Here is a 118,642-nt window from a genome sequence, read left to right on the forward strand (position 1 = left end):
AGAGCAGAATTGAGTGGTTGGGACAAGAGAGGCTTGCAAAGCCAAAACTATTTTTCATCTGGCCCTTTACAGAAAAGGTTTGCCAACCCCTACCTAGACACTGCAGTGGCCCCTGCAGTACAGCGAGCAGGGCTATTATACTATGACCTTATTCTGGGTTGCCTGGTGAACAGGCTGGCGTGGCTACGACTTCCCCCTTCTCCTGGGGAAGGGGACTGCTCCCAAACTCGAGTCCCATGGAAACAGTGTCTTCTTTACCCTAGCAGTGGAGATGGTGACATTACATGGGCAGCTGACATTCCCAGACAATTTCTACAAAGCATTCACCCCAAATCCAAACTGTCTGTTGCTCAGTGGCTTGTACATTCCTCCATTGACAAGACTGCTTCTTCACGCTTGCCCCATAAAAAGAGGGACTAGAAGGCAGATATGTGCTCCGTACTGAGACCAAACAGTACTCTGGCCTTTGGCTTGCCTCTCCGTGGGATGACAGGAGGATTGAGGGGCTTTGCCTTTTTTCTTGCTGTCCTGGCCCTATACATTTTTATTTCCCCCAATAAAGCCCATTATTTAGCCCCTGCTATGCAGCTTTGTGGAATTCACCCTGGAGGCTGGTGCACAGCACCCAGACAATATCCATCCTGCATACCAATGGAGACCCCAAAGGGACCCACCTGATACAGCAACTGCCTAACTGACCTCCCTGCATCCACATAGACTCTTCCAATTTATTCACCCTGCAGCTAGAATAGGTCTTTCTAAACAAAACTGCCATGTCTCCCATGTCTCCCCCACCCCCTCAATCCAATTTATAATACTTCAGTGGCTTCCTGTGGGTCTTAAAATAAACCAAAATTTTTTACATGGCTTAATAAGATCCAAGTTGATCTGGCCCCTGCCTTTCTCTCCAACCTTATCTCCTACTGTTCTTCCTTCTCTGAGCTCCAAGCAAACATCTTCTTAGTCATTTGTAAACATGTTCCTTCCTGCTGCTGGGCATGACCTCCTTCTTCTATCTGAAACACCGAAATGGTTCCTTTGCCTAATTAACACCTATTCGTCAGTCTCAGTCAGATGTTACTTCCTTAGGGAAACCTTCCTGTGACTCTAAGCCGTGTTCCCAGAGCATCATGAAACTTAGTTGAAATTTTACATTTATAATTATTTGGTTGCTTCCCCCCCCCCCCACTAGACTCTAAGATCTAGATGTCTCTTTGTGATTACCAATAGCCTAGTTTATAGTGCCCGGCATAAAGTGGCTGCCCAATAAAGTTGGTTGAATACATTTATTTTATTTTATTATTTTATTTCATTTTATTTATTTATTTATTTTCATTTTATTTTCTATTCTATTCTAGTTTAGAGAGAGAGCATGAATGGCAGAGAGGGGCAGAGAGAGAGAGAGAGAGAGAGAGAGAGAGAGAGAGAGAATTTCAAGCAGGCTTTCTGCTGAGCAGAGCAGGACCAATCCCACGATCCTGGGATCATGACCTGAGCCGAAATCAAGAGTTGGATACAACCAACTGAGCCACCTAGGTGCCCTGAATGCATTATTTTAAAGTATAATGTATAAAGAAGCCAGGCCCTAAAGACCACACACCGTATGATTTTTTTTTTCCAAATAGTTATTTATTTTGAGAGAGAGTGCACACGTGCGTGAGTGGGGGAGGGGTAGAGAGAGAGGGAGAGAGAAAATCCCAAGCAGGCTCCACAAAATCCCAGCACAGAGCTCAACTTGGGGCTCAGTCATCATGACTCGAGCTGACTCTTGATTAGAGTCAGACATTTAACTGATTGAGCCACCCAGGCACCCCACTTTAACTTCTATGAGAAGCCCAGAAAAGGCAGATCTATAGAGACAGAATGTAGGTTAGCAGTTGCTTAGGGCTGCAGGTGGGAACAGAGGGATTTTAGTGAGGTAGTCATGTTCTAAAACTACATGACTCAGTAAATTTACTAAAAATCATTGTGTTTTACATTTAAAATTTTATGGCATGAAAATTATACCTCCATAAAGGTTAAAAAATAAATATATTAGTTGAATAAATGAAAGACTATAGTTATTATTGGAAATGGGGCCTTCATCTTGTGATAAATGTGTATCCATGTTTCTTGTGTTCTCTACCACACGTTATTAATTATTGTTCATGGGTGTGTATATGTTTTAATACCTGGTAACACATGTCACCCTTATTAGTATTCTTTTAAATATATTTTCTGAATCTCTCTTACTCCTTGATTTGAAATAATTAGGCTTGGTATGTTGCAGAGTTCCAGATGTCTCTATATACCTTTGAGCAAGCAGAAATAGATACACAGAACTCCCCTTATGACATAAGCCAGCAAAAATCAGATTTGGGATTCCTTTTTTTTTTAAAACTTAAATCCAAGTTAATTAACATGTAGTGTAATAATGTTTTCAGGAATAGAATTTAGTGATTCATCACTTACATATAACACCCAGTGCTCATCCAAACAAGTGTCCTCCTTAATGCCCATCACCCATTTAGCCCATCCCTCCACCCATCTCCCCTCCAGCAACCCTCAGTTTGTTCTCTGTATTTGAGAGACATGGTTTGTCTCCATCTCTGTTTTTATCTTATTTTTGCTTCCCTTTCCTTATGTTCATTGTTTCTTAAATTCCACATATGAGCGAAATCATATATTTATCTCTCTGACTTATTTTGCTTAACATAACACACTCTAATCCCATCCACGTTGTTGCAAATGGCAAGATTTCATTCTTTTTGATTGCCAAATAACACTCCATTGCATATATATATCACATCTTCTTTATCCATTCATCAGTTGACGGACATTTGGGATCTTTCCATAATTTGGCTATTGTTGATAGCGCTGCTATAAACATTGGGGTGCATTTGCCCCTTAAAATCAGCACTCCTGTATCCTTTTGATAAATACCTAGTAGTGCAATTGCTGGGTGGTAGGGTAGTTCTATTTTTAAAAAAATTTTTTTTTCAACGTTTATTTATTTTGGGACAGAGAGAGACAGAGCATGAACTGGGGAGGGGCAGAGAGAGAGGGAGACACAGAATCGGAAACAGGCTCCAGGCTCTGAGCCATCAGCCCAGAGCCCGACGCGGGGCTCGAACTCACGGACCGCGAGATCGTGACCTGGCTGAAGTCGGACGCCCAACCGACTGCGCCACCCAGGCGCCCCTCTATTTTTAATTTTTTGAGGAAACTCCATACTGTTTTAGATTTGGGATTCCTTGAAAGCATATATGCTAGTGATCAAGTGTCCTCAATACATAATGACATTTGTAACACTGAGCTAGATATGTGATGGCTGAAATGGATTTGCTCTGATTTCAGAAATAAGATGCAATATTACTGGGATGGGAAAGGTTTTAAAGGTAGTCTAAATTTGGGGGCTAATCATTTTAGGACAAATGTCCATAGAAACAAAGGTCCAGGACCCCTCCCATAGCTCTCCGACCCTGCTGGGCCCTTCTGGATGGACTTGTATGCCTTTAGTTTGTGTTTACCTGGAAGCGGGCCTGAATAAGAAGAATGTTAGCACAGGTGGGTTACTTGGGAAAAAGCAGCAGTGAGGGGATGGGAGGAGTGACACAGGGAAGGAAGAAACAATAATGGGAAGGAGTTCCTACTGTGGGCAATCCTAGTTGAGGAACTACCTAGAATGAGTCTGAGAACTGTCCCTCTGAGGACTGGAGCATTTATCAGCTGACTCCTACCTTTAGTTGAGGATCAATACCTGGGCCTATTAACCCCCCAGTGCTCCTGAGGGGCTTCCAGGACTCTGGAGAAAGCCCTGGGGCAGAGGAGCACATTGTGGGACTCCCTTCAAGTGCGACTTGTCAGGCTGCCTAGAACTGTCCACCACAACGGAATGGACATCATAAGTGGCCCAAGAGGTGAGACTCAGGCCTGCATTTGTCAAGAGGGAAAAAAGCATCTTTCAAATGAAACTCCAGGGGCACATGAGTGGCTCAGTCAACTGAGTGTCTGACTCTTGATTCTGACTCAGGTCACAATCCCAAGGTCATGGGATGGAGCCCTGAATCAGGCTCCACGCTAAGAGTGAAGCCTGCTTGGGATTCTCTCTCTCCCTCTGACCCTCTCCCCGCCGCGATCTCTCTCTAAAATTAAAAACAACAACAACAACAACAAAAAAAAAACAACAAATGAAACTCCAGAGACAACTGGTCATCTGATGACATAACAATTTCCAGTGCAATTTCATATAAACAGTTTTATTAGTGAAATACTTCATTGCATTAAGGGTAGAAATAAACATGTCAAGAATCACATGAAATGAACCACCTATTTAAGCTACATGAAGAGCATTCTGGTCAGTATTCTGTTTAATAGCCACAAGCAATTAATTCTAGTAATAATGCCCAGAGGGCCAAGTGTGAAGGTCACCTTTTGTAGAACTCCTATCTCAAGCAATTTAAATTAAAAAAAAAAAACAAAAAAACAACTAGCCTCCCTTAGGTAAAAACCCCAATAGGGGTTAGTCATATAGTACTTGCTCCACTTGACCAGTGATCATTCTAGAACATGAGGAAATAAAGTCCAGTAGGAAAAGCCTTGAGCTATAAGTGGCAAAGCCCATTTCTTGTCCTGTGTTCAATTCCCAATTTTCCCTAAGAGAAGTGAGGTAACCTCTCTCTGGTTTCTCCCTAGTGAGTATCATAGTACAGGACACACACATTCTGGGATTATGACAATCACAAAGACTTTGGAGGCCTTTCCAGGATAATGGCTCCAAGAGAATAAGCATGAGTAATAGTTTGTTATTTTCAACCTAAGACCAAATAGGCACATAAGTTCTTAATCAATCTATAATCTTGACTGCAGTTTCTGGGTTTGTCACAGATTTTTCAGAAACATAGTATCAAATGTGATTTTAAGCCAAATAACTATTAGAATCGTATGGAAGTAATACGTGTTTGATCTCCCCACATGTGTGGGATTCAGTTTAAAGTGTATATCAACTGTTACCATTCCTAGTATTGAAAAATTTCCTCCTCACAAGTGACTATATCCTGATAACAAGATGAACCAATAAATACACACTGGCTTATATGTGGATAAGTAGGTGCATAAAAGAATAAGGTGTGCCAATTACATAGTTAAATATTGATAAATTTAAAAAATCTAGGTATTTGGTATTACTGATAATATTTTCAATTTAGTTGTTTACATTTTGGTGATTTAGAATATTTACAAAATATTTCTTAATTTATAGAGAAGCTGAAGGTTTAATGAACTGCCCCTTCAAGAAGGGAATATGTCACATGTTGCTTTAGTGTAGACAGAAGGAAATTGGGGCAAGTAATGGGATTTATTACCTCCACACAGGGATCAGAAGCTGTATTTGTGAAACCCATGGCTTTTTTCTTCATTTGCTTACATTGAAATCCAGTTTTATACAGAAAATCCTGTAAGATGATTCAGTTGTTAGGAAATTTTATGTGCATTTTGCTGGATAACTATGTAGGTTTCTTAATCAAAAATGAATACTGAACTTCACTACTCAAAGAAAATGCTCTTAAACGGGCTTGGATTTTGTGACATACGACGGTTCCTATCCTCTGACTGACTTAGGTTGCATTGAAAGTCAAAAGGTCTTCTGAGAAGACGCTGCTTCTGGATCCCAAGGGACCTTTCTTTAAAGCATTTTCTGCACAATATTTTAAAACACCATCATTCATTCTGTCAGCAAAATGATTGTCACAGGAAGTGTAGGGCACATTTTTCTCTATTCAGTGAGTGACAATGACCCACAGAACACTGGAAGGGACCAAATGTGAGGAAAGAAAAACAACTTACAAAAACAATTTCAAAGTTCCCAAGAAAACTTCCCCAGAAGAAACGTTTTGTTAGTGCAGTCAGACTTCCCAAAATGTATGTGTAACTCAGGCTGTGGATGAATGGGTTTCCCATATTCATAAATAATTTTGCAAAGTTACTCAATAGTATTGTAATTAATACAGTATCATATTTGGCAAGGATGACTGGAGGAAAAAATCAGTTACTGATGATACCTCCCAGAAGCACCTTTCCACATCAAGATCATTCTGACTAAAAAAAACAACAAACTACCCACAAATGTCATAACTAGCATTTCCTTCTACTCCATATGAAATATCTGTACTTGTCCTCACCAACATTATTTGTGCATTCTCTCGATTCACAAAAGTACAAGTAAAAAATCCGCAGGTGCTTATCACTATCAATCAACTTGAGGGTTATTGCCCCACTGCCTACCTCACCCCACCCAACCCCTTCCCTGCTTGGTTCCCAGACAGTTTGAAAGTCAAAAGACTGAATTACTTTCTTGGAGGAATTATGAACTGAAGGTTAGCATATGAAATATAATTATGTAACTTTTTAAAAAGAGGAAACTAGATGCATTTTAGTGATGTACTGAATGAGGCTATTTTACCCTGGGTTCCGAACTCGTATTTACTTCTGTTTTGGGGGTGAAATGAATGGAGGAATACAACGTAAAATAGTATTTATATATTTTGAGCACAAAGTTTGGTAAATGAAGCATACTTACTAAGGTTAGACCAAGGAACGTTAACAAGTGATGCAGACATATTTTAACCACAACGGTGGTCACAGAATTCTGGAGCTACCAGCACCCAACAACAACAAAAATTACTATACAAGAGTTTATTAAATACTTGCTAGACACATGAAAAACAAAACAATTTTATAAAGCCTAATGGCCAACCATGTCAGTCTGTTCTTTAACCTCCTGCCGGAATGCTCTCGTCGCTTGCCAGCACGGGGTCTCCTCCCTCCTCTCTGCAGCAGGCACCATGCCCATGAAGACGTGGGTAGTTTCCTCACATTGTGGTCCAGGTTAGGACAGCTCACACGGTTCCTTCCCCAAACTCGGGCCACAGTTAGGTTCGTATGAGGGGTGCTCTTTCATCTGCGGTTCCCTGAGATTCAGAAGAGAGGGGACAGCGAAGTCAGGTATTCACATCAGAAACTTCTCCCAGGAAGTGAAAAGTTGGGGGACAGGGTGGTGGAGGAAGATGGACGGAGGAGAGACTGACAGGAGGGCAGTCGTCACACTCTGCTTCCTTCTCTCTTGGCTTGCCTCTTCTTTCCCATTCAGCCCTGACCTTGAAGAAGCTTGCTCTGACCACCTGCACCCCCGATACCAGAGCAGTACCCTTCCCTGTATTGACCCGGACTATAACTCTCATCAGACTACACTGAATTTGCTCCTTCCTGATTTGAAACCTACCAGAGAACAACGTCTCAGAGTAATGGGTGCTCAGTCATTGCCCGCTTGCTGAATACACGAAAATGGTTCATTGTAGGAGCAGTGATAACATTTACACAGGCTTTCACCTGTGCTTATGAAAATCTCAGTGACTGTATAAAGTCAGACGGGAAGTGAGATCCATAGCTAGAAATGACAGAATAAATGCCTCACACCTAATTCCTGCTAACCTGATGGGCACAGGTTAAGAGAAATAGTGGAAGAATGTAGAACCTAGGGAAATCTGAGGTAATATGACTCATTTGGTTTCAACCTATTTCATTTCCTACTTCATGTTTGCTTCAGACACATATTTGAAGCAGTTAGGAGCGGGGGGAGAAAGCCTTTGTTGCAAAAAGGGAAGCTGCTGAGAATTTAAGAGAGGCTCTCACAGAAAAGACTCACTGAAGGCTGAGCTGGGTTGGCCTGCTGGTCACTTAGGGAGGCCAGCGTAACTCTGCTTATCCCATCCATTTGATGATGTTCCCTTCTCTCCAGGAAAGTTACTACTCCCCTGAGCCAATCGTTTCTTATGCAGTGATGACTCAGTGACAGGTATCTTCTGATATATTATGGATTCTTTCCAAGCAGGTCTCTGGTTGCCTTGCTCTACAATCTTGGGATTGTTGCATCACATAATTAATGTTTATTGAGTTCTTACTGTAAGTGCTAACACTGGGCCAAGTGCTTTCTGTCTACTGTCTCCTCTAATCCTCATGAAAAACCACTAAGGGAGGCTCTCTTATTATCCCACTTTACAGATGCAGAACTGAGGCACAGTTTCTAGGGTCACACAGCTATGAAGTGGCAGAACTGGGATTTGAATATAGGCAGTCTGACACACCAAAGCCCAGATGTTTAGCTGCTAAATACTCCTCTCCTTTCAGGTTATTTTCAGAAACATTAAGCTTACTCACAGTGATTTCATGCCCGCCAAGAGAGCCCCAAATACTGGACAGTACCATTCCATTACTCCTCCTCCTCTGACACACTGCCCTTGCCTCTCATTTGGTTTAGTAGTAATAGAACCATGAAATCACTGTGCCCAGCATAAAACCTCAGAATCCACCCTAATGAGCCAGCCAGTTGACAGCCCCTCAGTGAAGCACCGTTAGCTTCCTCAGGTAAGGTTACCCAGTAATAGAGAAGTTCCTCCAACCACTGCTCACCTCATCCATGGATCCCTGTCCTCTGCATGCAAGCCAGGTGAAGATCAAACCAAACAAAACACCCAGCGCCATGATAATGTAGGGTATGTTGGTGATGATCAGAGTAGTGTTTATCACAGACTTCAGTCGACTCGCAGTCTCTTTATCAATGAGAACACTCTGGAAGGCAAGAAAATAGTATCCCTTTGATTACTAAATATCCAGGGTGTAAAGTTTTTGCTGTATCTTCCTTCTAAATCATTAAACACGACTTGGGGAAGTTTCTCTGCCGCTAACCAGAAATACTGAAAATCCATTTATAAATTAGATAACCAGAGGGGGCGTTTATTCACTACATCTTCCTTTTTTTTTTTTTTTTCCTGAAGACATGTCTTACTTTCAAACTAGTAGTTTGAAATAGTAGGGAAAAAAGTATTCAGAAATAATGAGACAATACCATCTTTTGTATCAGACAACTCTAACTCGTCCTTTAAAATCCAACTCAGCATCACTTCCATCCAGAAGTTTTCTCTGGCTACCTCAGGCCTAGTTAAAGGTCCTTTTACTGCACTTCCATATCACTCCCTAAAATCCCCCATCGCTGTGCACTCTGCCTTATAACCGTCTGTTTGGTCTCCTTGTGACTGTGAGGTTCCCAAAGGCAAGGTTTACATCTCGGTCACCTCAACATTAGGAAAGCACTCTGCACGTAGTGGGTACTGAATTAATGTCAGTTGATTGAAAGAATGAAACATTCCAACAATGGTATGTGGAAAGTATAATTAGTGTCTTGGTTAAATCTCTAGTAATCAAGACCAGAGGTCTCGATAGAAAGTGTTCAGGGATGTCTTGAGGCTCACCAGAGTTCCAGAGGGTGTTGATAACCAAGAAAATATTCTAGAATAACACTTGATGGATGCAGAACAAAGATATTATCTCCTTAAGTTGTCATGGGTGGGGTGTCTGGAGAGCTTAATTTCATAAAAATTATGGCAACAAATGGGACGTGGGGCATAATTTAGGCTGAAACTGCACTGGACTGAGGCAGAGGATGGGCTTCTAGAGTTGGTACTTCCAATAACTGGCCAAGGCCCATCAGAGTCAGAGTCTCCTTCTCTGGAAAAAGAAGGTGGGAGAGTAGGCTCCAATGTCACTTCAAAGTATAATGTTTTCTTTTTCTGGGATAAAGTCAAGTTCTTTCTAGGAGGCACCAAAAGTACAAAGTTTTACTCCATAATTCCCTGGATTCAATATGGTCTTTAACAAAAGAGCTAAGCAAAGCAAAGATTGAGTTGGGGGCGGAGTGGGGGGGAGTTCAAATATGCCACAACTATGAACATAAGCTGGCAGTACAGGGTCCTTCCTCATTTTCAAAAAGCCCATTGGGGTGCCTGGGTAGTTCAGTCAGTTAAGCATCCGACTTCAGCTCCGGTCATGATCTTGGGGTTCGTGAGTTTGAGCCCTGCATCGGGCACCGTGCTGACAGCCTGGAGTCTGGAGATGCTTCAGATTCTGTGTCTCCCTCTCTGCCTCTCCCCTGCTCATGCTCTCTCTCTCTCAAAAATAAATAATAAAATATTGAAAATAAATTAAAAACAAAAAGCCCTGCTTTCATGTCAGTTGATTGAATGAATGAAACATTCCAACAATGGTATGTGGAAAGTATAATTAGTGTCTTGGTTAAATCTCTACTAATCAAGACCAGAGGTCTCGATAAACCTCTCCACAAGCAGTAATAGTGATGACCCTGGAGCAATTTCAAATAGATTCTATAAGTTGGTATATATTGCCCAAATTTTTCCTGTGAAACAATAAAAGCCTTGTCTTAGAATTGTAATCACAAACCCTTCAAAAATTTATAAATGTAGCTATCAAAGTAATGCCAAATGAAAAAAAAATAGGTTATAAAACTGTATCTGCAGTATGGTCTCAAGTATTTAATATCAAAACTAGAAAAGTACTAAGAGGCAATATAAGCAGATGTAAAGTGTACTTGTCTCTGAGGGACAGTTTATCAGTGATTCAGTTGTAAATATTTAAAAAAATTTTAAACTGAAGTAAAATTGACATATAACAATATATTAGTTTTGGGTGTACAACAGAATGATTCAATATTTGTATGGTGATTCACTTTTAAAATATACATTTTTAGTTTTCCAAGAGCTCTGTAAAGAGCACATGTTAGTTTTACAAATTAGAAAACATTAAATTATTTTTTACAAAGTTCTTATCAGAGACAATTTTGCAATATACTGTTGAGTACAATAAAGCAAAAACAGTGCCATTCTGACTCAGGTTTTGTGAAAGTTTCTTTAATTTTCCTTTTTCTTGCCAATCTCAGTTACCAAATTTCCTATACAGAACAAGATTTTTTAGGGAACAGAGAAAAAAATAAAAACTTAAAGATGCTGCTGTTCACAACAGATGTAAGGCAACCAAGAATTTATTGGAGAGGGAAAACCCCTGCATGTAACCTCCCAAAACTGGGTGGAAGAGAGACGGAAACTGAGGAGATTTACTACAGTAAATGTATGTGATTCAGAAAAGAATTTATCACAGGTATCTTAAATAGGTGTTTTCTGAGTTTTCCGAATATGTTTTTATTTACAAAACTTCAATTTATACTTAATGTTTACTGATAAAAATTCTGTGGGTACAGTGTGAAAGAAATATTTCTTCAGGGAAACTCTCTTTGTTTGAACTAAGACGGGATCTGTGTTGGGGCGCCTGGGTGGCTCAGTCGGTTAAGCAGCTGACTTCCACTCAGGTCATGATCTCGAGGTTCATGAGTTCAAGCCCTGCGTCAGGCTCTGTGCTGACAGCTCAGAGCCTGGAGCCTGCTTCAGATTCTGTGTCTCCCTCTCTCTCTGCCCCTCCCCCACTTACGCTCTGTCTCTCTCTGTCTCAAAAATAGACACTAAAAAAAAAATAATAAATTTAAGATAGGATCTGTGTCCTATAACTCATGATATGTTTGGTCACCAGAAAGTAAAACAAAAACAACTTCTATGTTATAAAATATAAGGCAACCATATATCACTGAAATGAATGAGAATGTATCATGTTTTATTCAATCATTTCTTTAATCACCTTACACAAAACCTTCATGTAATGTTGCCAATCATTTTAATTTTACTCTCTTTTCCTCCTCCTTTACTAATGAATGGTAAACTGATTACATTTTACAAACTGGCAGGGGTTCAAAGATGGAGAAGATGCAAAGAAAGGTTTAACTGGAAATCTGAGTGTTGGCTATTTTTTCTGCTTCAGCAGTGTCTGACATTGCTTCATTTACCTTTGCCTTTTGTTTCTTACATAACCAGCTTCCCAGAAGAGAGTTTTGCCCGATAATATTCTTGAGAAGGGAAATTTTTGTTCTGTCATTTTTAAAAAAATTTTTTTTTCAACGTTTATTTATTTTTGGGACAGAGAGAGACAGAGCATGAACGGGGGAGGGGCAGAGAGAGAGGGAGACACAGAATCGGAAACAGGCTCCAGGCTCTGAGCCATCAGCCCAGAGCCTGACGCAGGGCTCGAACTCACGGACCGCGAGATCATGACCTGGCTGAAGTCGGACGTTTTAACCGACTGTGCCACCCAGGTGCCCCTGTTCTGTCATTTTTAAATCTCAAACTTCATGTGAACATATAAAGAGAAATTTTCTGAGGACAAACAGGTTCTTAAAAATCACCTTTCCCCCTTTCTTACATCTTAAATTACATAGCTATAAGAGTCGACATCTGAATGGAAGTTTTCCAAGCTTCCACAAGTAAATCATACCCATGGCTCCCTCCCAGGACTTACCTCGTTGATATACATCACTGGGAAAACCATGGTTCTAATGCTTCCCGTTTCACTACAAAGACAAAAGGTGACAAATCAAAACCACAGTGAGATATCACCTCATACCTGTTCCAATGGCTATTATCAAAAGGCAAAGGGTAGTAATGTTGGTGGGGATGCGGATGAAAAGGAATCCATGTGCCCTGTTGATAGAATGTAAACTGGTGCAGCTGCTAGGGCAAACAGTAGAGAGATTCCTCAAAAAATTAAAAACAGAATTACAATACGATCCAGCAATTCCACTTCTGGGTATTTAGCCAAAGAAAATGAATCCCTAACTCGAAAAGACATATGCACCCCTATATTCACTGTAGTATTTTTTTCCAGTAGCAAAGATAAGGAAGCAACCAAAGTGTCCATTGATGGACGATTAAATAAAGAAAACATGGTATATGTTCACACTGGAATACTATTCAGCCATAGAAAAGGATGCAATCTTGCCATTTGTGACAACATGAATGGACCCTCAGGGCACTACACTAAGTGAAACGAATCAGAGAAAGTCAAATACTATTTATTCTCCCTTTTGTGTGGAATCTAAAACAAATAAACAAAAGACCAAGCTTACACGCATAGAGAAAAGACTGGTGGTTGCCAAAGTTGGGAGTTGGGGGGTTGGCGAAATGGATGGAGTCAAAAAGTACAAACTTCCAGTTATACAATAAGTAAGTCACAGGGATCTAATGTACAGCATGGCAACTATGGTTAATAATACCGTAATGCACAGTTGAAAGTTGCTAAGCAGAGTAGATCTTAAAAGTTCTCATCACAAGAAAAAAAATTTTGTACCAAGTATGGTGACAGACGTTAACTAGACATTGTGGTGATCATTTTGCAATACATACAAATATCGAGTCATTATATACCTAAAGCTAATATGTTGTGTGTCAGTTATACCTCAATTAAAAAAAGACAAAATATGAGATTATTTTACAGACATCCTCAGTGTGATAGCAAACTGGCCTGGAGAGATAAGTTTATATGAAAATTCTAGCACACTTATTTAATTAAATTTCCCAGAACTTATAAAGACTTCTTCGTTACTTTTGCAAACACTTATCAATCAGAATTTAGATTCCAGTCTGTCAGTCTAACAATTCCAAGTGTTGCCTGTGTACGTAAAGTTGTTTTTTTAATATCAAAACGCAAGATAATAAAAGCAAATTCTCAAAAATGATTACTATTCTCCCAAGAGTTATCAGAGGCATGGCCACAGCCAGCAGAACAATGCTACCACTGAGAAATGCTACCATTTCTCAGAATGTTTTGTGAGCAGACCACTAAGTATTGTCTTCACTAGAGCTCAGAGCACTCTACCAAGAACCAGCCCTACACCTGGTGTTTGGGGGACACTGTCTCATTTAATTCTTACAGTAATCCCATGCAGTAGGCATCACTGTCCCACGTGGAAGACATGGAAATTATGGCTCAGAGTCACTTGCCCAGGACCAACATGAGCAAAAGGTGAAGCCAGGATTGTAATTCCATTTTGATTCTAAGGCTCTAGATCTTAACTACTATACTAGACTACCTCAGAAATATACACGTGTGTATGTGTATGACAAAATGCATTCGTGCAAACCACATTTGTGTTCTAGAATGATCTGTGACATATGGGGTTAAAGCTGGCAAATCCGATGGCGGAAATCAAGTTTTATAGATAGATAGGCAGATAGATAAGTGGAAAGAAAGAATAGATACATGATATATTATATATAGTTTTGCAGTTTGTTTTTCATTAACATTAAGTCGTATGCATGTTCTCATATCCAAAAAATGCCCATTGAAAGTTTGAGCAGGATATTATACTTAGTAATCCTAATTAAGTAGTGTTTTTTTAGATGGAATGTGGGGAGGAAAGGCTGGACTCGGGAGCCTATTTTAAGCTCCGGAGCCTGTGGCTGGTCCTGGGTGGGAGCAGTGAGAAGACAGGAAAGGAGGCAACTGGAGTGGTGGCAAGGAAAGGGCTGCATGGAGTGGGGAAGAACAGACTCTGTAGCCTTACTTCACCTCTCTGTGCCTTAGTTTCCTCATCTGTAAAACAGGGGTACTACACAGGGTTACTGTGAAGAATAAATGAGTTACTGGATGTAAAGTACTTAGAACAACATGTGATCCGTGAAAAGCACTCTGTACATCTTTGGTTAAATAAGTAAATTCCAAGACCAAGGCCTATGGAAATGCTGATTATAGGGGCGCCTGGATGGCTCAGTCGGTTAAACATCCGACTTCAGCTCAGGTCATGATTTCACGGGGTCTGTGAGTTCGAGCTCCACACTGAGCTCGAACTCGCTGCTGTCAGCACAGAGCCTGCTTCAGACCCTCTGGCCCCCTCTCTCTGCCCCTCCCCCGCTGACACTCTCTCTCAACCCCCCTCCCCCCACACACAAATGCTGCTTATGCTTCATCCCTGAAGGGCAGGAGTGAGCAGACTTAGAAAGTGGGCTGTCTCCTGGATGAACCCCATCAGAAAGTCAGTACAGCACAACTATCCTTTGCCTCTACAGAAAGAAGTGAAACTTACACAAAGTCGTCAAACTTTCTCACATAAACATTGATTTGGATCCTCTTGGCAGCTCTTAGAATAATTCCAGTCAACTGCAAATCAGAGACATGGAAAGAAAACATTAGGACTTATTAAAAACACATAGTTTTTCTCAGTAGAGCACCATTTCTGCGTGGTGCTGATAACCAGGGGGACCACTGCCATGTTTGAGACAAGGGAAAACAGACCCCGGAACAGAATGAGAGCTGCGGACAGGGTTAGGTGTCTGGTAGACCAATGTTTCTGAAAGTTCAATCTGCATGTGAGTTCTTGGGGACCTTGTGAACATGCAGATTCTGATTCAGTAGGTCTGGAGTGAGGCCTGAGATTGGTCTTTCTAGCAAGCACCCAGGATGCTGCCACTTTGGATAGCAAGACCCTAGGTGACCCTGGCAGGAGGAAGGTGTGAGCCAGAGAGTGGTCCCTGGTGTGGTCAGGACAGCCCCCGTCAAAGCTGGGAAAGCAGCGCCAGCAGCCGTCCCCCCACAGCAGTTTTGCCTCTGCACTGAGGTTACGGGACTGCGCCCAGCCCTTGGGGACAAGCACCTGCCCACAGTGCAGCTGGGGAGAAGGAACCGACTGAAGGTTAAGAGAGAAAAGGGGGGGGGAATACCTGATCTTAGTCACAAAAAGATAAGACCACTGATTTCTCACACAGAAGAGTGAAATGCCCATACACTGCCATGTCAACGACTATTCTTGCTTTTTTTTTGCTGTTCCATGTGTTCAAAATCTCAAGAAGGAAGGTATCTGGCCTTTCATTCAGTTCCTTCCATGAGAGGCTTTCTCATGGTTTTAGTTTTTCTCCTCTTTGAAAACAGGATTAAAGCATATGTATATCTAATGCCTTTTAAATTAATAATATCATGCAATAAACTCTCAAAAGTGCCTGTAGAAAGAGGCCTGCCAAAAGTCAGTGAAGCTAATACATATATTTAAATTTCAACCAAAACACTCCTTGGCAGTAAGCAGAAGAATGTCTTCAGCTTTGCTGATCTGTTCAGTAGTAGGAGAATGTATGTATGTTCAGGCCCAAGGCTGGCAACAGAACATTGATGAGGCTACTTGGGTCCAATCTCAGTTGTTCCCGTGATGGGATTTTTACAGTTGCGTTTTTGTTAAAGCAGGTTTGCAAATATTTCTGCATATTAGAGCCACTGAGTTCAGCCTGTAAGGCCATGAGACTATGCATCTCAAGCACTGAGCTGAGTTTTCTCCATTTGAATATGTATATGAAAGGAAGACAGAATATTCACAGTGCTCCGGACTAAACTGGTAAATACTGTGTAGAGAGAACAAAATGCATGCTTTTTACCAGGAAGACGTGGGTACTCACAGGATTAATGTCCACAAATGTCTCATGATAGTCCTTATTGGGATGCATGCCGTCTATGGCAGAAACAAACCTCTCATCTGCTTGGTAGAAGTGTGGGAAAGATAAAATAATAGGTGCACCTGCATTTTAAGGAAAGCAGAGACGAATGACATGGTTCTTAAAAGTCCAAGATGGATATAAAGTTCCTGACTACCAACCTGGTTCCTAAGGAGGGGGAAATTCTATACATAAGTAAATGTGGGTGGGGGAGAGGGGCAGGCTAAAATTCCATTCAACGCCTCCTAGTTTGGGATTTATACTTCATTTCCTAACATCTCATTTACCCTAACATTATTTTATCCCACAGTATATATTGAAGTCATGGCTAAATTATTTATTCTTCAGTATTTACTGAACCTATTAAATACAAAGGCTTCATACACACTCTTTTAATTAACATTTGCAGTAGCCCTATTAAGTTAAAACTATTATCTTCATTTTGCATTTGAGGACGGTGAGGTTCAGAGAAGTTACAAAACTGACCCAGGAACATCCAGCTGTCAGGTGATGAAGGCAGAATTCTAAATGAATGAGGAAATCTCATCTGAAAGCACTTATTGCTTGCTTTTCTGTTTTTCTTGGTTAACCTAAGACAGGCTTTCTTCTCCTGCATATGTTGATACAGACTTTTAAGACTTTGCCTGGTCATGCTATCTGCCCAGCCTCTGACTAGATCAAGGTCTGACCACATGAAGACTCCATTTTTTTTCTTTTATTTTTTCCTATTCATTTTAAGAATCAAATAGAGAATGTCCATAATGCCCAAAGCAATCTATAGAATCAATGCAACTCCTATCAAAATACCAATGGTATTTTTCACAGCACTAGAACAAATAATCCTAAAATGGGTATGAATCTACAAAAGACCCTGAGTAGCCCTAGCAATCTTGAGAAAGAAAAACAAAGCTGGAGGTATCCACAGCCCCAGATTTCAAGATATACTACAAAGCTATATTAACCAAAACAGTATGGAACTGGCACAGAAACAGACACATAGATCAACAGAACACAATAGGCCAGAAACAAACCCACATTTACATGGTCAATTAATCTATGACAAAGGAGGCAAGAACAGACAATGGGGAAAAGGCAATCTCTTTAATAAATCGTGTTGAGGAAACTGGACAGCTACGTGTAAAAAAATGAAACCGGACCACTTTCTTACACCATACACCAAAATAAACTCAAAACAGATTAAAGAGCTAACTATGAGACCTGAAACCATAAAACTAGAAGAAAACATAGGCAGTAATGTCTTGGACATAGGCCTTAACAGCATATTTATAGATGTGTCTCCTCTGGTAAGGGAAACAAAAGCAAAAATAAACTATGGGGACTACACCAAAACAAAATCCTTTTGCACAGCAAAGAAAACCATCAATAAAACAAAGAGGAAACCTACTGACAAGGTATTTGCAAAGAATATATCCGGTTAGTATCCAAAATACATAAAGAATGCATACAAATCAACACCAAAAAACCAAATAACCTGTTGAAAAAATGGGCAGAGGACCTGAATAGACATCTCTCCAAAGAAGACATCTAGATAGCCAACAGACACATGAAAAGATGCTCAACATCACTAATCATCTGAGAAATGCAAACCAAAACCCCAAGGAGATATCACTTCACACCTGTTTCATTTACCCAAAAAAAATGAAAGTACTAATGTTAAACAATAAATGCAATCCTATGATCACTGAAGCATCACTTACAACAGCCAAAGTATGGAAGCAACCTAAGCATCCATCAGTAGAGCAATAAGTAAAGAAGATGTGTTATATATACAATGGAATATTACTAAGGCATAAAAAGCACGATATCTTGCCATTTGTGACAACATGGATGGACCTAGAGCATATTGTGCTAAGTGAAATAAGTCAGACAGAGAAAGACAAATACCATATACTTCAACTGATTTGCAGTATCTAAAAATCAAAACAAATGAACAAACAAAAAAACCACAAACAGACTCATAAATAGAGAACAATTTGGTGGTTGCCAGAGGGTAGGTGGCTGGGAGAGTTGGGTGAAATAGGTGAAGGGGATTAAGAAGTACAAACTTCCAGTTATAAAATAAATAAGTCACAGAGACTAATAGTACAGCATAGGGATTATAGTCAATAATATTGTAATAACCTTGTATAGTGACAGACAGTGACTATACTTGTTGTGGGGAACATTAATGTACAGAATTGTCAAATGACTACGTTGTGCACCTGAAACTAATGTAATGCAGTATGTCATATATATTTCAATAAGATTTTTTTTTTAAAAAGGCACAAATAGGAAAACAAGTTATTAAAGGAAACCTACTGTAGATTATGCTATTGAAGAAGAGAGAGGGATCCAATAATTGCTGCCATGGAAACATATATTTGGAGAAGTTAACTTATTGCCAAATAATTTAGATTTGCTTACATATCTACTAGCCGTGGCTCAAGATACATATCTGTCACATCCATGTGTTTTGTTTAGGAAGAAACTGTTCACTAAACAGTTTCACAAAGCCATAATTTCCTTCTTTGTGACCTACAATGATCTTTAAAATGTATTTTCAAAGATTTATTAAGAATTCAGTAAGAGCCATACACCGTCTTGGGTGTTTTGTATACATTATGTCTAACCTTCACTCAGCTTTCCAAGGAAGTTATCATCACCCCCATATTACAGATTACAAGACTGAAGTCTAGAATCCTCCTTAATCACCTTGGCTAACATGCTAACAAACAGAATCTGAATCAAACCCAGATCTACTGACTCCAGAGCACTCACTCATCCCACAATCCAAAATGTTGTCCGGGGGGATTCAAAACCCTTGAGGATAATTCTAGAGAGTTTAACTTTTCCGTCCACATCTGGGAATACATAAGACGCAAGAGAAATGGACTGTAGTTGTTGAGTGTTGCCAAGTAGAATCTTTGTTGACTCTAACATCAACTTCTTGAGGAAGCAGAATGTTAACGAAACAATGAGAAAAAATACGTCTGCATTTGTGCCTTGAGCCAGAGGCACATGGACTAAGTGGGCAGGGTGCTATTTCAGGGCCATTCCCCCAGTAAGAAAGCAGGAGAGGGCAGAAGCAGGCACTTGTTCCCATTTGCCTTTGGTCTTATGTCCACTGTCCCCGCACAGTGGTTCCCAACTGCATAGGCACCATCTTTATGAGAATCACCTGGAGCTCATGTTAAAAATACAGGTTCTGGGGCCTAGTATGTGGGCCCTGGGACATATATTTTTAATAACCCTCCAGATAATCCTCATGCAAGGCCAGGTTTTGAAGCCACTGCTCTATCAGACAGAGACAGTGAGGTATACTGCTGACTGAAGACTTACCCCAAAAAGAGATTTTTCAAGAAAATTAGGTAAGAGGGGAAAAAATCAGCACATTACCTTATTTAGGAGATAAAGACAACTTTATTCAGGAGAGAGGGGTTACAAAATTTCTCCAAAGAAACTTTAAAGAGGAATTGTAGCCTAAGAAGTATCACAGTAGCAACAGGAGAAGTCCCTAAGTTCTAGTAGGGATTTTCTCAGAAATAAGAATTTTATAAAAATCATCTTCCCTGTCTGAGCTCTGGTTTCCACAATTATAAAAAGAGGCCTCTGGATGCCAATCTAGTAAGAATATTGTGAATAATTTTGCAACATATGATTGTTAAAGTCAGTTCTTAAGATGAAGAAAAGGCTTTTGTTAATATACCACTGATGATTCTGCTTCATTCATGGAAAGAAGTAGAATAGCTCAGACGTTCAGAAACACTGGGAAATTTGCAGTCAGGGTATACAACTAACTCTGCTTTGAAATCATCACTAAATTTTTAACAAGATATGTACTTTCTCATTACCAAGTTCTCCACTTTTCTTTTTTAGCTTTGTTATCACCATAAAATCAGTTCGTGCTTTACATGTATTAACTAAATGTAAATATGTAAACTACTTAGAACAACAACTAGTGAACAGTGATTAGTGTAAGTGCTCAGTGAACATGAGCCATTATAACTATTAAGACTTCTAGGGGTGACTGGCTGGCTCAGTCGGTTAAGCATCTGACTTCAGCTCAGGTCATGATCTCACGGTTCATGAGTTTGAGTCCTGTGTTAGGCTCTGTGCTGACAGTTTGGAGCCTGGAGCCTGCTTCGGATTCTGTGTCTTTCTCTCTGACTCTCCCCTGCTCATGCTCCCTCTTTCTCTCTCTCTCTCTCTTAAAAATAAACATTAAAAAAAAAAAGACTTCTAAACTACTGCGCAGAAAGAACACAACAGGGCATTCTAGAAATACGAAGCATTACACAACAGAAAGAAGAAGGGAACAGAGGAACTACAAAACTGCCAGAAAATAATGAACAAAATGCCAATAAGTCTATACTTAGCAATAATTACTTTAAATGTAAATGGACTAAACTCTTCAATTAAAAGACAGAGTGGCTGAATGGATAAAAATGTAAGACCCATCCATATGCTGCTTAAAGAGACTCACTTCAGATGCAAGGACACACACAGACTGAAAGTAAAGGGAAGGGAAAAGGTGTTCCATGCAACTGGAAATCAAAAGAAAGCTGGGGTAGCTATAATTACATCAGACAAAATAGACTTAAAATTTTTTTTAATGTTTATTGATTTTTGAGAGAGATAGATACAGAGCATAAGTGGGGGAGGGGCAGAGAGAGAGAGGGAGATACAGAATCTGAAGAAGGCTCCAGGCTCTGAGCTGTCAGTACAGAGACCAACGCAGGGCTCAAACTCACAAACCGTGAGATCATGACCTGAGCCGAAATCAAGAGTCGACACTTAACTGACTGAGCCACCCAGGCATCCCTGCAGTGATCATTTTATAATACGTACAAATATTGAATTGTTGCATTGTATACTGAAACTAATAAAATGTTATACATCAATTAAACCTTAATTTAAAAAAAAAAACAAGCATTACAGAAAAGCCAGTATTTTTTTTTTTTTTACCATTCTATAGCCATATTGTGAAATACTATTCTTGAAAAGCCAGAATCACTCTTTCGTTTGGGCTGACAACATTCTTTTATTGAAGAACACTAACCCTTCATTCTAGACACTCATAAGTATGTCCCTTCTCTGAGCTCTTACCATTCTTGCAGATGCTGATATTCAAAACTCCTGAGCCCAGGCAGTTTCCTTTAGGTATACAGAAGCCGGCATTGTCCGAGGTATTGGCTAGTACTTCTCCAGGCACCTTATACCGAAAAGCAGGCAGTCCCTGCACACTCTCAAAGTCACTGAAGGTTATATACACTGATCTGTTAGGAAGTAAGAATGAAAAGTCAGTGTGGGCTCTGGTCAGTGTAACTGGCCCCGAACCAGTGAGTTAACAACCATTCTCAGGTACAACATGGCTAAAGCTTACAGGGTAAAGCGGTAAACGAAGCTACAAAAGAAAGTTTGAAAGGAACTCAACCCACTCAGTGCAGACGATGAATCATAACGAAATTTGTTTAAGAGGTACCAACTGTAGTAACAGCCAAACAAGGCCAAGAAAAAAAAAATGTGTGGTAGGATATTAAGATGACATTTAGGATGGAGCCTCACATCGAAAGAAATAAAAGAGTCATCTAGACCAGCATGGACATGTGCCAGTGTGGATGAAGCAGAAGCAAGGGCAGAGGCCAAGCAAAAGCAGAAAAGGTCACAAAGGGCTCGGCTGGGTAGATTTTGTAAGCACTTGAAAAGTGCCCCATTAGACAGATCTTTGATTTGAATGTATACTGATACACATTTGCCTCAAATAAAAATAGTGTCCATATTCTGGAATTCATTTCAATGTTTATTATTTCAGCCATTTATTTCAATGGAGTTCAACTTAATTTTGTCTTGAGTCCTTACTGAGCGTCAGTGATCGCACATAATACTAACCACTCTTGTATTTGCATAGCGCCTGAGTGACAGAGCACTCTCACAGACACTGTCTCAAGTGGTCCTTCATCTGAAGCCCAAAGGAATGGCTTTCTGGGTCTGGCTTTTTCATCTTTGAACCAGAGGTGGGATATGTCTCGCAGGGTTTGGGACAACATGGGAGCTGCCTCCCAGTCACATCCCACCCCTATAGCATTTCCTAAATAAAATATTTTAGGCAAACGGAAAAATAGAGAAAGTATTATAATAAATAGCTTTTACAACAAATACTAGTCAGGTAAATAAAAAATATATTATGGCTATAACTGCAGCTGTCTGTATAACACTCGTGATTCCAGTCCTCCTGATTCCAGTCCTCTGCATCCCCAGAGGTAGCCACTGTCCTGAACTTGGGGTTCATCCCTCCCTTGCCGGTGTTCATCCTTTCACAAACGTGCACATTCATAAACAACATGTGGCATCGTCTGCTACTTTTATGTGTTCTATACACAGTACACCGAATTCTTTTCCTGTAATTTGCTTTTTCATTCAGCATCATTGAGATTTATAATATTGATATAATATCTCATTATTGAGATTTATAATATTACATAGTCTGATTCTTACATTTTAAATCTTACATGATATTACATCATATGAATACACAATTTGTTTATATTCTTTTTATAGAGACTTAGATTGCTTCCAATTTTTCACTACTAAGAGTGTGATGCAATGGACTTTTCTGTGTATGCCTCCTTACACGTCTATACAAGGGTTCTTCAGGCCAGCAAGCTTACGTAGGAGAACAGTGAAGCACCATGGAGTTTGCATGTCTTTGGCTTTACTAATAATTACCAAATGGCCCTTCAAAAGTGGTTATGCCAGATAAGAATGTGTTTCCTCTGTGCCAAATCTTTTAACAAGCCTCCTACTACCTTTCTAGTTTGTCTTATTTCACTCACTGCATTCAAATGCATTTTCTGTTCCTTCAGTCCTCCCACAAATATGTATGGACAAGGGCAGCCAGCTAGAGGGGGGCTGTGGTATTTCTGTGGGAGAGCTGGAAGGGTGGGAACCATGGCACAGGCAGCAGGGACAGACAGGTGGGGGCCAATACAAGAGCTATTTCTGAGAAGGCATCCCAGCACCTGGTAGCAGATTCAATGCAGGAGAGAAAGGAGATTTATAGTATCAACAATATTTCTGGCAGGGCTGGCTGGGTAGGTGGTGCAATTATGTAAGCTATGAAACACCACCAGAACAGCAATTCTTGATAATATTGAATCAACAGCATCAAATGCAGCTAGGTCACTTGGGAATTTGAGAAGTTTCATAAAAAGCCTGGCTTGGGTGAGTGGGGAGGATATGGAGACTATATGAGTCAGACATTCATTTGGGTCGTTTGAGGGTGAAGGGCGGAGAAAGGGCAATGGTGATGGGGGGAATGGGAATCAGGGTGGAGAGCAGGATGCCTTCTTCCCAAATAGGAGCCATAATCATGAAGGAGCAGGCGGAGAGAGAGAGAGAGAGAGAGAGAGAGCTTACGGGGCAAGTGAGAGCAGGAATGATCTAAGGGAAGGTGATAGCTAATACCTATAAACTCTGAAATAGGGACAGCAGTTTGATTTATTTATCTTCTATACAGAGGTTATCTGTTGACTGGAAGAAGACCAGGTCAAGTTTCATGCTTGACAGAGCATATCATAATAACTCAGAGCCATCACTTAACATTGTTTATTCTCTGACATGCCCTGGGCTAAGTGCTCTACTAACCGTAACTCATTTGTCCTCATATCAACTCCTAAGGTAGACAACTATCCTTATTTTACCAATGAGGAAAGTGAGGCACAGAGTGGTTGAATAACTTTCCCAAGGTCACTGAGCTGTAAGTGTTGGAGCTGGTATTCAAACCAGCCAGTGCAGTCAGCCTCTGGAGCCTGTGAACCACTATACCACACTGTCTCTCAATATGCCATCAGCATTTATCACTGATTAAGCACAAATGGCCATGCCTGTTAAGGGTAGCTGCATATATTCCTCACATTTTGAGGGGTTTTGTAGTCAATTAACTTATTTATAAAGTCCTTACCTGCAAAACTCAGATGGGAAGACATAAAGAATTTCATCTTTGTTTATTAACGGGTGAAAAGAATCTCCGTCTGTTCCATTAATCATATTGCACTTGTCCGTTGTCCACCAGTCAAGTGACCTGGAATTAATACGCACAAGAAAGGGTCAAGATGATCAAATTTTTAAATTTTTTTAATGTTTATTTATTTTTGAGAGAGAGAGAGAGAGAGAGAGAGAGAGAATGAGCTGAGAAGGGGCAGAGAGAGAGGGAGACACAGAATCTGAAGTAGGCTCCAGGCTCAGAGCTGTCAGCATAGAGTTCGATGCGGGGCTTGACCCCATAAACTGTGAGATCATGACCTGAGCCAAAGTCCAGCACTTAACTGACTGAGCCACCAAGGTGCCCCAAATGATCAAATTTGATTTGAGATTTTTTTCACATGGCCAGGATTTTTCAAGCCTTAATTGGGAGCCAGCTACCCACAGAATCTTATTCATACACAGAAACAAGGGGGGTGCTGGTTAGGGACTGGATCAAGAGGGGGAATAGTAGGCACCTGATCCCCAAATCAGTTCTGATAGAGGCAGCATCCAGAAACATCCTCTTCCCTTCCTTCAAAAAAGAGTATCTGATGCAGAGGCTTAAAATACCCATTTTCTTAAAACATTGATTCAATTTAGCATGAACAATAGCCTTGTTCAGAGCTAGCTCACTGACAGGCGACCTCAGGACAGGTATGTTCAGCTCTTAAGGAAGGCATTAAGATGGCAGAGTAGTAGGAGCACCTTATAGTTGCCTCCTCCCTCAAACACAGCTAGATAAATACCAGATTATTGTGAACACCCAGAAAATCCATCTGAGACTGAGAGAACAAAGTGCACAACTATAGGGAGAAAAGAGGCCACATTGTGGAAGGTAGGAGGTGTGGAGATGTGATCTGGGGGAGAAAAGAATCACTGGTGCTGCGGAGGGGAGGGAGCCCTGATCAGAGAGAGAGAGAGAGAGAGAGAGAGGGAAAGAGAGGGAAAGAGAGAGAGAGAGAGAGAGAGAGAGACAGAGACAACACAGCATGCAGGGCATTGCACAAGAAAAACACTTCCCCAAGACCATTGATGGGGAAAATGAGAGGGGCTGATAACTGCAAGATTTTATAAGCAGTGGAGCCCAAAGTCTGAAGTTTCAGAGGTCTGTGTCACCCCGGGGATGGAGACTGGTGGATGTAGAGGTGCTCCTGTGGGGAAGGAAGGCAGAGGCCCGGGAACAGACAGTGTGCTCTGAGGACCCCCTGGGTCACACTGGGAGAGACAGTTCCCCTTCCTGGAGTGCACTTGGGAGAGGTGGCATTGCCTCTCCAGGGACAAAAGAGTCGGTGGGCTCCACTGACCTGCCCCATTCATTAGCAGAGGAGCAGAGGTGCCTGCTGAGGGCAGATAACTGAGACACTGACTTTTTGCTGCGCTTTACCATAAACTCCAACCCCCATGCCTTCAAGTGACTGCCCTTCTGGGACAAACCGGCACCAGCCACAGTACAGTGAGACCCTCTCCCAGAGGATTAGTGTGGGTCCATGCCACTCTGGGTCCCTAAAATTTGGAGTTTTGAAACCCAGCAGGCACACTGGAGCACTGTGCTGCCATGTGGGCAGATGGCTGGGACACAGACAGGGTGAAGCAGGGATCTGAGGGAAGCCTGGGACAAATGGGGGAGAGATTGTTTGCTCTTCTGTGAGGGCTTCCTGAAGAGCAGCAGGCATGAACTCCCCTCTCCAGGGATGAGAGCTGGCTGATGCCATTTTTCACTGCACCCATCAGCACAGACAGACTACAGAGAGAGGCACAATGCCCACAGTAGAGGCTTGAGCCTCTTACACTAAGCCCTGCTCCACTGCACTCTGCAGATGTTTTTTGTTTGTTTTGTTTTGTTTTGTGTTTTACTAGGACAAGTGTCACTGAGAGCCAGAGCAGCAGTAGGCTCCTCCCCCAGCAGACTAGCACAAACCCCTTGCACCCACCAGGTCTACTGACCACAGAGTGCTGCGAAGTTTCAGTCTAGGGGATATAGGATCTAGCATCTTGACAAGCAGACCAAAATACACTAATTAAAACTTGCCACACAGTGGACAAGATCCAAACACTCCCCATTCTGCAAGGAGAAATTCTGCAGAAGACTGATCTGAGGGAAAGAGCTGCCAAAACACAACAGCAGATAACACACAACATACACCAGAAACATTTTCTGAAGCATCAGGCACTAGGCAGAATAGAATGTCTTTTTAATATAGACATTACTTGAGCCAAATCATAAGAGACTCTTAAAAACTGAGAATAAACTGAGGATTGATGGCGGTGGGAGAGAGGGGAAAGTGGGTGATGGGCATTGAGGAGGGCACCTATTGGGATGAGCACCGGGTGTTGTATGGAAACCAATCTGACCTTAAAATTCATTTAAAAAAATAATACAGACATTACTGTCAGGAGTGGGAAACATAACAGGTTTTCCTAATACACAGAAGACAGACACCTAGACAAAATGCCAAGATGGAGGAATTCATCCCAAAAGAAAGAACAAGAAGTATAGAAAAGTATGAGAAAAGTATAGAAGATACCAGGGAGAGTTCCTTACCACAGAGATATAAGACCTAAAAACTAGTCAGGCTGAAATAAAAAATGCTATAACTGAGATGCAAAACCAACTGGATGTAATGACCACAAAGATGGAAGAAGCAGATTAAGTGATATAGAGGACAAAGTTATAGAAAATAATGAAGCTGAAAAATATAGGGAAAGAAAAATATTGGATCACAAATGTAGACTTAGGGAATTCAGTGACTCCATAAAGCATAATAACATTTGTATCATATTAGTCTCAGAAGAGAAGGGAAAGAGGGCAGAAGGTTTATTCAAGTGAATTATAGCCAAAAACTTCCCTCATTTTGGGAAGGAAACAGACATCCAAATCCAAAAGGTACAGAGAACTCCCATCAAAATCAACAAAAGCAGGCCAACACCAGGATACATCACAGTGAAATTTGCAAAATACGGAGATGAGCAAAAAATCCTGAAAGCAGTAAGGGAAAATAAATCCCTAACCTATAAAGGAAGACAAATAAGGTTAGCAACAGATCTCTCCACAGAAACTTGGCAAGCCAGAAGGGAGTGGCATGATATATTCAATGTGCTGACTGGGAAAAATATGCAGCCAAGAATCCTTTATCCAGCAAGGCTGTCATTCAGAATAGAAGGACAGATAAAGAGTTTCTCAGACAAACAAAAACTAAAGAAGTTCATGACCACTAAACCAGCCCTGCAATAAATAGTAAAGGGGACTCATTGAGCAGGAAAGAAAGGCCAAAAGCAACAAAGACTAGAAAGGAACAGAGAAAATCTCTAGCAACAGTGACTTTAGAGGTAAGACAATGGTACTAAATTCTTATTTATCAATAATTACTCTGAATGTAAGTGGACTAAATGCTCCAATCAAAAGACATGGGCATCAGATGGATTAAAAAAACAGAAACAAAACCCAAAAAAAACCAAGACCCATCTAAATGCTTCCTACGAGAGACTAAGTTTAGACATAAAGACACCTCCAGATTGAAAGTGAGGGAATAAAAAACCAGTTATCATGCTAATGGACGTCCAAAGAAAGCCAGAGTAGCCATACTTGTATCAGACCAACTAGATTTTAAACCAAAGAGTGTAACAAGAAATGAAGAAGGACACTATATCATAATAAAGGGGCCTACCCAACAAGAAGATCTAACAATCGTAAATATTTATGCCCCAACTTGGAAATATGCAAATATATACATCAATTAAAAAAAAACACAAAGAAACTCATTGATAACAGTACAACAATGGTAGGGAATTTTTAATATCCCACTTATAGCAGGGACAGATCATCTAAGCAGAAAATCAATAAGGAAACAATGGCTTTGAGTGACACAACAGATGGACTTAACAGATATATTTGGAACATTTCATCCTAAAGCAGTAGAATACACATTATTTTCGAGTGCACATGCAACATTCTCCAGAATAGATTGCATACTGGGTCACAAATCAGGCCTCAACTAGTACAAAAAGACTGAGATCATACCATGCATATTTTCAGACCACAAGGCTATGAAACTTGAAGTCAACCACAAGAAAAAATTTGGAGAGACCATAATACATGGAGGTTAAAGAACATTCTACTAAAGAATGACTGGGTGGCTCAGTCAGTTGAGTGTCCAGTGCTTGATTTCGGCTTGGATCATGATCTTGCAGTTTGTGGCTTCAAGCCCCTCATTGGGCTCTGCACTGACAATGTGGAGCCTGCTTGGGATTCTGTTTCCCTTTCTCTCTGCCTCTCCCTCTATTTCTTTCTAAAATGAGTAAATAAACATTAAAACAAAAAAAAGAATGAATGGGTTAACCAGGAAATTAAAGAAGAAACTTTAAAATACATGGAAGCAAATGAAAATGAAAACATGACAGTCCAAATCTCTGGGATGTAGTAAAATTGTCATAGGAGGGAAGTATATAGCAATACAGGCCTATCAAGAAACAAGAAAAATCTCAAATATACAACCTAACTTTACACTTAAAGGAGCCAGAAAAGAAACAGCAAATAAAGCCTAAAGGCAGCAGAAGAAGGGAAATAATAAAGATTCAAGCAGAAATAAATGATAGAGAAACAAACAAACAAAAAACACATTAGAACAGATCAACAAAACTAAGAGCTGGCTCTTGCAAAGAATTAATAAAATCAATAAACCTCTAGCCACACTTATCAAAAAGAAAACAGAAAGGACCTAAATAAATAAAATCATGAATGAAGGAGACCTCACAACCAACACCATAGAAACACAATTATAAGAGAATATTATGAAAAACTATATGCCAACAAACTGGGCAATATGGAAAAAAATGGAGAAACTCCAATAAACACATAAATGACCAAAGATACAACAAGAAGAAATAGAAAATCTGAACAAATTGATCACCAGCAAAGAAACTGAATCAAATAAAAAAATCTCCCAACAAACAAAAGTCCAGGGCCATATGGCTTTCCAGGGGAATTCTACCAAACATTTAAAAAAGAGTGAAATCAAACTGTTTCAAAAAATATAAATGGAAGGAAAATTTCCAAACTCATTCTATGAGGCCAGCATTACCTTGATTCCAAAACCAGGATGAAGGGAGAATTCTCCACTAAAAGGGAGAATGAGCACAGATGTAAAAATTCTCAGTAAGATACTAGTAAACTGAATCCAACTGAACATTAAAAGAACTATTCATCATGATCAAGTGAGATTCATTCCTGGGCTGCAGGGTAGATTCAATATTCAAAAATCAATCAACATGATATACCACATTAATAAAAGAAGACAAGAACTATATGATCCTCTCAAAAGATGCAGCAAAAGCATTTGACAAAATATAGTATCTATTCTTGATAAAAAGCCTTTGGCAAAGTAGTGATAGAGGGAACAATACCTCAACATCATAAAGGCCATGTAGGAAAGACTCATAGCTAATACCATCCTCAATGAAGAAAAACTGAAAGCTTTTCCTCTAAGGTCAGGAACAAGACAGGGATGTCCACTCTCAGCAGTGTTATTTAACATAGTACTGGAAGTGCTAGCCTTAGAAATCAGAGAACAAAAAGAAACAAAAGGCATCCAAATTGGCAAGAAAAAGTCAAACTCTCACTATTTGCAGATGACATGATACTTTATGTAGAAAACCTGAAAGACTCCACCAAAAAACTGCTAGAACTGATACAGAAATCCAGCAGTCACATGATACAAAATCAATGTACAGAAATCTGTTGCATTTCTATACACCAATAATGAAGCAGCACAAAAAGAGAAATCAAGAAGCTGATCCCATTTACAATTATACTAAAAACCATAAGATACCTAGGAATAAACCTAACCAAAGAGGTAAAAGATCTGTGCATGGAAAACTATAGAAAGCTTATTAAAGAAATTGAAAATGACACAAAGAAATGGAAAAACATTCCATGCTCATGGGTTGGAAGAACAAATGTAGTTAAAATGTCTATACTACCCAAAGCAATCTACACATTTAATGCAATCCCTATGAAAATACCAGCAGCATTTTCCACAGAACTAGATCAAACAATTCTAAAATTTGTATGGAACCATAAAAGACCCCAAATAGCCAAAGCAATCTTGAAAAAGAAAAGCAAAGCTGGAGACATCACAATTCTGACTTTGAGCTTTATTACAAAGCTATAATCATCAAGAGAGTATGGTACTGGCACAAAAACAGACACGTAGATAAGTGGAACAGAACAGAAAAACCCAGAAATAGACCCACAACTATATGATCAACTAATCTTTGACAAGGCAGAAAAGAATATTCAATGGAAAAAAGACATTCTCTTCAACAAATGGTGTTGAGAAAACTGGTTAGCAACATGCAGAAGAATGAACCTGGACAACTTTCTACATCATACACAAAAATAAATTCAAAACGGATGAAAGACCTAAGTGTGAGACAGGAAACAATCAAAATACTGGGGAAGAACATGGGTAGCAACCTATTTGACACTGGCCACAGCAACTTCTTGCTAGACATGTCTCTGGAGGCAAGGGAAACAAAAGCAAAAAATGAACTATTGGGACTTCATTATGCCAAAAAGCTTCTGCCCAGTGAAGGAAACAGTCAACAAAACTAAAAGGCAGTCCATGAAATGGGAGAAGATCTTTGCAAATGACCTATCTGATAAAGGGTTAGTATCCAAAATCTATAAAGAACTTATCAAACTCAACATCCATAAAGCAAAAAATCCAGTTAAGAAATGGGCAGAAGATATGAACAGACATTTTTCAAAGAAGAGATCCAGACAGCTAACAGACACATGAAAAGATGCTCACCATCACTCATCATCAGGGAAATACAAATCAAAACCATGATGAGATACCACCTCACATCTGTCAGAATGACTAAAATGGACAACACAGGAAACAACACATGTTGGTGACAATGTGGGGAAAGGGGAACCGTCTTACACTGTTTGTGGGAATGCAAACTGGTGCAGCCACTCTGGAAAACAATATGGAAGTTCCTCAGAAAGTTAAAAATAGAACTACCCCATGACCCAGCAATTGCACTACTATATATTTACCTAAAGGATACAAAAATACTGATTTGAAAGGAGACATACATCCCAATGTTTATAACAGCATTACCAACAATGGCCAAGTAATGGAAAGAGCTCCAATGTCCATTGACTGATGAATGGATTAAGATGTGATGTGATGTGTGTGTGTGTGTGTGTATGTGTGTGTGTGTATACACATATATATAATGGCATATTACTCAGCCATCAGAAAGAATGAAATCTTGCCATGAGCAAAACATGGATGGAGGTGTATTATGCTAAGCAAATAAGTCAGTCCCAGAAAGACAAATATCATGATTTCACTCATATGTGGAATTTAAGAGCACAAAACAGATGAACATAAGAGAAGGGAAAAAAATAAGAGAGAGGGAAGCAACCCATAGGAGACTCTTAACTATAGAGAACATGGGGCGCATGGGTGTCTCAGTTGGTTAAGCATCTGGCTTTGGCTCAGGTCATGATCTCGCAGTTTGTGAGTTTGAGCCCCGTGTTGGGCTCTGTGCTGACAGCTCAGAGCCTGGAGCCTGCTTCAGATTCTGTGTCTCCCTCTCTCTCTGTCCCTCCCCTGCTTGCTCTCTCTCTCTCTCTCACACACACACACACAAAAATAGTAAATAAATGCTTAAGAAAAAACTATAGAGAACAAACTGAGGGTTGATGGAGGGAGCTGGGGGGATAGGCTAGATGGGCAATGGATATTAAAGAGGGCACTTGTCATGACGAGCACTGGGCATTATATGGAAGTGATGAATCACTAAACTCCACTCCTGGAACCAATATTATACTATATGTTAACTAACTAGAATTCAAATAAAAACTTAAAGTAATAAAAAATAGATGATGGGGATTAAGGAGTGCACAATATAGGTTGTTATAGGGAAGTGATGAATCACTACATTTTACACCTGAAACTAATCTTACACTGTATGTCAACTAAGTAGAATTTCAATAAAAATGCACAAGAAAGAAAAAAGAAAAAAATTAATAAAATACATTGGTACATTTAATTAATTACTATAAAGTGATAAACATTCTGCTTATATTTGGCTTCCAGAGAACGTGAAACAAGTTGAAGGCAAGAACAGCATGGAAGATGGGTATAATGTATTACAAAATGGGTAACATTACCGTCCTATTTGGGAGGAGAAGAGACAATAGACAACTTGCAATTTTGTCAGCAAAAACTGTTAAGTATGAACCCTAAAATCTGAGGGTAGAGTAGGCATAAACCAGAAAAAAAGTCCAATATATTAAATAACACATCATTATATTATAATTGTATCAATAATTATATTAAGTATTTAAAAGGATTACGCTCTGCTATTGAAAGATGGGGAAGAAAACAACAGATTGAGTTTAAAACAAAATCCAGCTATATCCTGTTTACACCTAAATTTCCCTGTGGCCAGAAGCCTGGCCATCCAGGGGCAACACTGTTCCCAGTTTCTCCCATATTCTTTCAGGGATCTTATCTATTTTGGTGTATGTGTTTGTCTGTGTGTGTACACATGCACAAATATACGTTTATGTACATGGATACGTGTACTTTTAAAAATTTAAACAAGCTTTTTATTTAAAAACAGTTTGAGAGGTGCCTGGGTATCTCAGTCGGTTGAGCATCCGACTTTGGCTCAGGTCATGACCTCAAGGTTCACGAGTTTGAGCCCCAGGTCAGGCTCTGTGCTGACAGCTCAGAGTCTGGAGCCTTGTTCAGATTCTTTGTCTCCCTCTCTCTCTGCCTCCACCCCCACCCTGCTCATGCTCGCTCTCTCTCCCTCTCTCTCTCAAAAATAAATAACATTAAAAATATATAAAAATAAAAATAGTTTGAGATTTACAGAAAAATTGTGAAGGTGGTACAGAGGGTTTCCCTATATTCCACACCATTTGTTTCTGGGAAGCTTGGATATAAATTTAATGTTCAAGAACAGAATTCCTCTTGCCTCAGTCCCTAAAGAATTACCCTCTTCTTCTCTCTGAGGTTTCTAATTCCTCTCATAGAAATCATCTTGTCTTATACGTGGCTTTACTACAAACTGCCTCGGCTCCTTTTTAGAAATAGCTTGTTTCTTAGTAATGTTAAAAAAAAAATATTTCTGAAATACCATAATGGTGAACTCGAATGTATTTTATCTTTAAAGAAAAACACATAAACAGTATACAATCATATATTAAATTAAAAAGAGAAACTCTTCCCTGTGCCCCCAAACAAAATGGTTTTAAAGTGTCTGTGTTGCAGCTACACATCAATTTTCAATGACCACGAGGAAAGTGAAACTTGTTGCCGCTTGTAATTCATGCCCGGCTGAGATCAATCTACAGAGCACTAATATTTCATCTGTAAAGTGTGTTGCCCCAATCCTGATTTATAAAATAGTAATTATAAAGATATTTTAGATATTTATAGAGCGTGACACCCAAAAAATGACAGTGTTAAAATTCTTTTGAAATAACGCATAAGCAGACGTGCAATTTAAGCAAAAATTTTTTAAATTTAAAATTTTCAAATTTTAAATATATTCAAAAAGTATATTCAAATTTTTAAAATAATTAAAAATAAAAATCATTACACTTACGTTTTTCCATTCCATTCCACAATCTTTGTAAAGTCAAGGTAATTATCTTCTCCCGTTAGAAAAACATAGTCTCCATCATTAGTCCCATTTTTCTGAAAATAAGTGAACACGATCATTTTAAGAAATTGTGGTGGTTAACTTTACGTGTCAACTTGTCTAGGCTACGGTACCCAGTTGTTTGGTCAAACACTAATTTAGATGGTGCTATATTTTGTACATGATGAAGATTTACAATCAATTGGCTAAGTAAAAGACTACCAACGATAATGTGGGTGGACTCATGCAATCTGTTGAAGGTTTTAAAAACGAAATCTGGGGTTTGCTGGACAGAAAGGAATTCTCAGTTCTGCAATGTAGAATTCCTGCCTGAGTTTCTAGCCTGCCAGCCTGTCCTAGGGATTTCAGACTGGCCACCTGCTGCCCCACAACTGCACAAACCAATTCCTTAATACCTATAAATCTCTTGGATAGATAGATACTACAGATGTAGCTAGAGCTTTCCCATTGATTCTGTTTTTCTGGAGAACCCTAATTGATACAGTAACTGAGAAACTTAATCTTCACAAAACTAACCTAGTTGAGGCTAACTGCTACATAACACTGAAGCAGAACTAAGGTATAGAGTGACTGTTTGACTAAATGCCATATTAACCATACTACTACTTTATGGTTTCAAAAAGTTTGAGCCCAATTAAATAATGAACAAAGGATTTGAAGAGACATTTCTTCAAAGAAAATATTCAAATGGCCAACAAGTACATGAAAGGATGCTCAACATCATCCGCCACTAGAGAAATGCAAAGCAAAGCCATAGTACTATTTCACACCCACCAGGATGATGCTAAAATTTTTTTTAAACATAAAAAAATAAAGGAAAAGGACAAGCGTTGGTGAGGATGTGGAGAAATCGAGGCCCTTGGGCACTGGTGGTGGGAATAGAAAAATGATGTAGCTGCTGTGGACAGTAGTTTGGTGGTTCTTCAACAAGTTAAACACAAACCCAAAATTCTATGACCCCAAATTCCACTCATATATTCAAGAGAATTCCATTCCAAATATACATCTCAATGTCCATACAAAAACTTGTACACAAATGTTCAGAGCAGCATTATTCATAAGAGCCCACGGTAGAAACAACCCAAATATCCATCAACTGATGAATACAGTGTGGTATATCCATAAAATAGAATATTACTCAGCCATAAAAAGGAATAAAGTGCTGATACGTGCTACAACATAGATGAATCTTGTAAACATAATGCTAAATAGAAGAAGTCAGATACGAAGGTCATATATGGTATGATTCCATTTACAGAAATGTTCAATTGCCAGAGATGGCTCCAACCTCTTGGCCACCATTTGTATAATAGTGGGCATGTGTGTTCAGTTTTTTAATTTTATTTTTTGCCTAACCAAGCCAAACTCCATTCCCAAATGCTCTTCCTCTCAGGCTCTGAGGAAGCTCTCACACAGAGAGTTCTGGCTGTTCTCCTTCAGCCTGGGCCAGCCTGGCCTCCTGCTCAGCACCAGCAGTCTCAGTACCCCACGGGGCAGGTGAGAGGTTGGGCAGGTGTGGGGGGTTACTTATGTTTTGTTTCAAACAAAACAATAATCTTACTTTTCTTTACAAAAGCCAAAACAAAAAAGACACAAACCTTTTAACTATTAAAAAAAGTTCTATAGACTCATAGGCAAATCCATAGAGACAGAAAGTATAGATTAGTGGTTGCCAAGGGCTGGTGGAAGGGGAGAAATGGAAGTGACTGCTAACAAATGTGTGGTTTTTTTGGGGAGGATGATGAAAATGTTCTAAAATTTGACAGTGGTGGTGGTGGTTGTACAACCTTGTGAATATACTAAAAACCACAAAATTGTACACTTGAAACTGGTGAATTATATGTAAGTGAATTATATGTCAATAATGAAAAATAAGAAAGCATAAGTCCAGGGCCAGGACCCTACTGTAGGTTAGCTGTAGAAAGTTGTATTAATATAGTCCCATTATTTCTTTCTTTAAAAAAAAAAGGTTTTTTAACGTTGATTTATTATTAAGAGACAGAGCATGAGAATGGGAGGGGCAGAGAGAGGAGGAGACACAGAATCCGAAGCAGGCTCCAGGCTCTGAGCTGTCAGCACAGAGACCGACGCGGGGCTCGAACGCACAAACCGCGAGATCATGACCTGAGCCGAAGTCAGATGCTCAACCAACTGAGCCACCCAGGTGCCCCTCTTTCTTTTTTTAAGTTTGTTTATTTATTTTGAGAGAGAAAGAGAGAGAGTGTGTGCACATGTGCACGCATGAGCAGGGGAGGGGCAGCGAGAGGGAGAGAGAGGATCCCAAGCAGGCTCTGCACTCAGAGCATGGCTTAATCCTACGAACCATGAGATGGTGACCTGAGCCGAAGCCAAGATTCAGAAGATTAACCAACTGAGCCACCCAGGCGCCCCAATATATACTTGGGGCTTTCAAGAAAGCTTTCTTCACTTATATATTCTCTCCAAGTTACACTTCTTAAGGGCACATACAGATAATCTATACAACTTTACAAATTCTTTATGTGAGGTTGGAGCTTTGATATCTGGGAAATAGCATGGGTGCTAGTTCCTCTATAATAATAAAGTAATAAGAGCTAACAATTATTGAATATTTATAATATTCCTGGCACTGGTCTAAAATTATAGTATGAATTATCTCATGAAATCCTCAGAACCACCACATAAAGCAGTGTGGTTGACAGAAATACGTCCACATTCTAATTCCCAGAACCTGTGAATATGTTGCCTAACATGGCAAAAGAGACTTTGCAGATGTGATTAAGTTAAGGATCTTGAGATGGGAAGAGTATCCTGGACTACGTGGGTGGACCCAGGTACTCTAAGTTTTCTTACAAAGAGGCAAGGGGCCAGGTCAGAGTAGTAGATGTGATGACAAGCAGAGGTCAAAGAGACTGTGAAGATGTTTCCCTTTTGGTTTGGCAATGGTGAAAGGGGTGCCTGCCAAAAAAAGGCAGGCTGCCTCTAGAAGCTGTGAAATTCAAGGAAGTGGATTTTCCCCTAGAGCCTCCAGAAGGAACACAGCCCCGACAACACCCTGATTTTATGGCTATTGAGATCTAGAACTGGAAGATGATAATTATATTTGTGCTGTTTTAAGCCCCTAAATTTATGGCCATGTGTAAAAGCAGCAACGGGAAACTAATACAGACATGCACCATTTTACCCTCATTCTATAGATGAGAAATCTGAAGCAAGGAGAAGTTAAATAACTTGTCCGGATCACTCAGCCAGCAAATGGTGGAGCTAGGTAGGACTGAAGCCCAGCTATGTAACCCCACACTCCACAGGCCGATCTGCTTACCAGGCTGTGAGCCTCATTCATTTATTAGCAACCACTTAGCGAATGCCTACCATGTATCTAGCACTGTATATCAGTGAACAAAATGGACACAAATTGCTGCCTTTGTGGTGCATCCACTCTAATACCATTATTATAATTGTTTTCATTTTTTAATGTTTATTATTAAATGCATATGATATGACAGGCACTTTGTAGACAAACTAAGAATAATAAAATAACCAAAGACTGTTTTACTTTCATTGCTCTAGGCTATCTTTGGAGGTTTTTCACAGATATATTTTTGGGTATTAACACAGATGCATTTTGGGATAGTTGATGCAATGTACTTGTGTTCTATTTTCTTTTTAAAATAGGTTTTTCAGGGTGCCAGGGTAGCTCAGTCGGTTAAGCATCTGACTTCAGCTCAGGTCACGATCTTGTGGTCCGTGAGTTTGAGCCCCACGTCAGGCCTGTGCTAACAGCTCAGAGCCTGGAGCCTGCTTCAGGTTCTGTGTCTCCCTCTCTGCCCCTCCTCCACTTGTGCGCCGTCTATCTCTCAAAATAATAAACATTAAAAAAAATAATAAAATAGATTTCTCTTCTGATTATAGAAGTAATACATTCCTCTGAGTATAAAAGTAATAAATTCTCATTAGAAAATACAGAAAGATGTATAAAAAGGTGTCAATTATTCATCATTTTCCTAACCAATGGAAAATACTATTTGCATTTTGGTATGTTTCTTTTCAGTATCTTTTCCACACAAGATTTGTTTATAGAACTAAGATATATATGTGTAATATACATACACACAATTTTTATACATAAACACAATTATGTATGTATATATGTTTACATATATATATACATAGACACATATATGTGTACATATATGTGTGAATATATATATATCCTGTATACATATATATGTGTATGTATACACACACACACACAGACACACACAAATTGTGTATTTTCTTTAGCATATTTTATATGTTACCAAAAGTTCTTCATAGGTATACTTTAATGACTCCTCAACATTATGTAGAAATAATTAACTATTCTCTTATTGTTGGATATTTAATTTTGATTTTTTGCTACTGCAAATAATGTTGTGTGAATGTTTATGTATCTTTATGCCTAAAAACTTTGTCAATATTTTTGTTTTCTACACTGACTCATAAAAGTAAAATTACTAGAGAAAAGAACATGAACATGTTTAAGCCTTTTGATACATATTATCAAGTTGCTCAAGGTCATCCAGCTGGAGAGTGGTGGAAATAGTGTGGTAAATCAGTTTACATTCCTCAAGTTACTTTTGCTAAGCTTTGTTAATTAGATGAACGACCCCCCCCAAAAAAAGTATAGGACTTGTCTTTTTTTGCACTGAGTTTGAACCCTTTTTTTTCAAATAATTCAGCTCTCTGCCTTAAAAAACATTCATACCCTTTGTGAATTCTCTTCTCATGTTTTTTGCCTTCTTTGGTTCTTCTGTCACTTAACATTATTTTGCCAACTATATCAATATATCAATATGGACCACATCCATAATGGTCATGTGGTGCTCCCCACATGAAGTTTTACATGACTTTAGGATACAACAAAGGGCTGCCTGGGTGGCTCGGTCGGTTAAGCGTCTGACCTCGGCTCAGGTCATTATCTCACAATTTGTGAGTTCACACCCTGCATCGGGCTCTGTGCTGACAGTTCAGAGCCTGGAGCCTGCTTCAGATTCTGTGTCTCCCTCTCTTTCTGCCTCTCCCCCACTCGCACTCTGTCTCTCCCTCTGTCTCAAAAATAAATAAACATTAAAAGAAAAATTTTAAAAAAGATATGAGAAAGAACTTCTCTTTAGGAGCAGCAATGTGAACATTACAACAACTTAGAGAAAAATTCAAATACTCCAGATAAAGAATGCTGAATCACCAAGGCCCTTGGGTAGCTCAGTTGGTTAAGCAACCAACTCTTGATTTCTGCTCAGGTCATGATCTCACGGTTCGTGAGTTCCAGCCCCATGTCACTGGTAGTGCACTGAGAGTGCTGAGCCTGCTTGGGATTCTCTGTCTCCCTCTCTCTCTGCCCCTCTCCTGCTTTCTCTTTCTCTCTCTCTCTCTCTAAATAAATAAACTTAAAAAAAAGCCGAACCACCAATTTAAAAAATGAAGGGATGTTACCTCCTCAAGTCCTCCCCTTAACTCAGATCTAGCCTAAGCAAAGCAGTTAAGCATTTAAATGTTTCACAGTAATTCAGAAAGGGTTCTCTCCAATTGTTTTCTGCCCAAGAGTCAGACACTGCATGTGAATGCTTCCCTGTCTCTTGCTGGAACCTTTGTTATTGAAGGACAGTCGGGAATAAATAGGTTTTGTGTTATCGGGGTAGGGATGTGGGTTGGATACAAGGAACATATTATGGCAGGAGATGGAGAGGTGCTCTGAGACGGACTACCACAGTCATACCACTAGTGTGATGTCAGCAAAACCCCACGCCCCCTCCACCGAAGAACCAGCTGGACTGGCTGAGCTCTCAAAGACACTTTCTAACAGCTATATATTTTATACACGCAAGACCCACACTTAGTGGGAGGTGCTTGAACTCTCTTATGTGGAGGAGAACAGAAGTGCCCTAATATCAGTAGGTAAAAATATGCTGATTGGCCCTGCAATATGAAGTAAGAGCATGTGATATTTAACCAGATCCCTTTTTCTCAAAAGCTCTGTGCCAATGTTCTACATTCACTCATCCTGTTCATTCTCACATGCTGCCCCTCCCCATTAATTGTTTGGCTGTTTCCTACTAGAAGGAAGAGCGTTCAACGCGTTAACCAAGGTTTCTCTCTTCATTGCATGTAGCGGAGCAGATGGTGCAGGCACGCAAGCCTGGGGCATCCGAGGGGGATGCTGGCATGACACCAGCAGAACTAAGGAAAGATTTTCGGAAGGAGGGTACTTCCTCAGCCTATCCTGGTCTTTGAATGAATGACAGCTCAAGTGTGAACTGAGCTTTTGTGCCGTTGGCTAAAGAATCAGTATTTGACCAGAGCAGATGGGACAAACTGAACAGAAACACTGCCTTTTTACCAACCACACGCAGACAGTCTGTTTGGGTCCCAAAGGGAAAAGATACAGCAGTCATGTTAATTCAGGGTCATCTTGGGAGCCAGTCATGAAGGGAAAAAGGAGTAACAGTTCCTGACATGTGTACTGTGATTCAGAGTTTATGAAGCATTTTTATGGACTTCTCACTTAGCCTTTCAAAACAATTTTTGAAGTGTGGATACTTTTAGCCTCAAGTTACACATGATGAAACTGAGGTTTAGAAATAGCCCCATAGTTATTAAGTGAAAAAAGTCAGAACATAAATCGAGGCACTCTGATTCCAAGTCTTATGCTCTATTCCTGGATGTGGGAAATGCACTCAAGGTACGAATCTAACTGAGCGATGGTACAGAGCTTTGTGGAGATACAGTGTCTACAAGGAGCGACAAAGGGCAAGGCAGCGAGATGAATAAATTAATAAATAAATAAACACATAAAAGAATACAACCTTGCTTTGGGAAAATAAAAATGCCAATTCGTTAACCAGTCCATAAATGTGGGTTACATTTTAAAAAGAAACAAAAGGATCTTAGTTAGAAGTCAGATGAAGTCAGTAATGTAAAAAAAACAACAACAAAAAGCAAGCTATACAATGAAAAATTACCTGAAAAATACTGAGGTTTTAGGAACAGGATCTACCTTGCAGGTGGACAGAAACCACTTGGACTGGAAGGGCCTTAAAGTAACCTTTGTTGTATCTCTGTTGGAAATTCACCAGATATTTTTTTCTAGAAGGGATGTCTAGTCACAGCTTAAGAAATCAGTGCTTCCTCTGGTTTTATGGAAGCTGGGCTCCTTTTAGATGGGATCTTCTAAAATTTTTTTAAATGTTTATTTATTTTTGAGACTGGGGCAGTAGAAAGGGCAGAGAGGGAGGGAGACAGAATCCGAATCGGGCTTCAGGCTCTGGGCAGAGCCCGATGCAGGGGTCAAACTCACGAACTAAGAGATCATGACCTGAGCTGAAGTTGGCACTTAACCGACTGAGCCACGCAGGCACCCCAAGATGGGATCTGCTAGAGAGCATCTATCAATTCTGCTCCCCTAGAGGGAAGGATTCAAGGTGAGTTGAACCCTATTTCTAGGACCCCTGACTCTTGCATAATGTTAAGAACTTTTTCACTATTTTGTTTGAATGGCTTCTAAGTTTTGTATACCCTTGAATGCACAGGGCAGCATTATCACCATCTGCCCTAGAGGAACACTCTAGGATATAATAGGATGAGAGTAAGATTCTTGAGTAGTGAGAACCAGAGAATAACAACAGATTTAAAGGTGAGGAAATTCATCACAATCTCAGACCCCACCCTTAACCTGTCACTTTCTTCTTGAGTTAAGTTTGTCATTAGCAACCTCCCACTATCCGTTTTACTCAAGTGCTTTCTGTTTTTTGTTTCTTGGTAGGGGGACAGATAGAGGGGAATGTGGATTTTTAAAATTGCTTTTAATTTTAGTTCATTTGAAACTCATACAGCAATAACATATGCTTTGAATAATAAATACTTGAATGCTGATATATTTTTTATTTCAAGCCAAAGTGAATAAAATCTGCAAGGAACCACACAAAATTCCACTTATAAGCATAAGAAATCATAGATGAGGGACACAGAGTTTCAAATTATCCATCCTCTTTCACGAATGACATGTCTGAAAATCTAACACGTAGCTCCCACCTCTAATGGACTATCATGTTCCTACTTAGTTTCTTGTCTCTGTCAGGCTGATGCATGGGTTCAGCCCCTAGGTCATCAATGAAGACTTGGCACCTATCACTGAAATTTATGATAGTTTGAAAGATTGTACCTGATTAATGGCACAGTCATACTCTGTATTTTTCATAGCTGCCCTCATTCAAAGTCACTGCTGGCGGCATGCCGAAATTGTGGGAGAAGGGTTTTTTCCCCCCCACCTAAAAACTAGAACACTTCCTTGTTTTTCACATACTCTACAAGACATCTAGAATTCCAAGCAATTTTGGTCTTTTTTTCTGGAAGACACTCAAAATGAAGATGAAATCTGGCTAGCAGCGCCCCTTCATCACCTGAATAAAGAGACTCTATGAGCGCCTGGGTGGCTTAGTTGGTTGAGCATCAGACTCTTGATTTTAGCTCAGGTTATAATCCGAAGGTCGTGGGCTTGAGCCCCATGTGGGACTCTGTGATGAGCACGGAACCTAATTAAGATTCTTTTTCTCCCCCTCTGCTTCTTCCCCGCTTGTGCATCCATGCTCCCTCAAAAAAAAAAAAAAAAAAAGGATCTAAAAAGAAAGATCAACTTACCCCATAGTACAGGCCAAAATAGGGTGAGATCTCCGGTTTGAAAACACTGATGAGGGAAAGGATCTCATCTTTGTAGCCCCAGAGCAGTTCGTCCACGGTGTGTGTCACAAAGAGCGTCTGCTGATAGGCCTTCAGCAGGGCCTCGATGAGCTCCCGGAGGAAGCGGAGCTGGGCCCATTCCATGGCAGTCTGAGAAACACAGGCAAGTTCAGATGGCAGAGTTCCCACCCCACTCTCCTATGGCCCCTTCAGCAAAAAGGGCTGGAAACTTAAAAGTAAATGTTAAGACTGAAGAGCTGCAAAGTCAGCCAGAGAGATCCTCCTTGGCTACACGTGCACAAATGAGACTCTGCAGTTATTGTTCCTTTCTCAGTATTATATTTTGTAAGTGTGAGTGTAGCATTCCCACTTGCAAGCTCTCCAATTCTCCCTGCACTGCAGATGCAACGAGAAAAACGCTTGTGAATACACTGGCATCTTTGGCCACAAGGGGGCGCCACTTCCCCTCTGATGGGAGCCAGAGATTGCCCGCCGCCCCCCCCCCCCTCCCCCGCAAGTAGGCAGCAGGGCAGGGCCAAACATGGGATCTAATACTTTCTCCCTCCTGAGTCCACCATGAGTGTCCAGCTAGCTGCATATGTTGTTGTCACCCTGTAGTTAGAGTGGGAGCCTCAGAGGGGTTGCTGTGGGTGAATAGGAAAGTTTCCAGGGTCTCGTGTCTTTCTTGGATGGGATTGTCATAACACAGACAGTGAAATCCCGCTAGGCTGTGAGCAGCCCAGTCTCTACTATTTGGGAAGGGTGGGGGGGATATCAGTATATATTTTGAGAATTTAAAAATCAAAGATGGAAATCTAAACTAAGAAGTGTATGCAAATTCTGTTGCTAGATTTTCTGAGCCAAAACAAGGGGCAAATAAATCTTTAAAAAATTATTGGCTATCCACTCCCTTCCCTCCCCCCCCCAACTCCTAGAGACATGTTTATTTGAACAAGAGCTGATCCCCAAGACACAGCAAGAAACCGTGGGAGGGAAAATCCTAAAATTCACATTTTGTCACCATTTGAAAAAATCTTGCTTGAGAAACCTCAGAATAAAATGTCTCAGATGAACTTTCAGGAAGGAAACTGTAAAAAGTATACTTATATTTTTACATCTGTATATTTTTAACATAACTTAGTAACTCCTAAATGTAAAACCCATAACAGCTTTAACTTGGCTTTTTCCTTTCTCTTACAAGCCACAATAATGATACTAAAAATGCCTACTTACCACTGCAGGAATATTTAACGTTCTAATCAAGTCAACTTTAGGATCTCCAACAGATTGATTTCGTTCAAAAACATAGGCCTTGTTGTTAACAGCAGATATTGTTGTTCCATTATCTCCAAATTGAATATCTGCTTTGCTTCGAAGTTCCCTAAAAGAAAGAAAAGCATTCTGTTTGAAAATAGGCACCACTTTAAAAAGCAAGAGGCCCCTGGGTGGCTCAGTTGGTTGAGCATCCAATCTTGATTTCGGCTCAGGTCATGATCTCACGGTTCATGGGATTGAGCTCCGCATTGGGCTCTGCCCTGACAGTGCCGATGGGATTCTCCCTCTCCCTCTCTCTTTGCCCCAGCCCTACTTGCTCTCTCAAAATAAATAAACATAAAAAAAAAAAAAAAGCGCAATACTTTACCTTTCTTTTAGCATGGACGTTATTTTCAATAAGACATTCCACTATAATCATTTTCTAGAGAGCTTACAGATACTGATCCCTTAACAACTAGAGATTAAAGCTGGCATGTAGGAAGGAAATAAGTCCTGGGATACAGTCCTCTCAACACACTGGCCTTTTCATTCTTTCCCCCTACAATTTGGGAAATGCGATGGTCAAGGGTCACCATGACGAGGGAATCAAGGCCATTGAACTCTCTCTGGAGTGATAGTTTGCTCCCAAAATATTTTCCAATTTTTCAATTCATAGATCAGTTTGAATTTCAATTTCTTTTCCAAAGCCTTTTTATTCCTGGCTTGAATTCAGTTCAAAATTCATTTGACAAAATAAGTGCCCAAGACTTAGGACATTAGAGGAGTTCACTCCTGTTTTTGGTATGCAGTTCAGTCTGGTTCAGGTTCATGCCCCCAGATGAGGTATTAGAAAGCTCACAGAAAGGGCCTGGAGCCAGGGCATCACTAGGGTAAGGAGGGTGTGAGGCACTTGCCTTGTGTACAAAATGAAAGAGGTGCCAGAACACTCAGTACTGAAGGTAAATCATATTGCAATGCATTTTGAAAAATCAAAATTAATGCAGAAACATCCACGATGAACAAACCGTCAAACTTCTAAATAAAAACAGGACCTGACACTTTGTTCATCCAATGGTTTATGCTAGTCCTGGCCCCGCCTGGTTCATAGTAGATGTTCACAAAATTCCTGTGTCTATTGTTTCTCTCCCTCTGCTGCTTACCTTTTCTTCTTCCTGTTCTATTTAGGACTAGGCTGTCTGACCCAGTAGCCATGTGTCTGCTAAGCCGTAGAACTGTGGCTTATCGAAACTGAGATGTGTTGTAAGGGTAAAATACACATTAGATTTCAAAAACAGCACAAAAAAAGGAGTGTAAAATAATCTCCTTAGTTTTTTGATATTGATTACCTGTTTTTATTTAAAAAAAATTTTTTTTTTCAACGTTTTTTATTTATTTTTGGGACAGAGAGACAGAGCATGAACGGGCGAGGGGCAGAGAGAGAGGGAGACACAGAATCGGAAACAGGCTCCAGGCTCTGAGCCATCAGCCCAGAGCCCGACGCGGGGCTCGCACTCACGGACCGCGAGATCGTGACCTGGCTGAAGTCGGACGCTTAACCGACTGCGCCACCCAGGCGCCCCTGATTACCTGTTTTTAAATGATGCTATTTTATTTATTTTTATTTTTTATTTTTTTAAGTTTACTTCTTTAATTTTGAGGGAGAGAGACAGAGACAGAGCGTTGGGAGGGGCAAAGAGAGAGGGAGAGAGAGAGAGCTCCAAGCAGGCTCTATGCTGTCAGGGCAGAGCCTGACGTGGGGCTCAATCTCAGGAACCGTGAGATCTTGACCTGAGCCAAGATGAAGAGCCAGATGCTTAACTGACTGAGCCACCCAGGTGCCCCTAAATAATAGTTCTTTAATACAATGGGTAAAATAAAAAATACTCAGATTAATTACACCTGTTTCTTTTTCGCTTTTTTTTTTTGATGTGGCTACTGGAAAAAAATCTTAATTATATATGTGATTCACATTGTATTTCTATGGGACAGGGCTAATCTATAAGAGTTTATAATTCTGACAAAGGTACAAAGGCTACCCACCACCTCCTCCGAGGCCTTTCCTGACCACAACCGGCCTTTTCTGAACACTGGTGGAGCTGGCTGTCTGTACCAGGTCTTTGTAAACTGCTTAGTGACATCATTTAGATTACGAAGGAATTCTCTTGATGCTTCAGGTACTCCAAGCAAGCTAATGAAACTTGTATCCCTCACTTTCCAGAATTTAAAATAAAAATAGACAAGTAAATAACAAGCAAACATATACACATATATGCATCAAAACAGATATCTTTGCTCTTCATCATTAAGCACGAAGCTATGTGCAATAGATAAATATCTGACCCTGCGTAGCTCCTCAAAGGGTTTAACCACACGATTTCATCTGATTCCATTCAGTCCTTACAGCAAGCCCGTGGTACAGACAGAGAAAATATTTTGGCTCCACTTTTAGAGATGTGGAAACAAAGGGCACAGATGGGCATCAGAAGAGTCAGAATTTGGGGCGCCTGGGTGGCGCAGTCGGTTAAGCGTCCGACTTCAGCCAGGTCACGATCTCGCAGTCCGTGAGTTCGAGCCCCGCGTCGGGCTCTGGGCTGATGGCTCAGAGCCTGGAGCCTGTTTCCCATTCTGTGTCTCCCTCTCTCTGCCCCTCCCCCGTTCATGCTCTGTCTCTCTCTGTCCCAAAAATAAATAAACGTTGAAAAAAAAAAATTAAAAAAAAAAAAAAGAAGAGTCAGAATTTGAAGCTAAGTTCTAAATCACACACAGTGCTCTTCCACTGTATCACATGGCCTCCCTCAACAGGTGCTTCATAAACGTCCACAGAATGAAACCTGCAGACTCTGGTTGTCTGACACTCATTCATTTCCTTTTCTTCTGCTCGGAGCCCCGTTTTCCTTCCTCTCCTGCACTGGGTGGTGGTGTGGGACCCAAGCTGGACCAGTTCCATTCCCTAGGCCTCTGATCCTGAGCACAAAGCCTTAAGATGTGAAACACATTTGGGGCACCTAGATGGCTCAGTTGGTTAAGCATCCAACTCTTGGTTTCGGCTCAGGTCATGATCTCACAGTTTTGTGGGTTTGAGCCCCACATTGGACTCTGTGCTGGCAGTGGGGGGGGGCAGTCCCTCAAAATAAATAAACTTAAAAAAAAAAGATGCAAAACACAGTAGAAAGATGGCTTCCTCTTGCTGTGGTGCACACATGATGAGCCATGCACTCCTGTGATGTGGACCTTTAAAGCTGTCCTCTCTTCCCAGCTGCTCCTTGGAATCTGTAACCCACTTTATAGCCTTCAAATAAATCCCCTTTCATTTAAATTAGCCAGAGATAGCTTGTCTTGCTTATAACCAAAGACCTTTATATAGAAATCACAACCCAGTTCTTTGACAGAGATTCAGACAAACTAGCCCAGGACTCCCCAGCAAGTGTGGGAACCAGGTGTGGAATCCTGGTCACCTGAATCCACGTCCAAGGTTCTCCTTGATTCTACACATAAGTTAACGCAAAGTGACTTGTTAGAGCTGGAGGAGGACATTTCAAGGCAAACCCCTGCCTGCACCAAGGTTTCTGCCTGAAGAGAGGGGCACCCCTCCCCACTGGTGAGTCCCAGAGCCTCCCTGTAGTGAGGGTGAAGGGAACAGCCTTTTCTAGGCATAGTTCTTGGTATTTGCGGCCCAGGACCCCGCGGTGGCCTCGCTGACCACTAAGGAACCAGAAATAGAAAAAGTGTCCCCAGGGTGAAAACCAACTTGCCCTCAAACTTGCCCTCAAAGAAAGCTAGGCCAAGGAGCCAAGAGCTGGGACCCAACCCAGGTGCAGAAGCCCAGGGATCAACTTTGCCAAGCTTTCTGACTAATGATGAAAACTGATAACCTTGCTAAGGCTTTTAACGTTTTTTTCACTGAACCCAGATGTCATGAACTAGAGGCCTGAATAATTCCAAGCCTGCTTCACTTACATTGGCTTGTGTTTACTGACTCTGGAGATGACTTTTTAAGTGTTTTCTTTATCGTTTAGCCCATAAGAACCTAGTGTTTTAAAAGGAAATCGATCGTGGAGGCTCCAATCACTTGAAGCACTATAACTTGACTTGTTTTCTCAATAAATTTCAAAAGTTCAAAGCAAGGATTACCAAACTATAAAAATACTTCATTCCCTTGGCAGGCGCCAAGGGGCCACATCAGGTCACTCACAGCTAGCCACATGACTTCCCACAGCCACCAGTCGCCCTGAGGCATGACTGACATATGGCCTGTATTCTAACTGAAGGAACACGGTGCCACTGGCCATCAGAAGTGGTCTCCTGCTCTGCAGAGGCCAAGGAAAGGGATGGTGGGGGGGCCTCCCTGTCAAAATAGCAACTGATGGAGGAAACCCAAAATGTTTCCCCTCCCAAGCCCCCTGTCTTCTGGCAACCACAAGGAGGCCACAGTGCAAGGAGAGGGGCTTTAATAATAATAATAATACAAACAAGTCTGGTTACCCAAGTCTCCCCCACAGCTCATCAACGATAGTCAACTAGAAGCAGGGTGGTCTCCAGCTGAACAGCAGACTGAGAGCAAGAAGGGCTCGATTACTGCTCTACAGTGTCCAAGAAGACTGAAGAAACTTCCAGAAATAGAAGCAAGGGTTAAAAAAAAAATGGCAAAGCAAATCTTAGACCTAGACAATTAATTAAGGAACTGTACTTGAAAGTGCCTGATACGATCCGTGGTATATAGTGGATCTAATAAATCTTATCAATGTTGAAGGCCCCAGGACATCACAGGCTCATATGATGGCTTACTATTTTTTAATCACAGTGATGATGCTAGACATTAAGCAAAGGTTGAGTTATATGCCATGCACTATTTAATCAGGCAGGAAAATGCAAGATTGAATTTAGAGGTATTTCATATAAAAACATGTTTTCATTAAAACAGAGTTCTTACTTTTTTCTTTCAGTTTGTTTATTTGTTTCAAGAGGAAGAGAGACAGAGAGAGAGAGGGAGCAAGGAAGGGGCAGAGAGAGGGAGAGACAGAATCCCAAGCAGGCTCCACACTGTCCATGCTGAGCCCGAATTCACAAACTGTGAGATCATGACCTGAGCTGAGATCAAGAGTCAGACACTTAAACAACTGAGCCACCCAGACACCCCCAGAGTTCCTACTTTATAAAACAAAAAAGTTTTGGGGCGCCTGGGTGGCTCAGTCGGTTGAGCATCCGACTTCGGCTCAGGTCATGATCTCACGGTCCGTGAGTTCGAGCCCCGCGTCGGGCTCTGTGCTGACTGCTCAGAGCCTGGAACCTGTTTCAGATTCTGTGCCTCCCTCTCTCTCTGACCCTCCCCTGTTCATGCTCTGTCTCTCTCTCAAAAATAAATAAACACTAAAAAAATTAAAACAACAACAACAAACAAACAAAAAAGTTTTTAAACCCCTGAACAATTAAACATAATCTCACCAATCACAGAAGATAAACAATAGCCCAGGATAAGGAAATCAAAAGGAATACCTTTAATAAGCTGGAAAATTAACATCTATGCAGTATCTAATTTCTTGGAGATGCTGTATAAACTAGATACATACAATACTGTCATATAATCCTTATCTTTCACCCATTGGGTTCTTCACTCATACACTGCTCTTTGTTGAGAATTACTGTCAGCAGTGACTGAGCACATCAGGTGAAGTATGGGTAAACAGATGACTGCCAGGCTGTGCATTCAACCTTGGCTTCCTCAGTTACTAGCTCTGTGACTTAGAACTTACTGCTTCTGTGCCTCAGTTTCCTCATCTGTAAAATGGAGATAAAAACATGCCTTCCTTAAAAGGTTGTTGGGAGCATTAAGTCCACATAAACTTGTAATCTGGTTAGAATACTGCCTGGTACATACTGAGTGCTTAGGAAGCATTAGTTACTAATACCATGTACAAGCGGGCTTACAAGAAGCTCTTGCGATGGACAGATGTGAAGATCTGGTTTCTGTTTGCAAAGAAATCCACGGTACAGCATGGGAGGACAAGACTGCTGTTCCAACGTTACCTCCCATGTGGAAAGTGCTCTGAAGTGGACCCGAGGCTCTAGCCAGACACCCAAAGGAGGGAAGGAGGGCACCGGAAGGGGAGTCCTGAGGTTGTCATCATGCGGCAGCTGGTTCTGGAAGGGGGAGGCTTCCCCTAGGCGGGAGAGTGGGGGGAATTCCAAATAGAGGCAGAGAGAGCGAGGGCAGGCAGCACAGCATGAATGCATTGGATGTGTTTCCTACATGGAGAAGTGAGCAAAACTGTGGTCATGCGGAAGAGGACACATTACAAGAGGAGATTTAGAAAGAGCGGCCTGCAGCTCTGGGCCAGCTGAGCTGAACAGCTGTGTCACGGGAGAAGTGAATCACAGAGTGGATGTGCCTCCCAAGGAAGAAAGGGCAGAGGAGGGGAAGCTGCCCAAAGGAGGGGTGCCACCGGGGTTCAGGACCACTTGCCTCCAGATGTGCCACTCTGGCATGCTGATTATTTTGCCCTGAAAACAATCAAGGCCCAAATGACTCAGGAAGAAGCTTTGACCTTTCCCTGACTGCCTAAAAGAATTTAGGTAGAGAACCTGCTCCTGGAAGAGAGCTATCACCACACATTCACACTGGAATATGAACTAGACATGACAGGGAGAAATCTGGCAAGGCCTGTTAGATCAGAGTCCTCTATATCCCATTGTTTCTGAGTGGTCCTGCAGACATTTGTTTACCAAAAATTTACTCTTTTTCATCTTCCTGCAAATTGTTTTCCTTCCTTTTGAAGTCGCAGACTCCCAACCGATTCTCCTCAGTTCTGAATGACATATATATCTCATTTTGCCTGGCTGTCTTTGGAATCTCATGCTTACATGCACCCTCGTAGGTACATAGTTAAATTTGACTCTCCTGATAATCTTTATCTTGTGTCAATTTAATTCTTAGACCAGCTAGAAGAACCTCGAAGGGCAGAAGAATATTTTCCATCCCCAGCAGTACTGAGCAGCTCCTGTATTTAAGTTCCTGTTACCACTGCCCTGTCAACTAAGTGAAAGATTAAAAACCTAGAGCCAAAAGCAGAATCCTGAGAAAGAGCTGGGGGTGAGCGGGGAGAACACAGTCTGCATTTGTTGGGGGCTGTGCAGAAAACAACTTCACTTCTAAAGATGGAAATGGTCCCCCATCCTTGAAGTGTTACCCCAACCCACCTGGTTCATGCAGGCCAGTCACCCAGGACTGCCATGTGCATTTAAAACTCACAAGGACCTGGACATCAAGGTAAGAAAGTGGGGAGCAGGAGGGATCATTTTCTATTTTTCTTACTTTCAAACAGTTCAAGGATTTTTTTTTTTAAACTAATTTATCTAAAGCCACTTCTGTTTCTATCTTGGAACAAACAAAAAAGGTGATATCAGAGAAGAGCTTGAGTCAGGTTTAGAAAAAGAGATAAGTATTCTCTTATAATGAGACAATAACCCTGGCATTTCTGAGTTTTCTATCAGCTCTTTAATATTAAAAAAAAGTATATAGCTGGTCTTGAAGATGAGTAAAGAACCAAAGGGCTAATAAGACACAATTAGAAAGTTTAAACAAAGTTCCTACCTTTGCTAAATTGTAAGGAAGGAACTGATCAGATTCCTAAGAATTTAAATGTAAAACAAGAGAAGTACAAGAAAATAGACTTGAATATCAAACCTTTGAAGGGAACAGGACTTTTTAAGCTCAGAAATGACAGCAAAGTTCAGAAAATAGATTTGACTACACATAAATTTAAAAATTAAAAAGGCACACAATAGAAAAACAGTTGCCACAAATGTGACGACGAGTTAATATCATTATTAAAAGTGGCACGAACACACCGGAACCCAGATAGGCAGCAGACAAAAGATAAGAGCTAAGAGTGTGGAAATACAATTTGCTGGCAAACATGGGGAGAATAGTCAACCCATGTGGTAACCAAAAGATGAAATGAGAGCTCATCTACACATCCAAGACAAAGGAAATGGTTAAGTAAAGTGCAATAATATATTCCCTCTAGCTCCTGAAGATTACCATCATTAAAATGTTTTTGTGTAAAGACTGAACCCAACATGGTGAGTTAACAAATGCTTGACTGTTCTACTCTAAGGAAACCCTATTAAATCAGATTGATTTAGGAGCTTGTTTTGCAGAAGTTGACTCATTACCAATAAGAGTAGCTGAGACTGGAGGAAATGGGGAAGAATTCTTGTGGTTGGGCCAAAGGGATCAGGAGTGAACGAAAGTAACCTCTGTGATGGCACACCCCAAGATCTCCCCTCCACACACTTACCATGCTTCCTCTGCCATTTAGTGAACATGTATCCCAATGAGGAGACAACGATTCCTGAATGTGCACACATGCTCCAAAAGGAAGAAAGACACCTCCCTTCACCCTATTTCCAACCAGCATATTCTATTCAAGTATATACCCCATGACGTTCTGACCCCACATCCTTAAATACATGCAACCACAACCCTTTGGGGAGGGGGATTTGAGACCTGCCCTCCCCTTGACTCTTCATTTGGATGCCTCTCCGATAAACCCTTTCCTTGCTGCTCATTCCAAGTATCAGTGACTGGCTTTCCTGCATGTTGGGCACATGGACTTGGGTTGAATTACAAGACAAAGACATAATATGGGGAAATACCTATAAGGTAATATTAAGTGAGTAGAATATACATATTATGTATATGTTGATGCATATCATACATAGATATATAGAATTTGATAACCATGCAAAAGTAAAACTCACCCATGGAAAAATGGCTGAGAAGATACCCAGTAAAATAGAAGCACTGGTTATCTCTGAGATAGTGAAAACATGGATGGTAGCAGTTTGTCTTACTTTACTTCATTTTCAAGTTTATCTTTACTGCTTATATATGTTATTTTTATAATAATGTGAAACCAAATAAAGGTAACCTAATTTAAAATAAAGTCGGGAGTCCAGAAGAGGGAGCTCACACACCCTACCAACTTGCCCTCGGTAGCAGATGGAAACCAAAAATATTTCTTGTCCAGCAATGAGCTCGGCCAGTAAGAAAATACAAGTCAGCAATAAGAAACCATCATGACCCTGAACTCTCATTTTCCCTCCAACGGACGTCCTTTCAAAACAGCCCCTCCCAATTCCTACTTTTCTCTATAAAGTAACTTTCCTCTGTTTTGAACTCAAGACTTGCCTATGGTTTGCTATAGCTGCATGTCCTGAACTGCAATTCCTCTGCTATTCCTGAATAAACCCATTTTATAACTGGTTGTTTTACTTTTAGGGTCAACAATATAAAATACAGATTATGCTTTTAAAGGTAATGCTGCATATGATATTGTATAGATTGATTATTTTATAATCCAGTACTACTTAATGGTCAAGGAATAACTAAAAACAAAACAACACTTATGAGATATTTATCCCTAATGTCTCTTCCTTTACTATTAAAGCAATAATATGAGCCTAAAAAAGAAATTAATCCAAACCGCAAAACCAAGAAACTCAAATAGGAGATATTTAGCGGGATATTGTAAATTTAGCAAGTGTGTCTTAGGAATATGAAAGTTCATTGAAAGAGCCTTTGGACAAGTTAATTTTTCTTTTTAATTTTCAATGTGTTCATTAGTAGGCCAAAAAGAGAAATAAACCTGACAAAATGAAAAGAATCTCAAAAAGGCTGCAGAAGTCAGTGAATATCATACACTGGATACACATTTTAGGCAAATATGTCGGTAAGCAACAGAACCATGAGGCAGATTAGCTCCTTGCTGACAGGTCTGTTTCGGGGCTGCTCAACCCACGCTTTATACCCATGTAAATAACGCACTACATTCCTTAAACCAGACTGACTGGTTTTTATCTACTTCGCAGAACTGCCATCATCTTTTTCCAAAAACATGAATATTCTCGAGTCATCCATAAGTGAACCTCTGGGGAAACGTGCCGCTGTGAACCGTATGTCAAATTACTCAGGGCCTCCACAGCTCAGTGTGGCCTTGCCCTCGTCCTCTTCTGGGACATTTCCCACCACCGAGACCATTCCGCACTCACCTGCAGGACTGGAGGCCAGTGCGCCTTCCCCTTCCTGCCCCAGGCCCCTTCGCACACAATCAAGGCAGGTGACTCAGTTGGGAGGGAACCCATGGAACTATCAAGCACTGGGGCAGGAGTTACTGGAGTATTCTATCTTTCTTGTGTAAACAATAGCATAATTAAATCACAAGTGATAGAAATCAGATCCATTAGATGACTACAAAAGGCTCACTAGAAGAGCCATAAGTGCTACTAAAAAGCCATGTTTTTCTGCAAACTCCAGCTTACGACCCACTCAACCCTGAGAACACCCAGCAGTTTGCACGGCACATGCGAGCATCTGTTCCTAAACCAAGCCATTCATTTCCAAGACCCTGTTCCTCTTTCTTCAACGTTTATTTATTTTTGGGACAGAGAGAGACAGAGCATGAACGGGGGAGGGGTAGAGAGAGAGGGAGACACAGAATCGGAAACAGGCTCCAGGCTCTGAGCCATCAGCCCAGAGCCCGACGCGGGGCTCGAACTCACGGACCGCGAGATCGTGACCTGGCTGAAGTCGGACGCTTAACCGACTGCGCCACCCAGGTGCCCCCTGTTCCTCTTTCTTGAACCTATCCTTGCCTCCTGGGCTTCCATGATTAAGTCCTGTGGTCCCAGCTGAGCTACCTGCATTCTGTGGATTTGAACAATTTCTCCTCTTGCGTCCTAAGGATTTAAGCCATGGCTGAGGATGTTCCATTCACTTGTTTCACAAATATTCACCAGGCACGGGATTTTCTGAGAGGAAAGACTTGGTTTCTGCCCCTCCTGGAGCTTTCAGTACATTGGGAAGAAAGACAAATATGTAACCAATTGTTAAAATGCATTTAGTCACTTTGTAACCGACACATATACCAGGGAGAGCTCATCCATAGTCTCAGGAAGCAGCACCAAAGAGCTGAGAGAAGTGGTAGGGAATTCATTCTTGACTGAGGGAACTGCACATAATGGCACAGCAGTGTGTCTGGGCACTCACAAACAACCGGAATACAGTTAGAACTGTGCTGTCCAATATGGTAGCCTCCAGCCACATGTGGCTGTTACACACTCAAAACGTGGCTAGTCCAAGATTAGATGTGCTACACATTACAAAGACTTAACATGGGGGGAAAGAAAAGAATATAAATGATCTCATTAATAATTCTGGATATTGATTACATGTTGAAATGACACCGTTTGGGATCGCATTGGGGTAAATGAAATATTAAAATTAATTTCACCCTTTTAAAATGTGACTGCTAGAAAATTTTCTATTACCTATGTGGCCTATAGTAAATTTCTGCTGGACAGCTCTGGTTAGAGTATAAAATCCGAGGTTGAGAGTGACAAAACATTAAGTTAAAATTAAAACACAACAAAGAAGCTAGACATACACAAGGAGCCAGATTGCTCAGGCCTGATACCTCATACAGGAAGAGTCACTAGGACCCTGACTGAGTAGGGAAGGGAAGGGAATGTCAGGCTTTCCTTTGGGAAATCACTTCGGCAGTGGAATGGAAAAGCGACCAGGGCAGGGAGAAAAACCAGAGGAAGGCAAACTCAGGAGCAAATATGAAACAATCAATGAGTGACCAACCTGCCTTCCAAACTACTGGATCTGCTCTCAGGGTTCTTGATCTTCCCTGTGGCGGTCTGGTAAAGTCTATTGACCCTTTCTCAGATAAATGTTTTTACATACAGAGAACAAAATTCTCGGGATCACAAAGGAAACCAATTGCTGAAAATGCAGGTATCATTTAAAAAATCTGTGATATGGTAACATACCATGCTTCTTTATTGATACTTTAAATAAGATGCAGCAGCAAGTCTAACAATTACTGTAATTTTGAAGTATTTATGAAAATGAACGGTATCTTGAGCAACAGCTATCATGAGACGCAATAATATCTGTGTTTCCGTTCCTGATGAAGCCATGGGTACTGCTTACGCCACTGTGGTTTGTTGCCTACATTTATACTCAAAGGAAATTCTAAATTTTAGTGAGGGGTTAGTGAAAATAAATTATAATTTTTTTCCTACCCAAGTCACAGACCACTTTGAATTCTATCCATGGACCCCTTAGGAATCTGTGCATCCTGGGTTACGAACCCCCCTATAAGATGTTCCTGAGCTTTTCTCACGAGTAATTCTTGGTCCCTCTAAAATGGGAACATGGGGGTGCCTGGGTGGTTCAGTGGGTTAAGCGTCCAACTCTTGGCTTCGGCTCAGGTCATGATCTCACAGTTCGTGAGTTCAAGCCCCTCACCCGGCTCTGCGCTGTGACAGCACAGAGCCTGCTTGGGATTCTCTTTCTCTCTTTCTCTCTCTCTCTGCCCCTCTTGCTCTCTCTCTCTCTCTCTCAAAATAAATAACCTTAAAAAAAAAATAAAATGGGAACATGGAGGGAGTATGGTAACAATCAGAGACTGTTTTACTTCTAGGATTTATTTGTCCCATGACCACACTTACAACAGCATATTAAGCTAGCAGACACAAGGCCCAGAAGACATTTTAATGGAGTATTGGGTTTCTTTGGGTGCAGTGTGATGAGAATGCATGTCTTTTTCTCAGATGAGGATAATGAGCATAGGAACAGGTCCAGGAGACCCAGAGAGAAAATCGTTAGGATTTTCTTTAGTTCTCAGGTGAGTTCATTCTTACATGGAGGCAGTTTCCCCCCCCCGACCTGAAAAAAATTGGTGAAAAAATAAAAAAGCAAAAAGACAAATACTGAATGGTTCCATTCATATGAGGCATCTAAGGCAGTGAAATTCATAGAAACAAAGTTGAATGGTGGTTCCTAGGGATTGGGACACAGGGGGAGGGGAGTTATTTAAAGGGTACAGAGTTCCAGTTTTGCAAGACGAAAAGTTTGAGAGATTTGTTGCACAACAGTATAAAAATATACGCAACTCTACTGAACTGCACACTTATGATGCATTTATATTATTTTCTTTTAATCACAATAAAAAATGGTGAAAATTGCAAAACGATAAAACAGATAAACAGGACACTCAGATCCTATCTCTAGCACAACTGCCAATTATCCCCAGGCAGGACAGCCTGAAACACGACCTGCTCTACCCAGTACACCGTTTCTTTAGGTATTAAACCCATACAAAAAAATTTTTAAAGTGAAGACCCAAGTATTTATTTAAGATTCCTCTTTAAAAATTTTATTTAATTAATTAATTAATTAATTAATTAATTTAAAAGAGAGACAGAGCGCATGCACGTGTGAGAGGGGGAGAGGGGCAGAGGGAGAGGGAGAGGGAGACAGAGAAATTTAAGCACACTCCACACTCCGCGCAGAAACCAACTCCGGGCTTGATCTCATGACCATGAGATCACGACCGGAGCCCAAATCAAGAGTCAGATGCTTAACCTACAGAACCACCCAGGTGCCCATCCTCCTTTTTTTTCTTAACTTAAAATTCCTTTATATGACAAGTTCATCGTCATCGTTACAAATCAGGATATTGATTTATACAGACTAAGACAATCCGCAAAGACTAATAATCATATCAAACACTTACTTAGCACTAATTATGTGCTAGGCATTAATCTAAACACTTTAACAATACTGACTCATTGGCTCATTTAACCCTGATAACAATCTTGTGGTGGATGTCCTATTTTTATCTCCAGATGAGGAAAACGAGGTGCAAAACACTAGTAAGTAAGTGGCTGCTGTGAGTCAAAACAGGCATTCGACTCCAGAGCTAGACTATGAGCACCTGAGGCAGGGACCAAGATTTTTATCTCTGAATTCTTGCACAGGGAGTAGCACTGATTCATAATACAAATTAGTCAGCAACCATTTATTGAGCAATAGATTACAACAGAATTTTGAGGCATTTTTTTTTACCATTTAGCAGTTCTACACACAAAAAAAGATCTTGCTATCTGCTGCCTCTGTTATTTTAAAAATTTATTATTATTATTTTTTTTAGTAATTTCTACACCCAACATGCGGCTCTAACTCATAACCCTGAGATCAAGAGTCACATGCCCTACTTACTGAGCCAGCCAGGCACCCCCCTCTACTATTTTTTCTTAAATGTGGTAAGGAGAAACTTTGTTGGAAAGATTATTGAGGGGGGCGGGGACGTGGGGGAGAGGGGTATTGCAACAATAGGGAAAATGCTCTAACCCTAAGATCCCAGAGTACTTCCCCCTATTGACCTTCTAAAATATGATTAAAGTAGTTCTCCTACTTCCCCAGTGTTTGGAGCTCGTGGTCACTGCCAAAGACTCTAACCCACCCTGACAGTTGGTTATCTCATACCCAGGACCAGTGGGGAAAGGAATGAATAAGACACAAGAAAGGCCTGTCTACAGACCAACCATGAGTTCTAGAACCTGGTCTAAAATTGTACATGGGGGAGGGAGACAGACAAAGGCCTTAAAAGTCATCAAAGAGAATCAAGGGACAACCTTAAAAGGGTTGGGGATAGGGAATAGCTCTTCATGGCTCAATAACCACCTTCTGCCAGCTCAGGAAGAAGCATCTGCATTTCTAAACTAACAGGCTGAGAGTGGCCCTAGTCCATAAAGTCACTCTCTACTGAGGTGTCATAGTCATGTGCCAAATACCAGCAGCATTCAGACAAATTTAACCAAAACCTGCACTCCCCACCCAGCACACAGAGGAGGCTCGTGGGAAGAGATGTGGACTCAGGCCACAGTGGAGCCACTCCATATTTCTGGTTGGTATGGCAGGGATGTGGTCAGGACTCACCTGTAAGTATATGGCCCCACTTCTTCTAACCGGGGAGTCTCCCCTCTGAGGATCTCCTCTGGATTGGTGACATTGAAGAAATAGAACTGGGCATACACAGGCAGAGGGGGCTTCTTCCAGGAATCAAAGGTCTCGGAACCATTCCTTAATACAATATTCTGGGGAAGAAAACCAAAAGGAGATTGTGTGAGGCAGTTGGCTTTGAACATAGAGGCAGAGAGAGGGTCACTCCCTGCTCTGACCTCCTGGCTCACTTATTTTCATAGGCATTCAACTGTAGTCCCTTAGAAGGAGGGCCATGTCTTAGGTCAATATGAAGCCCACAGCCCTATGAAGCCATTAAAGGTCTTCAATAAATATTTGGGGCAAAGGAAAGGTGGTAGCCATAGCTCATAGGTAGAAATGGTGTTAGCAAAACCAAGGTCATAGGTTGAGTACCCAAAAGTCCTACTGACTTTATTATGAAGATTCCACTGACTATACACTGCTGTGGAAGGTAGCTTGCCCATATGGTACAACAAGGCAATAGGACCAAGAAGGCTGGATTTGGTTCTTTCAGGTGATATAGAACCGTACCCATTCTTACCATCTCCACCAGTAGGGGCTTTATGTGAATTTTCTCATTCAATCCCTAGCAAACCCCTGTTTTAAAGATTAGGAAGCTGAGCTTTACTGATGTTAACTGCTTAGAGTTTCTTATCTACAATCCTTCCTGCATTTCCCACCCTTACCATGTGTTATGGGCCCCCTCCCAAATTCATATATTGAAATCCTAACACCTAGTATCTCAGAATGTGACTGCATTTGGAAATAGAGTCTTTAAAGAGAAATTTCAGGTTAAATGGGGTCATGAGGGTGGGCTGTAATCAATATAACTGATGTCCTTATAAGAAGAAGAGATTAGGACTAAATACAAAGGAGAGACCATGTGGAGATACAGGAAGAAGACAACACCTCCAAGTCAAGGAGAGAGGCCTCCAAAGAATCAACCTTACTGATGCCTTCATCTCAGACTTCTAGCACCCAGAACTGGGAGACAATGAACTTGTGCTGTTCAAGTCACCCAGTCTGTGGTATCTGTTACAGAAACCCTAGCAACCTAAAAAACCTTGGCTCCCTCTGGGAAGAGTAGTCTTCTCCACCCTATTGACTTCAGGCTTGGCCAAGTGACTTGATTTGACCAATGAAATGTGGGTGGGATGGGAATACCCAAATAAGCTAAGCCCCTAAAAAGCATGGCAAGTTTCCACTAACCACCTTTGCCAAGAGAAAAGCATGCTTCAGGTAGTTGTTGATCCTTCACCTAAAATGGTGATGTGTTGACCAGACATGAAACCTGGAGTCCAGCCCAGTTCAGCTGGGCCAGCCAACCTCAAACTACAGCCATGGGGCACACCAAGAGTGTGAAATAAATGTCACTGTTACAAGACACTGAGATTTGAAAATTGTCTGTTATGGAGCACTGCAACAGAAGCCTGATTAATACAGTGGCCAAGGTTAAGAGACAGAAACCTACTGCTAGTAGGTTGAGGTCCTAACAGTCCTCAACTTGTTAATGGAGGAAAATCAGCATTTTTTACAGTAAAAAGTATTGAAGTACACAAGAAAGATAAAGGGACAGACTGAGAATAAACAACCTGAAATATGAACAGTCATTAACTCTTGAATGTTGGGAATCTGGATCACTGTTATTTTCTCCTTGATGAATTTTGGTATTTTCCAAATTTTTTATAACCACTAAGAAATTGATATTGAAAACAATTTTTAAAGAAGATCAAAAGAGGAAAATGAGATCAAATGACACAGACAATGCAAGGCCAGCAGTGAAACAATAAGACTAGACTGCAAGAGAAGCATTCTCTGAGGTCACCTCTGGCAGTGAGGCTTTGAGTGACAACAGACAAAGGGACTGGCTTCAAAACATGTTAGATACCACATGCTAAAATGTACTGTGACACAGCACACAAAAGAATGTCAATTTTAGTTTTTTATTTTATTTTTAAAATTTTTATTATTTAAAAGAAAAAATTTAATGTTCATTTATTTTTGAGAGAGACAGAGACAGAGCATGAGTGGGGGAGGGGCAGAGAGAGAGGGAGACACAGAATCGGAAGCAGGCTCCAGGCTCCGAGCTGTCAGCACAGAGCCTGATGCGGAGCTGAACGCACAAACCGCGAGATCATGACCTGAGCCCAAGTCTAACGCTTAACCGACTGAGCCACCCAGGCACCCCCAGAATGACAAATTTTATTAGTCCAGGCCACAATTTAATAGAAGGAATGTTGCAAGGAAACTTAGTTATATTGCTCTATTATAAATAGAAAATATCTTGTGGCGCTTGGGTGGCTCAGTCGGTTCACTGTCCAATTCTTGGTATCGGCTCAGGTCATGATCTCATGGTGTGTGAGTTGGAGCCCTGCATTGGGCTCTACACGGACAGTGCAGAGCCTGCTTGGGATTCTCTCTGTTCTCTCTCTCTGTCCCTCCCCTGCTCCTGGTCTCTCCCTCTCAAAAAAAAAAAAAAAAAAAAAAAGAAAAATCTCAATTATCTCTGCAGGACAAAACAAAGTGGCTCTAGGATAAATGAATGCATTAAACCTAAGTTCATCAAAGCAAAGCTGGTGATCTGGAGGGCTGAAAGTAAATGTACATCCGTGAGTTGGCCATGCCATGGAACGGGAGATTATTTGTGGTTTGGCATCCATTGAAAATGTCTAATCATCAGATTTCTACTCAAACAACACATTATTGAAATATTTTTGGCCTTTACTACCAGTACTGATTTGCTGAGAAGAGATCAGCTTGATGAGACAGAAAAATTTAAAGACAAACCATGAAACTCCTATCCTCCAACTTCCCGGATTCAGCTCGGACTCTCCTTGGAGAAGCCCTCGCCACCTGCCCTGAATGCACTGATCTTCCTCTGCCCAGCACCTGAGCAGCTGAATCAGTCACTTCAGGCAATTTTTTAAAACGCTTGTGGTCTTTTATCTTATCTCCTAAACCGGAGTCCTAGTTATCTGAAGAGTCAGGCTCAGAGAGCAAGAGAACACCAGAACTGAAAAGGGTGCTGAGGTCGAGAAGAGGTGACATGGGGGTTCTGGAAGGGTAAAGGGGTGTGCGGAAGCTCATTCAGCTCCTTAATGTCAGAGCTAGGTCTGGAATCCCGGGTGGCTCTTCTCTACCTTCCAACCCTACTTCTGCGTATAACATTAAAAAAAAACAAAAATAAAATAACAACTGTTATAAATATACTACCCATTTTCGTTATACAAGATATACGGTAGAGTTTCTCCACCATAAAGTACACATATAGCTTCCAGAAACAGCTTAGTAACATGAATTCAACCTACCCAAAACTAATATGTTAACTACGAGAAATCTAACATACAAACAATTTATTTCTCTTCTAGAGGATAGATATTTAAGTTGTCTGGCTTCATTAAATAAGGACCTCTTTTTCTTGCCCATAAATTTCCAGAATAGGGCAAGGCAATAATGTCCTCTCCTCTGTGAATTCCTTGAGTAATACCCCTTTCACTGGATGGATCATCTCTTTCTTTGAACCCCAAAACACATTACATAGGAATTTCATAGGAAAAAAGGGGCCAGGTCAGAAAACATCTTGTAAAAACTGAAGTTAACAGGAATCAACATGAAGCAGGCCATATCAGCAAGCAAAAATGGGAAGGGAAGTGTGTCTATTCAATACGGTCATGTACGAAGTTAACTGTTAGCTTTTTAAAATAGAAGGTGCTAACCTACAAAAATGGGTCCTTTTCTCCCCCTTTAGTCTTCCCCACAGTGTCTAGAACAGTGCAGTTCTTGAAGAAACATTAGTTCAATCAACAAAATATAGTTCTAGAAAACTTAGGCACCAGCTTCCATCATCTTTACTTATAAAAGGCTAGGTGAGAAGAACTTGCTAGGAGGCAATCAGAGGGGTGCAGAAGGGGTGGAGAGGGGTGCAGAGGGGTACCAGGAGGCAATTGCCCGTATTTGACAAGCGGTCAAATGCAAAGTCACAAGTGTTACAAGTGCCAAGCCTCGTAACAGCAGCTCTCTAGCTACAAATCTGCCCTGAATGCACTGATCTTCCTCTGCCCAGCACCTGAGCAGCTGAATCAGTCACTTCAGGCAATTTTTTAAGAGTATACCAGAGGAGTGGTTGTCACATTCAGATACCAGAAAGCAATAGTGTTGTTAGAATCACATAATCATGAGAGATCTAATCCCTATCAGTTTGTGTATCTTCTCAGTAATCCAGTACCCTAAAGAGCTAAGTACAGCCAGTTCCTTTTGTGGGTGGAAAGAAAAAAAATCTGTGTCCTTCCATGACCCCTCTTTCCTAAAACCTATTTAAACCAGTGCTATACCCATGGCGGTTCTTGGAAAGGATAGAACTATGAATGCAAGTCCTCAAAACACTATGTATGTGCTAGGCATGGTCAGAGATATCCATCAACACAGATATGGTTTCTGCATGCCAGGAGCTTGGCCTCCACTTAGGGGAGTATTGACACACACATGCAACTTAACCGACAGCATGAAGTAGCACGTGATACATGGCCAGTGACTATACCAGACAACAGTCTCGCGAGTGTTCACATAGTGGATTCTATGACCTGAGATGGAGAAAGGCAGTCCTTAAAATGAGCCGGGGAGAAAAAATAAAAATTTAGCAAGCAGAGGGAGGTCATAGACACCTTATGGACAGCCAGAGTTGATTCAACTATCTTTCCTCCCTGCCTGTTCCGTGTCCATCTCTCCTGGAATCCTCCGCTTAATCAGAAAGATAGTGAATGTGGAGAATGAGAAAATAAAACATACAGAGAGGGGACAGTGTTAGGTGTGACTGCATATGGTTTTATAAGGAGTAGAGAGACTCATTTAGAGGTAGGTTGGGGTCATAGGAGCCTAGATTTCATCTGATATACAATGGGGAGCCATGGAAGATTTCTGAGCTGCAGAGCATTATCGAGAGCCAGGCACAATATTGCCCTTTATTTCATGTAATCTCCCTTAATAACCTACAAAGTGAAAATCATTTCCCCTGTTTTTACACTTCTGGAGACCAAAGCTCAAAGGTTAGGGGAATGCCTAAGGTTTGCTAGTAGGAGGTGGAGTCAGCCTCCCACCCTAGGACTCACTCTAAACCTGAGCTCCTGGTAACGTTGAATTTTACCAGAGCCTAGTGCTCCTGGAAAGCAGTAAATGGTCCAGGAACCTACCCCCCTTTTGTGTTCCAAGAAATGGCTTCCTGCAAAGAAACACTCTTCCATAGGACTTAGCTAAGATTCCCCTCACTGTTTATCCCTAGAAAAGGCCAGACTCAGACCCTCCACATTCCCAGTTTTTGCCTCATTATTGATTAGTTGAATCACAGATTCCCACTGATCAATAGGAACAAAATGCCTATTAATGTACAGCATGCTGACTATGGCTAATAATACTTTATTGTATGCTTGAAATTTGCTAAGAGAATAGATCTCAAGTGTTCTCACCACACACACACACACACACACACACACACACATACTGAGGTGATAGGATATGTTAATTAGTATTATAATAATCATTTCACAATGCATACATTATTCAAAACATCATGTAGTACACCTTAAATGTATACAGTTAAAATTTCTTGAGTATAGTTGACACACAATGTTACATTAGTTTCAGGTGTACAACATAGTGATTCAATAAGTTTATACATAATGCTATCTTTACAAGTGTAGCTACTATCTGTCACCATACAACACTATTACAATATCACTGACTATCTTCCCTCTGCTTTTTATTGCCATGATTTTTTCCCATGGCTTATTCATTCCTAACTGGAAGTCAGTATTTCCCACTCCCCTTCACTCATTTTGCTTTCTAACACCAAATACAAAAATCAACTCAGAATGGATTAAAGACCTTAATTGTGAGACCTAAAACCATATAAATCTTAGAAGAGAACACAGGCAACAATTTCTCTGACATCAGCCAAAGCAACATTTTTTTTTCTAGATATGTCTCCTCAGGCAAGGGGAACAAAAGCAAAAATAAACTACTGAGACTACACCAAGATTAAAAGCTTCTGCACAGCTAAGGAAACCGCAATAGAACAAAAAAGGCAACCTACTGAATAGGAGAAGAGATTTGCAAGATATCTGATAGGAGGTTAGTATCCAAAATATATAAACAATTTACACAACTTACACAACTCATACTTGTCATGGTTTACTTGTCAACCATACCTCAATAAAGGTGAGGAAAAAATGCTTGTGAACCAAATTTGGTTAAGTTTCTCTCCTTCCCAGCCTTGTTACTCTCCTTCTCAGATGGGAAAAGATCTCCCAAACGCACATCTCCTGCCTCCTACTGCACTAGTCCTTTCAAATAGTCTTTCTTTACCTAGGCTGCATTTGTTTTTTAATGTGGCAATAATTATTGGGCCATGCTGCCTATTTTGCGTTGACACAGGCAAGAGGTGTTTTAGAAGGTTACATGGGCACAAATGGGAATGAGGGCTTGGCTAGGATGATTGTAAGGATTAAATGAGATTTCAGCAGAGAGCTTATCTCAGGCCACCTCAAAATGCTCAATGAATGGTAACTGTGATCCTGATTATTGCCATCTTGAGTGGGGATGGGAGGGTTCCACGTCTTGATTTAAAACAAAAAAGGAGGGGCACGTGGGTGGCTCAGTCAGTGAAGAGTCTGACTTGGGCTCAGGTCATGATCTCGCAGTTCGTGGGTTCGAGCCCCACGTCAGGCTCTGTGCTGTCGGCATGGAACCAACTTGGGATCCTCTGTCCCCCCCTCTCTGCCCCTCCCCTGCTTGAGTGTGCACTCTCTCAGAAATAAACATTTAAAAAATGAAAAAATGAAAAAAATAAAAAAAGTTTAACAAAAAAAGAATAAATTAATTAAAAAAGGAATCATGTCACTCCCATTAATCTGCTGAATGTTAAAAAATGAAAGAGAAAAGAAACCACGCAGGAAGTCTTTAGTCATGATCCTCTCTTCCAGCGCTATCTTTAATTCGGTTTAGGTTGAGACAACGAGGAATTAGCATAAAATCAGAAATAACCAAAATGTCAAACGGAAAAGAATGGTTTAGTAAATTATGATAATTCACAGGTTGGAGTAGAAAGCAACCATTAAAATTAGGAAGACTATACAGAAATAAGAAACATGCTCATGATCTATGCTAAACGGAAAAAGACAATGTGTGGACAAGACTAGCAGATAAAATTCAAACATGAAAATGTCAGTGCGGTAAAATACAGTTAATTTTAAAATTTCAATATTTTAATTACCGTCAAAATCTCAAAACATCCACACTAAACATCTAATCGCACACATCTCTATGGGATGGGATTACAAGGCGTCTTCCATTCTCTCTGTTACGTTTTTCTGCATTGGGATTTTTTACAACAGAAATAAAATACTTCTAGAAGCAGAAAAAATAATTATTCCCTTATTTTTTTTTTTAATGAAAATCTGAGAAACTCAGATTCTATAAAATGTCACTAATAGGCCCCAAAGGAAAGGAGGCGTGGATCCACAGAGAACCTACTTCATCTAGCCTCTCCCTCTGTCCTTGCAAAACAAAGGCGAAGCTGATGCCTCATCAGCTGTGGTCAGGGCTCCCACAAAAGCTCCAAGAGCCGCCATCCCCCACGCTCAGCCTCACAGTGTTTCTTTCCCTATTATTGCCAGGATGGCTGATTTAGCACACTGTATTCCTTGCTAACTTATCCTGACAAGCACCCAGTGTGTGAAGACTTTCAGAGTGAGAAAGGGCTTGTGATCTCACTTATTTATTAAAGAAAAGAAAATCACCTCAGAATTATGAACTTCAAAAGAGCCAGCATGAATTGACACATGGGTTAACTCCCTGAGTTTATCTTCTTTGGTTTGCATCCAGCTCTTAGGCAACCAAAAATCCAAAGACAAGAAGAAGAGTTTCCAGAAAGGAGGGCACAATCCTTTCCAGAAAAGAGGGTAAAACTGGCTGTTTTTATAACAGTCTGACTTGAACTTGTTCCTCCAAATCTCAAGTCGACTAAGGCAGTTTTGAGATAGAAATAAACATTTAGTACACGGGAGTCCTTAACTAAACAAAGCAAATACAAAGCCTAACAATGAAAGCGATCCTTGACAGCCTGCCAGACTCACGTTGATGGCAGATTCTGTTTCAACCTGGGGTTCTCCTCACCATCTGTGTCTTGCCTCCACCCCTATCGCCATCACACCCCCCCCCCCCCCCGGCCACTCTCAGCTGAGTCCACACTCAAGCCAGGTCTCATGCCACCTTTAATTCCTTTCAAATCATGCCCTCAAGAGTGTTGGCTTTTCCTGTACCTTTAACGTGTCTCTTTTTGTCCACTCCATTGCTAGGTGTGTGTCAAGGAATCCCTGCCAGTCCCACAGTGGGCTGCATGTTGTGTGTGTGTGTCTGTATACGCAGACCAAGTAGGGAAGGAGGAGGGAAATGCAAGAGCAGAGGGAAGTTCACACACACAGCTGCTCCAAAACAGTTGCGACTTTATCGTTACCTTCTTCATTTTTATCTTCTTCCCTGACATTCAGCTCGGGTACCATTACGATCATGGCCAGCTACTATTTACTGGATCTCTAGGAGTCAGGGGGCTGTGCTAGAGCTTTATGCCATCATCTAAGCCTTACGCTAACCCTGCAAGACAAGAATTCCCATTTTTCAGACAAGGAAATGGTGGCACTGGCTATCCCAAGTTCACGGAGCCAGTAAGTCAAGTCCAGGTCTGTGGGTCTGCAAAGCCCAGGGTTGTGTCACAAAGTACTTTAATTCATAGGTGATACATGCTGAAGGATTCAGGAACAAAGCATTGTGATGTCTGCAACTTATATCCAAATAATTTAAGAAAGAGTATATCAGAGAGAGATGTAGTAAATACGGCAAGATGTCAACAACTGATACACTGAAGTGAATCAAAATATGGCATGACACATACTCACTAAAATATTATTCATTGCTTATCTGAAATTGAAATTTGACTAGGCATCCTGTATTTTACCCAGCAGCCCTACCTCAGGGAGACAGTGAAACTATGGAGAGGCCCTCACGTAGACTCTGAGACGTTCCTGGGGAGTCAGGCCTTCCCTCTGGAGGAAAGGAAACTAGGGCAGCTGTGCGAAGTCATGTAAACTCTCGGGGCTGGAACAGACAGTGAGGGACTGAGGAAGGGGAAGCTGAGCTCCTTGTGTCCAGGTAGCTTCTCCACCGTTCATGCTAAGAGTCCCCCAAAAGCACCTCAACCTCCTGCTCTAGAATGGTCCAGACGGGGGCTTCATTTTGACCTTACGCTTCTAGTTTCTACACCAGATCCTCAGGGCATTCAACTGTATACTCCCGGGAGCTTGCTCTGCAAAGGAAGGACTCAGAAACCAACAAGTAATAACCTTAACCTCAAGCCTGGAGAATGTTTGGCACAAGAAGCCATTAATTCTGCCCAATGCAACAAACCAGTTCCCCTGAGGAGCCCTTTGCACAATTTAGACATAAAGCTGTGGCTTGGGAACAACTGCTCTTCCTCACTGACGATTTTGCTGGGGCTGTGACAGTTACCAGGCAAACCCTGTAATCAACTGAGTTTTCCAGTTACGCTAAACATCAATGTAAGGTCCTAAACCAGTTTTACAATGTGACTTTGGATATTGCTTATAAATTTTAGCCAAGTAGAACATGATGAATTTTTTTTTTTTTTACACATAGTATTGTAGTACTACTACCTAAAGAAATATTGGAAGGATTATTGAGTCGTGTGGTGAATCTGTAGTCTCAACAACCAAATTAATCATTTAAACTCAAAAACTTATTTTCAGCTAATTAGCCAATATGTATATATGGAGAGATTTCTTTCTTTTTAAAATTTTTTTTTATTTTTTTTATTTTTTTTTTTATAATTTTTTTTTCAACGTTTATTTATTTTTGGGACAGAGAGAGACAGAGCATGAAGGGGGGGGCGGGCAGAGAGAGAGGGAGACACAGAATCGGAAACAGGCTCCAGGCTCCAGGCTCCGAGCCATCAGCCCAGAGCCTGATGCGGGGCTCGAACTCATGGACCGCGAGATCGTGACCTGGCTGAAGTCGGACGCTTACCCGACTGCGCCACCCAGGCGCCCTCTTTTTAAAATGTTTTTAAGTTTATTTATTTATTTTTGAGGGGTGGGGGGCAGAGAGAGAGAGAAGGAGAGAGAGAGAGAGAGAGAGAGAGAGAGAGAGAGAGAGAGAGAGAATCTAAAGCAGGCTGTATGCCATCAGCGTGGAGTGCAACACGGGGATCAAACCTATGAACCATGAGATCATGACCTGAGCTGAAATCTAAGAGTTGGATGCATAACCGACTGACCACCCAGGTGTCCCCATATGGAGAGATTTCTACGTGACCAACAGACACAGGCCCTGTTCTCACAAAGAAATTTAGCTAAGGACACAAAATCGGCATGCATGAAGCAGTTAGTGGACAATTATGTGCAAGGCCCAGTAATTCAGCCCAAAGAAGGGCTTCTGCCTGAAATTATTTGGATCATCTCTGTTGTATGGACCCATCCTAAAATCCCCACCTGGACATCCCACAGGCTGCTGAAAGTCGATGTGACCAGAAGTGGATTTATGATTTTTCAACAGAGTGCTACTTAATAATTAGACACAACTTCAGCATCCACATCACCATCTACACAGTCTAAACTCACCCAGAGAAAATGCAGGCCAACATGGGCAACCTGGCCTAACAACATGTGAATGATTCTCACTAGACTCCAGATTGATAAAACTCCCCAAATAGCAAAATACCAGTTTGCTGGTTTGCTTTGTTTTTTAAAAATTTCCTCCCTGAGGGGCGCCTAGGTGGCTCAGTTGGTTAAGCATCTGACTTCCTCAGTCGGTTAAACATCCGACTTCGGTTCAGGTCATGATCTCACGGTTTCGTGGGTTCGAGCCCCATGACGGGCTCTGTGCTGACAGCTCAGAGCATGGAGCCTACTTTAGATTCTGTGTTCCCCACATCTCTCTGCCTCTCCCCCCTCATGCTCTGTCTCTGTCTGTCTCTCAAAACTAAATAAAAATGTTAAAAAAAATTTATAAAAATTCATCTGTTAAATTAAACACACCCAATCCAGACTCTCCTAGTAATGTAAGTCATTCCCATTACTTACCTTTTCTTATTCTCTGTTGAGGTAAAAGGAATAAGCCTACCATTAGCATTCTACCCTAATTCTCTGACCTTATTTTTTTTTTTTTCAACGTTTATTTATTTTTGGGACAGAGAGAGACAGAGCATGAACGGGGGAGGGGCAGAGAGAGAGGGAGACACAGAATGGGAAACAGGCTCCAGGCTCTGAGCCATCACCCCAGAGCCCGACGCGGGGCTCGAACTCACGGACCGCGAGATCGTGACCTGGCTGAAGTCGGACGCTTAACCGACTGCGCCACCCAGGCGCCCCACTCTGACCTTATTTTAACTCAGGAACAAACGCATTGACTTTTTTTTATGTCACCGCTGATGAACTCATTTTGCTTTAATTGCAATCGTAATAATTCCCCTAATGAGATCTGACAGTTGACATTCAAATGTTAGTTCATGTGGAAGCTGCTACTCTATAAATGACAGGACAGCAGGATGGGGTAGCCTTCCTGAAAAGCTCCTGCTACCAAACACCCGCTGGAGGACTCTTTAAATGCTTCCACATAATAACAAATGTGAAACCAAGGTTGAGAACTGCCAGCCCAAAGAGAGAGAAAGCAGCCACCAGATGGAAACTTAATCAAAATGACCAGGTGAGGGGCACCTGGGTGGCTCAGTCAGTTAAGCATCTGACTCTTGGTTTTGGCTCAGGTCACGATCTCGCAGCTTTGTGAGTTCGAGCCCCGCATCAGGGTCCGTGCTGGCTCTGTGGAGACTGCTTGGGATTCTCTGTCTCTCTCTCTCTCTCTCTGCCGCTCCCCCCACTTGTGCTCTGTCTCTAAATAAATAAATAAATACTTAAAAAAAAAAAAAAGGACCAGGCATTGGAGAAATAGATGTGTATGCAGAGGGTGTGGTTGAAGGAGTGACTGAGAAAGAGGATTTTAGACGTGAATACATAAGAAGTGTGGCCCATGAAAACCATGCCGGGTTCTGTGTGTAACTTGTGGAGCCCCTCTCATTATTTTACAGCCTGTTTGGTTGCAACTGTATCTCTCAAAGTCGATATAAGTAATGCGTTCATCACCTACTTCTATCTCTGCCTCCTCTCCCTTCCATTACTGTTGATTATCAGAAGTACAGTGTTAAAAGCAATGACTCTTAAAGTGGGGCTTGCAAGAGTGATCTCACCATTATAACAATGGTATTCTGCCTCTCTGTCTCTACAGAGTGTGAAACTCAGTGCTGAAGGGGCCAGGTGGGTGTGGCGAGTGAAGTGATGCGAGTTTGCACACTAGTGTGCATGGCAGACCCTAGCGATGATACTCATTTCTCCATAGAAATATGCCCGCTTTCATTTTTGCCAAACACATGACCCTCTGGGGCTCTTTCATTTTCCTTCTTTTACCTTTGTTTACCTTCCTTTCCTTCGTTTACCTTCGTTTAACTTCCTCTTTTGGTAACGAGGTTCAGATACAAACAGGTATTTTTCTCTACTCTAAGAGAGACAACAGGGCAGGCATGATGACAAAGGGCACCTTCCCTGCGCCTCGGAGTTAGGGAGCCAACAGGAATGAGAAGGACCATGGGAATCAGGAGGGAGGTCCCCTCTGAAGGGCAGCCCCATTCTGCTCAGACTGTGAACACAGACTAGCACGCACAGCATCCACATGTTTCAAGAGAGGCTGGAAACTTGAGTTCTTCAGTGAAGTTTCTAGATTTTAAAGGTATAGTGAGGCAATCAATGACCACTGGTCTACAGAGCGTAACGAAAGCGTGAAGCTGAAGAACAACCCGAGCAATAATATGCAAAGGAAATCATCCCCGAAGATGTAAGTTTTCGTCTATTCGTCCTTCCACTCATCCGAGTAATATTTACTGAACGTGTATTTTGTGTGACGGTGCACTTGGTGGTAGGGACGATGGCACAAAGCTAAAACTGGCAGGGCCCCCACCTTCGAAAATCCCTGGCAGGGCTGAGGCTGGAGGGGAATTATGCAATAATTCAATTACGGAGATGCTGATGGTCTAGTCTAGTCTGATTAGCACACAGGGAAAGCAGGGGATTCGCTGAACCCGCATCTCTGATGACCCAAACTACCATCTTTAACCATGGACTTGTGTGGAGACCAAAGGAACATGTGTAAAACACACTAGACAAAATCCTGGTGGTTTGAAGACATTAATAGCATAGTTTCCAAACTGTTCTTACAGAAACAACAGGGATATGAAGTTATTTTTTAAAGTTATCCTAAAAATTGTCATAATTAATTAAATGAAAACTAGATCAGCAGCTCTCAGAGTGTGGCTGAGGGCCCCTGGGGGTCCCCAAGACCCTCTGAGGGGGTCCACAGGGTTAAAAACTATTTTCCTAATAATCTTAAGACATTAGTTGCCCTTTTCATGCTCATTCCCTCATGAGTGTAGAGTGCAGTTTTCTAGAGGTCACCAGACATGTAATGATGTCATTGCTCTCTGACAGCTAATACGTGTTTGTGTATTCTTGTGCTTTAAAAATTTACCCATTTTAATTTCTAATATTGTAAATATTGATAGATATAACTCACACAAATGTAAGTTCTTTAGGGTCTTCAGTTTAAGAATGTAAAGGGGCCTGAGCCCAAAAAAATTTTTTTTTTTTTAATTTTTTTTCAACGTTTTTTATTTATTTTTGGGACAGAGAGAGACAGAGCATGAACGGGGGAGGGTCAGAGAGAGAGGGAGACACAGAATCGGAAACAGGCTCCAGGCTCTGAGCCATCAGCCCAGAGCCTGACGCGGGGCTAGAACTCACGGACCGCGAGATCGTGACCTGGCTGAAGTCGGACGCTTAACCGACTGCGCCACCCAGGCACCCCAAGCCCAAAAAATTTGAATTAGATTATAAATTCTGTAAGTGTAGGGACTGTGTCTACTTTATTACTGTATCCACAGCTCCCAGCACATTGCCTCGCAAATGGTCCACACTCGGTAAATATTTGCTAAATAAATGAATGACTGCCAAAGTATATATGTGAATATTTTTAGATATAGACTGCAAAAACCAAAAGTAGCCTTATTTTCCTCAGTTCCTTTTGACTAGTTACCAGTTTTGATGAAAAATGGTCCCCTCATTTAGTATACCATGTATATATAGTATATACATATCTTGAAGATACAGGCCATAAATGCCTAATCACTTGGCCAACATCCTATGTTTTCATTAATGCTCTTACAATCCCACCTGCTGATTCTTCCCCAGGAAACAAGCAAATGTCTGGCAGAACAGATGGCCCCTTTGCTGTGGCCTGACAGAATGAAATCTTGCACTTTATTAAGCAAGAAAGCAAAAACGGTTCTCACAAACAACAACCTTCCCTTCCCCCCATCTTTCCTTTAATGTAAACTTGAAGAATAATAGTAATCACTAGTAGTAATATCCTCAACTAGAATTATCATCTCTCTTATATGTCAACTTTACTAGATGAAATTAAAAATAAAAAGAGTGGGAACAGAAGCATCTCATTTTTGTAAAGTATATCTGTTAGTATGTGTGCACAAATAAAAACATGGAATAATTAACAATATGTTAACAGTAGTTATCTTGGTTTTATTAATTTTTGTTGCATCTGACTTTTTATAATGGCATGTATTTCCTATCAGAAAAATAAACAAAAATAAAGAATAAAATACAAAGGTTAAAAAAAAAAAAAGGAAATGCCATCTGGAGGAGTGAAGATGTGGGTTGCCATAACCACCATCCAAACCAGTCACAGGCTTGATAGTTAGCTTTTTATTTTTTAGTTTTTTTTATGTTTATTTATTTTTGAGAGAGAGGGTGAGTGAGAGAGAGACAGAGTATGAACAGGGGAGGGATGAGAGAGAGGGAGACAGAGAATCTGAAGCAGGCTCCAGGCTCTGAGCTGTCAGCACAGAGCCTAACGTGGGGCTTGAACCCACGAACTGTGAGATCATGACCTGAGCTGAAGTCAGAGGCTTAACTGACTGAGCCACCCAGATGCCCCTTCATAGTCTGCTTTTCAACTTGGGTGCCAGGCCTAAGGAGTCTGATTCAGCAGGGCTGGTAGCACCTGTATTTTTTATTTTGACTTTATTTATTTAAATGTTTATTTATCTATCTTGAGAGAGAAAGAGAGCACGTGTGCAGGCAAATGAACAGTGGAGGGGCAGAGAGAGAGGGAGAGAGAGAATCCCAAGCAGGTTCACAGAGCCCACACAGGGTTCGATCTCAGTTACTTGTGAGATCATGACCTGAGCCAAAATCAAGTCGGACGCTTAACTAACTGAGCCACCCACATGCCCTGCATCTGTATTTTTTAAACTCCATAAGTGATTTTGATGTCATTCCTAGAGTCTAGGGACCACAATGACAACTACTGGTTTACTCCATTGTCTTAGCCATTAATAATGAATGCATTCGTGGTCACCATGAATTAGTAAGATGTTGAAAGAAACATAATATGATTTTGATATCACAAGATCATGTTTCTAAAAGCCAAGGAGGGGTTGGATAATTTTGCTTAAGAGTTAAAGAATCTTGCGAGGATACTACTGCCTCTGTTTAAGGATCTATGATTTCTGCTCGTGCTGAGCCAATCACATTACTCTGTCACAAATTTGGAAGGGAGAAACCAAGAGATAAACCATGTCCATGGGAGGCCAGCAGCTGGAGTGTCACATGGGGTTGGGGCCGTAGGGAGCACTGGATGAGTAAACCGCCCGGGCCCAACAAGTAAACAGAGGAAACTATTCGGTAGGGCAACCAGAGGAACAGTGGGGGGACACAGAGTGTGTCTGGGTCCTGCTAACTTTCCAGTTTCTACTGTACTCTTAGGAGGCCTTACTGTCCTGTGGTTCTCACCCTTAGACTTCCAGGAGCTTCCTCTTCCAGCTTTACAAAAAAAAAAAAAAAAAAATTACCGTTCTGCAGCCAGCTTGAGTTGGCCTTAGCTTCTTGCTCCTTTTATTGCTAAGAAGTGGAGGAGAATGTGGTATGTGAGGATAGGACTTATTATCCAGACCAAGGATCTTTTATTTTTTTTAATGTTTATTTATTTTTGAGAGAAAGAGACAGACAGAGAGAGACACAGAAAGAGAACATTAGTGGAGGAGGGGCATAAAGGGAGAGAGAGAATCCCAAGCTGACTCCACACTGCCAGTGCAGAGCCTGATGTGGGGCTCGAACTCACAAACCATGAGATCATAACCTGAGTCAAAATCAAAAGTTGGACACTTAACTGACTGAGCCACCCAGGTATCCCAAACCAAGGATCTTTTAAACTGTAATTTTTTTTAATGTTTATTTTTGAGAGACAGAATGTGAGCAGAGGGGCAGAGAGAGAGGAAGACAGAGAATCTGAAGCAGGCTCCAGGCTCCACACTGTCAGCACAGAGCCAGATGCGGGGCTCGAACCCATGAACCCTGAGATTAGGACCTGAGCCAAAGTCAGACGCTTAACTGACTGAGCCACCCAGGTGCTCCAAACCAAGGATCTTTTAAAAGAAAAGAGGGTGCCAGTAATTATGCCAGGACAACAGGTGTAGATAAATCAGGACTGTTGCAGGCAACAGAGTATATGCTCATCCTTGGGGTGGGAAAAGTGATTTAGGAGACCCAGCTTGCATGCCTACCCCTTCCCCTCCATCCAACCTCTGATAAGTCAGTTATTTACATTTCTAGTGGCACATAAATATAAAGGCAGTTTGATACCCACCATCATATTTAAAAACTGACATAGGATTGGGGCCGCCCAAGTGGCTCAGTCAGTTGAGCGTCTGACTCTTGATATTGGCTCAGGTCGTGATCTCCTGGTTCATCAGTTCGAGCCATCATCGGGCTCTGCATTGGACGTGAGAAGCCTGCTTGGGGTTCTCTCTCTCCCCCTTTCTCTGCCCCTCCCCTGCTCACGCTCTCTCTCTCTCCCTCTCTTTTTCTCTGTCCTTCTCTCTCTGCTTTCTCTCGCGCACTCGCTTGCTCTCCCCCTCTCGCTAAATAAATTTTTTAAAAAACTGGCACGGGCTCAGGTTCCTTGACTGTAAAATAACAGATTAAGTGGTGCTTAAGGTTTTTTCTTATTCTAAGGTCCTAAGTCGTCATAACCCTGAAAACAGGCAATTCAGGAGATGCAAGAAAGATCCTTTTAAGATTGGATACAGGTGATTGTCTTTACATACACATACGTGAAGATGTTTCACTAATTCAACTGTAAAAAAGAAGACCCCCACATATTCACCTTTAATGTTATTTGGTTAATTTAACGGTGATCGTATCTCATTTTTTGAGGCATCAGCAGAACGGCTCCCAAGTTACATGGCTCCTAAAAGAGGCTAGCTGATGTCGCTTGCCCAGAGCCTCAGGTCCCAGCCAAGGATAAGTATATTTGTCCTGTTCATCTCATCCCTGACACCGAATGCTTTCACCCTTCCTTGGCCTGGGCACAGGAAGGAAAACCTGTGAGCCGTCTCTTTTCTTCTCACTGGTTCCCTTGCCAGCCCATTTCTTCTTCACCAGCCCTGACTCTGGCTGGCACTGCAGCCCCATTTCTGTGAGGCGTTCAAGCTGTCCATGCGTCTAAGGGCAAGCTTAATATTCTGAGCTGCAATGTTGCTCTTAAACAAAGCTCACACGCCTGAGGCACAGAATCTCAGAAGTCTGGAGCTAGAAGGAACCTTGTCTCGACATAAGCTTCAGTTCACAGATGAGAAAACGATAGCTGAAAACAGTCACAAATGTTACCATCTGGGCCCTCCCCAAGGTGCTTTTTTCCAGCAATCCTTTTACTTCACTCCTGGCGACAACTCTAAGGCAGGTGTTATTTCAAAATGAGAAACCCGAGGTTTTTTGAGGGGTTCAATATTCGCTACTGGGCTTGCTCAACTTCACCCAAGTATTTCATAATGACAGAAACAAAGAATGTTAACCAAGTTCTGCTGATTCCTAGAACACTGCTCTTTCAACTACAATGATCAAATGTGAGGCAACAGGCATTTGTTGTGTACCTACCGGTGTGTGCTGAGTGCCAGGACAATTAGGGGGGTCATCAAAGGAGACAGAACGTAAAAATCTGCCCTCCTGGGTTCCAAGGAGGAAAAAGAGGTTAAATGGTTTCTGCAAAGCTCTGTCTTCAGGAAGTCAAAACGCTTGAGAGAGAAGGCCTGGTTAGTGCTCAGAATATCCTCTAAGAAGTGGGTGTGAGCAGACAACGAGGGAGACATTACTGTGCCTGTTTTGCAATTGAGAAAACTGAAGCAGAAAGAATTACAGGGCTTGCTCAATACAAGGCGGTAACCAGCGAGGCCAAGAATGGAGCCAGGGGCACCTGGGTGGTTCAGTCGGTTGAGCATCCAACTCTTGATTTTGGCCCAGGTCATGAATTCAGGTGTCATGGGATTGAGTCCTGCGTCAGGCTCCATGAGAATGGAGCCTGGTTACGATTCTCTCTCTCTTTCCCTTTGCTCCTCTCCCCCGGATCATTCTCTCTCTCTCAAAACAAAAACAAAAGCAAAAACAAAAAACAAACAAAGAATGGAATCAAATTGTCTTGGTTCCTTCCACTCCATTCACCGGCCAAAATTTAAATCTCCCTTTAATCTTAAAATCTCCCTGCAAATTATTCTAATAGGGATTATGTTACTTTGCTTCTCACAATTAGCCAAACCTATTCATTTGAATTTCTCCCCTTTCTTGTCTTCTTTTTTGATATAGACCAGTCAGGGCATGGAAAATCTTCAGATGAAAAAAAAAAAAAAAAAAAAAAACCCGAAAAAAAACAAACTGGGAGTATCAGACTAGATTACATTATATTAAGGTCAAGTTAACTATATTAAGGTCAAGAATCGTTCCATAATGATACTAATGGAAAGAATGACAGCAGCCGTAACTGATCACCTATCCTCTGCCTGATACTGTCCCGGGTGCTTTACACAGATGACCTCCCTCAGTCTCACAACAGCACACACAGAGGCAGGGTTTGTGGGAAGCTTATACAGTGTGGGGAGACTCTTCCTAAGAAAAAAGAAAATTTTGGATACAGAATTAGGTGGAGACTGTTGGAAGGGCCTGTGCACGTGAGGGCCTCAAGCATAAGCTTTGTGTGCTTCATGGTAAATGCACCACTGTGCCTAAGATAGCTAACATCCTTACTTTCCCAAGAAATGAAATTGAGGCTCATGGTACTTCAGTAACTTGCCCAGAATCAAAAAGCTTGCAAACAGTAAGGTCAGGATTTGAATACAGGATGTCTGACTTCAAATCTCATATATTTTTCCTTTGCTCATGTGGGTTCTAACAAAAATAAAACTGACTTACAAAGCACTAAAGATATGCCATGAAAATTACCCATTTTCCCTAATAATTCCTACAACCTCTCTATTTTTGTGAGTTGTTTTTATCCTCATTTACAGATGGGGAAACCCAGAATCAGGAAGCCTAGCCCAAGGTCATGCAGCTAGAGCATGGTGGACCAGGACTGATGTCTAGGGGTGTAGACCGCAGAGTCCTTACTCTGTCCCACTATCCCAGGCCACCACACTGCAGGTGACCGGGGAGAACAGAATGGTAATGATGGTCATGCATGCCCTCTGGCCGACTTGGCAACATTCCTGTCCACTGGAACTAGCCCTGTCATTTAATTGTATATGCCACCTTGCACGGTGTTCTTTAACGGGGTTGGGCAATTCTGAAAATCCACTTCCCCTGTACTATGATTTATTAGTCTGATCAGAGTCCATTCCTCACAGAGAAAACCAGATAAAAAAGCCAATCACCAAGTATCAGTGCAAACTCAAGGCCCAGGCAAGCTGCCGTACAGCCACCTCCCTACCTGTCCATGAAATGGAGACCCACAAAGCATCTGAGGGCTGGTAACATCTGAGGCACCAGGGAGACAGCTCCTCTCATAGGGCTCTTCTGAAACAGCCTTTTAAAGCCACACAAAAAGATTCACATAGGGACTGTAATTGCATTGCTTAACTCTGGTCATCCAGGGAAGGGTTTATATCCCTAAACAATCTTGCCATGGATTTACAGGTGGCCAAGAGCAGAAAAGAGGCCGTTTAGTTTTCTTCCTTCATGGGTACTCAGGGAAAACAGTGGTCTTTGAGAAGCTCAGACAGTGGGTTTCATCTTCCCTTAATAATGTGAACTTAGGGGTGCCTGAGTGGCTCATTGGTTAAGTGTCTGACTCTTAATTTCGGCTCAGGTCATGATCTCATGGTTCATGGGATCAAGCCCCATGTGGTGCTCTGCACTGAGAGCATAGACCCTACTTGGGATTCTCTCTCTTCCTCTCTCTCTGCCCCTCCCTCTCTCTCTCTCATTCTGAAAATAAATAAGTAAACTTTAATAAAAAATGTGAACTTAATGTTTCCTTAACATAAACTTTAAAATTAAATTATGCTTTACCATGACTTTTTTTTTTTAATTTACCTTTAACTGCCAGATTTCAAGTAACTGATGGCTTTTCATGATCTCTATTAAAGGAACATGTCTGGGAGCACCTGGGTGGCTCGGTCGGTTAAGCGGCCGACTTCGGCTCAGGTCATGATCTCATGGTCCGTGAGTTCGAGGCCCACATCGGGCTCTGTGCTGACAGCTCAGAGCCTGGAGCCTGTTTCAGATTGTGTGTCTCCCTCTCTCTCTCTGCCCCTCCCCTGTTCACGCTCTGTCTCTCTCTGTCTCAAAAATAAATAAATATTAAAAAAAATTAAAAAAAAATAAAGGAACATGTCTGTTGCCACCTGGATGACACAACTTGACTGGGAGTTCAGTGATCAAACTGTTTTTTTTTTTTTTTAATCCATCCAGCAGCAAGTGAAAACCAGTGGCAGAAATTAAACTTGTGGTTATCGGTGCTAACAAGAAAGGCTGCTCCAATTATTTTTTTTTTTTTTTTTAAGGAAAAAGTGATCCCAGTAACTCTCTCTTGTTCCTCTTTCCACACAGATTGGTGGATGTGTGTGAAAGGGCAGAAGGAATGAGCACTGGTAAAGTCAAATGACCCACATGTCTTCTGAAATGATCAACTCTCCAGGCCACTCATCTAGGCTAAAAGACAGGTTCAGATTCTTTCGAGAACCTCAATGCATCCTTGCCTGAAGTTTATGGTAATTTAAGAAGAACAAGAATCCAAAGTGAGACAAAGCAACACAGAGGATGGGTACAAGATACCACATGCTTAGTTGGAAGGTACCCTGCGGAGACTCTGATGGACTGAAATGTTACCCAGTCCAGAGGCCTGCCCTCTCTGCTGACTGCCCTGCCCAGTCCAGGAAGGCAAGCACACAATAGACCGCACGCCGCTTCTCATTCACAGCCCTACACCACTTCAAAGGCCACAGCAAGCAGCCAAGAAACCTGCCTGGGCTGTGGTGTTTTTCATTTAGTTTTGTTTTTTCATGAAGTGGGTGGGAAATATGTTTGGGCCGAGCTGAGACTGGGGCGTAGAGAGGGCGTGGAGGGGTATGCAAATGATAGAATGTAAGTGAAAGCTTAAAAAAAAAAGTCTAGACCCATAATTTTATCCTATCATTCCTCCCCATCCTTCTTGAACCCTTACCTACCAACCTCGAGAAGACAAATAGGAAAGGAGGGCTCTCGTCGGGAGGGTCTGCCGGGGTGCAGATGTTCTTTGCAGGAGGTACAGCAGTCGGAGGGTGGGCTGGAAGTGTCCCCCGCCCAACACGGGAGCGCGCGCGCGTACACACACACACACACACACACACACACACACACCTCGCCAGCCTCACCTTCTCGATGGTCTGGTCCACGGCCTTCTGGAAAACCCGAGCCACCAGCAGTGTGACGCTGGTCACCAGCAGGAGCAGGGACAGCGTCCCGACCGTGTAGAAGCAGCACCTGCCCATTTTGCGCGCCGCTCCCGGGCCGGGCCTCGCGGGCCGGCTACTCGACAGGAAGGAGGGAGGGGCCGCGGCTGCAGCGGCCTGAACACCCGCGACCCCGAGGTGCCCGCGGTCCCGGCTCTGCGCGCGGCTCCCGGCTCCGCGGCTGGGCTCCGGCTCCCGCGCGCCTGCCTGGCGGCCCGGGGAGGGGACGACCCGCTTCGGTTTCGGTTTCCCTCGCTCGGGCAGTCGGGCGCTGGCCCCGCTTAGTCAGGAGCGAGAGAGGGAGCGCGCAGGGCGGTGACGCTCGCCGGCCCGGTTCGCCGCAGCCCCGGGAGGCGACGGCCAGCAGCTGCGCGGGGAAACGGGCGGGGCGGAGGCTGAGCCCGCAGTCATGTGCCCCGCGGCGGCCGCCGCGATTCGGCCCGAGCGAGCCGCGCGCGTCCCGGGCGGCCCCCCGGCGCTGCGGCTCACGGACCGCGGCAGAGCCCAGATGCGCCCCCGCCTCCCCGACGCAGGCCCGCCCGGGTCACTCCGGAAATTCGCCTGGACTCCCACGGCCATTCACACAGCCGCTTCGCACGAGTCAACTGCGGACCTACCAAGTGCCAAGCACTGGGGATGCGGGGTGGATACCAAATTGCCCCTGCTCTAGACAGGCTCACCAGTTAGCAGGACACTGTTACAGCAGTGCATGCACAATGTTACAAGTGCTCTTCCGAGGTGCGTGCTGAGATCTGTGCCCGCAAGCGTGTTCTGCCCCCCGGGACGGGGGGGCACCTAGGACCCCACAATTGAAATGGATCTTGGGGAATGTGGAAGGGGTGTGTGCAAGGGTGTGACAGGTATTTCAAGGAGAGGAAAAAAAGTGTGCTAAGACATTGGGGGTGAAAGAGCAAGATTGAAGGAAGAAAAATTCCTTTTGAGTCTAGGTTCAGGTGTGCAGAGTGCAGGGTGGGAGGTGTTTAGGTCCCTTAGGGTCAGACTCTGAAAGGCTCTTTGTGTCCCCTAGAAGAGTTGGGACTTTATCCCTCAGCTGTGAGACGCTACAGTAAGAAGCCTCAAGCAAGTGGCCGTGACACTGTTCCTATTTGCTTTGCTCACCATTATGTCCCAGGCACACAGGCTAAAGCCTGCACACAGCAGGGACTCAATATTAGTTGAATGAATGTCAACTATATGCCAGCCTTTGGTTAGGTGCTTACAGACACCCATTATTTAAACTCACAGCAACCTTGTGACCAGGTGGCTGTTTGTCCCATTCCCCGACACCCCCCCTGCGGCCCCCCCGCCACCAAAGCAGGGCTACACATTGCCACTCTGCAAGAGACTGAGAAGGGAACATAGCCAGAGAGCTGGACCCAGGATACAGGTGTGACCTATGTAGAGAGGTAAGGAAGGAAGGTTGAGTGGAAGGAAGCTTCTTATACTACAGTGCAGCTCTAACAGAGTTCCGCAAGGCTGTAGGGGGTCCTCAAGCTAAACTGGCCTGTCCCAGGAGTCCAGCATCTCCCACAAATAGACCTCTTGCACTCAGTCATGGGATAGGAGCAGCCCCAGGAAAATGGCCTCTACACCATGCTGGGGATGAATATCAGAGGACGGATGTCAGATCTCAGCCTCTGGGACAGATCTGTGGGTCAGTTATGTTCTGCACAAGAACTGACAAGTACGTTTTCTTGGCCCCTATTGTATTATTATTCCCATCTGACACACAAGGACACCATGGCTCTGAAAGGTAAGTAACCTAACAAGCTCAACCGGTTGCTGAATGGTGGAGCCTGTCTAGACAAGAATGCTCACCTGGCAGCCTCCAAAGCTCCTGCCTTTTCTACCCTGTGCATTGCTGCCTCCCAGCTGCCATCAGTGAGAATCTGCAGACAGGGAGTTCACTGGGGAGACTTTGTTAAGGACTTGGTGAGATGATTAAAAATGATGGCAAATTCTTTGACATTCCAGCTATGAGGTGGGGTCTTCACCTTTTACCTTTGAATTTGGGCCGAATTTAGGAATTTGTTAAACCAATGGAATATGGTAGAAATCACATATCCTGGAACTTCTGAAACCAGATGAAAAAGGCCTTGTAATTTCTTTCTGCCTGGGCATCTGGAAATTTTGGAGCCCTGAGCCACCATTAGGTCTAGCTATCCTGAGAACTCCATGCTGGAGAGAACACAGGAGAGACTGCAGGGAGATGGCCTGAGCCTGCAGGAAGAGAGATGCCCAGCCAGCCCCCTGTGGTACCCAGCCATTTGAGTCATGGGCCCTAGACATATGGAGCACAGTGGCCCCTGCCTTGCCCCGCCTGAAATGCAAAATAAAGGATTGTTGCTGTTTTAATCCACTAAGGTTTAGCCTCATGTGTTACTCAGGTTTAGATAACTGGAACAGACCTAAACCTGGGGCATTGACAGTGACAATGGTGCCCAATCCCAGCTCTACCCAGCTGCAGCTACCAAAGGTCTTTGAGCAGCAGCCCCCAAGAACCAGGCTTGGGGGTGGGGTGGGGTCTGGAATGATAAACTCTTTCAAGCCTTGCTGCCTGGGTGGTCCCCAGTCTTCATGTGCCCACAATCAGCAGCATTTGCCTACCCCCAGACCTGCCGTGGGAATGCTCTGTCATGTCCCCCCTCTGCTCCAGATCCCAGATATCTACCTTAGCTCTCCCTGTGCCCTAGTTTGCTTTGGGGACAATGCTAGCCCACTCACCCTTGCTTGTCCCCTTCCTAGGCAATGGTTGGGGTCCTCGGCAGATGGTGGGTGTCCTCTCCCTCATTAACTAGAAAAAAGATCTGGTAAACTTCCTTCCTATTTGGCTCCCAGCACTTCACGCTCAAATTGAACCCTTCCTCCCCTGTATCCCACTAATACTGGATTTTCTGTTTGCTAGCTCTATTCTTGAGAGCAAACTCTAACACCCACCGCAGCCCTGGGCCACCAATCCCAGTGCACTCTTCCTTCTCATTGTTCATTGAGGTTCCTTTTTGCCTCTTGTCTGGGCCACTAGAGGAGTAACAGACTACGCGGATGGAGAGATGGGCCCAGATTTGATAAATACATCTCGGTGTGGCGAGAGTCTCTGAACAAGGGTTTTCAACTCTGATACCCTCAGTCTGAGGCTCTCTCGCTCAGGCAACATGACTCCATTGTTTCAACTATGTCAGGCGGTTCGTAAGCTGCTTCCCCTTTAAAACTCTGGTCCAAACTGGACAAAAACCTCTTTCTTGGTTCCTCTTAGTACAGCTGACCAGACTAGCATTTAAAAAATGTACTAAACACTAACAGAGAACAAAAAGGACCTAATTACAGAAAATATAAACAGCTTTAAAAAAAACCCAAAAAACGCACGTTCCCCAAATAGCAGTCCGTGATCCCACAGCAATTTCTGTCATATCATAAAGAGCTGACACAGCTTTGTAGCACCTGGCCTGGCTGTCTTTCTGTTCAGGTCTGTCTTTTTCTCCACCCCATGGCAGCTACAGATAGGGACCATGCCCAAAGCCCCCAAATTCTCATACAAGCTTCCCAAAGCCCCTTGGAACATCCTCCTTATTTCTGATCTATAGGATGTGTCACCTCCACTGCTAATTGGCATTAATAAAAATTTCCTCGTGCTATAGAATCATTTCACTCCACAGGTGAGACTCACCTCTACATATAGGGAGTGGTGACTCCAAGGCAGATACACAGACTAATAGCCCCTAATAATCACTCTCTAGAGGGTCAGGTGGTGTGGGAAGAGATTCCTGCTGCCACTGGTTAGATGAGGAGGCTGGCGCCCTGGAAGGGAGACAATCAGGAATGTTCCCAGTGACCTCTCTATTCCTAAAATCAGAAAAACAGGAACTTGAGAAGAACGAGTGCCCTTGTGAATGACTATTTCATAGTCATTCATGACTCGGGAAGAGAAAAAACTTCACAAACTCTTAAGAAAGTTTCCAGGACAACAGACTCTGAGACAGGAGAAGAAAGAAGGGCTCTTCGGGCCCCACATTAAATTTAGAATATGGATATATGCAAAAGAGGTTAATCGTATCATCATTGCGGACTTTTGTGTGAAAAGTGTTAACGTGTTCAATGTCAACATTTAAAGCTCACCACGGTTTTAACAGGTGTGGTAGACAATCTCCAAACCTGACAGTCAACAACTCTTCCTTTCTCTGTAGGCTCCTACTGCTCCTGGAATCAAAGGTGGTGTTTCTTCTTCACCCCTTAAGTCCAGGCTGGTCTTGTGACCTGCCTCACCCAGGAGAATGGAATGGAATGGACAGTGTGCCAATTCCCGGTCTAGGCCCTCAGGGGCCTGGCAGCTCCTTCTTCACCTTGCAATCCAACTCCCATGGTGGAAGCTCAGACTAGACCACTGGGTGATGAGAGGCCACCCAGAGCGAGACTCTGGAGAGTGAGAGGCCATCAGGGATGTCCCAGCCCATCTAAGCCCCCAGATGAATACAGGCATATGCCACGTGGAACAGAGACGACGAGCCATCCCTGCAGACTCTACACAGCAAATGAATGGCTGTGTAGTTTGTGAGGCTGTGATAGATAACCGAAACACCCTTTTTGTTATTTATTAATTTTTTTAGTATTCCAGGAGCCTAAAACAGAATGGAAGTGCCCTAGGTGTTCCTTACTTTGTGATAGGCTTGGCTCCAAGAGGTTTCTAAAGTTCCTGGCTTTCTTACTATTATTTGAAGGTGATCTATAAAATGTACCATCACACCCTCATGATTTGACATTTGTTTTTTTTTTTTTTAAGTTTATTTTTGAGAGAGAGAGAGAGAGAGAGAACAAATGGGAGAGGGGTAGAGAGAGACAGAGGGAGAGAGAGAACCCCAAGCAGGCTCTATGCTGTCAGTGCAGAGTCCAACACGGGGCTTGAACCCATGAACCATGAGATCATGACCTGAGCCAAAATCAAGAGTGGGACACTTAACTGACTGAGCCACCCAGGTGCCCCGATATTTGTTATTTCTAAACATTTGTGGAGTGCCCTTAACCTGAGCAATGAAGGATTCATAGGAAAAAATTTCTCTTTCCATCCTTCTGATCTCACCAGTCACCCCAAACTTCTAACGTTTACAGAATTTCCTTATGACACAAGTTACAGTCCCCTGGACTAGAGCTTTCTTATCATTTATATATCCCACTCCGAGAGTGCCGGAGCAGAAGGGGTCTGTGAAGCTGTCCATGGCCCTGTCTGCTGTCTCTTCAGCCAGGAAACCCTGCGGCTTCCCCGTCACCATCTTTGCACCCTAAGTTAAAGGAGTCTTTTCTAGTCTGTGTGGGTTTTATCCTGCTGAGGGTCATGCAGAAGGAAGAATCCTCCTCTTCAAATTATGTTTCTTTTCTTGTTCCTCTAAGGATGCAGAGGTTTTGAAATGTAACAACTGGGAAGGCACAGCCTATTTGCTTTGTTCTCTTCCCCTGCCCGGCCCAAGCCACAGGCCATAGTCTCTTCTGACAGAATGTGTGTGTGTGGGGGGGGGGGGGGTGTGTGGGTGTGTGTGTGGTGGGGAGCATGGGGTGGGGGCAGAGGAGCACGGAGGAGGAAAGAAATAGTGGGCAGAAAATGGTTATTATGTCCATGGTATTATGCACTGCTTGCATGTGTGCAGGCAATGTAGTAGATGCTGGGCCTGCCTTACTTCATTTAACAGGGCATTTAACAGAGCCCTGTAGATACTGGATCTCAATTTTAAAAATGAGGAAACTGGAGTGCCTGGGTGGCTCAGTCAGTTAAGCATCTGACTCTTTGGTTTCGGCTCAGTCACGATCTCGTGGCTTTGCGGGTTTGAGCCCCATATCAGGCCCTTTGCTGAAGGTGTAGAGCCTGTTTGGGATTCTCTCTCTCTCCCTCTCTCTCTGCCCCTCCTCTACTGGTGCTGTCTCTGCCTCTCAAAATAAATAAACTTTAAAAAAAATTTTAGATAAAATTAAAAAATAAAAATGAGGAAACTGAAGCACAGAGAGGTTGACAAATTAGTTCAAAGTCACATGGCCAGTAAGAAGAAAAGCTAGTACTGAAACCCAAGTCCCTCACACAGGTAAGCTGGGGTCTTGGCCACTTAACTCCTGATTGGGACTTCCAGCCTCAGGTTTTCTGAGAGCAAAAGGAAGGCAGTGAAAATTGGTTTTAAAAAAGGGGGTGGGGCACCTGAGTGGCTCAGTCAGTGAAGCGTCTGACTCTTGATTTCAGCTCAGGTCGTGACCTCACGGTACAGAAAGAAAAGAAAAAGAAAGAAAAGAAAAAGAAAGAAAGGAAGGAAGGAAGGAAGGAAGGAAGGAAGGAAGGAAGGAAGGGAGGAAGGGAGGAAGGAAGGAGGGAAGAAAGAGGTACCTGGGTGGTTCAGTCAGTTAAGCATCCGACTTCTGCTCAGGCCATGCTCCACATCGGACTCTGTGCTGACAGCTCAGTCTGGAGCCTGTTTCAGATTCTGTGTCTCCCTCTCTCTCTGCCCCTCCCCTGCTTACACTCTGTCTCTCCCTCTCAAAAATAAATAAGCATTAAAAAAATTAAAAAAAAAAAAAAGCTGTGACAATACCATCATTCTCAGTGACATGGGCAACCAGGAGGGGCAGTGAGGTTGGCATTATCTGTTTGAGAGAGCATATTTCTGCCTGCCTGAACTTGATGTTGGACTAGGATGGCAAGCCAGGAATGAGCTGCAGGTTCCCCTCAGCCTCAAGGTAGCTAAAATATAATTTCCAGTGTATGCCCTGTTGTGAAAAGTATTATCTCTTGTCATTTGAGGTAGTTTGATGGTACTTTCTAGAAGCAAATGAGGTTTGAGTTGTGTTTAGACAGTTGCTCAACTCAGTGTGGCATATTATAAAATATCAGGGCTATTTGTTGCTACACATTATGAAATCAGGGCTAAATAAACAACCCAAGAGTTTACAGTTATTATTTTATGATTTACTGCATGGGTAGAAGTTGTTTTAAATGAAAAACTCAAGTTTACTCAGTATCTATCTGGGCCAGGGGTAAGGTGGGAGGATGGGGGGATCCGGGGGGTGGGCAATGGGTCATGAAGAGGGTCCTGCCAAGGGCTGCCCTGAGTGGTAGAAAGGAAGAGTTTGGGACTGTGGAAAGGGCTGGGAGTGGGGGGTTAAGATACTAAATTCTGGAAAGGGTAAAAATAAGACCTGTCCCCCACCTCTAGCCTAGAGCCGCATTCCCTGGACCTCTTTGAAATTATTACCCAGAAGCCTCCTGTGTGAATCCCACATCAAAAAAGATTGCTATTCAGTTAACTTTACAACTATTGGTTTAGAAATATTTCCAGTTCCCTGATAAATAGCAAACACTGTCTTTGGAGCCTCAATGAAAAATGTTTTAGAATATTCATGACTAGTGATTGCTTCCTCTATACTGCAAGCTATCTTGAGTAGCACTGTTTTCCTGCATTTCTCATTAAGCCGGAGGAGAAAGGATACCAATCATGCTTTTTTAAAAAAAGTTAAACATAGCCTTACCATATATTCCAGAAATTCCACTCAAATTTACATCCAGAAGGATTGGAAAATAGGTACTCAAATAAATATTTGTACATAAATGTTGATAGCAATACTATTCACAATAGCTAAAGGGGAAAACAACCTAAATGTCTTGGCCAATGAACAGATAAACAAATGTGTTATATAGACACAGGGGAATATGATTCAGCCACAGGAAGGGACAAAGTACTGATATATGCAACATTATGGAAGAATCTTGAACACAGTACGCTAGGTGAAAGAAGAGAGACACAAAAGGTCACATAGCATATGATTCCATTTATGTGAGATATCCAGAATAAGTAAATTCACAGAGACAGAAAAAAGATTGGCAGTTGTCAGGGACAGGGGGAGGAGGAAATAAGGAGTGACTGCTTGGTGGGCACAGGGTTTTCTTTTGGGATGATGAAGTTTTGGAACTAGATATCACACTGTTGTACAACAATGAAATTTTGGAACTAGATACTGATGTCACTGAATTGTGCGCTTTAAAATAGTTAGCTTTATGTTACGTGAATTTCACTTCCGTGAAAAAATACATCTCACATTGGACTTTCATGAGACGATGGGGGAGAATACGGAAGAGATGTATAGATATCAAATACCCCCAAGGGTTGTTTTTTTCTTTCTTATATGCCATTTTATTTGAGTGATAATCACTCTTTGAATAAGATCTTTTGAAAATTCAGTGATGGTAAAACAATTCTAGAAAGTGCTAGCTCCTTTCTTCCCCAGGGAGAAGATAAAAGGGATAACCAGTTATAAGTACATTCTCTGTTGTATAAGAAGCAGGACAATCCAAGAATGTGTGTTCACCTGGGGTCAGCAGGGACCCCAGAAGCTCCCTCATTGTCTCAGCAGAGACAGCACCCATGAGATGGCAACTTCCTCTCAGCTTTCCTTACCTCCTCATGGGAGACTATCCCACAGGTCCTCAAGATCGCCAGGTACAGGGCAGCTGGCATTCCTAATCAACTCCAATAAAGAGGCAAAACTCTGGGGAGCCTGGCTGGCTCAGTCAGTACACCATGCGACTCTTGATCCTGGGGGTGTGGGTTTGAACCCCACATCAGGTGCAAAGATTACTTAAAAATACAATCTTAAAAGAATGAGAGAGGGGCACCTGGGTGGCTCAGTTGGTTAAGCATCTGACTTCAGCTCAGGTCATGATTTGCGGTTCATGGGTTTGAGCCCCACATCAGGCTCTGTGCTGATACCTCAGAGCCTGGAGGCTGCTTCACATTCTGTGTCTCCCTCTCTCTCTGACCCTCCTCTACTCGCACTCTGTCTCTCTCAAAAATAAATAAACATTAAAAAAAAATTTTTTTTAAAGAGAGAGAGAAGAGAGAGAGACAAAACCTTAAATCCAGAAGGCCTGGCACTGTGCCATATGTTTACTCCTTTACAAACTAGGCCACTTTCTCATACTTGTCCTACAAAAAGGGAGATTTATTCTGGTGGTGAGAGGATTGGGGGTAGAGAAAGAAGGGGTGGTGGGGAGTAGCTTTCTCCTCTAGAACAGAAGCTTCACACTGTCCACCAGCCTTGACCCTGGTGTTGTGAGTTCTCTTTTTCACTAATAAAACCTATTCTTTAACCTATGCTGGGTGATATTGTGGAATTCGTTCCAAACTCTTTAACAATAGGTGACAACCCTGAGGGAACTATCTGGCATACTAATATCTGTGTGTGAAACCTAAAAACGAAACTGCACATTTAAGAATGAAGGTCCTTGGCCATTATCAAAAAAACAAAAACAAAAAATAAAAAACAGAAAAATAACAAGTGTTGGTGAGGATGTGGAAAAAAGAGAACACTTGTGCACTATTAGTGGGAATGTAAATTGGTGCAACCACTGTGGAAAACAGTATGGAGGTTCCTGAAAACATAAAAAATAGGGCCACCTGGATGGCTCCGTCGGTTAAGTGTCCAACTTTGGCTCAGGTCATGATCACGCGTTTCATGAGTTCGAGATCCACGTCGGGCTCTGTGCTGACACCCTGGAGCGCAGAGCCTGCTTCAGATTCTGTGTCTCCCTCTCCCTCTATCCCTCCCCTGCTCACGCTCTCTCTGTCTCAAAAATAAACAAACATTAAAAATTTTTTTAATAAAAAAATAAAAATTAGAACTTATTGCATGATTCCAGGATTCCCATTTCTAAGTATGTATTAAAAGGAATGGAAATTAGGGTCTCAAAGAGATACACGCACCCCTGTGTTCACTGCAGCACTATTCACAATAGCCAAGACATGGAAGCAATCCAAATATCCATCAGTGTCTGGATGGATAAAGAAAATGTGGCATACTCACGCAATGAATATTATATTACTCAGCCTTAAAAAAGAAAAATAAAATCCTGACATTTGACACAACATGGATGCACATAGAGGGTATTATGCTAAGTGAAATGTGCTAGTCACAGAAGGACAAATAACTACATGATACCACTTATATGAGGAGTCTAAAACTGTCAGACTCGCAAGCAAAGAGTAGAATAGTGGTTACCGGGAGCTGTGGGCAGGGGACAACAGGGAGGTATTAGTCAAAGGCTATAAAGGTGCACTTATGCAAGATGAATAAGTACCAGAGATCTACCTGTAGCATAGTGTTTATAGGTAACAATACTGTAATGTGTATTTAAAATTTTGCTACAAGGGTAGATTTTGTTAAGTATTCTTATTTCAGGCGCGCACACACACACATAAACAATAATAAAGAGGGTGGGAGGAAACTTCTGGAGAGTATGGATATGTTTATGGCACGTAATGTTATAACATAGGTAATGATGACTGTGGGTATATACTTATCTTCAAACTCATCAGGTGGTTTCCTCCTGTGGCCTTTCAGCTGGCTTCCCCATTCCCCAGTTCAGACCTGTGTCCTGCTTCATTTTCCTCCCTGCCATACCATTCACTCTCTTCCTCTAACCTCTTGCTACTCAAAGTAGGGTCCCAGAACAGGCAGCCCCAGAACCATCTGGAAGATGGTTAGACATAGAGAGGCTCAGGCCCTGCTCTGGACCAAATGAACCAGAATTTGCATTTGAACGAACCACCTATCATCCATGGGCATATTAAAGTATGAGAAGCACAGCAGGCTAGACCATAGTCCTTCAAGGTTGGGTCATGACTGTGCTTCTTTGTAGTCTCCCTTCAATGGATCTTCAAACTGGTATTTGCCCTCACCCCCCACCCCACACGTTTGCACTTAAAGAACAGTGTTCTTGGCCTCCTCCACATGCCCAGGGTCTCTCTGGACCACTGATGATGGGCTTGATCCTTGGATGACTGGCCCCACCCCCAGGGGTGTATAACTCAGTCATGCCCTGTCTTTCCAGGTTCTGATGATGTTGGGGGGATGTAATTAAAAGTGAAATCTTCTGCCAGCCAAGCTCTCTCCACAAAAGGGTAGAGAAAGAAAACAGTTTTATTACTGACTAATCATTAAGCCAGAATGCGACGTGCATCACAGACAGTCAACTAAAGAGGGGAAAAAATCTCACCCTTTTGTATCCCCAGGCGGATATAATGTATTCCACACATGTCCTAGAGATGAACAACAACTAGTCCTCAAGTCAGAGGACTTGACAGCACCATTTGTCATACACAGTACATCCTAAATTCACTTCGTAATTGGGTGGCCATCTGTGTTAGCAGTTGCCCTCAAAGGGCAAAGTTGCCCTCAAAGGAAAAATAAGACTTCTTGTATCTTTAGGACAGGAAGTAGTTTTACAGCCTGGAGCTGGGCATCTGCTCCTACCATCCCACAGAAACTGGGAGAGAGGAATGCTATCTTTCGCGATGATTACTTATCAAAGAGATGGCTCCCAGGCCCTTAAGAAAGACATTCCTGGGTTGTAAAGATGGCAAAAGACTTATTAGCTTTGAAAGAGACATATACGTTTCATATATAATATAACATATTATAATATATTATAGAGCACTTTCTATTCAGCTGCTTCATCCAATGTGCTTTCGGTAAGCTCCAGGATAAGGTACAACCGGATTTGAGCTCTAATTCTGTGTGGGCTCTATGAGATCAAGCCATGGGCTTTACTTATTTCTATACCCGAGCAAGTATGTGTGCTGTGGTACAAAGCAGAGGCTCATAAATGCTGATGGGGGATTTTGCGAAAGCTTTCTATTGAGAAGGTTCACATTTGATGACATTTTGAGAGGCGAGAGAAGGAGTGGCGAGGGGGAGGGTGGGGAGAGACTGATCGATGGGGGGAAAGAAGCTCTATTTTCAAAACCTCAAATCTGTTTGAGCTCTCTATTTTAGCAACAACTATCACTTTAATAGTCTTAGTTTTCTGTGAACTGACCGCACCTCATATCTTGTCAGAGATCTACCTTCTGTCCCTGTGGTAAAAATTTCTGAAATGCTTATGAAAGGATGGATAAAATGTATGGGGGCCACTCCACCAAAACAGTCATTACCTGGGGCGCCTGGGTGGCTCAGTCAGTTAAGTCTGCTTGAGATTCTCTCTTCTCTATGCCCCTTCCATGCCTCTCTCTCAAAAAATAAATGGAGAGAGAGAGAGAGAGAGAGAGAGAGAACCTGACAATAGTTTAGGAACCTCTAAAATGGATTTTATTTTCTCAGGTATTGGCAACCTTGACTGTAGGTGGATAAGTTTGTGGTGTGAAAATGCACCAGACAATTAAAAAGATGAATTTATTCTGGCTATTGCAATGGGGAAAATGCTCACTCATAAAGGGAGAATGAGGAAAAAAAAAAAAAAAAGGATCTGGGGTTTTGTCAAGGCAGGTAAACAGGAGTCCTGAGGGAGGGTCTTATCTCTGCTGGACAAGGGGTCCTTTGAGGCTATGCAGGAAGGTCAGGAGATACCACAGATGTTTTCTGGGAGCATAGGGCTTAGATAAAGTTCAATATTGTCAGTGGACTCTGAAGCCCATTGGTGTTTGAATCCTGCTTCCCTTATTTAGTAGCTGTGTGATCTTAGGCAAATTATTTAACCCCTGTGTGTCTTATTTCTTCATCTATAAAATGGGAAAAATAGATAGTACTTACCTCATAGAGAGATTTCAAGGATTAAACGAGATGAAGCATATAAAGTGTCTGCCACTATATGCGTTCCATAAATATCATTACCGTTCTGAAGTATTCTGTAGAGAACAGAAACTAGGTTTACAAGGAGGGACAAAACTTGCCAGTGCTCTCCTATCAAACTTTACAAAAGGCAAGAAGCCTCCCTCAGATAAGACAAGTTGTTTTTATGCCTCCTTAAAAAGCTGACACACAGAAATGCTTGCCATGTACAAAATGAAATAACTCAGAATCTTTTAAAATGCCCAATTATAAGTTCAATTAAACAGTAGTTAAAATATTTATGTGTGTGTATGTGTAAGTAGTTTCCATTTATGTACAATGGATCATGGAATTTGTTTAAATGAATAGTTTTTAAATGATGCCCCGGCCTTATTTTATTTTAGGGAATGTTAGTCCTTAAAATTGTCTTGTGGCTGATTTAAATAGTAAAGCTAACTTAAGGTAAGTTTCATTTTAAGGGAATAGTTTTTATTTTTACTTACTTTTTATTTATTTAACTTTAGCAACTCATTTAATAAACAGTTCACTTGTCAATATAAACTTTTAACACTTTCACGGGTTTGGCAGAAAGCAAATTCATGACCTTGAGGTAGTAGTAGGTCTCAAAGCGGTAACTTGAGGCTTGTCGGCAGTCACTCATAACTTCACTGTCATTGAGGGGATAATGGGACAATATGAACATATTCGATTCCTATAGTTCCTGAAATGTCCTGTATATTCTTTAACATTCAGCTGTACTAAACAGGTTTTTTTTTTTTTTTTAACGAGTATGTGAAGAAGTGATCACCATGCCTCATTTTGGATGGCATTTTCTGCTTTATTTTCATTTCCAACACTGATGGGATGTGGTGCTCTTCCTGAAAGAAACTGTTCCATTTGGGAATATAGTCTTCTACTGATGCCCAGTAAAGAGTCTCAAGAGAAACTACCTCTGGTGGTGGAATTGGGTGAATCTGGTTCTGTAGGGGCTTTTCTGCTGCTTCGACGTCCTTTAAGAGACTAAGGTTCCTTTTAAAAGCATTCTCAGGGGTGCCTGGGTGGCTCAGTCCGTTGAGTGACAGGCTCTTGATTTCAGCTCAGGTCATGATCTCACGGGTTTGTGAGTTTGAGCCCCGAGTAGGGCTTTGTGGTGACAGTGCTGAGCTTGCTTGGGATTCTCTCTCTCCCTCACTCTCTCTGCCCCTTCTCTGTGCGCTCTCTCTCTTAAAATAAATATAAATAAATAAATAAATAAATAAATAAATAAATAAATAAATAAATGCAGTCTCAGCTGCTTGCATCTGAGATGTCTTTTCCTTGTTCTACAGATTTATTCTCCATATTTTGAAGTAACATTCACCTTTGTGATACTATTTCTTTATGGCAAATTTCTTGAACAAACAAGGAAGTAGCCTTTAGTCAAAGCTGCCTTACAAGCTTTCTGAATGAAGAGCCTGAACCAACACAGATAAAGATCAAGTGTAGAGCTTTGAAGGCTCTGAGCCTGAAGGCAAATCATCTGGTTGGGTGCAAAAGCCAAAGGCTGACTGACTGACTGTCGCAGCTGCACTCAGACCTCTTCTGTAAAGGTGCCCACTCCTGTCAGGGAAATAGTTTTAAAAATACAGTTTCAAGCTCTTTATTCTTGATGAACTTCAGGTGGACATTAGGAGGAGGGAAGCCTCTGTCATCCACCAGGGACAGTGGTACGCACTCTCCATATCTTCCTTCCTTCACACTAACCCTGTGAGGTAGGAATTATAGCCCCATTTTACGTTTCAAAAAAAAAAAAAAAGTGGGGAAATCTCCGAGAGACTAAATAACTTGCCCGAGATCATGAAGCTAGTAACTGGGCATGACAGATATGGATTCTCAGTTAAGGGCACAGGAGAGATTGTCAACTAATTGAGAGAAAAGAAAATGGTTTTCATTTTCATATTACCAGCTTGTCACCATCTCCTGCTGTTTACAAAGCTGGCCTGGGAGTCTCCAGAACCACAGATCACTAAAATCCATTGAGCACTTCTATTTAGAGCCTCCAGTTCAGAAATGCTCTGAATTATAGCCCTAATAATGACCGGGAGCTTAACTACATGTTATGCACTGTTCTAAGCACTTTTCATGTGACAACTTAATCTTCACAAAACCCAGTGAGGTAAGGGCTATTCTCATTTTTACAGATGAGGAGACTGAGGCATAGAGAGGTTAGATCACTTCCCTGAGGTTGGAGAGCTACTAAATAGTACAGCCAGAATTCAAATCTAGGCAGCCTGATACCAACACACGTGCTGTTAACACTCTTCTATAAGCTCAGACACCAAAACCAAGTGGGTTTGAATTTTGTAGCAGTTTGGAGAGATTAAAGAACAGTTTAATTAACTGTAAACAGACATCAAAGGAATAAGCACAATTACCTAGGTTCTTTCGTTTCTGTAGTAATTGAGATGTCTTATGGCCTTGCCCAAGTCTGGAACTTTTTCATATATTTATTTCAAGTCATGAGATGAACAAAGATGATGTAAAAACAAGGTTATAAACTTCCATGGCCCGATAGGGTCCACATTTAAAGTAAAAGTTGGCGGGACGCCTGGGTGGCTCAGTCGGTTAAGCGTCCGACTTCGGCTCAGGTCACAATCTCACGATCCGTGGGTTCGGGCCCCGCGTCAGGCTCTGGGCTGATGGCTCAGAGCCTGGAGCCTGCTTCCAATTCTGTGTCTCCCTCTCTCTCTGCCCCTCCCCAGTTCATGGTTTGTCTCTCTCTGTCCCAAAAATAAACGTTAAAAATAAATAAATAAATAAATAAATAAATAAATAATAAATAAAGTAAAAAGTTGGCTTGACTTGGTATGAACAACAGCAAAGGTATGTATGACTCAGTTAATCTTAGTCTTTTATTTTATTATTAGTTTTTGAAATTTTAATCTTTTTGATATCTGACTATCCCAGTCCTGTTCCATGTATTATCAGTATCACAGAAAATAAAACTCAACCATTCTTTTTTTTTAAATTTATTTATTTTTTAATTTACATCCAAGTTATTTAGCATATACTGCAACAATGATTTCAGGAGTAGATTCCTTAATGCCTCTTACGTATTTAACCCATCTCCCCTCCCACAACCCCTCTAACAACCCTCTGTTTGTTCTCCATATTTAAGAGTCTCTTCTGTTTTGTCCCCCTCCCTGTTTTTATATTATTTTTGTTTTCCTTCCCTTATGTTCATCTGTTTTGTATCTTAAAGTCCTCATATGAGTGAAGCCATATGATTTTTGTCTTTCTCTGACTAATTTGGCTTAGCATAATACCCTCTAGTTCCATATCCTTTTTAGTGGGGTCTTTATCTAGTTTTGGAATCAAGGTAATGCTGGCCTCATAGAATCACTTTGGAAGTTTTCCTTCCATTTCTATTTTTTGGAACAGCTTCAAGAGAATAGGTGTTAACTCTTTTTTAAATGTTTGATAGAATTCCCCTGGAAAGCCATCTGGCCCTGGACTCTTGTGTTTTGGGAGATTTTTGATTACTAATTTGATGTCTTTACTGGTTATGGGTCTGTTCAAATTTTCTATTTCTTCCTGTTTCAGTTTTGGTAGTTTATATGTTTCTAGGAATATGTGCATTTATTCCAGATTGCCATTTTATTGGCATATAATTGTGTGTAATATTCTCTTATTATTGTTTGTATTTCTGCTGTGTTGGTTGTGATCTCTCCTCTTTCATTCTTGATTTTATTTATTTGGGTCCTTTCTTTTTTCTTTTTCGATCAAACTGGCTAGGGGTTTTCAATCTTGTTAATTCTTTCAAAGAACCAGCTTCTGGTTTCATTGATCTGTTCTACTGTTTTGTTTGTTTGTTTGTTTTGTTTTGTTTTTTGTTTCAATAGCATTGATTTCTGCCCTAATCTTTATTATTTCCGGTCTTCTGCTGGTTTTGGGTTTTATTTGCTGTTCTTTGTCCAGCTCTTTAAGGTGTAAAGTTAGGTTGTGTATCTGAGACCTTTCTTCCTTCTTTAGGAAGTCCTGGATTGCTAAATACTTCCCTCTCATGACTGCCTTTGCTGTATCCCAGAGGTTTTGGGCTGTGGTTATCATTTTCATTGGCTTCCATATACTTTTTAATTCCTCTTTAACTTCTTGGTTAGCCCATTCATTCTTTAGTAGGATGGTCTTTAGTCTCCAACTATTTGTTATCTTTCCAAATTTTTTCTTGTGGTTGATTTCAAGTTTCATAGCATTGTGGTCTGAAAATATTCACAGTATGATCTTGATCTTTTTGTACTTGTTGAGGGCTGCTTTGTGTCCCGGTATGTGATCTATTCTGGAGAACATTCCATGTGCACTGGAGAAGAATGTGTATCCCGCTGCTTTAGGACGAAATGTTCTGAATATATCTTAAGTCCATCTGGTCCAGTGTGTCATTCAAAGCCATTGTTTCCTTGTTGATATTCTGTTTAGATGATCTCTCTATTACTGTAAGTGGGGTGTTGAAGTCCTCTACTATTATGGCATTATTATCAATGAATTTCTTTATGTTTGTGATTAATTGATTTAATATTTGGGTGCTCCACATTTGGATCATAAATGTTCACAATTGTTAGGTCTTCTTGGTGGATAGACCCCTTAATTATGATATAATGCCCTTCTTCATCTCTTGTTACAGTCTTTATTTTAAAGTCTAGATTGTCTGATATAAGTATGGCTACTCCGGCTTTCTTTTGTTGACCATTAGCATGATAGATGGTTCTCCATCCCCTTACTTTCAATCTGAGGGTCTCTTTTGGTCTAAAGCGGGTCTCTTGTAAACAGCATATAGATGTATCTTGTTTTCGTATCCATTCTGTTACCCTATGTCTTTTGATTGGAGCATTGAGTCCACTGACATTTAGAGTGAGTACTGAAAGATAGGAATTTATTGCCATTATGTTGCCTATAGAGTTGGAGTTTCTGGTGGTGTTCTCTGGTCCTTTCTAGTCTTTTGTGCTTTTGGTCTTTTTTTTTTTTTCTTTGTCTTTTCTCCCCTCAGAGAGTCCCCCGTAAAATTTCTTGCAGGGCTGGTTTAGTGCTCACGAACTCCTTTAATTTTTGTTTGTCTGGAAAACTTTTTATCTCTTCTATTTTGACTGACAGCCTGGCTGGATAAAGAATTCTTGGCTGTGTATTTTTCCGATTCAGCACATTGAATATATCCTGCCACTCCTTTCTGGCCTGCCAAGTTTCTGTGGATAGGTCTGCTGCAAACCTGACCTGTCTTCCCTTGTAGGTTAAGGACTTTTTTCCCTTGCTGCTTTCATGATTCTTTCCTTGTCTGAGCATTTTGTGAATTTGACTATGATATGCCTTGTTCATGGTCAGTTTTTATTGAATCTAATGGGAGTTCTCTGTGCTTCCTAGAAAAAATCCAACCATTCTAAGTACATACCCAGGAGTTTGGGCCCATGGATGAGTTTGCTGTGTGTCCTCCAAGTCCATACAGACACAACGTGAATTCAACCACAATTTGTAGAGCTCCTTGAAAGGTACCACTCTAAGGAGCTAGGCAGGATGGTAAATGATTTCTTTCTCTCCAATAGCTCAGATTTAATGGTGAAGTCAACCACCTCAACTACTTTCAGTGAATAAAAAATTAATTGTGGGGCACCTGGGTGGCTCAGTCAGTTAAGCGTCTGACTTCAGCTCAGTTCATGATCTCATGGTTTGTGGGTTCGAGCCCTGCATCAGGCTCTGTGCTGACAGCTCGGAGCCTGGAGCCTGCTTCAGACTCTGTGTCTCCCCTCTCTCTCTGCAGCGCCCCCCTCACCCTGCTCATGTTCTGTCTCTCAAAAATAAATAAAAACATTAAAAAATTTAAAAAATTAATTGTAAATTGTAATAATAAATGCCACTGAGAGCATGAGAAAAGTCTTCTTTCCCCCCAGCTATTGAACTTGCATTGAACACTGGCCCAACTGAGTCATATCCCCAAGGAATGCCATGCACTGATTGACAGGAGCTGCGTTCTTGTCCAGACCTGAGCCAGTCACATGTGGAATAAGATTATAGTGGTTTATACTAGTCAGGGTCCCTCATTAGAGTTGAGTTCAGTCATTCTCCCAAAATGAGTGGGGAAGGAGTAGGATAATCACTGAAGAAGCATCTGTAATGTCCACTGAAAATGTTAAATGCTTGATGCTTAATAGAAGAAATATTATGAAGAGAGCTCTCTTGGAGGTGAAGGGGGAAGGAAAAATTCCATCTCTAGAAGGTGTGGAATTGGAGTCAGGATTTCAGAGACAGTAGTGGAGACCCGCTACTAAGAAATTTTTAGCCAAAGTGTACAACATGAACAACATTAAGAAAGAAAGAGTATGAGATGGAAGAGCAGAAAGTAGAAATATCATTGGAGGAGAAGGAGTGAGAAATAAGGAAAATATGTGAGCAGGTCAGATATGTGGGGTCTGAATGCCGGCCTGGGGAGTCTGAATGTATTCTGTGTCTAATGGTGTGCTGTAGAAGGTTTTAAGGAAGGTTATGGCATTATTAGGTCTGTGCTTCCCAAGGCTCTAAAGATTCTTCTGCATCAGGGTTGAGGCTGAATGTCTCCAAGTCACGTTGGGTTAGGCTAGTGTTTCCTGGCCTGGCTCGCCTTCAGGGACTAGGGACAGAATCTCCTTTACCTGCCCTCTTTTGTCAGAGTTTGATCTAGCTCAGAGAATCTGTTCCTACCATTCTACATATATGAGTATGGTCTTTCCAAGACAGTCATACACTGCTCTGTGGACTGGCTGAGGGATCCTGCCAGGGCCCTGGTGAATTTGACCCCTCATCCCACACTTATCTTTAGGACAGCCACATGCAGAAGGCTGGGTTCCTAGCTCAGCTCTGATCACCAAGAATTCAGCAGGTAAAGGTAACTATGTATGAGGTCAGCATGGAGTAGAGCCAATTCAAATGAATTTATTGCACCTGTTGAGGGCCAGATTCCCAAGGAAGTCTAGGAGGGATGTGATTGGAAGGAGAAAAAGAGAGTGCTTACTCATGTCAGGTTCAAAGAAATAACATTATAATATAAAACACTATAAAATAAAATGATAATTTTGGTCGCAGATGTACCCTAGTGGTAATCAGAGCACATTAAGTATCTACTCAGCCAAATTTAATTTGTTCACTAGGACAAAAATTCTGTGAAATTCTTTATGGAGGCTACATTCTTATCTTGGTTCTCAGGGAAAGTCCCTCATCTGAATAGCTCCAGGACTGACAACACTCTGCTCACTTCAAAGGGAAAAAAAGGGCAACATCTTATTTCCTGGAGTAAACAGAACAAGAATAACTGAAATGGAGGCACATACTTATGAAAGTATGAGATTTCAAACTTGATAATAACATATATTTTCTATCCTTATAACTGAGTATCAAATGCAATCCACCTATAGATAAACCCAGGCAATGTTTTTGAGCCAATATTCCTTGAGTACTTCCTTTGTGCTAGGCACTTGGCTAAATACTGAATTTTTATCTTGTCCGGTATGGTAGCCACCAGCCCCACGTGGCTGAGAAGCACTGAACTGTGGCTAGTCCAAACTGCGATGTGCTTAAATTTCAAAGACTTAGTATGAAAAAAAGAACATAACATATCTCACTAATATTTTTATGTTGATTGTGTGTTAATAAAGTGATATTTTGATTCATTGGGTTAAATAAGATATATTATTAAAATTAATTCTATCTGTTTCTTTTTAATTTTTAAATATGAGTATTGCAAAATTTTAAATTACATATATGGCTCACATTTGTGGCTTGCATTATATTTCTATTGGACAGCACAGTTTTAGATTATTTCTGTACTGCTCCCATATAACAACCTTATAACGTGGAATATTATAAGGTCTGTTTTCCTGAAGAAGAAACTGCTGAGGTGTAGAGACTTGCCCAGTGTTATTACATAGTGGGGCTATGATTCAAACCCAGGTTGGTCACCCAGCTTAGCCATTATATTATATTGACTCTTTAGCTTGGTTTCTTTGTCAACTTTTTGCCAAGTGACTCAGTGAAGAGCTCTGAGTCATGATGGGATTCCCCCACTAATTGGTGGCATGAGTTTGAGTGATTGTCTTAATCTCCTCATGTCATTAAGACATGAGCTTAATAAGGTTAGTGAGTCAGTAATGCATTATTGTTTTATTTGAATTGCTTCTTTGGCTTCACAAACTCGGTGGGGGAGGGGAGGGGAGTCAGTTCAACTTCCCAAATATTTGTTTAGCATCATTATGTATATATATGAAAAAGCCCAAGTAAACACCATCAAATATGTTAATTGCTGAGAGGGAGTTAATTATGTTTGGACCAGCACCAGAATTAATGAAAAAAACGTACTTTAACATCTCCATTTGTAAAGAGAAGGGCAATGCTCACTTGAAGCTTATTGAACAACAGACACAATATGGTTTTTAACTGATGTTGATTATATTAGGGGCTCTACATAGGGTCATTTTTCAAGTATTCCTACAACCTTTTACAAAAGAATCTTCCAGAACTTGAATGCTTTTGAACCAAGGAAGTCATACCAACTCTAAAAACACAAGCAAGGGAAAGTAAAACCCAATGTCAAGGTTAAATATTTCTTTTTTATTATTGTCATATTTTAATTTAATTACACTGATGAGAATTCAAGTCCCCCCCAACACACTCCAGTGCTCCTTGTTTCTAATTTTTTTTTAGGGCACGTATTGATCATAATCTGAGCCCCACTTGAAAAAGCAGCCCAGCCTTTGAGGCTGTAGTTGACCCTTAAAAGCCACGGACCAGGATTTTTTGGGGACATTAATACGTCTAAATGCAACTGGCAAGAAAATCAGGAGACCTAGAATCCTCTTCAAGCTGGGCTCACGTAAAATTGCCATGGAATTTCAACAACACCCCTGCTTTATGCAGTGCTTGTCACGAGCTCTGGCTCCTTCCTTCACCATCTTTCCCATGTTCTTGCTCTTATTACCACAAACTAACGTGGCTTTGGAGCAGTTACTGTTTCAACATTTCACAATCTACAGTGTGTCCTTTGAAATTATGTCTCAGTGCCACCTAGTAACTATTTTTCCGGCAACGCTTTTTTTTTTTTTTTTTTCAACTTCAGGTATAGCACATTGGTTAATCTTACTCTTTAATCCAGGACATTCCATTATCAATTGGGTGTGCAAGGCCCGCTTGTATTCATTCATTCATTCATTCATTCATTCATACGTTCCTTTTCTTCTCCATTCTCCACTTCTATTCCTCTGCCTTCTCCAGAAGCAACCATTCCTAAGTGTTGAAGTATACCCTTCTCTCTGTAAGAGTGCTTGTAAAATATTTTTGTTTTGTATGCATGCATTTTAATTTATGTAAATCATACTGTAGTAAAAAAAAAAAAAAAACAAACTTCCCTCTCTTTCTTAACCCAGCATGATATTTTAAAAAGTCTAACCATGTTCCTGAGTATATATCTAGACTGTTGCTTCTAATTGATGCCTAGCTCTTCATCCATTTTATGGATCTGCATCACACAAATGGACACACACATCACCCTCAATTCACCAATACCATTAATAATGCTGCGACAAATATCCTCATACATATCTCCCCTTATGGGTGAGAATTCCTCTGGATTTCTATACCCTGCCAGGGAAATGCTAGGTCATAAGTGACATATGTGTCTGTTAAGGCCCAACGAGGAAAACAGTAGCCACACTAAGCATGTTAAAACTGAGAGATCTTAATGCAAGAACAGATTACAGAGGTGATGGAAGAACTGAGAGCCAAGCAGAGGATATGAGGATAAGAGATTAGTAGCAGGAAAGCCCCTCCCACATCCAAACCACAGGAATTACTCATAACAGGAACCCGAGTCTGATGGAAGTAGGAATTGTACCAGGGCTGCCTGATGGGAGCTGAAAGTGAAGGAAAAAATACAGATACTCCCTAGGAGACAGAGGAGAGGGAAATTACCCTGACTTTTCCCTTCCTGCCTCCCACCCTAGCCCCAATCAGTGCTTTCTGCTAGTTGAACCCACCCCCAACTGTAGCCTGTAGGTGTCGGGACAGAATAGGGATGGGTGGGAACAAATCACGGGGCAGACGGTGATAAATACACAGTTTACTTGATTTGGCTAAGTCCTTTTAGATTGCTGTCCATAGTTAATGCACTGTCTCTACTCTTACCCGCAGCCTATCTCCACATCTCATCTACTCCGTCATAGCCTATGGCCCACCATTCTCCAAAAGTAACAGCTGAGATCTCTTCCATCTTCCTTTGAATGTGTCTAACGTACTAGTCCTCATATCTACCAGCCTGCTGGATCTCAGGGACCCGTCCATCCATTGGGCCATAACCTCCTGAGGGCAGCCACCTCAGCAGTATTATTTGTAAGCCCTTACCTGGCATTGTCCTCATGCTACTGACCAAGTGATGTTCTTGTTGATTACTTGCGTCACGCCTTACCCCTTATTGTTATTATTCTGGCTCGCAGACAACACGGACGGCAGTTTTCAAAAAGCCACCTGTGACATTGTGGAGGGATGTCTGTTGGGAGATCCTGTGGGTGAGGGAGAGAGATGATATTCAGCCAGCAAGCACAGTTTAAGACCACAATTATTGTCGAAACACTGGGTTTTTTGGTAAATAGCCTCTGCTTTGAACAATCCTGAGTGGCCATGGTACTCTGACTGCCCTAACCACTTCCTTGAAACTGTGCCTCCCACCAAGATCAGTAACTAAAGGGGTATGCCTGGCATGGCCAGGGGGCCCCAGAACCCTGTTGTTGCAATCTGGCTGGCCGTTTTCCTGATTTGGTTATTGCCTTACTGGTTGTTGAATATTTTAAATATCCCTCCCCTGGAGGAGTGTCACAAAAGAAGTAGAGAGGAAAGTCTGCAGACCTTTGGACATCCTAGGACTCCCTGGACCCTCATTTCTATATATGATGATGGGGGAGAGAATTCTCCAGGATTATTTTCCTGATGGAAAATGCTCCATGTTTCTTGCTTTTCTCTTAGTGGATAGCAGTTACCCTCTTATCTATTGGGGATATGTTCCAAGACCCTCAGTGGATGCCTGAAACCATGAATAGTACCAAAACCTACACATGCTATGTTTTTTTCCTATATGTACACACGTATGATAAAGTTTAATTTATAAATTAGTCACAGCAAGAGACTAACAATATAACTAATAATAAAATAGAACAATTATAATAATATACTGTAAGAAAAGTAATGTGAATGTGATCTCTCTCTTTCGGAATATCTTATTGTACTGTCCTCACCCTTGGGGTAATGTGAGATGATAAAGTGTCTATGTGATGAGAGGAAGTGAGATGAATGACATAGGCATTGGGATGTAGAATTAGTCTACTACCGACCTTCTGGATTTGTCAGAAGGAGGAAACTCTGCTTCCAGACTGTGGCTGACCATGGGTAACTGAAACTGCAGAAAATGAAACTGGATTGGGGGAGACTATTGCATAATGCACACAGCAAAGTGCACATCCTGAAGTACACAGCTCATGGAAGTTTTACTTATGTGATCCATGTGTCCACCCCCAGATGAAGGTATAGAACATTTCCTGCCTCCCAGCTGGCTTCCTTAGGCCTTCTTTCCATCAATTATCCCCATGTAACCACATTCTGACATCTATCACTAGAAATTAGTTTTGCCCGTGTCAAAGCTTTGCCCAAGTGAAAGTACAGAGTATATATGCTTGGGAGTCTGGCTTCTTTTGCTCAACATGAAAAATATCTTTCTTTGGGAAGGGGGGTTTATATAAGTGGCCATTTTCCAATTTGTTGTTGGATTCTTAGCTCATTAATTTTCTTTTTCTTAAACCTTTTATTTAAATTCCAGTTAACATACAGTGTAATATTAGTTTTAGGTGTACAATATAGTGATTCAACACCTCCTTACAACACCTCGTGCTCATCACAAGTATCAACCTTTCTTTTTTTGTTGTTGCATTTTTTAACTTTTAAAAGCTGTAGCAGAAAACATATAAAATTTGCCACTGTAACCATTTTTAAGTGTAAAATTCAGGGGAGTTGATTACATTCACAATGTTCTACCACCATTACCACTAACTAGTTCCAAAATTTTCATTCTCTCAAGCAGAAGGGCACCCATTAGGGAATAACTGTTCCTCTTTCCCCCAAGTCCCTAGTGATCTCCAACCTACATTGTATCTCCATGAATTTGCCTATTCTAGATATTTCCTAAAGGTGGAGTCATACAAAATCTGTCCTTTTGTATTTGGCTTATTTTACTTACCATAATATTTTCAAGGTTCATCTATAGTGTAGCACGTATACCATTTCACTCCTTTTATGGCTGAATAGCATTCTGTTACATGTATATATCACATTTTGTTTATCCATTTGTCTGTTGATGGACACTTGGTTTGTTTTCACCCTTTGGTTATAATGAATAATGCTGTTATGAATATTGGTGTACAAATATCTAGGTCCATGTTTTCAATTCTTTTGAGTATATATGTAGGAGTGGAGTTGCTGGCTCATACAGTAAGTTTACATTTAGCTTTTTTTTTTTTATATATATATGAAATTTATTGTCAAATTGGTTTCCATACAACACCCAGTGCTCATCCCAAAAGGTGCCCTCCTCAATACCCATCACCCACCCTCCCCTCCCTCCCACCCCCCATCAACCCTCAGTTTGTTCTCAGTTTTTAACAGTCTCTTATGCTTTGGCTCTCTCCCACTCTAACCTCTTTTTTTTTTTTTTTCCTTCCCCTCCCCCATGGGTTCCTGTTAAGTTTCTCAGGATCCACATAAGAGTGAAACCATATGGTATCTGTCTTTCTCTGTATGGCTTATTTCACTTAGCATTACACTCTCCAGTTCCATCCACGTTGCTACAAAAGGCCATATTTCATTTTTTCTCATTGCCACATAGTATTCCATTGTGTATATATACCACAATTTCTTTATCCATTCATCAGTTGATGGACATTTAGGCTCTTTCCATAATTTGGCTATTGTTGAGAGTGCTGCTATGAACATTGGGGTACAAGTGCCCCTATGCATCAGTACTCCTGTATCCCTTGGATAAATTCCTAGCAGTGCTATTGCTGGGTCAGAGGGTAGGTCTATTTTTAATTTTCTGAGGAACCTCCACACTGCTTTCCAGAGCGGCTGCACCAATTTGCATTCCCACCAACAGTGCAAGAGGGTTCCCGTTTCTCCACATCCTCTCCAGCATCTATAGTCTCCTGATTTGTTCATTTTGGCCACTCTGACTGGCGTGAGGTGATACCTGAGTGTGGTTTTGATTTGTATTTCCCTGATAAGGAGCGATGCTGAACATCTTTTCATGTGCCTATTGGCCATCTGGATGTCTTCTTTTTTTAAAATTTTTTTTTTTTTCAACGTTTATTTATTTTTGGGACAGAGAGAGACAGAGCATGAACGGGGGAGGGGCAGAGAGAGAGGGAGACACAGAATCGGAAACAGGCTCCAGGCTCCGAGCTATCAGCCCAGAGCCTGACGCGGGGCTCGAACTCCCGGACCGCGAGATCGTGACCTGGCTGAAGTCGGACGCTTAACCGACTGCGCCACCCAGGCGCCCCCGGATGTCTTCTTTAGAGAAGTGTCTATTCATGTTTTCTGCCCATTTCTTCACTGGGTTATTTGTTTTTCGGGTGTGGAGTTTGGTGAGCTCTTTATAGATTTTAGATACTAGCCCTTTGTCCGATATGTCATTTGCAAATATCTTTTCCCATTCCGTTGGTTGCCTTTTAGTTTTGTTGGTTGTTTCCTTTGCTGTGCAGAAGCTTTTTATCTTCATAAGGTCCCAGTAATTCACTTTTGCTTTTAATTCCCTTGCCTTTGGGGATGTGTCGAGTAAGAGATTGCTACGGCTGAGGTCAGAGAGGTCTTTTCCTGCTTTCTCCTCTAAGGTTCTGATGGTTTCCTGTCTCACATTTAGGTCCTTTATCCATTTTGAGTTTATTTTTGTAAATGGTGTGAGAAAGTGGTCTAGTTTCAACCTTCTGCATGTTGCTGTCCAGTTCTCCCAGCACCATTTGTTAAAGAGGCTGTCTTTTTTCCATTGGATGTTCTTTCCTGCTTTGTCAAAGATGAGTTGGCCATACGTTTGTGGGTCTAGTTCTGGGGTTTCTATTCTATTCCATTGGTCTGTGTGTCTGTTTTTGTGCCAATACCATGCTGTCTTGATGATGACAGCTTTGTAGTAGAGGCTAAAGTCTGGGATTGTGATGCCTCCTGCTTTGGTCTTCTTCTTCAAAATTCCTTTGGCTATTCGGGGCCTTTTGTGGTTCCATATGAATTTTAGGATTGCTTGTTCTAATTTCGAGAAGAATGCTGGTGCAATTTTGATTGGGATTGCATTGAATGTGTAGATAGCTTTGGGTAGTATTGACATTTTGACAATATTTATTTTTCCAATCCATGAGCAGGGAATGTCTTTCCATTTCTTTAAATCTTCTTCAATTACCTTCATAAGCTTTCTATAGTTTTCAGCATACAGATCCTTTACATCTTTGGTTAGATTTATTCCTAGGTATTTTATGCTTCTTGGTGCAATTGTGAATGGGATCAGTTTCTTTATTTGTCTTTCTGTGGCTTCATTGTTAGTGTATAAGAATGCAACTGATTTCTGTACATTGATTTTGTATCCTGCAACTTTGCTGAATTCATGTATCAGTTCTAGCAGACTTTTGGTGGAGTCTATCGGATTTTCCATGTATAATATCATGTCATCTGCAAAAAGTGAAAGCTTGACTTCATCTTTGCCAATTTTGATGCCTTTGATTTCCTTTTGTTGTCTGATTGCTGATGCTAGAACTTCCAGCACTATGTTAAACAACAGCGGTGAGAGTGGGCATCCCTGTCGTGTTCCTGATCTCAGGGAAAAAGCTCTCAGTTTTTCCCCGTTGAGGATGATGTTAGCTGTGGGCTTTTCATAAATGGCTTTTATGATCTTTAAGTATGTTCCTTCTATCCCGACTTTCTCAAGGGTTTTTATTAAGAAAGGGTGCTGGATTTTGTCAAAGGCCTCTTCTGCATCGATTGACAGGATCATATGGTTCTTCTCTTTTTTTTTTTGTTAATGTGATGTATCACGTTGATTGATTTGCGAATGTTGAACCAGCCCTGCATCCCAGGAATGAATCCCACTTGATCATGGTGAATCATTCTTTTTATATGCTGTTGAATTCGATTTGCTAGTATCTTATTGAGAATTTTTGCATCCATATTCATCAGGGATATTGGCCTGTAGTTCTCTTTTTTTACTGGGTCTCTGTCTGGTTTAGGAATCAAAGTAATACTGGCTTCATAGAATGAGTCTGGAAGTTTTCCTTCCCTTTCAATTTCTTGGAATAGCTTGAGAAGGATAGGTATTATCTCTGCTTTAAACGTCTGGTAGAACTCCCCTGGGAAGCCATCTGGTCCTGGACTCTTATTTGTTGGGAGATTTTTGATAACCGATTCAATTTCTTCGCTGGTTATGGGTCTGTTCAAGCTTTCTCTTTCCTCCTGATTGAGTTTTGGAAGAGTGTGGGTGTTCAGGAATTTGTCCATTTCTTCCAGGTTGTCCAATTTGTTGGCATATAATTTTTCATAGTATTCCCTGATAATTGTTTGTATCTCTGAGGGATTGGTTGTAATAATTCCATTTTCATTCATGATTTTATCTATTTGGGTCATCTCCCTTTTCTTTTTGAGAAGCCTGGCTAGAGGTTTGTCAATTTTGTTTATTTTTTCAAAAAACCAACTCTTGGTTTCGTTGATCTGCTCTACAGTTTTTTTAGATTCTATATTGTTTATTTCTGCTCTGATCTTTATTATTTCTCTTCTTCTGCTGGGTTTAGGCTGCCTTTGCTGTTCTGCTTCTATTTCCTTTAGGTGTGCTGTTAGATTTTGTATTTGGGATTTTTCTTGTTTCTTGAGATAGGCCTGGATTGCAATGTATTTTCCTCTCAGGACTGCCTTTGCTGCGTCCCAAAGCGTTTGGATTGTTGTATTTTTATTTTCGTTTGTTTCCATATATTTTTTGATTTCTTCTCTAATTGCCTGGTTGACCCACTCATTCGTTAGTAGGGTGTTCTTTAACCTCCATGCTTTTGGAGGTTTTCCAGACTTTTTCCTGTGGTTGATTTCAAGCTTCATAGCATTGTGGTCTGAAAGTATGCATGGTATAATTTCAATTCTTGTAAACTTATGAAGGGCTGTTTTGTGACCCAGTATATGATCTATCTTGGAGAATGTTCCATGTGCACTCGAGAAGAAAGTCTATTCTGTTGCTTTGGGATGCAGAGTTCTAAATATATCTGTCAAGTCCATCTGATCCAATGTCTCATTCAGGGCCCTTGTTTCTTTATTGACCGTGTGTCTAGATGATCTATCCATTTCTGTAAGTGGGGTGTTAAAGTCCCCAGCAATTATCACATTCTTATCAATAAGGTTGCTTATGTTTATGAGTAATTGTTTTATATATTTGGGGGCTCCGGTATTCGGCGCATAGACATTTATAATTGTTAGCTCTTCCTGATGGATAGACCCTGTAACTATTATATAATGTCCTTCTTCATCTCTTGTTACAGCCTTTAATTTAAAGTCTAGTTTGTCTGATATAAGTATGGCTACTCCAGCTTTCTTTTGGCTTCCAGTAGCATGATAAATAGTTCTCCATCCCCTCACTCTGAATCTAAAGGTGTCCTCAGGTCTAAAATGAGTCTCTTGTAGACAGCAAATAGATGGGTCTTGTTTTTTTATCCATTCTGATACCCTATGTCTTTTGGTTGGCGCATTTAATCCATTTACATTCAGTGTTATTATAGAAAGATACGGGTTTAGAGTCATTGTGATGTCTGTATGTTTTATGCTTGTAGTGATGTCTCTGGTACTTTGTCTCACAGGGTCCCCCTTAGGATCTCTTGTAGGGCTGGTTTAGTGGTGACAAATTCCTTCAGTTTTTGTTTGTTTGGGAAGACCTTTATCTCTCCTTCTATTCTAAATGACAGACTTGCTGGATAAAGGATTCTCGGCTGCATATTTTTGCTGTCTAGCACCCTGAAAATCTCGTGCCAATTCTTTCTGGCCTGCCAAGTTTCAAAAGAGAGATCAGTCACGAGTCTTATAGGTCTCCCTTTATATGTGAGGGCACGTTTACCCCTTGCTGCTTTCAGAATTTTCTCTTTATCCTTGTATTTTGCCAGTTTCACTATGATATGTCGTGCAGAAGATCGATTCAAGTTACGTCTGAAGGGAGTTCTCTGTGCCTCTTGGATTTCAATGCCTTTTTCCTTCCCCAGTTCAGGGAAGTTCTCAGCTATAATTTCTTCAAGTACCCCTTCAGCACCTTTCCCTCTCTCTTCCTCCTCTGGGATACCAATTATGCGTATATTATTTCTTTTTAGTGTATCACTTAGTTCTCTAATTTTCCCCTCATACTCCTGGATTTTTTTATCTCTCTTTTTCTCAGCTTCCTCTTTTTCCATAACTTTATCTTCTAGTTCACCTATTCTCTCCTCTGCCTCTTCCATCCGAGCCGTGGTGGTTTCCATTTTGTTTTGCATTTCATTTAAAGCGTTTTTCAGCTCCTCGTGACTGTTCCTTAGTCCCTTGATCTCTGTAGCAAGAGATTCTCTGCTGTCCTGTATACTGTTTTCCAGCCCAGCGATTAATTTTATGACTATTATTCTAAATTCACTTTCTGTTATATTATTTAAATCCTTTTTGATCAGCTCATTAGCTGTTGTTATTTCCTGGAGATTCTTCTGAGGGGAATTCTTCCGCTTGGTCATTTTGGATAGTCCCTGGTGTGGTGAGGGCCTGCAGGGCACTTCCCCTGTGCTGTGGTGTATAACTGGAGTTGGTGGGCGGGGCCGCAGTCAGTCCTGATGTCTGCCCCCAGCCCACCGCTGGGGCCACAGTCAGACTGGTGTGTGCCTTCTCTTCCCCTCTCCTAGGGGCGGGATTCACTGTGGGGTGGCGTGGCCCGTCTGGGCTACTTGCACACTGCCAGGCTTGTGATGCTGGGGATCTGGCGTATTAGCTGGGGTGGGAAGGCAAGGTGCACGGCGGCGGGGGGGGGGGCAGGCTTAGCTCGCTTCTCCTTAGGTGATCCACTTCAGGAGGGGCCCTGTGGCAGCGGGAGGGAGTCAGATCCGCTGCCGGAGGTTTGGCTCCGCAGAAGCACAGAGTTGGGTGTTTGCACGGAGCGAGCAATTTCCCTGGCCTGAACCGGTTCCCTTTGGGATTTTGGCTGGGGGATGGGCGGGGGAGATGGCGCTGGCGAGCGCCTTTGTTCCCCGCCAAACTGAGCTCTGTCGTCCGGGGGCTCCGCAGCTCACCCTCCCTTTGTCCTCCGGCCTTCCCGCTTTCCGAGCAGAGCTGTTAACTTATGACCTCCCAGACGCTAAGTCGCGCTTGCTGTCGGAACACAGTCCGTCAGGCCCCTCCGCTTTTGCAAGCGGGACTCGGGGGCTCTGCTTGGCTGGCGAATCGCCCCTCCGCCCCGGCTCCCTCCCGCCAGTCCGTGGAGCGCGCACTGCCTCGCCGCCCTTCCTACCCTCTTCCGTGGGCCTCTCGTCTGCGCTTGGGTCCAGTGACTCCGTTCTGCTAATCCTCTGGCGGTTTTCTGGGTTATTTAGGCAGGTGTAGGTGGAATCTAAGTGATCAGCAGGACGCGTGGTGAGCCCAGCGTCCTCCTACGCCGCCATCTTCCTGTCTCTCTACATTTAGCTTTTTGAGGACCACAAAACTGTTATCCACAGCCCTCTGCCTATTTTCTAATTGGGTTGTCTTTTTGTTGTTGAGTGGTACTAGGTCTTTTTTTAAAACACATATGCTGAATATCATACTCTTATCAGATATATGATTTGCAAATATTTTTCCCATCTTGTGGGATGTCTTTTCACTGTCTTGATAGATAGTGCCCTTTGATGCACAATGGTTTGTAATTTTTACGAAGTCTGATTTATCTATTTGTTCTTTGTTGCCTCTGCTTTTGGTGTCCTATGTAAGAAGCCATTGCTATATCCAAGGTTATGCAGATCTGCCCCTGTGTTTTCTGCTGAGAGATTTACAGTTTTAGCTCTTAAATTCAAGTCATTAGTCCATTTTGGGGTTAATTTTTGTATACTGTATAAGGTAAGAGTTTGACGTCATTCTTTTGCATGTGTCTTCCTAGTTTTCCCAGCACCATTTATTGAAGAGACTATACTTCTCTCTCTGAATGGTCTTGGCACACTTGTCCAAAATCGATTAACCATAGCTGTGAGGGCTTAGTTTGGGTTCTCGATTTTATTCCATTGGTCTATATAGACTGTTTTGAGTATTCTAGTTTTGTAGTAGAAAGTTTTGAAGAAAGCGAGTTCTCCAACTTTGTTCTTCTTTTTCAAGTTTGTTTTGTCTCTTAACCCAAGGTTGTTTGGGTCCCTTAACCCAAAATTCTATATGCATTTTAGGATGGATTTTCCCATTACTGCAAAAAACACTGTTGGGATTTTGATAGGGATTGTACTGAATCAGTATCTTGCTTTGGGTTGTACTGTCATCTTTTTTTTTTAATTTTTTTTTCAACGTTTATTTATTTTTGGGACAGAGAGAGACAGAGCATGAACGGGGGAGGGGCAGAGAGAGAGAGGGAGACACAGAATCGGAAACAGGCTCCAGGCTCTGAGCCATCAGCCCAGAGCCTGACGCGGGGCTCGAACTCACGAACCGTGAGATCGTGACCTGGCTGAAGTCGGATGCTTAACCGACTGCGCCACCCAGGCGCCCTGTACTGTCATCTTAATATGAGGTCTTCAGATCCGTGAACATAATACATATTTCCATTTATTTAGGTCTTAACTTTCTTTTTTAGTATAGTAATTTAAGGTGATTTCATCCAAAGTATCATTTTAGCAGCATCCCACAATTTTTTTATGTTTTTACATTTATTTTAATTTATATTTTCTTTCTTAACCTATGAATTTGTATTTTATTTCCAAATAAATGGTTTCAAGTATGATTTTATATTTGTTATTATTTTTTAAGTGACATCAATTTATTATTTAAAAAATTTTTTATTTTAGAAAGAGGGAGAGCGCACCCATGAGCGGGGGAAAGGAGCAAAAGGAGAGGGAGAGAGAATCCCAAGTCCCAAGTGCGGCTTAGTCCCAGGACTCTGGGATCATGACCTGAGCTGAAATCAGGAGTCGGATGCTCAACTGACTGAACCACCCAAGTGCCCCTGATTTTATTATTGATATTTAACTTAACTGCATTCTGATCAGGGATGTGGGTTAAATTACATCAATTCAGATATGTTAAAACTTGCTTTATGAATGTGCAAATATAATGTTCTATATATTTTGAGAAGAATGTGTTTTCTGTGATGTTGGATGCAAAGTTTTACATATATACATTAGATCAGGCTTTAAATTCTTTGTCTTCACTGCTTTTTTTGTCTGCTTGATTTGTTAATGAGAGCTGTATTAAAATCTTTTCATTGGGGGGGCGCCTGGGTGGCGTAGTCGGTTAAGCGTCCGACTTCAGCCAGGTCACGATCTCGCGGTCCGGGAGTTCGAGCCCCGCATCAGGCTCTGGGCTGATGGCTCAGAGCCTGGAGCCTGTTTCCGATTCTGTGTCTCCCTCTCTCTCTGCCCCTCCCCCGTTCATGCTCTGTCTCTCTCTGTCCCAAAAATAAATAAACGTTGAAAAAAAAAATCTTTTCATTAGGATAGAATTTTAATCAACTTCTCTTTGTAGGCCTATCAATTTTTCCTTTTATATTTTAACCAATGTCGTTAGTGCATACAAGTTCAGAATTGTCTATCTCTATCTAGTATGTATGTATGTGTGTGAATTGAACCTTTTATAATTTTGCATAATTATACCTTTAAAAATGTTTGCATATCTCTAATGATATTTTTGTCTTTTTGTCAGTCTATTCTGTCTGATATTAAAATAGTTGCATCGTTTCTTTTGGTTAATATCTGCCTGGTACATCTTTCTTTATATTACTTTAATCAATATATTTACCCTCTTCTCTATTAAATAAAATAATTTAGTATTTCAGATAATTCCTTTTTGTTTATCTCTGCCAACTGGACTTTATTATTATTTTATACAACCCCCCTTTTAAAAGAATACCTACATATTTATAATTTCCTCTGCTTAACATTCTCACCTCTTTTTAAAAATTTTTTAATGTTGGGGCACCTGGGTGGCTCAGTCGGTTAAGCGTCCGACTTCAGCCAGGTCACGATCTCGCGGTCCGTGAGTTCGAGCCCCGCGTCAGGCTCTGGGCTGATAGCTCAGAGCCTGGAGCCTGCTTCCGATTCTGTGTCTCCCTCTCTCTCTGCCCCTCCCCCGTTCATGCTCTGTCTCTCTCTGTCCCAAAAATAAATAAAAAACGCTGAAAAAAAAAATTAAAAAAAAAATTTTTAATGTTTATTTTTATTTTGAGAGAGAGAGAGAGCAAGCAGGGGAAGGGCAGACAGACAGGGAGACACAGAATCCAAAGCTCCAAGCTCTGAGCTGTCAGCACAGAGCCTGATTCGGGGCTCAAACTCGTGAACTGCAAGATCATGACCTGAGCTGAAGTCAGACGCTTAACTGACTGAGCCATCCAGGCACCTCCCCCATCTCACTTCTAATATTCATTTTGGGAGTCATTTTATCTTAAAGGCAACCTTTAGAATTTTCTTTAGTTATGGTCTGTTGATGACAAATTCTGACAGTTTTTGTTTGTCTGAAAATATATTTTTTTAATATTTTATTTTTAAGTAATCTCTACACCTAAAGTGGGGCTCGAACTCAAAACCCTGAGATTAAGACTCACATCATCCACCAAATGAGCCAGCCAGGTATACCTCTTATTTATCTTATTTGGGGTCCACAGTTCTTCCTGAAATTGAAGATGTGTGTCTTTAAAAAGTTCTGGAACATTCTCAGTCATTATCTGTTAAAATATTGCCTGTTTACCATCTTCTTATGGAAATCTAATGAGAAGCATGGTAGACCTTCTCACACTTTCCTCCATATATTCAACTTTCTTCTCTTCCATGTTTTCTATTTCTTTACCTCTTTGTGCTGTACTCTCAGCATTTACTTAGAGCTATCTCTCATTTATTCAGAGTTATCTCTCTTTCGCTGGACTAATCAGTTTAACCAGTCCATAGAGTTTTTAATTGAAAGGATTATAGTCTACATTTCTGTAAGTTCTATCTGGTTCTTTTTCAAATTTCTTTTAAAAATAGTTTCTTGTACTTTGCTCATATTTCTAACTCCCTCTATTATTTCCAAAACCCACTAAACATGCTTATTTTTGGTACCTAAACATATTTGTACATCACTAATCTTATTTACATAGATTCTGTATCTGAACATCCCAGTACATAAAGTTTCTGCAGATAAGATTCTGTTCTTTGTTTTTTCTGCTGTTTCTTAGTCATTGTGCCTTGTCTCCTCGTGGATTTTATTTTTGTTGGTGAGCTCATGGACACTGTGAATTTATCCGTAGAAATGCTGTGAGAACTGGGCTGAGGGTAGAGTTGTCTAGACTCCATGAAGTCCTGAAGGAATGACTGGTAATATTTTGTACAGATGCCAAAGGTTTCTGTTTTATAATTTCCAGGACCACTTTACGATTTCTCAGCTTAATGTTCTGTTGCTTTTGTTGTTCCAGTGCTTTTTTTTTTTTTTTTTTTTTCTGGGAAGTACTATGAACCAAGTATTGCTGCGTATGTAATAGAATGCTACAGAGACAGTAATTAGTCCTTGCTGGGGGGAAGGATGCAGTAATAGTGTTTGGCAATCCCGTTATGGGTATTTGAGTAATCCTATTTGGAAATAAAATGGTTCTACTGGCAACAAAGAGAGGAAAAACACCTAGAATCTCATTATCCTCACTCTTAAATAACATCTGCTCGTTAGATTACTATATGGAACACATTTTACTTTTGTGTTGCAAAAGAGAGACACAGAGAGAATGAATGAGAGATCCCGTGAGTAATGAGTATAATTAAGGTATAGAATGTGACGAAATAAAAAGGATGCTATTTGTCTACTACTAGATATGGAGTCAAAGTTCCTACATGGAACAAATATCAACTTGTGAGGATGCAAAAGCCACGAAAAAGGTGGTTTCTGATTAGTTCATGCAACAAACACTAGCACCTAAGAATCAAGCTGACAAGGACCAAGTCTGTTTTATTCCCCATTGAATCCCTAGGGCCTACGATGTCCATACCAGACAATATTTGTTGAGTAAGTATCTACTATATGCCAGGCACAGTAGTAGGAGCATGACAGACATAATCCCTTACCCTCAGTCTTATGAAAAAATACTACCTCCTCAAAGTAATAGAAGCTTGAGTGTGCAATCAAACAAATGAACACGAAAGATATTATCAAAGATAATGAAAACACTCAATCAGACTCTTTATAACGATTACATGTGTAGCTTTCTCCATTAACTGACTCTTACAGCAACTCTGCGAAGCAGGCAGGGCAAACATTACTACCCCCAGTTCACAGCTGAGATAATACTACCTCTCAGCACTTACTGAGGGATTCTTAATTGCCAGCACTGCTAAGTGCTTTACATTCATCGTCTCATTGATCCATCAGTAACCCTTATAAGGAGATACTGTTATTTCCTCCATTTCAGACTAGAAAATCAATGGAGTTAAAAAGAAGTCTAAGTAATTGTGCCCAGGGGTGCTCAATTTTTAGCTAGTTGAATCAGGATTCATCTCAGGTGGTGAGACTCCAGGGCTCACACTGCACAGAAAAGGGAGCTGGACGGCAACAGCAAATGAAGGTGCTGGAACTAGTGGAAGAGCACTCCAGCCAGGGTTAAGGGTTAACCTGCCTCAAGCTCATGCACTTCTTGCTTGCTGATTGAAGTCTCTGGATCTGTAGCGGAACTAACTTACTTTGAGATTGGCAGACCAATGGCCTTGAGAAGTGAAGGACGAAGCTTTCCCAGAAGATAGGGGCCTGATATTCGAAAACAGCTGCCACGATGCCAGCAAGTCTGTTCAGGGTCACAAGGGCATACGACTAACCGAGTGGGCACCTGCTTCTCCGGCAGGTAATCCCCCTCCCTTTTCCCCAGGCCTTCCCCTTTCAAAACAAAACAAAACAAAACAAAACAAAACAAAACAAAACAAAACAAAACAAAACAGAAACCCCTCCAGATTCACCTGGATGGGGAAGATGGTCTTTGAGACTTTAGCCCCCCCATCTGCCCACACTCCCCACACTGCTGGCTTCATGAATAAAGCAACCTTTCCTTCCTACCACCACTTGTCTCTGAATGTGGACTTTCCAGCTTCAGGCAGCCATACATGAGCTCGGACCTGGTTCTGTCCGGTAACACTAGTATCAAGCAGAGCAACTTTGATTACTACCCAGATACTGAACAGATTTCCGAAGGTGAAGCTAATATATTCCCAGAGAGTTGGAAGATGAGAAGACGCATCTTTAAATGACTACGAAAATTATCCCACGGTAACAGAAACATGTTAAGTACAATTTAACATTTGGGGACAGGAGCATGTTCTGCTGCTATTTCCTCTGGAAGCAATGTTTAATATTTACTACTCAGAAGTAGTAAGAGAACTTAACAAAGCCAAACACACAGCCTCATGCTATCCACACTTACATGGGCAACTGCCTGCCAGGCGCCACAGGATGGTAACTTCACCATCGCAAGTGGATCCAGGCAGAAGAATCAAATAACACAAGAGCTGGAAGGGATTCTGGTAACCAGCTGGTGACTAGACAGGAGTACTCAGTCCTCAGTTTATGAAGGCAGTGAAGCTCAGGGATTTGCAAAACCTCCAAGAAAACATTCCATGCTAAAAGGCTTTCCCACTGTCAGCAATCAGTCTATCGCCTTCCTTCCCTTTCCACTCTTTTTCTATTGCTATTGATGAGGGAAACAAAGGCAAGAGAAATCTAGCTTAAATTAAATCTCCTTACAGCTTGCAGCCCACTGATAGCCACCTGAAACAGGCAGGGTGTGACCTTCCTCAAGGAACTCCTGGCAGCCTTAGTGCCTAGTGTTTATGTTGTATTAAAGACTAACCTTATCTTAACAGCAGCTAGCCCTTCAAGGCCCTGAAAGCCCTGCTTCCAAAATTCCTTAGAAACTTAATTTATCTCTATCTCCCTCCCTCCACAAACTTGAAAAGTATATAATCAGTCACTCCCCACAATCCCAGTGCAGTTCTTTCTGCCCACGGGTCCTGTGCCCATGCTATAATAAAATCACCTTTTTGCACCAAAAACGTCTCAAGAATTCTTTCCTAGCCCTTTGCTCACGGACCCCACTTCAAATTTCATCACTATGTCTCCAGCTGCCTTCTTCCTTTCCTTCAACAAACCCTTTTTGAAAAATGGGCATGGCCCAGCCTACGGTAAATTTCAGTGGGAAGAAGATGCCTTCCCAACAGATTAAAACACTTTTAAACCAAA

The 118,642-nt window shown here is 41.6% G+C and overlaps 1 protein-coding gene across 1 annotated transcript; it reads right to left on the minus strand.

Moving 5' to 3' along the window:
- Window positions 1-4,222: 4,222 nt before the first annotated feature.
- SCARB2 (scavenger receptor class B member 2) lies at window positions 4,223-80,965 on the minus strand. The gene is made up of 12 exons (XM_047091155.1): window positions 80,540-80,965; window positions 58,636-58,793; window positions 43,824-43,971; window positions 42,552-42,740; window positions 33,840-33,931; window positions 24,145-24,264; window positions 21,291-21,460; window positions 16,149-16,267; window positions 14,792-14,865; window positions 12,229-12,280; window positions 8,446-8,604; window positions 4,223-6,947 (listed from the first exon to the last, which is right to left on the minus strand). Exons 1-12 carry the CDS (start codon window positions 80,654-80,656, stop codon window positions 6,909-6,911), a joined length of 1,437 nt encoding a protein of 478 aa, XP_046947111.1. The 5' UTR covers window positions 80,657-80,965; the 3' UTR covers window positions 4,223-6,908.
- Window positions 80,966-118,642: the final 37,677 nt, after the last annotated feature.

The sequence above is a fragment of the Lynx rufus genome, unplaced genomic scaffold, assembly GCF_022079265.1.
Source record: "Lynx rufus isolate CCGP_SWC_20201006 ecotype Redwood Valley unplaced genomic scaffold, mLynRuf1.p SCAF_3, whole genome shotgun sequence".
In the NCBI taxonomy this organism is placed as follows: domain Eukaryota; kingdom Metazoa; phylum Chordata; class Mammalia; order Carnivora; family Felidae; genus Lynx; species Lynx rufus.

Coding starts and splice junctions, on each gene's coding strand:
- SCARB2 (XM_047091155.1), bottom strand. CDS start 80,656: ATGGGCAGGTGCTGCTTCTACACGGTCGGGACGCTGTCCCTGCTCCTG. Junction 12,281..14,791: donor AGAAAGTTTGACGACTTTGT/GTAAGTTTCACT, acceptor TTGTCTTTGTAG/TGAAACGGGAAGCATTAGAA. Junction 6,948..8,445: donor GACAGGGATCCATGGATGAG/GTGAGCAGTGGT, acceptor TCTGAATCTCAG/GGAACCGCAGATGAAAGAGC.